The 144,179-nt window shown below is 43.7% G+C and overlaps 3 protein-coding genes across 5 annotated transcripts in view; 1 reads left to right on the top strand and 2 right to left on the bottom strand.

Moving 5' to 3' along the window:
• tlcd4b (TLC domain containing 4b) overlaps positions 1–6,326 on the bottom strand; it is an 11,566-nt gene extending 5,240 nt beyond the window's left edge. Inside the window, exons 1-3 of the mRNA XM_084570386.1 lie at positions 6,207–6,326; positions 2,981–3,133; positions 590–679 (exon numbers count right to left, since the gene is read on the bottom strand). Of these exons, the coding sequence (XP_084426512.1) occupies positions 590–679; positions 2,981–3,126 (236 nt within the window). The 5' untranslated portion in view covers positions 3,127–3,133; positions 6,207–6,326. The remainder of the gene's footprint in view (positions 1–589; positions 680–2,980; positions 3,134–6,206) is intronic.
• A 47,225-nt stretch (positions 6,327–53,551) lies between these two features.
• Positions 53,552–94,585, bottom strand: plppr2a (phospholipid phosphatase related 2a). Its single transcript, XM_084569953.1, has 7 exons — positions 94,466–94,585; positions 75,115–75,303; positions 59,143–59,263; positions 58,331–58,581; positions 57,064–57,240; positions 55,565–55,692; positions 53,552–53,940 (listed from the first exon to the last, which is right to left on the bottom strand). Exons 1-7 carry the CDS (start codon positions 94,532–94,534, stop codon positions 53,832–53,834), a joined length of 1,044 nt encoding a protein of 347 aa, XP_084426079.1. The 5' UTR covers positions 94,535–94,585; the 3' UTR covers positions 53,552–53,831.
• A 29,441-nt stretch (positions 94,586–124,026) lies between these two features.
• Positions 124,027–134,530, top strand: LOC311506373 (uncharacterized protein). 3 transcript variants are annotated; one of them, XM_084570310.1, is made up of 4 exons: positions 124,027–124,451; positions 130,258–130,282; positions 132,351–132,432; positions 133,055–134,530. In XM_084570310.1, exons 3-4 carry the CDS (start codon positions 132,387–132,389, stop codon positions 133,882–133,884), a joined length of 876 nt encoding a protein of 291 aa, XP_084426436.1. In that variant the 5' UTR covers positions 124,027–124,451; positions 130,258–130,282; positions 132,351–132,386; the 3' UTR covers positions 133,885–134,530. The 3 variants fall into 3 exon arrangements, with proteins under 3 accessions (XP_084426436.1, XP_084426435.1, XP_084426437.1); XM_084570309.1 differs by having other exon boundaries at positions 124,027–124,462; XM_084570311.1 differs by lacking the exons at positions 124,027–124,451; positions 130,258–130,282 and having other exon boundaries at positions 132,085–132,432.
• The last annotated feature ends 9,649 nt before the right edge of the window (positions 134,531–144,179 follow it).

Here is a 144,179-nt window from a genome sequence, read left to right as displayed (position 1 = left end):
TCTAGTCTGCTAGACAGGCAGAGAGGAAGTGAAACAGAGGGAAGTCAGGAGAGAGAGAAGAAGAGGAAGGAAGGAAGAGGTGAGAATATATACAGAAGTGAGAGACAGCTGTAAAGATAGTAGGTCTTAGACGACTGATTGAGATGTTGGAACGGAGACAGAAATGGGGGAAGACATTCACTGATGCAAGTAAGACAGTCAGCGGTAGGGGGGGAAAGTGAAAGACAAAAAATCAAAGGTGTAAATCCACTGACTCCACATCTCTCTAGAGACTCCGCCGACACATTAGATCCGTTCTCTCCACTTCCCTGTTTCGCTCTGACGAAGGGGACGCTCCAAAAGGTTTTAAACACCAACCCCGACAATCGTTCCCTAGTCGCCACCTCCTTCGGTCTTCATCTCTTTATCTGTTTCCACCCTCCCCGTATGAGCTCTAGCTGCCAAAAAAAAAAAAAATGACGAAGCACAACCCCACCGATATTTTGCCTGTGTGTGTGTGTGTGTGTGTGTGTGTGTGTGTGTGTGTTGCATGTTGCGGCTTGTTTCATTCTGAAGAATTGGTTTTTAGTTTTCTTCCCGTTCCTCTTACCAGACAGGGTTGGCGTTGACCGCGTCATCGAACCACAGGATGTACAAGCAGAACAATCCCACGATCAAGGCGTGCACGGTCGACACCAACCTGGACACAGACACAAAAGTTCAAGTCAAGGAAAGAAAACATGGCGACAGTTTTACAGGCAGGAGGTCTGAGTAACGGGGTAATCAAAGTTGGCGTTTCTTGCTGTGTAATTACATCTGTATTGTCCCTTTGTTTCCAGCGAGAGTAAGTTCTTTTTAATCAGGCCTGAGACAGCATCACCCCTGACCTTTGGAGTGGTTATCTGGGCCATTGAAGAGATACTCCAGAGGCCGTTATCTTCCCTCAACCAGAATCACAGTTCCTCCACTGTCACTGTGCAGCCCGTGGGTCCACAGGCTGCAGCTGCTGGACAAAGGCTGCCTCGACAGACGGACAACTTGACAGTACAAGCCTGTTATTACCGTCCTTGAGTGTCTAAGTATGGAACAGCGATGGAGGACGTTTGTTGCGACTCTCGCAGCTTCTTGTGTACCGACAAGTTACTCTTTATATTCATTAAAAAATAAAAGGACGCACAGTTTTAGTAGAAAAACGCAGCCAATACAAATAATGTTGATGCTCCTTTGTTCAACAGTAGGCTGCTTTTGCATTGGAAACACTTTCTCCCTCCTCTCCTTGCACTTAAGTTGTGGTTACATAAACAACACAGCCTGTTATGCAAGACCACTCTAAAGTGAACCATCAGTGCCTTTGACTTCTTTCAGACTTCTTGGTCAATGCACTCTGTTCTTTCTGTTAGGGACAAACAGGCTAATGTAAACTATGCTTGTACGACTGAAGGGCTATTTTTTTTGAGGAATGGTTAAAAAGCAAACTGATGGGTTAGAGAGAGAGAGAGAAAAAAACTGAATATAACAGAGAGTCTGCAAAATATGTTGTGCAACTACAAATCACTGCCCTCTGACCTTCACCCCTGAGGTTTCTGCTTTGAAACTTCAAACCGCTCTGCGCTCCGGCCGCCGTTCACGTCACAGCTGTATGGAGTGGTGAGGTGGCCCGAGGCACATCGGGGGGGGGCATCACCAGACCTCACTAACAGAGGTCAGGACTTAATGACTTTGTATTGTTATACAACCGTATCTAGGGAAGTGTGACACGACCGCCATGCACTCGTAGAATCCGGGGATACGATTTATAACCAATGTCTTATCAAAATGTAGGCAAGGAGGTATGATAGTTATGCATGTTCCGGCATGTCAACCACCAATAAACCCAAGGGGAGAAGATGAAGGTAGGCAGAGATAGGCATGTTAGCTGGCTGTTGACAAAGGTCTTTTGGCTCAAAGAAGCGCTGACAATGCAGTTTGATATTTGAGTGTTTTAAACTGTGTCAGATTTACGTCATAGGTACACCATAGCCTTGTACCATACATGCCTTAGCCTACACTGTATACCTCTGGCGTGCACATCCAGAGAGGTGTAACTGCACGTCATGGCAACCAAGACCACACTTCCTCTTTCACGTCTCGCCGGTGGCCGGACATGCACATAAAACTCCACCTTTCTATGTCAACAAAACATCGTCTACTCAGAGACCTTCCCTTTTTTCGGTGTCCCAACATGAGCTAATCAGTTTTAATTGCCACAGTTTGAAGTACAGAGATAAACTCAACATAGCTGACTTGCATTTTAGCGGCGGAATGAACAAAACAACGCCAACAGACCAGCGCATTAGTATAAATGCTCACACCACCGTAACCCGCCACGGTGTAGGCTCTGCATGGACCAGTTGCGACAGTATGCCGCTCAATCAGGCAATAAAAAGAATTCAGCAAGACGTGATAACCTGCTGGGAGAGAATGCACTACATGCTAGTAGCATGTCCTTTGATGCTATTGTCTCTCACTGAGCAGGACCAGGTTCTGGTATTATTTGAGTGCCGAAATGAACTCCCTACTCTTTCAAAGTGTACACTTCCGGAAAGGACGCTTTCTTTCTAACTTTTTGAGGAGCTTACCAAAATATTCTGCGTTCCCAGGTGTACTTTCTAGTATGGATGCACCAAAACTTTTTGACCGAAAAACCAAAAATGCACTTTTGTTGCTTGCATGATCACAACATCCTGTTTCGGCCGAAATTGTATTGCCAAAACAGGATGTTGCGATGATGCAAGCAACAACCGCAGCAATTTTCGGCTGAAAATGGCCCAAAAGTACATTTTTGGTTTTTCGGTCAAAAATTTTTGGTGCATCCCTACTTTCTAGGCCTTTATTTGACAAAATGTGGTATCAGGTCATCTCTACATGTTTTCACATGTTACAAAGATGAAAAGAAATTCACGGGACACCAGAAAAGGCTCGTCTACGATGGGGGAACGCGGCGGTTTTTGTTGTGACGCACCTGGAGTTCCATTCGTTGAGCTTGGTGGGAGGCAGCCGTCCGTACCCCGGCGAGATGGCAGAGGAGAGCCGCGGGCTGACCACCGAGAAGAGGAGCTGGAAACCCACGAAGCTGCCAGCTACCACGGTCAACTCTCTTGTCTCCATCACTCACCTAAACACGACGGGGAGGGGGGGAGACGGGAAGAGGGAGGCGGGAGGGGGGGGGCCGGACACACAGAGGGTGATACACATGGACAGGTTCAATCGATGACTGTCAGTCATCCCGGGCAGCACCAGAAGTGAAACCGAGGCGGCGGCGGCGGCGGCGGCGGTGGTGTTGAGAGGGTGAAGCGGCACCCTGTGTGGTTCACCCAGTCCACAAAGAAAAGAAGAAAGGGAAAGAGACAGGGGGGAAAAAAACTATAAGCCGGAGACATGGGCTGTCTAATGCAAGTGACATGAGGGCTTTAGACAAGCAGGGCACAGAGCGGGAAGAGAAGATGAAAGGCACATGAGAGGCAGCAGAGTCGAGGGCAACAGAGGGGAAAAAAACAGAGTGGCAGAAAAAAATAAGTTGTGAATACAGTACGAGGCACAGTGTTCAGAGCTGGGATAAAAGGTCTCTATTATCATGCATATTTTGCAAGGGGATTACAGTGAGTTGTTTAGGACACACCGACAATCCCTGGGAAGAAAACAAAAGCCTGAGCAAGGAGAGAAAAGAGGATTTTAAAATGAAGCAACGGCCTCGGCTAATGAGATGGAGAAAACTGCGTAAGAAATGTTTAGGATTTAGGATTTTTTTGTGTTTTAAAGCAAGCGTGCGCTACCGTCGCTCGGACCGACTGCGTCTCAAAATGATTAACCGACCGCGAGTGACGAGAACAAACAAATCCATATCTAGCTGAACATGAACTCACGCGCTGTGCGGATCTGTTTATTTAGATGAAGAAATTGACTAAAAACTGAAAGCCTCTGCAAATAAAGCGAGAGGAGATGGACTGAAATGGGAGTATGTTTGCAAAAACTGCTAAATCAGCGTGTTCCGGGCCGTCCGGTTAAAACGAGACGAGAGCGCCGCAGAGAGTGTAATCTTATCAGTTTTCTCCCTTTGCTTATGTCTGATAACGGAAAAAAAAAAAAGAACACATCAAGTCTAACTCAGTTCTGAACCACACAAACATCAGGGTTTGCCGGGACATCAACAAACTTGCTGACCTCCCCCAGGTAGACAATACGCACTCGCTTTGCAAGTTCATGAGGTGCGGGAGTGAAGCTGAACGCATCCCCAAAAATAAAACGCCGCACTAAATCCCCATAAAGGTTAAGGTATTCGGCATTTGATTAAAATAACTAAGCGAGCTGTTGATTCGGCTTGTGTTTTCGTTGTGGTTTGCAGTACCACTAAAATCGCATTGTGTTGTGTTGTGTCGCACCAACATTTCTTTCCATTTTAGTCTGTGGGCCTTGGCTAACAGAACCGCCACATCCTCCAAAACACGGCTGAATCGACACCTATCCGACGCCGTTTAATACAAACTGGACGCCCCGAAAACCCCGGCTTCGCCTAAGAGCTACAAACTTGTACCCTCAGGTTTTTTGTTTCCCGGCTTCTTCGCAACCTGAAACACCTACAAGCTTCAGCCGGGACACACCGGATACAAAGCTGCTCTCCCATAATGACCTTTAACTTGTCTTTTAGTAACATCAGCTATTAGGGTGGTATCTTGCGTCAGCGCCGGGTTGGACTCTGTCCTGATAAACGGGCAGCAATTCTGATTAAATCACAGAAAATGATGCAAGCCGTTTGAAAAACTGCACATTACTGATAAACAGCAAGGCAGAGGTTTATTTTCCGACTGCCGGGCGTAAACGGCGGCGGCGGCACATCATGATATATCGTCATATGGTTTGCAAAGCGACGACCTACGTAAATAGGTTAACCTCGGGGCGGCGCATGACACTGTAGGCATTTACAGTAGACATTAAGGTCTATTTTTAGTCGAAAACGTCCACCGTCGGTGCAAAACACAAGCAAAGTAACACAAGCAAAACACGTCAGCGCAAGGTTGCGGCTTCGCTCGGGGTAAGTGGTAGTCTAATGGAACAATTTAACCCTCAAGCTTTGGAGTAAACTTTAAAATACACTTTTCCACGCCGTGTGAAGCGCAACTCATGCTCCGCTCAGATTTCCACTCTCTAGACACTGTCCAGGTCCAACAGGAGAGGCCATTCTTCTTGGAGGGAGAGACACACCATCCAAAGAGCCTCCTATTGTCCCCCCCGCCCCAGAAGCAGCTAGTGTGCACATTCCTGGGGCCACGTTGATCATATGCAGCATGTGCCTGAATAATTCATTGGCATTCTTCACCTGGCATGCTGGTTCACACAGCCTCCCCGCCATGGGAAGAGGAGGAAAAGGAGGAAGAGGAGGAGGCGGCTTACAGAGCCTCCTCACTGCGGTTGACAGCCCGGACAGGAGAGGTGCTTCTCCGCCTTCCTCCTTTACGTTTGACCTTGCTCCTCCGGACTATCCCGCTGCTGTCAGCAAACCGTGACCCCGTGACATATCGAACCGAACATAAATAATAGCGGTTCAATCCCCGACCACAACCCTCCCTCCCTACTTCCTTCCTTCCACCCTCCCTACCTCCCTCCTTCCCTTCCTCCTTCCCTTCCTCCCTTCTCCTCGTTGGGAAATCTAAACCGGGGCCCCCGTGTACCGCATTGCTACACCGCACCGCTGGGTCCGGACTCGCCCCGTCAACAAGCACGATCCCCCGGCCCGGCCACAGCCTGCCTGCCTGAAGACACACACACACCGACAGCCCTTGATCCAGTCCGGATCATGACATGAATACTGATAAATAACGGGCGGTTATTTTCAAAAGCAACACACAGATGCTCCAGTTTAGCATAACAATTGTGGGTCTGGAGGTCTTGTGTAGCCTGCACCGCAGCAGCAGCAGCTGGTAACTCAATATAAACGTTTACGTATATATTTATATATATATTAACGTTTAACCGATGTGCTTTGAGGCGCACGAGGACATATTACCGTGCAATACGTGACATGAAGGGTTTAAAAAGCCAGAAGAAGTCAGGAGCCAGTGAAAGTTGTTGGCTAAAACTGTAACAGACAGGCAGGGCTGTTTTTAGTGTTTAAATATCTTAACGGTTAAAAAAATCTAAAAAAATTAACGGCCGCGTCGCGTGTCGAAGAGGTGGAAGGAGAGCCGCGTTACCTTCTAACCGTCGCATAGGTCTGTGTAGGCGGTTAGGCTCCCCGTTCGCTCAACCGGCGTCTTCTCCACTTTCTTACAACCAGCCGTTAGCTAGCTGCAGCCCCGCTGGTTCTCCCTGAGAGACCCCAGGAGAAAGAGAGAGAGAGAGAGCGAGAGAGAGAGAGGGGGGAAGAACAAAAACAGACCACGGTGCTTTAAAAAAAAAAAAAAAAAAAAGGCAACGCCGAGCAACCATCACAGCCCCCGGGAACAAAGCCTCCGGTTGCTGCCCCGTATCTTCGCCACCATGTGTTTTTCGACCTGTGAGTCGCATGAAAAGTTTTCTACCCGTTTTATTTTGGCGTTGACATGAGCCAAGCGATGCGTGACGTCGCCACGTAATCACCACCTCCCCTTCGCGCACACGCCCCCCTCCCCCTTGACGCAGGCCACGCCCACGAGGAACAAAGGCTACATTGCAGTCAGTCAGTGTGTATCTGTGTGTGTGTGTGTGGGTGTATGTGTGTGTGTTAGACCGGAACGCTTTTTGGCAACAGGTCCGCCCAGCCCCTCCCCATTTTGGTGAAAAATTTAAAAATGGCGGTCGCCAGAAGTAAATATAGCAGTACAAAACAAAAATAAACGGAAAGCCAACAGAATTATACGAGTTTATCAGTGGCACAAAAGTACAAAAATTACTTATAGACAGACTGGTAAAATCAAATCTAATATAACAGTCCTGCAGTAAATCTTTATGCTTTATGAAGGTTATGATATAGTGATTTTAGCTTAAGGTGACCAGAGATAAAAAAAATAATAATTATATGTTATCAGGATGAAATGTAAAAACTGGGACAATTACCGTTTCATTTATTTATTCATTTACGTATTATTCATATTTAAACAATAATAATCAAGTGTAACAACAGGAATGTGGCTCTCAACATTGTTGTTAGCATTTCCTAAAAGTAATAAAAGGAATAAAGTAATAGTTGTAGTAGTAGTAGTAGTAGTAATAGCAGGGGTCGCGTTAACCGAATATTTTCCGTCATTGACCGTTTTTTTAAAACTGTGACAGAAAAATCTGAAGGCCATCTGTCATTTTGACAGATTGCATTTCACACCTCTGACCACTTGGTGGCGAGTAACCATATTAATTGGCTCTGTCTCTAATCGCAGTTTTCATTCCAAACATCACGGACACGATTACCTGGTACACTGATTACACTGATGCACACGTCAGAGCTCGGCTAACCAACCATATACATATGTATATATGTCTATGTATATGCGGCTAACGGCTACCAAAATTTAGGAATCGGATGAAAACTATTGACTGTATATAGTAAAGCACGTTGCTAGGACTGATGGAAGGCAAATTTTATTTTAAAATACTACCTGATGGAAGCCTTGACAGACAACGAAAAAGTCTAGCGCAACCTCGTAGTAATAGAGTAATAAAACGGGCTGAACCACCTGGAACTGAGCGCTACCGGCTACCATAATAACCGTTGTTCTAGTATGCATGCACCATGCTTACTCGTGCTTCCTACCTGGCTACCGTTAATAACTGTTATTCTAGTCTACATGCAATTTTTTTTTTTCTCATTCATAAAACGCTAAATCGAGGACATTTTCGGGGACAGCTTTAGCCAGGGACAGGTCACCTAAAACGGGGACTGTCCCCGGAAATCGGGGACGTCTGGTCACCCTATTTTACCTGAATAGAGATTTGTAGTGTCATACTCCCTTTACATTTTTCTTTGTTTGTTACCTAGTGGTTAGCTTGCTAACTATTAGCTATCATGGCTTTTAGATGCCGACATTTGCCTCGCCGTGGTTTTCTCGCAACTTACGGTCAATGTTACCATTTGAATCCCAAACGCTTTTGCTTACCTGACCTACCATGTCGTAGTTACAAGTTCAAACAAAAGCCCACGCAAACGTATACAGCTCAACTTGTAAATTTGAACCTTACCAAACATGTCGTGTTTTGAGGTTGTGAATTCGGGAAGTGACCATTTATATGGATTTTTCTTGTGGACACTGTAAACACAACCCCATTTGAAGGCAGCTATGGGTAGACAAGTTACTCATTAAATATTTTGACTTTTCTTTCCGCCTTTAGAAATAGCATGCTAGCTAGCAGTAGCGCTAAACTCTCAACCACTGACCTAACTACATTGCAGCCGATACAGTAGGCCAGTCATCATGAGCTCCAACCAGTGAAAACAAATGACACAGACCACAGACTTACAATTCTACAAGGAGAGGTCAAGTATAGGTGAATAATTAATGGAAGAAACATAAACATTAACATGCAAAGTCATAGTTTGGCAGTTGGACGATGCAGGTAGATAGGGGCAGACCTCTGATAAAGACAGACTTCTAGTATGAGCATGGAGAGGTGGAAATGGTGAGTAGGAGGGTTGTGGAACAGACAGCCGGTAGATGGAATGAGTTTAAAACACATTGACAAGGGAATGATTGGCGGCATGGAGGCTGGCAAATAGATAAATAGAGACAGTATATTGTGCAAGTAGTGTAAAATGGTAATATGGTGATGTGATGTGTGAAACAGTAACAGAGTGAACTAATGATCACACAGGTGAGCTGTTGCACGATAGTTTTGCAAACCGCAGGAAGGATTTCCTGAACCGTTCTTTTCTGTTTATCAGATAGTAGTAGAGACGTGCCAATTGAGGATTGACTGATTTTGACAGCGTGGGAAAACGGAAGAGATCAAAAAATAGAGCGACAGCCCACATTCATCCATCGGAGGGTAACGGATCGTGAGGGGACACATCTTCCTTATTGAATTTTTGCTTAAGCTTCATATAAAATAGCAAACTGAAACAGAAAACCCAACATGTTTACATTTTTAATCAAAACTATTGCCTGTAATAAAATGTACAAGATACATAGAAAACACTCAGTTGTTCCATCTGCATACACATTCAGCCTTTATAACTCCACTCAATAGCCACTTTGTAGTACCACTCTACAAATAGTATGCTAGCTTTGTGTTCTGACAACAGACCTAGCCGTGTTACACGTTAGCCTGCTCACGTCAACTGGAGGCTATGATTTTTTTGTATAATTATTAATTACCTTGCCTTAGCTCATTATTACTGTGGCTGACAACCATCTTTGTCAATGACGTTATGCTACAGGTGTAAATATTAAAGGAAGTACTCAGTAGTGACTCTTCTCTGCCTTCTTGTCAACAACTCCATTACAACTATGACCAAAGATAAAGGCTCAGTGTTTTGGGGATTTATTGTTGGTGCAACCAACTACAAAGCAACTCGACAAAGTTATTACTTTCTATAACATCTATGAAGTACGCAGGACTGTTTTCCCCCCGATAAAATGCTGAGAGCTCCCTCTGGATGACTTACAGTCGATCTCATGTATGACTGATTAGATGCAGTGACACAGATAACACCTTAAGTGATACATCTGTGGTTTGGCATGTTCATGCACACTTACCACAAATCACATCTCAGCGATAAAGCTGAATACTTTGTAAACCAGGCTGTTAAATGATTACATGTGGTTTCTGTGGTGTATATACATTTATAAGCAGACATGCCGAGGTCCAAGTCTGTTGAGAATTCATTTTAGTCAGTGTGACATTATAATAATGAGGAGAAGCAGTGCAGGGCTTTTAAACCGATCTGGTGCTGTGACAGCACAGTTAGACAATTGCCAAAAACAGTTGCAGACTTGACGGTCACTACGACTGATTGTGTCAAGCTCAAGGCCGAAATGTGGAGCTCATGCCAGAGTGCAGTGACTGGTAGCCAAGGGGCTGCCTGGAAGAACAATAAATAAACAAATAAATAAAACACAAACATTGAAAAATCTCAAACTATGCAGTAAAATGGAGTTTATCAATGATAGAGCACACAGATGCATCCATAGCTTGAAACACACATGCAATCGGATCAAACCTCAACCAGCACAGGCAACTGTGAGACTCAGGAATGCAAGAGGAAACGGGCACACCTGCAGGAAAACAGGAATTTGTGATTAATGTGTGACCTTAACACGGCCACGGGCAAAAGAATCAAATGCAGATACTGCACGCACCGCATGCACACGCTGACAGAATACTGACAGGGCAACAACACGGGGCTGTGAATAAGCTGTTGTTTTTTTTTAATTTATTTAGCAGTTGTTTGCTTTCTTCATGCGCTGTTGGACTCCTTTGTCTTGTTAGATTCTGAGCCAGTTCGCAGAGTGACAGCAGTCTGTTAAGGTTGTCAGTCTGGTTCCAGACAAACACACACACACACACACAGAATATTTACTTCTCACACTCGTAGACATTTCTGTTCAGCATGTGTTGCCTTAGGCTTACAGTGTGTGGTAAATTTGATAATTACAAACATACTTGAGCTTGTTGAATTCGTGTCGTAAATGGCGTTACGTCATTCTAACAAAGAATGACAGCGAAAGTTGGACTGACAAGTTTGGAGAGAGATATTGTATAAGACATAGTATGGACAGTATATAATTCAAAGCACGCAGAGATGCATTAATGATATTTGTGCTGAGACAGGATGGAGCTAATCTCGAAGAGCCTCACAGATTTACTAAACATCAGCTGGTAATTAGAGCAGTTGGGATGCCAATCGTGGGAGCAGCGCGGTGAAACGAAGAGGTGCGGGCAAAACAATTCGGTCGAATTCTGTGCCATTATCGGACAAAAGGGAAGTACGCAAATGGTGGTTGACTAAATGCGCCATTTCCTGGCTGACCAGATGCGTTGGGCTGCAAAGTGTCATTACGAGAAAATCCTGTTCTCTGCCACCACAACACTACAGTGGAGGTGAGCTGAATTATGTTTGTGGTGCTCAGAGCAAAGAGTGATGACAACAGTGTCAGCCATAATAGTGGCCTTGTCAGACTGTACATAGTGGTGCTTTGAACTAACTGCCATTACCAACAAACTAACTTGTTCACAGTAGCATTGGTAGTATGATTTTATTTTGGCACGTACAGTATATTTGCTGTCTAAGGAACCCGGTAGCTAGCAGCCACTGTCTCAACTACTCTACTAATTCTGCATTGTATCAAAGAATGCTTCAAGATAATGTGAGGTCATCAGTTGGGAAACAGAAAGTGAACTTTCAACGTCATATTGATCCTAAGCACAGAAACAAATCCACCAAGGAATGTCTGAAGAAAAAGAGGATTATTTAAAGTCCAAATAGAAATCCCATTAAAACGTTCTGGGGGGATAGAAGTAAACCTTCAATTAGACTGCAGCTGAACGAATTTTGCAAGACTGGTCAGAAATTTCAATATACAATGATACAAAATCCCTACACGTACCAGTTATTTCTGGCAATAAACACCAATATTGTGTAGGTCTCCCTTGTGCTTCCAAAACAGTTGTTACTCTTCAGAGAATGGACATGGGCCTTTCTGGGTGTCCTGTGGTGCCTGGAAAGAGAATGTTAGTGTTGGCCTTTGGGTCCTATAGGTTGAGGAGCGGGGCCTTTGTGGATCGTCCCACAGATACTTGATTAGTTTGGGATCTAGTGAATTTGGCGGCCAGGTCAACATCCTGCTGGGGATGGCTGCTGCCATCAAGGAGTGTCATTGCTATGGGGTGGGGGTGCCTGGTCTGGTCTAGGTGGGTACTACACATCTAAGTAACATCCACATGAATGAATGCCAGGTCCCAAAGTTTCCCAGCAGAACATTGTATTGTCACAAGATGGTCAATGTTATTTACTTCTCCTGTCACTGGCTTCAGTGGTGTACTTTCTTTTTCCACAGATTACATCTAGTGACATTTTTGTCAAAAATCATTATTCCTTAATCTGTAGGGCCAATCCTCAAAGACGATATAACGTGAGCCTAACCATATGTGTCTTGACTGCATAAGTGGCTCGTGGGAAAATACTTAATTTTGCAGGTGTTTGGTCACAAATCAAAGCAATGGACAAGCTGAAATGATGTGGATCGGATCGTGAATAGTTATTACTGTTGATCCTCAGGGGATTATGAATATCTGAAAAAAAACCCTCAGATCCATCTAACTGACAGTTCTCGAAGAAATTTCCTGCTGCTGCTTGACAAAAGTCAAGGGATCAGGTAAAATCAGCTGGATATATCCTCTGGGAACCATGAATGCCTGTATGTCTGTGAAGGTTCTCAGTTATCCAGGTTGTAACATATCCAAAAAAAAAAAAAAAAAGAAGCTGAAAACAAGGAGGAATGGATTTTCTTGAAGTTGCTTCACCACTCATCCAAGACTGGTGGGAATTGGGGTTTAAATAGGAACATCTGTGGGTGTTGCTCATCAGACTCTCGCATGAGCAGCCCTTCTTCTCAGATTTTTTGGATATACTTTAAGAACCTGAGACTTTGCACTTTGGGACAAGCACACTTCAACTAATGTGAGAGTATGAGAAGACACTGCGGTAACTCGCAGATTACAGGAACCTTACATTTCACTAGTCATGCGAGTCTAAGAGCAACACCCAACAGATGTTCCTGTTTAAACCTCAACTCCCCACCACTCTTACAAAACTGGTCGAATGAATCATCTTCAGCAATACTTGTTGAGATATTTCATTTGGGATCAAAGCAGCAGTTTTGGTGTGATTTGGTGACAGTGACTCATAACTGGGTGCAAAAATTAAAAATGAAGGTAATTTAATCTATTTTCTTCAGTTTGATGCCAAATTGTTACAAAGCAACTTGATTGCTGACAATGATCAACAAACAAAAAAACAAAAGCAACATCTATCCACTGAAAACTCATGAAAAAATATCTGAAGGGATTTTGAAATCTTTTGTAACCTGATGCATTTAATTAATTTAGTCAGACTCACTAAACAACTTCTTAATTTACATTTTCGAGCATGAATCCCCGATGACTTGCTGTAATTAACCTGCAATGATGATGATAATGAGAACAACTGTGACACTGTTTATTATATTACGAGAGCAATTCACTACAACACGGCTACTTCATCTCACCGCAGGGCCAGAGGGCTGCTCTCATCAAGGTGTAAGACAGGACGAAGGGCAGGTCACAGCAGGGCAGGGTAGAAATCTGCAGGCTGGCTGAGTGCTTGGGTCCGTGCCATCCCTGTTGGTTCTGTTTAGATGAAGCATAAAGTCTGGGCGGAGTGGATTTTTTATTCAACCTTCAGGACATTTGCTGGAAGGAGAAGGGTGGTTGGCTTGAAGCCCAGGACAAAGAGGCAATTGGTTTATGGTCGTCCTGCAGCGGATGTCCATATGCTGAGCGGAGCAAGATATATATATAAAGCTGAAATATCAAACAGTGTGGAGCAGATCACTTATGAGTTGGACCTTTGCTTGTGGTGAGGAGAGCTGGTAAAACACTGGTATCAGCAGGAGGAGAAGATGTAATGAAGTAGAAAAGCGACAGGGGGGTAGAGTACCTGTAGTAGTTGCTATTTTTAATAGCCAAAGACATCTGGGTGGAAATATCAGCAAAAAGAGATGTAATAACCAACTTTGGTCAACAGAGGTCATGTCCCCTATATATTTTTTCTGGAAATAGAGTTGATAAACCATGGGTGGGGCCTAAGTAGAGTTGTTTAAAACCATTAGACGGGACTCAAATTGCAATAATATAAGGACCCATGCTGCTAGAGTTGTTATTTCTCCATGCAAGCTGTTGATTTTAACTTCGGTAGGTTTCAGTTTCTTGTGGCTGTGGTGGATGGTGATTTGTAACCTGATATGCCAGATGGTTTGTTACACAGAACTTTTCTTGAAGGTCATTCTTGGAAACTGGTGGGAAAGGGCACTTTAAAAATACTTGAATGAGCCATATGTCTATCACACGTTAACTTTAAGCAATCAGATCAATGAACCAAATTATATAGTAGGAGAAGAAGAGGACAGACAGAAAGCTGCAGTCTGAGGAGATAGGATAGTTAGCAAGTAGTCAGTGAAGCTAGCTACGTAGTTAGCATGTTGGTAGGTGATACTTGTTGTCTTTGAAAAGAAAATATGTGCTTAAAAAGCACAACTACTAGGCTGTCAAATCTAAAACATGTCCATAGCTGTTAGTGGATTGTCAAAAGGGATACGTAGCTCAAAGTCTGGGAAGATGTATCGTCTTGCAATCTTGTGATCTAACTAATCTCGCCACAATCCTGCTGCCATTCACTTAAAATGTGAAAAAATAACCCTCCACAATACACTTCATCTTTTTAAATGACCTTATGCTGTGTTCACGCTACGAGCGCCAAAACTTACCAAATGGCCAAGCGTAGCTAGCTAAACTGTTGCCGAGTTGCCATTAAAGTGTTGCTCAACGCTCGTTGACATTTTTGCTGACATCATCTGTTTAAATGCTAACTGGTGAAAGAAATGTGTTCGATTGGTCGATGTGTCGCCGCATGATTGGAGCATTGAACATTGCCGATTTCCACCCAGCAGAGATTAGCGGTCAACCTACAAATATTAGCATTTGGGAGAACACAGAGTGGCCGCTAGCATGTCAACTTTTCAATTCCAATTTCTGACCAATCACAGAATAGTAATCAACCAAACACCACATGAGAAAAAAGTTCTTCCCACTTGATGTGTCGAGAACAAGCCCTGCATTTCAAATATATTTACGTGGGGTTTCAAGTTATGTTAATTTGACAGTAACTTAACTTTACACTCAATATATTTAAATGTGAAAGTTTTAGGCCAGTGTTTAAACAATGAAAGGACACAAAGAAAAAAAGAAAACAGCACTGGGACTAAAACAAGATTAAATTAAGATCCAAAGTGGTTTGGGGATTGATCTAGTAGAACTGCCCTCAGTTTAGAAAATCCTTAGAGCAAAATTTACACATGGTCCTTTAATCCTTCACTGAAGCTAATGCAGAAAGATACTTGGGGACTTGATTCTGAGTCTGGTGCAATGCTGCTGAACAATCAAAGTCTTGGCTCGTTTTCTTCAGTGGAAATAGACCAAGGCAGGGCAGCAACCCCCGTCTTTATTCACCGAAACAGACGCTGTCATGAGACTTGCAGGAAATGTCAACGGCTTTGCCCTGAGGGTCAGGGACATTTGGAGCCTTGATTGGATCTTTTCTTAGATAACCTATAAAACACAATCAGGAACCGAGAGAAGGCCACGAAGGATAATGAAATTATCTCGATAGCACACATAAAACACCAGTGGGAACGAAGGAGAAGGGATGAAGGTTTGCCGAGAACTAAATCTGACACGGAAGAATATGCTGAAAAATGTGGAAATAGTGAGTCATCTGTTTGAGGACAGACGATCACACTGTTTGAGCACACAGTGCTAAAATGCACCTAGCAGAACCTTAAACATTTTAACAAATAAGCTGTATCTGTGCAGCATGGACAAGGCCTATTTTTGTTGAATGTTTGCAGCATGAAATATTTGCATTACAGCTTAAACAACATCCATCTTTATCTATGTGAGAACAAAATGCAAATTGCATCCACTGTATATTGTTATTTCCCTCTGCTCCTTATTTTATTTGGAGACTTTGCGTTGGCACATTTACAAAACAATAAAATTCACTGTAATCCCAAGAAAACACTGCACGGAATAAATCATCGTCTTTAGTCGATTACAATAATTATTAACCTCCCTTGGGCCCCCTGAGCGATGTTTGAACTTACCAAGGCTCGAAATATTTAATTATCTCAGGGGGGGACTAATTAGCACTGTGGTGCAGGTAGTGAGTCAAGAACGGCTATTATTCAAACAAATAAACATGCAATTTAAATTTGTCTTAAGTCTAATCGTCGCGTCTCAGTCATGGGAGAAGGTCAAGATGCAGCAACAGGCAGGGAAAACCCCCTCAAGGGCTTATGATGACACATTTAACATTGGATTTTCTACAACTGCTGATGTATGCTAACAAATGACATGCCATCCAAAGGTAAATCAGATATATTTGTCAAGTTTTGAGGTTCTAGGTTGAACTGCAGCATCTTCAGTTCCTCATAGATATTACGCATTATTTGGATGTTGAACTACTTCATGACGGGTTTCATCTGGTCAACAAAAGCCTTCAAAAGTGCTTCTTCAGCTAATGGTGCATGAGTCACATAAAATGCTTCATAACGAGCCAAACAACATGATTTTAATCAGAATAGAGTACAAGAATGATACAGAGCTGGAGCATCGGGTTTATTCTTTCCCTCTTGTACTAAATAGCTATCCTTGGCAGGGGATTTACATCAGCATCCCTCCAAATATGGACGCACCAAGGCCAAAGAAAAGTGCGAGGTGAAAGAGCGGAGGGAGTGTTACACAAGCGTCAGGGATGTTTTTCTTGTTAATATTTTACTTTGCACCTTGAAGCGCCTTGAAATGATGCAACAGAACAGAGTCGGTACAGCTCCTTAAATATAAATGGACTGACAGTTAAACAATCCATTTTAACAATATACATTACAGAAATTTCTTTTATCGATTCGGTTCGGCTTCATGCGCTCCCGATTGGCTTTAATTCAATTTTATTTAATTGTGGAATATATTTTCACGAAACAAATATTGTCAATGTTTTTTTGTTTTTTTTAATTTGTCTTATATCCACAATATTTTACCTCTAGCTGGCTCATTTTTACTTTCCTTTTTCCCAGCTCTTCGCTGTTGTCATACTTTTTAAATCCAATCAGCTTTCTGGCCTGATGGTGCGCTCAGGGTTGGAGCTTCTCTCGTGTTCCCTATACACTTGGTCTACCTGAGTGAGCTTGAGAGGCTATAGTTATGCGAAACCAGTCTTGCAAGATTTCTCAAGAGAGGATACAGGAAATGGCATATATTTTATATATACTGTGGTTCTGGTCTCATCAACCTGCAATTGTCCACTCCTACCTGAAAGCACCATGCCTCTGATGCCACTTAATGTTTATGTCCCTGTGATCTGGTTTACATTCATTTTAAAACTCTCATGTAACATGCATCAGCTATACACCAATCAGGCATATCATTATAACCACCTTCCTAATATTGTGTAGGTCTCCCTTGTGTCTCCAAAAGAGTTGTGACTCATCAGAGAATGGACATGGGCCTTCTGAGGGTGTCCTGTGGTGTCTGTCAACAGAATGTTGTTAATGGGGGGCCTTTGAGGGGAGGGGCCTCCGTGGATCATCCCACAGATACTTGTTCAGTTTGGGATCTAGTGAATTTGGAGGCCAGGTCAACACCTTTGAGTTGTTCCTAAACCGTTTTTATGTGCGTGTCTGTATCAGGCTGCATCCTGCTGCCATCAAGGAGTGTTATTGCTGTGGGGTGGCAGGGTTTGGTCTGGTCTAGGTGGGTGGTACATCCACATCCACACCAATGAATGCCAGGTCTAAAAGTTTCCCAGCAGAACATTGTATTGTCACAAGCTGGCCAAGGTTATTTACTTCTCCTGTCAGTGGTTTTAATGTTGTGGCTGACTGGTGCATTGTCATGTTCTATTCATGCTTACAGGTTTAAAGTTTTATGGACAAAATCCTTTATAAACAATTATTTTAGTGCCTTGATAGAGTTAGGTTTTTTACAGTTTTTATAATGAATGAATCTCACAGAGGTCGATTTAAAATATGTATTTAAAAAATCATCCAGTGCCCTTCTAAAGCACTGCACTCCCTTCAGCAAAAAATAAAATGAAAACCTTTTCCTTTTAAAGCCACCTCCCCCGTTGCTATTAATTATTAGACAGTCCCTTAGAACAGGAGCATGACTGTGCAGGAATTATACATTAAACAGCGACGAGATCACAGTGATTACAAAAAAGCAGCGGCTGCACTTTCCTTCCATTTAAAAGCTGCTGTTCCGAAAACGAACACAAGATGGCAGCCTTGATACTATCCTTCAATGGCTGGTAGTTCAGAGGGCCCTGAGAAGAGGAGGGGGGTAGCTTTCCTTTTCATTCAGCGCCTGTTACATCAGTGCAATACACCAAACAACAGGCTCCATTTATTCGAAAGTAGAGCGGAAAGACTGAGCAAATAATCTTAAAACTTGCAAATCCCGCCGGACCGAACCTATCAGCGGCAACGCTCACTTTCAACATTTTAGCTTTGGCACGTTGCGTAACACTTGTTGCACTAATGTAAAGCAGTTTGACTGGAATGAGCAGCCTCTGCCACGTCCCAGCATGTGTGTGGGGTGTGTGTGTGTGTGTGCAGAGGCGTCAGGCGGGGGAGGGAGGGAGGGTGCCATAAGTTTGCGCGGTGCCGTGCGCAATTTATTCCTTTCCACACCCACACGGCTGAACCAACTATTGTAGCCGTGCAAAAATGTAAGAGGAAAAAGTCACCAAAACATGCACAGATGCACGTTCATATGCATCATTCTTTACACAGACTGGCAACTACTGTCAGCGTGATTTAACCCCACCTGTCCTCCATCCAGGGAAGTTTGACGAGCGCCAGTCGAGACCTCAGAGCAGCTGCGGCCTCCCCGGTGTCACGACTCCCGCTGCCACATCTGGCGTGCCCGCCCTGCGTGTCTATGGGCGCGTGACGAATGCGCGCCACATCTGGGAGGACGGGTCCTGCAGCTGTCCTGGGTCCTCACAACGTAAGAGAGCCCTGCGCAGACACCCAGCTGTCACTCCGGCTTACCCGGAGCCCACCTCACCGTCGGAGGCGAGACACCGGGCTGCATGTGCACCCGCGCCGCCGCCTGCATCTGCTCGGTGCGTGTGTGTAGAAGTGTGAGACTGGGTGTGCTTATCAGAGCGTGGGTGCAGAAGTGTTTGCGTGCAAGTGAGAATCTGTCTGTGTGTGTGTGTGTGACACTGGGTACATGTATATCCTCAGGGCTGCAGCTCCAGTCTTCACACCTCTCAGTTAAAAACACACCCAGAAAGACACACCAGGCTCTGTAGACACAGTATATGTGGGTCACAGACCGAAAATGTAGAAAAATAAGAAAAAAATGATAAACGGGAGTAGTTTAAACCACCTGGATCCATGCACTCTTAATATTTCCCTCGAATTTGATTTAAATTAAACGTCCTTTCCCCTCCTCTAAACGTCGGACCTCCTCGTTCTGGTTTTCAGATGTAATATATTTGCACGGATATTCCACACAAAGTGAAATATTTACAGTGTCAGACCCGAGCCACATCTGTTCCACGGCCGCGCCGTGACTTCAAACCGAAACTGCGGACGCACGCAGGATTTCCCGGAATAAATATTTAACCCTCGGACAAACTTTTAAATATTTGGAGGAGCTTGATGGGAAGAAGTCACACTTTTGTGGGATTTAAAACGAGCTGAAATCTAGGAACCGTGCGAATATAACAGTTAATTAATCTCCGTCCGCTCCGGTCGAAAGGGCCGCGCGCTTTAGGTCGGAAGGTCTTCCGTTTGTGGCGAAGGAAGGATTTTTATTTATTTACGTTATTTACGGAGGCAGACGTAAAAGAAATCTAGAAGTGTAAAGAAAGAAAAAAAGATCTAATAGTTTCCTCGTGTGCTGAAAGGTGCAGAGGAGCCAACGGTCGGCCATACGGTATCGCATTTTTTTTAAAACTGCCCCTCTCTTCTCCGGTCATTTTCATACACTCAGTTAACCTTCGTCACCTCACTGACCCTTGACGTACAATTGAATCCTTTAAATATAAATTCCAAAAAATATGTGAATCCCATAAAATATAGATCTTAAAATCCTAAATCTTGCTTGACTGCATGATCAAGACAAATTCTTTGTTGTCATTTTGTGATGTTTTACGTAATTATTATTCAGATTTATAAAAATTTTACTCTCTTGTGAGCATTTCCAGCAGGTTTTCTTCTAGTTTTATTAAGCTAAATATCTTTATCCTGAGGTTTGCCATTCAGACATACTGTATGCAACCTGTGCTGCTTTAAATACTTATAATTATTTGAGTATAAAGGCTAAGAAACTACTCAACAGATAATTGATAATACAGTAGAGGTGCGTGATTTTTACGACGACCAAACCCGCTGCCAAACAGAACGCGGTGAGTTGGAGGTTGCTTTCTCGTGTGCCTCTGATCGTCTTCTCTTTCCCACTTTGCCAGCGCGTCTGGATGCGTTTTTAAAAAGCGGCGCCTTGGCGCGAGATCGTACTACTGTACTACGCTGCTGCCAGCCGTGCACCTCCAGATCAGTGCAACATGCATCTCTCCCTAAGCACTCCACCACTGAAGAATCTCCACTCTAATTAACTGAGATTACAGCAATTAGCAGACCATTAATCACACCCTTATTAGTTTAGCCAGGGAGAGAGAGGGGAAGAGAAAGAGAGAGGGAAAGAGAAAGAGAGAGGGAGTGGGGGGGGGGGTGGAAAGACGGAAAGTGCAATCGGATTGGGAAGCAGAGGATGAAGAAAGATAGAAGAGAAAAGAGAGGTTCTCCTCCTGGCTCTGGAGTCGGCTGTGATTTCGCGCTGCCTTCTGTTTCACATAGTGCAGCTTCAGGAGCAAAACAATGGCTGCCTGATTAATACGTGTCTGCGCTGTATGGAGTGTGTGTGTGTGTGTGTGTGTGTGTGTGTTGGTGGGGGGGGTTATATTTGTGCTTAAACGTGTGCGCGAGGTGTTGAACAACACTCCGGGCGAAGCCAGCACGCTCGCTTTCACTGCAAACAGACTTCACATGCGATGTAGAGTGAAACGTGTTGAGTCCCTAAGACGACTGGGTGTGTAGCGGTGGTAGTGGGTGGCAGAGAGAGTGTGTGTGTGTGTGTGTGTGTGAATGCATGGTGCTACTGTATCAGTGTGTGTGTGTGAGCCAGGGGGAAGAGGTTGTGTGTTCAAGGAAGGAGTGAGAGTGAAGCTGCTTCCGCGGATGAATTTCTAAACGCGCTCATATCTGATGCCACCTTCTATCTCTCTATTCTCTCTATGTCTCTTTTCCTCACCCCCTCCCTTCCTTCCTCCCTCCCTCCCTATCTCCCCCCCCTTCTTCCCTCCCCACCTCAACTTGCCTCCCCTCGTCAGCGAGCCGGGGTCAAATGTTATTCCCTCCTCGTTGTCACGGTTGCCAATCACCTCACATTCTGTAGCAACTGTTTCCACGGCAACGGAGAGATCCGGTTGCCAGGCACCCAGAGCAATGCATGTGATTGTTACTTATTTATTTAATTCTATCTTTATCTATTTGTTCATTCTAAACGCGTCCAGCATCGCACACACACACACACACACACACACACACACACACACATCTATCCACAGCTCCTCTCACACTCATGCACATATACATGAACTGTTTTTTTTCTTTCTTTCTTTTGCACACACACACACACACTCACAGAGAAAACGCCACACACACACACACACACACACACACGACCCTGACTAACTAACCCATCTGCATTTACCACAGGTGTGAAACGTGCGCACTGGATGACAAACAGTGATTATCATAGCAATAAGGATCCTAATCTGAGCTCCGCTCTCCTCCTGGCCTTCTGTTCCCTCCTCTCATCTGCCACGTCTCGTAGGAGCTGCACAGTGATAAAGACAGGCCCTAATGAGAGGGCTCTTATTGCACTGTGATTTCCTCCCTCTGTCCCTCCATCCACTTCTTCCCCCCCCCCCCCCCCCCCCCCTTCTCCACGTCCATCCTCCTATACCTACATCATCTCTGCCTCCATCTATCCATCAGCTCCCCGCAGCCCCTTTGTTTGTCTGGATAAATATTACAGGGTAATTGTAATGGAGTGACCCATCGAGGAGGAAATTACCGCTATCACCGCATGGCCAAGCCCAAGACGTACTTATTCATTCAGAGCCTATTGTCTCTGTTTGCTTTATTGTCGAGGTTATTACAGACAGAAGTGTAGGGGGACAAAAAAAAAAAAGAGAGGACGGCGGGTCAGAGCGAGGGGAGGGGGGGTGGGCTTCACTTCAGCTGACCAGGTTGAGTCTGATGGGTGGGTTGGTGGTGGTGGTGGTGTTGGGGGGGTGTAGCTTTGATGTCAGCTCGCACAGATGTAACACGCGGGACTGTTTGTCGGCCATGTTTCTCTGCATTCCTGTCGAGAGGCAGCTCGCCACTGTAGCGCAGAAACAATAGATTAATTATGTTCACCGTCGCCTGGGTGACATGAGTGTTGGGCGTGTAGGCAGTGCTGCTGATTATACGGTACTATAGATATACAGTGTAGGCAGGTGAGTTATGGAAATGTTAAAACCACGGGACAGGAGACAGATTACAGATATTATGTTGATGTCTTTCTGCCCAAGACGGCACCAGGGAACTAAAGATAGAAGGGGAGGTTCTGTTCTGTTGGTTAATTTGAAAAATCACGGTCCCCAGAGGATGAATCGCACCTAGTTTGGGGATCCCTGACTTCTCCTCAAGTGCCAACAACATTAAATTTGATACTGTATGTTAAAATCTGTTTTTACCAAAGCGAGGACGAGGGATTTAGACTGGGATAGACTGAAAGATCCTCCACTATTTAATGGATTAACACAAAATAAAGTCTCCAGAGGATGAATCCCGCCTACTTTGGTGTTCACTGACTTTTCCTCTAGCGCCATTTATGGCTTTTACTGACATATCCCAACAAGTTTTTATGATATATTCCAATAACTATTGCGTAGACACACAGTGAAGGCAGTCGACTTATGGAAATGTTAAAAATACGGGACAGCATACAGATTATTAACTGGACACTGTATATTAATACAGTATCCAAATCATGGTCTCCAGAGGATGAATCTCACCTACTTTGGGGACTTTTCTTTCAGTGCTATAAGTAGACTGTCATATTTTTTGTTGTTGTTGTTGTTGTTGTTGTTTGTTTTTACAATAATTTGTTGTTGTTGTATTTTAATGAAAGGTGGCACATATAGCATAGTGCCCAGAGGATGAACCCTAGTGACCGTTGTCTTTTTTTGTTCTTCAAGCAACACCTTTTTTGGAATGTGTGTCAATAACTGCTGCAAAGATAATGAAATTATAATGTGATTATATATTATTATAATATGATAATGAAATATGGTTTATGGTGCCCAGAGGATGAACCGTTCCTCCTGACCTATTCTCTATTGTCACCAGTAGGTCAATGCGTGTTTCTGTTTTACTTATCTTGTGAAATATCTCAACATTTACTGGATAAATTGGCATTAAATGAAATTCAGAAACTCATGGTCCCCAAAGGATATATCTCACTGAATTTGAGGGGCCTTTGATTTATTTATTTTTTTTTTTTCACTAGTGTCAACATGTGGTTGACATTTGTGTTGAGATCTGTTGGGTGGATTGTTATCCCATTTGAAACAGACACTTCTCCCCTCAGGATGATTTCTACTAAGCCTGGTGACCCACTGGCATTACTCTCGGGTCAAAATCTTGACTTGGTTTGTGACAAACGCCTCAGAACAACTAATCTTTTTTTTCTTTTGGTTGGTAACAGTATATGGGAGATGGTCAAGTGATGCCATTGCCACGTAGAAAATAGAGGATCTGCATTGTCAGTCTGCTAAATGCACAGGAAGTTACCTGTAGAATATCACTCAGTTTAAGACAAACTTCACAATATTTTTATAATCTCCTGAATACTGATGACTTTATTTTGCATAATTGTTAGCCTCATAGCATAATTACCAAAGTCATTTTTTGGCCACTGTTACAATATCAATAAAAATACCAATGTGCTTGCTAAAAATTGTGCTTTTTGTTGTTTTCCGAAAACGTTAAAATATGGCTTTTTGGCCAATTATGCTATGAGGCTAACGATACGAAAAGGTAATGTAAATATTAACTAAAGCCTTGTTCCCACATAGCTCCTGACTGTGTGTGTGAGTCGGTTGGCATCTTTTTATATCTACGGGAAAACGGCTAATAATTTTTCTGTGATTTTTCCGTGGATTTGTTGGAGGTGGATTCATTTCTGTGGCGTGTGCCAGCAAATCAGGTAAGGGGCTAAAAGGCTGTGCCGTTGCTTGACAGGTTTGAGAATCAAACCATGTGTACCAACGTATATGTAGAAGGTAAAAAATGAATCTATTTGAGGCAACGTGCACACTAAAAACACATTATATCAACACGCAACAATGGAAATTATCACTTCAAAAAACTTGAGTTTGCTAGCCAGGCCAGAAGCTAGTACATAATTCACTTTAGCGAATCAGGAAGACTCCCAACTTGGCAATCTCTGGCCAATGTTTCTAGACTTTATTTGTTCTAAACTGTCCCTTTAGGTAGTTACACATGTGGCCACAGGGCTAACCTATTTCCTGTCTGTAAAGAAATGCATTTCCTTGCTTTAAACACTCGGGGGCGTGGGATGAAATTCTACAGGAATATGGAAACTAAGCAAAGTTGTGTGGAAACGAGACGCAAACCCAAAGAAATTCAGTTTACTATTATACTGACTTTTAAAAATAACTTCCTCTACCCTTTTCAGCTGTATAAAGGGGTGATTTTTTTTTTTGGAGGGGGGGTGTTGCATTAGCATGCAAAGGTGCTCGGGTTACTTTTCCAGCTCCCTGTACGTATATAGTCCCAGTGTTAATCAGATTTCATAGAAAAACCAAACTAGTGAAGCAGGTAATCAGTGTAGGCAGGGAAATCAATTGGATCTTTAATTGCTGTGTGGAAGAAGAGACAGAAAAATTGCACACACACACACACTCAAACACTCACACTAACACACACATGCGCAGTGACACAAAGAGACAGTGGCGCTGATGTGAGTGGAGTCTCTGGGGAGTGGCGTGGAGAATCCTCTTGCTGGGAATTTCCAGGGGTTTAGCACACAGACACAGTTTCTGTCAAAGGGCCCTTTACATGGATGAGCCCCAGCATCACATTCGCCCACTGTGAAATAGAGGGATTTGAATAATCTTATTACATCCCATTACAATAACACTAATATGATCCAGTGCCCTGCAAACTGTGCCGGAGTGGGGAAATTGACAATTTGACCGCCCCACACGGTACCAAGAGCCGGGGCGAGTAAATCACAAAAAGGAGAATAAAAAAAAAAATTCTACAAATAATCTTTAGAGGAGCAGCTTTTTATGAGCGTGCAACATTTCAGAGCTGATAACTTGACGTGATTTGATCCTGTTAGCGGTCTGCTAAATATGCTAGAAATAGCATAGCAAAAACATAACGTTACTACTGAGTGTGATAAGCAAGGTAAGCTGGTGGAAACATAAGCTAATACAGCTAGAATAACATACATAGGTTGTACTGTACTACTTCGGTGTTGTCAAAGGGGAACTACTATTTTTTACAACCTGGACCTTATTTCTGGCATAAAATCCGATCGTTTACTCACCCATATAACTTTTGTGTCATTTGTATTCCTTCGGGAGATAATTAGATCAGCGTATATCCATGTAGTGGGAGTGACTGGGGCACCGATTGACCTACAGACCCCGGATGATGTCTTTTGACCTGGATGTTGTCATCTCTGAGCGCCGTGCCGACGGTCGGCTTGTTTACCTGTAATTTGCTACTGCTATGGTTCGTCCACAACCTCAGAATCGGAAAAAATAGTCAGCCATGTTGTAAAAAACTAGCAGTAGCAAATTACAGGTAAACAAGCTGACCGTCGCTCAGAGACGACATCACCCAGGTCAGAAGACATCATCCGTAGATTGACCTACAGACCCCGGATGATGAACAGGTTACTCCAGACTCAACAGGGAATAGCACTAGTGTACAATAACAAAATATTGGTGAAATGAACGAGTTTCGTGGCAGATAATGCATTATTTAGAGGCTGTGTTTCGGTGCCCCACCCACTCCCACTATATGAATATATGCTGATCTAATTATCTCCCGACTGACTACAAATTACACAGAAGTTATATGGGTGAGTAAACGATCGTATTTTATGCCAGAAATAAGGTCCAGGTTGTAAAAAACAGTAGTTCCCCTTTAAGTGGTATCAGGTGCGTTAGTATCGGATCAATGGTTGGTTACGTATTGTAACCCCAGATTCTATGAGAAAATGATACGCCTTGGATCCGTGTATTATTAATTTTTAGTTTCAGAAATACAATTTTTTTTGAATTTATTTTTATGTATTTGTTGTTATTTAATAAGAATATGTTAAATTTTTTTCAGTATATTGACTTAATGTATTGACTTATGTTGTACCGTATGTTTCGTAGGGTAAACTGCACCGATAAATGTGTTGAAGTAGGAGCTTGTGCGTGTAATTCTCTACCGTCAGTAGAATATTTAGAGCATCCAAATGTTTTTAACGGTAAGAGGTGGTTTAAAACTGTATAAAAAAGGGTTTTGAATTACAAAAATGCAAAATGTCGCTTTGCTGTCACTGCACTGTCTGGTTTCTTTCACGTTCGTACCAGAAAATAACGACATCTCTAGACTAGAATTATTCAATAAGAAGCGCTGAACTTATTTTAGAAGCTCATCTAATATGTGTCAGATAAATTTAGTGGTGCGATATTTCCCTCTGAAATGAGGTGGAATAAAGGTAAAGCGGCAGAAAATAATCCACGAGCGAAGCACAAGCAGCTCAGAACTGCACAGGGCTCGACTGACTGTTCATGTCATCTGGCATTTGCCACGTTTCTCCGCGTTTGTCTGTCTCATTGTCCCCGTCTCTGGCCGTCCTCTGTCTTTCCGCCCCTCCTCCGGGCAGCTTGGAGAACAGCTGAGAGTAGACGGAGATTTATCTCTGACTTTCTAAATGTGTTCCCGCCCGTGCCCCTACCTGCCCAGCAGCCTGTTTGCCCGCCAGCCTGTCTGGATATTGGATTTGCTCTTTGACTGTGACCTTATACGCGGCGAGCCACAGGAGCTACTGCGACCGCCGGACCTTCTGTCCTGTCGTGCAGAGTCGTGTCTTCCTGCATCGTATAGGGCTCCCCTCCCTGCCTCCAAACCCCAAACCCCTCACCCCACCGCCATGTGCACTTATTGGATTCCCCTCTTCACCACGCACACTGATAAGGGCATCTGTCAAGTGGATGAACAATCAGAGCTAAAAAGGTGTGTGATGCACGCTTGGAGGGATCTTACTTCCTGTGGAGGCCGAGGCGATGCCGGAGGGGTTCGGGAACATGGGGGGCCGAAGCTTGAGGACCACGAGCAGGACTTTTGGGAGAGGATTACCGCCACCAGCACCACCAGCACAGATCCTCTTCACACCGACGGAGGATGATTTTTTTTTTGTTGCCGCTCGCCGATACGATGATGGCTTCCGCTCAGCTACGCGTATTCTCAAGCAATAACATCGACATCTGTATTATCAACCCAAGAATACCCGTGGTCGAGACGGGAGCAAACGGTCACGCCACCTCGCTCCCCTCCACCTCCTCTCCTCTCTCTTTCTCTTTCTCTCGCCTCCCATCCTCCCCTCCCCTCCCCCCCTCCTCCATCCCACCCTCTTCTCTGTGCTCGACGCTATACGGCAGGAGAGAGCTGGAGGGAAGGGTGGGGATTTCACGAGCTGCCGAAAGTGTCCAGGTTCTGCAAGAAAGAAAGAAAAAAATAAAGAAGAAGAGAGAACACAAAATTCGTAGGGCGCCCGTTCATCAGCTCGTTAGGGCCGAGACTAATTACTGCCGCCATCGATTCATCTGCACATCATTTGCTTTCGTTAATTTATTAATCACCAGTGCATAAAATGTCAATAATAATATATATTTATAATATATGTCTTTGGTGACATCTTAAAATGTTTTATCTGAACAACAAAACCAGAGATAATCGACGACGTACGGAAAAACCGGAGACGTATCATGACTAAGCTTCGTCTGTAGGAAACGCGTTAATATAAGGCAGCTAATAAAATAAATACAAAATAATACAATAATTTGAGCGTCTTAATGTAAGGTTTATGGTTTGTGGAAGTCCTCGCTGATCGGCGCAAGCGTCTCTTGTGTTTCAATAGCGTCAGCGACAATGAAACTACTGTTGCTTCCAGTGTCGTAAATACTCGTCTGTATCTGCAGTCAGCAGAAGGCAAGCAACACGAGAAAGAAGAGCGAGAGAGAGGGAGAAAAAGAAAGAGAGGGGGATTGTGATGGACTGCCGCCCTTACGTGAATAGTCGTTTTTGTCGCTTCACGCCAGGGTGCGATAAAGTTTTGCTTCTCGGAGCACCCTGACCGAGCGCGAGCGAGCTTTCGCCGCCCCGTGATCATCGGCGAGAGAGAAACCCGGGAAGAAAGGGATGGAGAAAATAAAAAAATAAATAAAAAAAACAGAAAGAGAGAGAGAAAGGAAGAGGCTTCGCGAGGAGAAGGCGGGGGGTGTTTTTCAGGGGAGGCAGCAGAAATGACGGCACCGGAGGAAGAAAGCGAGGAAATGAGGAAAATGTCAAAGGAGTAATTTCAAAATGGATAGCGAGCAGAGGGGGGAGAGTGAAAGAGAAAGAGAGGAGAGAGAGGAGAGGGAGAGGGAGGGAGGGGGGGGGGTGTATCAGCTGGGTTCGGACTGTCATCCTACGACATGATTGGCTGTGTCAGGGAGAGATAAGCAGTCCTCACATCCCTCTGCCCTCGCATCTTCAAGGCCTCCGAATCAAACGGTGGAGAACACCGCCGCGCTCCTTCGCACTGAAAAGAGACTACATGAAAGGAGTGATTCCTGCTATTATTCTAAACACCTCTGCATGTGAAATACCACACTTTCCCAAAGGGGCGGGGTATATATTATATATATATTATATATATGTGTGTGTGTGGATGGAAAAGGCAGAAAAAACAAAACGTTAGGGATTCTTCCTAGGAGGTTGCACCCTGATCGCACCCTTGTGGGCTCACGAGGCCGCGGGATCTCAAATCCCCGCGTCTCTACAACTCTTTCTTCCCCTTCCGCTCGCCATAAGCTCCCACATTAGACGGCATTAGGGAGGGAGATGGAGCGAGGAGGAGGAGGAGGAGGAGCGGCGGCGGCGGCGTCTCCTGCAGGACTTAACATCCGAGCGCTTAGCCGTCCCGGTGGCCCGTCCAGACGCCCTCCTCCGAGCCCGCCGCTTCCCGCGCGTGTGTGTGTCATCTAACAGAAATCCCCGAATTAATCCTTCAGCCATTACTACTAGAAGCTCTGACACTCTTGTATAGATCTGCAGGATTATAAAATAGGTAGGTATTATAAGGTATTACAAGGAATTAGTCTTTTATTTTTTTCTTCTAAGCCTTTACATCTGATGGCGGTGAGGTTTTTTTGAGCATCAGTTCTGATTGATACAAGTGGTTTCTTGAAGTAGACGAGACTTGGATGCAAAGGGTCGGATCACACACACCCAGTAATAATAAAAAACGAAGCCACACACACACACACCGAGGACGGATTGATCTGAGGGGAGAGCGAACGCGCCCGGGCTAAAACAGACAGACCGTCTGCACCGACTCGGCGCAGGCATCACCGGCAATCTCTGGTGTGCTACCCAAACAGCTCCCCACTATGCGCCGCATCAATTATTCAACATATTTATCTATGCAATTTGACGGCCTCTCCCCTCCGAAAGCTTTCTGAACAAATTGCGGAAGCAGCTAATATCGCTCCCGGGGCCCCGCGGCTCGAGAGGAAAAAAAATAATAAAAAAAAATAAAAAAAATCACCAGAGGCCGAGCACAAGAGGCTGTAAACAATCACTTGACACTTAGAGCTTATATTTCCTGATCTGCCGGGGCTAAGCGCGGGGCTGTGAACTCGTGCACACCTCCGCTCCGAGGCGTGCTGCAGGTAGGGGCTTCTTTTACGGGAGAGGAGACGGCGGCGGCTGCAAATGTGTGCACAAGAGACCTGTGGAGCTTTCTACAATACCAGCAAATGTAAGCATCCCTTCCCCCCCTCTTCCCTCCTCCCTCCTCATTTCTTTTCCTTTCACTCGCCTCCCAACCAAACCGGCATTTAGCGTGACACACGCCGAGGAGCCAGGGTAGCCAATTATCAAACAGATGTCAATGTATGCGTTACAATTCTAAGGGGAGCCCAATTACCACACAGATGTTTTGTTTTTTCCTACTCTCACTCCTCCTTGCTTCTTCTCCTTCTTCTTTTTTTTTTTTTTTTTTACCCAGCATCCTCTCTGCTCAAGGCCCCTCTGAGGATGGCCCTCTCCCCCGCCTCCGCCGCCCGAAAAACACACCCTCAACCGGTCGCGCACACACACACACACCACGTGAAGCTTTAGCGAGCCAAATGGAGAGCATGTGGATGTCAATCACCAACAGGGTGTAAGGGGGGGGGGGGGGGGGGGGGGTGGAGGTAGGAAGGAGGAAGGGATGGGAGGGAGTGATTGGAGGGTGAGCAATGTGTGTGTGTGTGTGTGTGTGTTGGGGAGGAGGAGGAAGAGGAGGAGGAGGAGGAGGTGTAGGGCCACGGATCAGAACCAAGGACAGCTCCCAGTGGAGAGATATGTGCCGCTTTGCTGCGTTACTAAATGGAAGTCTCCTCTGTTCACTCACTGCTGCCTAAAGCTCCCTCACACGAGCTGACATGTTTGTGTGAGCGCACAACAAATAGAAAAATAAAATAAAATAAATAAATAGAAAAGAAAAAGAAAGACGAGCAGACGCACACGACCGCATCACGTGGCTCCCGGTCCGAGCCACTAACAACAATTTAGTAATCAACTATTAGCTCGTTCCTGCTTCCCTTCTTCATCATCTCCACTAATGGATTCCCAAGGCTTCCTCCTCCTCCTCCTCCTCCTCCTCCTCTTTCTCCTCTTTATAGGAGGGGGGGCCTAAAAGAAGGAGCTCCGAGCCGAGCCCACATGAAACCGAGGAGATGGAACTTTATGTCTCTCTCTGCTGCTTGATCAATAGGAATTAATGGACAAGGATTGAGTTCAGGGAGTTCATGCTTGCCAACGTGCCTGAGGGGCTGAACACATGCACGCTGAGAGGCAAGGCAGGCAGGCAGGGAGGCTCACACACACACACACACACACACACACACACACACACACACATGCATGCACGCACAAATTGATGCTCTGTCTCCACACGTGCACGCCACGCTCACAAGCCCCGGCCGCAGGACTCAATCGATTACGAGCTATAGGCAGAATTTGCTGAAAATAATTCACTGATTATTGACGAGAGGTGGCGGTGCTTGGTGCTTGGATGTTGGTGGTTGGTGTTTGCTATAGGAGGCGAGCTTGAATATTTCAGTGAAGTGAGCTGGAAGCAATCAACTGATCACATTATGCAAGTGCGAGAGCAAGCATCCCCCCCCCGTCTCTCACACCGAAACACACCGAGGCAAAAATCTGCAGCGTTTTTTTTTTTTATTCGGCCGCAAAGACACAAAAACTTCTGCTGCAAAACATGAAAGAGAATGTTACATGGAGGCCTGAGAGCCTGGAGTGTCCACATGCGGGGACGTTGGGTCTCATGGCAATCATAACACAAAATTTTTGGGGAAAATTTTTGGGGAAAATTTTTTTGGGGGAAAAAAAAATGTGCAGCTCTTGTATTTTATATTTGTTTTAATATCATCTTTCTACTCCTTTTTCTTTAATTCCTGGGCTTACAGGGGAGCAGGTTCACTTTAAACACAAGCAACAAGCGAAGTCACGCACTTTTATCTCACTGGAGGGAGAGAGAGAGGGAGAGAGAGAGGGGGAGACAAAAAAACAAAAAAGAAAAAGCTGCGGAGCAAGTTGGAGAAGAATGAATGGATAAAGAGGATGAAAAGGGAGGAAACGCATGCGGGTCTTGCGAGGTTATGTACGCCCGTGACAGCAGCGACTCTTAACACAGAGACACATACAGCCTTCTCCTTCGTCATCCCTTCTTTCTCTCCTCCCTTCCTTCCTTCCTCCCTTCCTCCTTTTCTTTAAACGTTGCGATCGTTTCCACACGACGGTCAAACATTATTTTTTCTTTGCCCACCTGACAGCTTCTTCTTTTTTTTTTTTCATGTGAGCGCACTGCGCTGCCATGTTGGCCACACATTTCTGTTACGCGTAATTCTATTACAAACGGATTATGATGAGAGAGAGGGGGGGAGAGAGAGGGAGAGAGAGAGAGGGGGAGAAAAAAAAGAAAAAAGCAAGAGAGGCAGGAGCGGGAGCAGCAGCAGCAGCAGCGGCGGCGGCGGCAGGAGGAGAAGAAGAAGAAGAAGAAGAAGAAGAAGCGGCATCTCTGGAGGATTTTATTCCATACTCACCCCATTGTTGGAAGTCTGTCAATCCCTCATCCATGCACTCAAGTCGACGACAGTGCATTGGCAATATCTGGAAATCACACTGAAGAGATGAGGAGGGGGAGGAAGAGGAGGAGGGGGGAAACGCCCCCTCTCTCTAACTCTTTCTATCCTCCAGATGAAAACCTCACCCTTACAGGCAAAAAAGAAAAAAAAAGGTAAAAGATGTGGAATTAAAAAAAAAATTAAAAAAAAGATCCGAGAGGCAGACACTCTCCACCCTTTATCCTCCCTTTAGATCCTGGAATCTCTGGCTCTGCTTCTGCCCTCATCTCTCTCTCTCTCCCTCTCCCTCCCTCCCTCCCTCTCTCTCTCTCTCTCTCCCTCTCTCTCTCTCTCTCTCCTGTCCTCCCATTGTTGCGATTCAAGCGTGGTCAAAGGGGCGCGGCGGAGGCAACGATTCAGGATTCACAGATTCAGAAGCCTCACGCATCACGGTGATGCGTGATGCACACTGATCAGGATGTAGTGACACTCCAGATGCTGGGCTGTAATAATAATACTAATATTATTAATAATAAATAATAATAATAATAGTAATAATAATAACAATAGAGTCGTTTTAAATTCCTAATGCGTAAACTTGGCTCCATTCTTCGGCCTTAATTCCATTACGCGCGCTTAAACAATAGTCTTTAACTAAGGCTCGGAGAAATTATTCAAATGTAACCTTCACCAAAGTGTTCAAATGATAAACCTGCGCACCGGGAGACACTCATTAGGCAGTGGCAGGCTGCCTGGAGAGCTCTACTTTGGAGCCGTTTGCCCTGAACATGACCGCGTTGCGCGTTAGGCTAATTAACTTTTCAAAATTACAGATGGTTCCGCATTTAAATTCTGGCTGGAATGATGGACATTTTTTTAAAAAACTTCTATTAATTCACGGCCCCGCCTCCCTTGCTTAAAAAAAAAAACATCATTGTGCATAAAATTTAGCTTTTTTTTCCCTCCTTTAAATAGTTTTTTTTTTCAGCGGGGTATAATAGGAGGCTGATGGATAGATTGTGAGAGCATTGCTCCCAGTTGCAAGGAAGACTCAGCCTCCCCATTCAGCAGCACTATATATATTTCTATATATGTGTGGCAGCGACTCAGTGACTGGCTCTACATCCGTCCTAATCCAATCCCGTGGGATTTCCAGTCGTTGGATTTCCACGGCGAGCGGGACCGGCGGCTTCAGCGGGATCTCTGCCTCCCCAAATCTCCCCAAACCTCGCCTTATCCGCCGAGGGATTACACAGCTCAGCTCCCCGGGTAGCACTGGAAGTGTCGAGGTGTAGTAGTAGTAGTAGTTATACTCCGGCGGCGGCGGTGGTGGTAGTTGCTCCATCATTGCATAATAGCTCAGTATAGCTGACGAGGTGGGCACACTGTGGGACTGCGCCACCGTTCATCATGGTTTTTTATGATTTGTCAAACAGTATCAGGATGCGGGGTTTCACTGGAGGCTGATTTACTTTAGCGGGACCCGGCGGAAGCGGGCTCTTGCACCGCCGTATCTGACCATCTATCACCCTGCCTACTGATACAGCTCCAGCTTACATAATGGCGCTGCATGGCGCCTGTCAATCACCTCCAGACTTTTGACTTTTCCACGAGCAAACTTTTCTTTTTTTGCGATTCGAAATTTTGCACAAAATCGCATCCTTTTTTTTTTTTTATTCCTCTTCGGTTTAAGGCCTCCAGGAGCTCAGACGGGACAGAGGACTTGTAAGTCCCGTCCTGTCCCCTGCCTGTTTTGACTCTTTGGCTCTCTAATTTCGTCTCCCCGTCTTCCCTCTGTCTGCCCACCCCCCCCCCCCCCCCCTTCTCTTTTGCAGTCTGCTCAGATCCCCGTGGTATGAGCACATTTCTCATTCCCTCTCCCCTTCTTTCCCTCAACCCTCGCTCCCTCAAGATTGCTGCTTTATTAAACAGACTCTCCCTATCTTTCATTTGCCACTCTCCCCACCATCAGCCTCTCTCTCTCTCTCTCTCTGCTTTTTATTTATTCTCTCTTTTGCCCCCCCCTTTCCCCCTCCTAGCCCGACACTTGCATACGACACGTCTGTGTGCACTTTTATCGCCATGTCCTCTTTAGTGCAGCAAACCGGGGGATGATGCAAAGGTTTTTGTCGCCTCTATATGTTCACCTCTCTCTCTCTCTCTCTCTTCGCACTGCCTCATCTCTCCCTTTGTTCACCGCTCCTGCCCTGTGTGCTCCCTCCATCTCTCTCTCTCTCTCTCTCTGCTCCCTCCATCTCTTTCAGACCCAGGGCAGCTATATTTAGCGGCAGGTTAACTGCTCCTGTCAAAGGTCTGATTTGTATTCTCTGCATGCGAGTCTGACTTGGGCCTCGCAGCAACACAAACAAAAGGCCCTAGTTTGAATATGCACTGAGCCCACTGGCTTAGGAATCAAAGCCCTCTCTCTGCCCCTCTGCCAGTGGCGCCACCTGCTATGGAAGGGGAGGGTGGGCGAGGAGGAGGAGGAGGAGGTGCTGGTGGTAGGGGCGGTGGGGGGTACGGTGGGGGTGGGTCGTAGGGACTCAAAGTCAAGCTCAATTCGCTCCAAATGCACACATTCACGCAGGGAGGAGCGCCTCGGTGCAATCGGCCCACTTCACCGTGTTGCACCACTCGCTCCGAATGTGCAATGTTTGAGTAACAGAGGGGGGGAGAAGGAACGGGTCGCACCCCCCGCCCTGCACCCCCTGCCCCGTGCCGTCCTCTCTGGGACGACAAGAATACGGGATGGCAGGAGGGAGGGACGGCGCGGGGAAATAAGAAAAGGAGCCCCCGTACAGGAGGCGAATTGAGAATAGAAATCTCCCCGGTCCTCAAAGTCGGCCCCGGGCTCAAGTGACAGGGGAGATTAAAGTGAAAGGCACATACATTACACGCTACTGTACATGTAAGGACACATGGGGAGGCCATGGAGGCGAGCCAAGGGAGAGGTGTGATACACCCCGCTGCTTTTCTCTTCGCTCCGGCTGCCTGGTCTCATCTGGTCCGACGTCAGGCTGTGGGTGACAGGCTGAAATGGCACCCTGCTACACCAAGAGATGTCACTCTGACCAGAGGCTCTGAGGACGACATATCCCACATACCGACACAGAGCCATCCTCGACTGAAGGGCCTAGACCTCTGGCCTGCTTAGCTACTGCTACCTTGTTGAGCAGGGACCCATTTACTAGTGTCCTATGCTGCTCGGGTCAAATGTTTCAGGTGTACGTAGAAGATATTGGGCTAAAACTTGGTTCCTTGCACCGGTCATTGTTTAGTGTGACTAGCAACTGCAGACATAAGAAAGGAGTTGAAGGAGACACCTATGACCGGACAGTTTACACTCAGTCAACAGACATGTTAGCTTTCTTGCTAGCAGGGTCTCTTTAGCTTCAAACTTACCTACAGGTTCTGCTCATTAATTTATTCCTAACTACTAATAATTTTAAAAACCAGCAGGTCTTTGATTTTTAGGCAGAAGTGGTTAATAGTGGCTTTTCTTTCCCACCCATTACCGTCCCTGTTGCTGGCTAAAGTTAGAGTGGCAGCTAGCTTAGTTTATTGGCCGCTAATTGACGCAAGCAGGTGGAAGAAATGCACTCTCTGGGTGACGGTTTTGATGTCTGAAGTCTTACCGAGCAGAATGTCAGCTGTTTCTTTCGGGATGGGAACACCTCAACCTACTTACCTACCTACTTCTTAGCATAGCTTAGCATGAAGATTGGAAACGGGAGGAAACGACTAGTCTGCTCTTTCGTTCCAACTGTTGCTCGGGTTCCAACTTCAGTGCCGAAAAGATCACAACTACCATCTCTTGCTAAAGCTAAGACATACGTTTATTGTTGGCTGAGAGCAAAATGTAAGTTTCTTCTTCTTCTTTAAGCTCAGTTTTTGTTCTCCACCAACACCTGAGGGAACGTTTCTAGTTTCTGCATGCCATCATGCATCCAGCAAGAGAGATAAGTGAAATGAGATAAGAGATAAGTATGGATGGTCCTTGTTTGTAACGTTAGAACAAAAAAACAAAACAGGTATTTTAGCTAAGCTAACCATATTACACTCCAGACATGTTAGCTTTCTTGCTAGCAGGGTCTCTTTAGCTTCAAACTTACCTACAGGTTCTGCACATTAATTTGCTCCTAACTACTAATCATTTTAAAACCCAGCAGGTCTATGATTTTTAGCTAGAAGTGGTTAAAAGTAATGTTTCTTTCCGACCCATTACCGTCCCCATTGCTGGCTAAAGTTTGAGCGGCAGCTAGCTTAGTTTATTGGTCGCTAAATGACATTAGCAGGTGGAAAAAATGCACTCTCTGGGTGACGGTTTTAATGTCTGAAGTCTTACCAAGCAGAGTGAAATATCGGAGAGTGAAATATCAACAAACAGGATGCTGATGCTAGCTTACACAGTATTACGCTATACGCTATGGATGTGCTAGCTGTAAGCAAAGCCTAAACTTTACGCCCCAGAAACAATGTATGAAATACTGCTGAAATGCTTTGTAGCTACATTAGGAAGAACTGGACATGCTAATTGATTGTTGTATTTTTGGTTTTGTAAGAAGAAAACTGGCTCTGTAAGTCCTTCTTATAACAACTAATCCATGCGTACTGATTTGGCGTGAACAGACACTGCCACTGAGCTTGATTGCATCAATTAGAGCTTTGGGGAACCAGTTAGTTCACTCTCTGTGTTATTTTAGCAGCGTTCAAATTCAGACGCGAACGAAAAGCAAAATGCGATTCATCCGCTTGCGGTGAAATAATAGCTTGAACGATGACAAACATTCACACTCGGGGTTTCCGCTCGGCGTAACCTGTACGCAATTGTTTGATCAGATGAAATCACCCGAATCAGTGGGTCGACTCAGTCGCTTTGTGCAATCAGGTGAGACTTGAGCCGACACCTTCCCTGTCACATCACATCGCCGTTAAGAAAAAAGTGTTTGCTACAGTAAGGAAAGGTTCCTAATTCTGGTGTCTGTCGTAGTGGAAAAAAAGGAGTATATATATATATATATATATATATATATATATATATATATATATATAAATGTCCTTTGAGATGTTGGAATTTTGCACAACTACATAACGATCAAAGTCTGAGGTTTGTGACCATGTGGTTGGTAAATATTTCGAATGCAAACAGTGACAGTTGGTGTCCAGTCTGCTCAGTCGGTTACTGACACAGCTAAACGATATCAACAAACATGACCGATGATTGCATGATTCAAAAAAGAGACACAAAAACAACAGCAACAAAAAATAAAACCTTCACATTTCTGTTTCTGAGTTGTCCATTACGCCTCAAACTCAGACAAAACCCCGTTTGAAAGGCAGGTGCAGACGTGTAATGAATATGAATGAATTTCCTGGCTGTCAGAAACATATTTGAATATAATTTCAAACGAGCCGCAGCACACTTTATATTTCGCTCGCCGAAAAAACGGTTTGGAAGATGAATGTTTTCTCCCGGCTAGTTAAGGAGCTTCCGCAAACATACGCCATGTGACGTTTTGATTCGGGGAGACGTGGAAACAAATTTCACCGTCAGTACTTTTAAACTCCTGCGCCGTAACTCTTAATGATCGCAAGACTCAGTCACACTGACGCTGAATGACAGGGATGGAAAAATCTGGCAAAGTGGATGACGAGGATAATAAGTTATAAGATAAAAAGTTACAGTGCTATTTATTGTTTGTCAAAAAGACATACTTTTTTGAAAAGTTTAAAGTATTGTTTTTGTTAGGAATACTGTGTAATGCACAGATCAGCCACAACATTATGACCACTGACAGGAGAAGTGAATAACATTGACCATCTTGTGACAATTCAATGTTCTGCTGGGAAACTTTTGGACCTGGCATTCATTGGTGTGGATGTTACTTAGACATGTAGCACCCACCTAGACCAGACCAGGCACCCCCACCCCATAGCAATGACTCTCCTTGATGGCAGCAGCCATCCCCAGCAGGATACAACCACAAAAACAGTTTAGGAACATCTCAAAAAAACTTGAAGAACATCACAAGGTGTTGATCTGGCCTCCAAATTCACTAGATCCCAAACTGATCGAGAATCTGTGGGATGATCCACAGAGGCCCCTCCCCTCAAAGGCCCCCACTAACCACATCCTGACACCCTCAGAAGGCCCATGTCCATTCTCTGATGAGTCACAACTATTTTGGAGGTACAATGGAGACCTACACAATATTAGGAAGGTCATTTATTTCTAGTTTATTTCCACCTGTAAGGTCGCAGTAACTATTTCATTGCTTCCCTGTATGCACAAGATATTAACAGTCATGTGCCTAGTGTAATTTGGGTTGATACCAGTTTCAAAAACATTTTATAGGCGTCTTGGATGTCAAGCTAGATTGTTCTCAGACTTTTATATACTACATGACAAAAGAAGCTTCCGCCCAGAAAGCCAGAGGCGACTTACAGTGACAAACAAAAAACGCACCAATATTTACAGCGTTTTACAGATGTTTCTCTTCTGAGAAGAAAATCACAAGCCCCTTCATCTCATGCCGCCGCGCCCTCCCTCTTTCCCCGCCCATCGGTCTGCCTAAAGCCCCGAAAATGCGCCGCTGAGCCCGCAAACCATAAACACTGACCGATTTTTTCCCCGTTTGCAGCCGTCTTAAGCAGACTGGGAGGTGTTCTCAGCTTTGTGGATATTGACTCCTCCTCTGCTCTTTGATCCGGGGCTGTTCAGACCGGAGCCTCCCAGCCACCTGTAAAGCCTTGACAGCTTCAGACAAGCAAGCAGCTCCGACGTGAAACAAAACACATGTACGGGTATTGTCGAGGGCGTATTCGCACAATAACCAGGGCTGTCAGTCAATAGTCAGGCTGGAGTCGGCGGCGGGGAGCGGGGGGAGGTATATCAGAGGCCCACAATTAGGCCTCTGATATACTTGTTTCCCATTTATCTTGATAAGGAGGTTGAAATAGCGCAAATATGACAGCTGCAGTCTGCAGAGTGCAACACTTTGTCTCGACTGTGCTCACACCCATCAGCCTGGCATCGTCTCAACAGATCACTCAAGGGGAATGTCCTCATTGTCTATTAGCTCGCCGTGTGTCCATGTGTTTATGTGTGTGTGAAAAAGGTCCTGGGCCTGTCATCAGTCAGATTTACTACAGCGGCAGCAGTGCAGCGTTGGCAGGCAGGCAGGCAGGCTGGGGGTTGTACGGCTTCGGATGTGAGGAAGCTCAGCTTGGCTCAGTCCCTCAGGTCCTGCTGTGTGTGTGTGTGTGTGTGCATGTGTGTGTGTGTGTGTTTTAGGTCAGCACCTCGCCCACAGCCCACTGATGATGTCCACGCCTGATGATGTCATGTATCGATCAGCAGGGCGTCTGTTGTGGGATTTGGTGTCAGTGTCTGGAGAGGCAGAAAGAGAAGAGAGGATGAGCCTGATGGGGTGAGGTGGAAGGAGATGAGCAACAGCAGGAGAGAAAGAAATTAGGCCTCACAGCTAAATAGGAAATAAGAAATAAAGTAAATTAAGGTTATACGTAAAAAACGATCCTGACTCAGCTAGCGTGACGTCCACTGGCCGCTTGACACCGAGTCAGAATGAGGTGTAGTGTATTGTGTTATGGTACCTGATCAATATGAGATCAATATATAAAAGGTTATGACTTGGCAGCAGCATATGTTCCTTAGCCACACCTCAACCTACTTACACGTTGAAGGACTTGTTTGACATTTTGGGAAATGCGCTTCTCGGATCAATATCCCCTTCATCTGTGTTAAGCCGGCAGCCGGTTAGCGTAGCTTAGCATGAAGACTGGAAACGAGAGGAAACGACTAGCCTGCTGTTTCGCTCCAGTTGTCGCTCGGATTCAGTGCCGATAAGATCACTACTACCATCTCTTGCTGAAGCCAAGACATACGTTTATTATTAAGAGCAAAATGTAAGATAAGTATGGATGGTCCTTGTTTGTAACATCAGGACAAAAAAACACAACAGGTATTTTAGCTAAGCTAACCATATTACACTCCAGACATGTTAGCTTTCTTGCTAGCAGGGTCTCTTTAGCTTCAAACTTACCTACAGGTTCTGCACATTCATTTATTCCTAACTACTAATAATTTTAAAAACCAGTAGGTCTTTGATTTTTAGGCAGAAGTGGTTAAAAGTGGCTTTTATTTCCCATCCATTACCGTCCTCGTTGCTGGCTAAAGTTAGAGCGGCAGCTAGCTTAGTTTATTGGCCGCTAATTGACGCTATTGCACTCTCTGGGTGACGGTTTTAATGTCTGAAGTCTTACCGAGCAGAATGTCGGCTGTTTCTTTCGGGATGGGGACACCTCAACCTACTTACCTACCTACTTCTTAGCGTAGCTTAGCATGAAGACTGGAAACGGGAGGAAACGACTAGCCTTACTCTTTCATTCCAACTGTTGCTCAGGTTCCAACTTCAGTGCCGATAAGATCACAACTACCATCTCTTGCTGAAGCCAAGACATATGTTTATTGTTGGCTGAGAGCAAAATGTAAGTTTCTTCTTCTTCTTTAAGCTCAGTTTTTGTTCTCCACCAACCCCTGAGGGAACGTTTCTAGTTTCTGCATCCCCTCATTACAGTCTATGGTAAAGACAGATGAACCCTCCATGATTGAGGACGATTTTGAAGCTCAGCGCGGTGGCACAGGGTGTCGCCATCTTGGCAGTGCATGATTCCTTCCCTAAATTTTGCCAAATAATAAATAAAGTCACCCTCCGAACAATTGGACAATGGAGAAATTAGCTTTAGGGCTCTAAACTGTTTTAGTATCAAGCTGTAAACATGTTTAATTCTGCTGTAAAGTTGGACATTTTTAAAAAAGGAGGTCTACGGGGATTGACTCGCTAGTGGAGACGACCTCAAGTGGCCGTTTGGGGAACTGCACTTTTTGTGTTGGCTTTATTTTTCGACTCTGGAGATATTTTTTTCCGTTGATGAGAGATGCAGGCCTCCAAAAAGTGAAACTATGATCCCACAGATGCTAAATAAAAACAGATAGATAGATAGATAGATAGATAGATAGATAGACTTACAGTGAAGTGGATCAAGCCTTGTTACCATCCATTAGACTCGGGGGACTTGTACGGAGGAGCATTACAAACCTTTCTGCCAGCTCCGGCCATCATTTAAACCTACTTCAACCGTCACGTGCGCTCCTGATCGATACGCGCTGCCGAGCATTAGGCTCACATTAACGGCGCGAACGGCGTGGACTTATAAGACGTTGTAAACATTCACTGCAGTCACGTCGCGGCGCAGCCTCCGTGGAGCCTCCGTCGTCCTGCCAATAATTACTCTAATGAACGTCCCCCCCGTGTGACAGTGGGGTTTTTATGAAGTGGGCAGAATCATGAAATATACAGTGGGTTGTGTTTTTATGGATTTATGTCCTCTGGGGTTCCCGGCGATGCCTTGGCGGAGTGCAGCACCTCCATCACGTTGACAGTCAGTCAGTGGGCTGAGCCGTGCTGTGTAGGCTCGTACAGTACAGTTAAGCTAGAGCCGCCGCATTAAGGCTCGCTGCTGTGTGCTTTACACAAGAAGACTTTTTTTTTTTCTCCTTTTCACCCCCTCCTCCTCCACCTCCTCCTCCTCTTCTTCCTCCTCCTCCTCCTCCTTATCTCTCGCTATCCGTTTCCTGGAACCTGCCCATGCAATTGGATTTAGTGTCCGTCTGTGTGCCTGGCTTGTCTCAAACCCTCACTCCCCGGCCTCTCCGCCGCTCCACGGCACTCCACTCCCCTCTTTACTGCCCTCCTCGGCTCGTCTCTGCATTCTAATAGGACGATAATGCAGCCAGTGTGGTCCACGGCTACAACTCTACATGACACTGCAACAACAATAGAGCTCCTCCAGCGGGCTCGCCACTGATATTGAGTTGCCGCTGTTGCAGCCGCCGCCGCCGCCGCTGCTGCTGCTGTGTGTGTAGATTAGTCTGTTTACATATTTGTGCATGCGGCGTGTGATACCAAGGTTTGGTGTTACAGTTGCTGTTTGTATTTAGATAAGGGTGGGGGTGGGCAGATAGACAGCTCAGTGTTTACCTCTATCGATTGATCTCTCTCTCTCGAATTCCTATCGTTTCTACTCCGTCCCTCCATCCATTCATTCTTTCATCCTTTACACCTGACCCCTCCGCACACTTATCGCTGCACCCACTGCTCCCCCCTCTGCGTCTGCTCCGTGTTCAGCTGGGGTAGCGGAGAGCTGCTGGCCGAGTAATGGCTGTAGGGACGGCCTAATAACATTACAGCTGCCATAAGGGTGGGGAGGGGTCAGGGAGGGTGAAGCAAGGGAGAAGGAGGGGTGAGGCGGTGTGTTTTAGTGTGTGTGTGGGGAGAGAGAGAGGGGTTGGTGGTGGTGGTGGTGGGGGGGTACGTATGAATTGCAAGGGTTGGTGGGGGTCTAGAGGGGGGGTAGAAAGGGGGAGGGGCAGGTACATCACTAATGGCTTTTTAAAAAGGTTACAGCATGTCGCTCCCTCTTCATAATGGGGCCCTGGCTGTGCTGGAAATGCAATTTCCGGGAAAGATAATGCAAGGAGTGAAGGGCTGTGTGTGTGTGTGTGTGTTGGGGGGGGTTGGTGGATGGGCGGGCAGTGTGTACCTTGCGCTTATGTTCAAGTAAAAGAGAGACGCAAGGAAAGAGGAGAGAATGAAGACGGAGATGAGGGGAGAAAGAAAGAGGAAGGAGGGTTTTTTTCTTGGGCGCTTGGGTAAAGCAGACAGAATGAGGAAAATAAAAATAATAATAATAAAAAAATAAAGGTGTAGAGGTGGAGGAAATGCAGCATGTATGAGCTGGAGGAGATACAGCGGCCATCCGCCTGCGAGCGCATCAATAGTTAATGAAGACATTATCCGTGGACGCCGCGCCCCGTGTATCTAAACAAACATTATCCCTCAACCCTTCAACATCCTGCACGCTTGGTTAACGCCAAGTATACTAATTAACCCCTCTCCTCCGCTGGATGTGCGTCCCCAACTTCGCCTGATTGAATCCTCTTGCCTTTCAATGGGCACGTGTAATTGCCAGTCATGTTAGACGGGGTGGATTTAAGTGTATACATTATGTTCCTGTCGCCGCTGCGCACTTTGCTCGATGCCGCGGTAATACTTTCAATTTATTTCACACCCGCTGCACATAACACAAAATCAATACCTCACAGTTATGTGTAATTTCATTGTGTCAGCCCGTAGTTCTGCCTGAACAATTATAATTTAACTAAATTAATATTGAGCCGGCATCTGGCGTCCGCGCCATGTGTGGAAACGTGAGCGCCGCCGTGCATTATTCTTCATGTATAAAGAAAAAGGGGAAAGGGAAGGCGGAATAAGTTTCTCTACACCTGCTTTACAGCTTATCCTCTATACAAATTCAATACCACACACACACACACACACACACACACACACACACACACACACACACACACACTCCCTTCCTTCCTTCCTTCCTAGTCTCTGTCTGCTCCATCATGACTCATCCGGCTTGTCTCTTCTCCTCCACTTAACCACCGATGATGACATGTGCAACTTCCTCCGCGGAGCACCGACTGCGCCTCATCTCCAAACTGTCAGGGGGAAACTGATGTCCCGGACCAAGCAGCACCTGCTTTTAGAAACAGCGGCGGCCCCATATCCCAGCAGATAGGCCGGGAACAGGGAGGGCGGTGCTCCATCTCTGCTTAAAAAAAAAGAAAGAAAAAAGCGTGAAACGTGTCACGAAAATAGTTATTGTTAAAAGGACGTAATCGTATCTGTGATGCTCTGATCTGGTTTATTAACCAGTAGGTGAATCTGTTGACCCCATGATGTCCACATGAGCATAATAAAGCAGAAATGTATGATATAAAAGGAAAAAACAGAAATGGATTAGTTTGAAAGATAAATAGGGGGAGAGTAGAACCCTGCGCGGCACTCAGAGATGACATCACCCAGGTCAGAGGTTAGTAGGTCAATCTACAGACCTCGGATGATGATAACATGTAACTCTGGAGTCAACGGGGAATAGCACTAGCGTACGAAAACGAAATATTGGTGAAATGAACGAGTTTAGCGCCAGATAATACGTTATTTAGAGGCTGCGTTTCGGTGCCCCATTCACTCCCACTATATGGGTATACACAGATCTGAATACTGTCCGAACGACTCCAAATGACACCAAAGTTATATGGGTGAGTAAACGATGGTATTTTATGCCAGAAATAAGGTCCAGGTTGTAAAAAAAACGGTAGTTCCCCTTTAAATGGGAAAGTAAATCAGGAAAATTATACAAACCAAAAGCAATTTTTTTTTAAAACTAATTCACGTCTACACTTTATTTTATTATTTTTTGGGATATTGTTAATTTGTCGAGTTATTTATTTATTCATTTTTGGCTGTTTCTATCCTCCGTAGAACACCTCCCGATGGTTTTCACAAGTTTTTTGCGTCCGTTTCATTAGTTACAAACGCTAAAATGACTACGTAACGATTACACGATACTCGGTTCAACAGGATACTAAATATTTTTGCACAAATTTGTTTAGTTTGAGTGAAGCATTGCCAGCTTCTCACCTGTTGCTTTGTTTTATCATGTCTTGTCGTTAAAACATCCAAACGCATCAGTAACACTTTAGATTAGGGCTCTACAGTTTTATTAATCCAGATATACACAGTACACTAACACAATACGCACCACAATGGACTTGTATGTAGCTATGAGTTAACCAGGACAGGCTGGACGTTTGGGGGAAGGTGGGACAATGCATTTTGCAGCTCTGCATAAACATGTTGAGACTTTATTTCTGAACTAATGTGAAGGGCTTCACATATTGCTATTTTAAAGGTCTGTGGTGTGTAAATCACTATGGAGAACATTTGTGCTTTTATTTTGGTAGTTTCTGACCAGATAAAGGCCTCAGAGGACGGTCGCTTCAGCAGCTGTTAACTTGATTAGCTGACTCCTCAGTGGACGTCTGCTTATGGCTTTTCATAGCGGTGACGTTCCTGTGACTCTGCTCGTGATTCATGACGATCATATTTGTCAAAATATGCCACTCATAACTAACGTTGCAATCGTGTTCCATCTTCAACACGTCCCCACACTTTTCTGCATGATTACAGGCTGAGTAATTTAGAGACTGGTCCTTAACCGTCACGTAGTAGCCCACACACACAAAGAAAAAAACATAAATTTGGATTAAACAGACTATGCATGTTGTGGGCTGTGAATGTGTTACGCGGTCAGACGGTTTCAGCTGTCCAGAAAATCATCAGCCACGACGCATCTCTCGCAAGCCGGCGTGGTGTGTCACCGCTCGCAAGCTAGCGGGTTTGATCATTACCGAGCGCCGAGCAAATAACCAACCTACACTTTCCGCCCCCAAATTTACATGATGTCGTGCCAAGCTCTTTGATTTGTGATTTTGAAAAGGAAAAAAAAAAAAAAAGTCAGGAGGCCTGCTGACTTTTCAGATACTCCCCCCCTCACTCCCCCCTGCAGCTCGACATGTGAAGGAATCCAAAGCACTGACAGATTTGCCATGGCTAAAAGATATTATTGGATTGTTCGGGTTTTTGTGAAGGCTCCATTAAATTCAAATAACTACAAAATATTTATTATAATTATCCATCATATCATCCGTTACCTTCCTGTATTCATGTTATGGTTCTTACACTAATACGACTATCATTACTATTTTTATATTATTTTTTATATGTTTTTGTGGTTGCATCCTACTGGGGATGGCTGCTGCCATCAAGGAGTGTCATTGCTATGGGGTGGGGGTGCCTGGTCTGGTCTAGGTGGGTGCTACATGTCTAAGTAACATCCACACCAATGAATGCCAGGTCCAGAAGTTTCCCAGCAGAACACTGAATTGTCACAAGATGGTCAATGTTATTCACTTCACTATTTACGGATTATCTTCATCACATCATCTCCAGGTTTGTCCAAATTTAACGACTCAAACAAAAAGAAATCTACTCAATAAAGGTGGAAATAAAGACATCAGATAGCGTTCCTGCCTTGTGGTGCCCATGAAGATGAATCCAACAAGGTACTGGAAGGAGAAAGCCTCCTTTCCTAAGCTTCCCAACGACAATGTTCTACCATTACCTTGACTTTTTATGGAACATTCATCTTCTGTAAATGCTCGTCCTCTGGAGGGTCGCGGGCCTATACCAGTTGTCATCGGGCGAGAGGTGGGGTACACCCTGGACAGGTCTCCAGTCTATTTTAGGGCTAACACAGAGAAACAGACAACTATTCACACTCACACCTACGGCCAATTTAGAATCACCAACGAACCTAATCAGCATTTGGACGGTGGGAGGAAGCCACGCAGACACAGGGAGAACATGCAAACTCCACACAGAAAGGCCAATGGATTTGAACCCGGAACCTTCTGTTCTGCTGTGAGGCATCAGTGCTAACCACCACGCCACTGTGTCGCCCTTTTTATGGAACATTATCTCCAAAATCGGGAAGGACATGTTGTTGTTGTTGCTCCTCCAAAGACGGGGGCAATCTTCAAGAAAGGGAAGAAACTGAACAAGGAACACAATAGACATTATTCATTATTGCTTCATGAAAGGTTTCGCCCCGTTTGATATCATACACAGTACATACTGTAGATTTCAGACGACCAAGATGTTTGCCTGCAGTTGATCAGGAGCGCGACCAGAAAACCCCCTGTTCCTAATGACATTTATTAATTTTACCGTGACTAGCGCGGGAGCTGCCTTAACACGTTGAAACAGGAAACAGCAGCTAAGCTAACACACTAGTTGCTCTACCACAAAGCAAAGCGCACCTGCAACGTTGTACGGCAGCCCTGTGTTTGGTAAGAGAGTTTCTAACTACTTTCTTACTTGACGTGAATCACTAGATTAGGATTAGGCGTGAACACCAATGAAAATTTACACATTACCCAGCAGTAAATGGTTGCCTTCTCCGTTTCCAGATTAAGACTAAAGTTGTGACAAATGTCTGTCTGTTATAGGTCCTTGGTAATCCGATTACAACTGGTCTTAAAGTGCAGGTGTGAACGCACCCGGGACGCATTGACGATGCATTTGAGATATCAGCACAATAACGTAAAACTGCGCTCAGATCTTGAGTGATGCCTCAAGATGCATGCCGAAATGCATTTTAATATCAGGTTTAATATTACGCTGGATACCTGGGTACTTGTGATCCAGTAACTCAGGACACACGTTAATACCAGGTGTGAACCGAGCCAATGACGCGGTGCCGCTAGATGGCAGAACGCACAAATCCTTTTCCATGTGATATTTAAATAGTCTAATACTGTCAAAGTACTGCTGTCCATTTACACACAGCGTCTCACCAGCGTACCTTCGTCCACAGCAGCCTGTCTCAGCTTAGAATCAAAAAACGTGGTCGCACTGATCACGTCTACCTTCAGAAAAATATGAAAATTACCCAAAATTACCAGAAAATCCTTGCCATTGGAATGCGGAGAAGGACGCGGCGGAATTAAAATTCCCAGCAAACTAACAGAGTGGAGATGTGCTGCCCACACTAATGAGGCCTGTATGTCCAAAAAAAACAAGGCAGAGAGACGCTGCAGGTGGGATTTCACGAAGGAAACAGCGTCATCCTTTGAACCTCTCTGCCTGGGATGTTTGGTGGTCGTTTAAATTCAGTCAAGCTCAAGTTTTTTTTTGTTTTTTTTTCAGGAATTGCAGGTGCATCTCTCCAAAGTCTGGAGAATTGAGCCGGCTGCAATTAGTGTCAGCTGTACTGTAAGGTTTCTTTGATCAGCTTTTTCGGCGCACTTCTCCGTTTCTCGGGCACGGGTTCCTAAAAATCAGTCAAAAAGCCTCTCGCTGTGAAAAATCAGGCGCTCGGAGTGAAGGGCGCGCAGACACCGGAGTAATCCTCACCATTATCTGTGACATTAAGAAAATGGATCTCATTATGTCTCATTAGCGTGCACAGGTGCAGATCGTCTCATTAGCCACTATTTGATTGTTCCTTTCATTTCGTGACACAGCTTGAGAAATCTCTCCACGTCTGGGAAAGAAAGATGAATGCCGGGGCTGGAGTCGTCTTCTCTGCTCCCGAGCACATGCGCGACCATGACGCACACTGCCATCGTGTGGGCTCGACCTGCAAACGCGTGTTCTGGAGAGCAAGACCAATCAGGTGTTAACAGACAAGAATGTGTTTGTGTGAGAAGACACAAAGTGAGCTTGTTTTATTTTTAATTTCATGCAGTTTTTTTTTTACCTTTTCATTCCTTATCAACTTGCACAAGTGATCCCACAATTATTTTTATCCTAAATTATTAAGATTTCTCTTTATATTCTTGCACAATGCATCAATGCCAATGTTCAGATCTAACTAATGTAAATGCTGGGTAAGAGCACTTTACACCACATGGTGGCAGCACTGAGGCAGCAAACGAGAAGAGTTGGAGGAGAGAATAAGATCAGGTATGATACAAGTATAAAACTGAGTGTTTTCAAAGCTTGAGCCATGAAAAGGGGTTAAAAGAAAATATCTCACCATCACATGCCACAACTTTGAGATACAAACCTACCTTCACAGCTGCAAATGCAATACTAAGACAGTGGAGTTGTGGACACTAATAATAATAAAGTTTTTCTACTTTACTAACTACAGTTTGCTTTCTCTACTTCGCATTTTTACGTGGAAATACGTAGCATATTTACAGCAGCAATTCACGACACTTGGTCGATGAGACGTCTCTCTTAAAAACATCTCCTTTCTATGTACGTTTTTTCCGTAACATATAGGATAACTGCATCTTTTTCGGACGTCCAAAAATCTAAAATAGTTTTGTGAAGCAGAACATTGTTTTTTCTATTTCTTCTTACTTTAATAGTCGGACAATCTAGTAGTGAAGAAAAACTCAACCAGCTGCTATAAGAAAATAGTAGCGTGATAACAATACGGCAACGTAACATATTGATATACTGGGTATAAATCACATCATGTGTGTATATTATACAGTTTACGCAAAGTACTTTTTTTCCTGCAGGATTTTCGGCACTATTTGTTTATACATTTTAGGTAATGACTCCCTACAGACCTTCAAGAGCTTCCTTTGTCTGCTTGAATTGTCACTTTCAGCATCACTTACGTGTAATGTTGAGAGCTGTAGGGTTTTTAATCAATGTGCCAATTTTGAAAATGCTGGCTGCCAGTATCCTAGTAACTAGTAGACTAGTCACTGCTGTGTTGTGGCACTTTTAGCATCACGTCGTCTAGTCACTGATCACATGACAATAACAACACGGACGCCTCCGAGAAGACAAGTGAGGAGCACTGTGGATCGTTGCCGCAAGCTAGCATCGGTTCATCAAGTGTGTGGAAGTACTTCACTGAAGATGAAGCCCATGCTACTGTGACATGTCAGTCCTGAAATACAACACAAGTACTACTGCAATGCATCTGAAAAGACATCGGCTAACGTTAGCAGAGAAACGATCCAAATCCTGTGGTAACAGAGAGAAGGAGGCTGCACGTCAACTATTTGATGCTGAATTTCTTTCAAATTCATTAGACCAGTACACAGAAAAGGCTTCAGAGATATAACGCATATTTTTAAATTGATGGTGCTGAGTTGCTGTCTGTTTTTATACAGGCTATACATATCTGCAGTGCACAGTGTGTAGCACATGAGCTGTCTGTTCTCAGCATATGTATTCAGGTCAAATGTATACATTTCATTGTTGCAAAGCATTACTTTCCACTGTGTTTTTATTAGTCACCAGAGACTAGTCGGTGTCTTCACGTAACAGTCGCCTTTAAAAAAAATCTGAAGTTGTGAATCCTTGAACTTGGTGACATGCATTTGACTTTTTTCTTACAGCTGAACTATAGTTCAGCAGTTCAGTAATACATAATCATCTCATGAAGAGGGAGACGCACCTTAGTTCAAAACTTTGATGCTGTACCTCAGAAGCCGGATCAATACACCTTGCATTCAGATCTGACAAAAAACAGTGACTTTAAGGTTTTTCCCCTCTGCACAGTTTAAAAGGATAGAGACAGAAACATACCACACACTCGTACTGTCTAAACCCGTCTGCACACACACAAATCACACCAACTCACTCTGTGATCACAGCAGGAAACACAAACGGCGCAGACTGACACGGACGTCTTTTCTTATTGCAATATCCATTTATTGTTCGCATCACACAAATCTTTACAAAACAGAGGAGTTTTTTTCTGCAGCGGGATGAAAGGAAACGAGGTCCTCCCTCAGAGCTGCAGATCTGAAGGAGACCGGTGCTTTTTATTCACATGTCAGTCAACCGCGGTGTGTTAGTTCTTTGATTTAAAACACGAGTCTCTAAAGACTTGACAGGAAAGTAAAGCTGTGGAGTTGAACCAGAGGAGAATCTGCCTCTCCGCGTAGGCTTTTTCCCCCCGTTTGCTGTTTCGTTCGCTCGTACCTCATCCGTGAATTCCTTGTGAACGCTGATCCGTCACTGAGGAGATTTTGCACAAATGAGAAGAAGCCTGCACTTGCAGTCGGATTTACAGGCTGTTGCTGTTTTAATTTATTACACTGAAATTGTGTTAAGGCATTTCTGCTTCATCGGGATGCTGAAGATTGGAGAGAAATGAGGAAAAACAAGAAACGAAGGGACGTCATGCAGCAAAGGTCAAAGGTTAGAACGTCACATCTGTGCAGGTGGTGCAGCGTGTAACTCCGGTTCTCTTAGAGTTGCCAAAATATCACAGTTTTTTTATGATTTTCTTCTGCTCACACGATGAAAACAAACATATTCAGTGAATCTGAGATGACAGCGACTGGATTAACATGTAAGGGTGATGTTATTCTCCATGGTCATAAAGCACATGGCTTGGTAGAAAGCTTACCGGCTCATACTGTAGATACTCGTGGAACCCCAGAAGATGATTAATGTTTTATGTTGTGAGTTTTTAGAATGAAAGGGAATGAAATTTCTCTCGCCTTGTCGTCAGATTTACAGACATGTTTTATGAGAGCTCACTCAGCCAAATTAAACTGTATAAGTAAGATATTAAAGCACCATTAAGCACGAGGGGTGAGAAGAACAAAATCATTTAGTATGTAAAATCCTATGTTTTAACTCAGACCTCAGCCCAGATTATCTAGTGATGTGAGGTGTTCACAGATCTTAAACTTCCCGAGCCACTCACTTGGTCATCAAGGTCGCTTTGATTCATATCAAACACGTTTGACATTTAGGATTTAAAATCTAGACGGTTCCGTGCTCCCTGATCTGACAGGATATTTGAAACAACATCCCGCAAGGGTCATTTTCGATTCTTGCAGAGACCAAGACTAGAGAGAAGACTATCTGTGAGGATTCTCCTTAAGTGTGTCATGCAACGTGATTTAAAAATCAGATAGGATTTTAAAACTCTTGCGTTTTTGAGCCTAGCTTTAAAAGATCGTTGGACGAACAGAAAAGTGAGTAATCTTGTGAGCTCCAGCATTAAAAAGAATCTTTTCCAGCAAATAGTTTTCGATCCAACATCTTAAAGTTGCACTAATCAAGAGTCGGTCAAATTAGCTTGATGAAAACAGTTATTAAAGTGCTATGAAGCCTTTTAGCACAACTTAGATGACTGTTTTGGTTTTTGACGCTACGTTAAAACCGTGAAAGTTTCACTGATCGCATTTACCAATGTGGCGAGAAGCTAACTTTTATAGCACCAAACAACACACGTTAGCAACTAGCTGGTGAACGTAGTGGAATGTTTATAAGCTAAAGTTAGCTAACAATAGCTGATACTTATATTCATCTGGTGGCTGGTGACTGACTAGTGTGAAACGGGACAGCGGTGAATGGAAATCTCTCTGATTTAACATCCAGGTGGTTAGCTTGATTTATGCTAGCATTGCCAACATGACATGTCAGTAGGTTTGAAAACCAAAAACGTGCAATTTATGATAAAATGAGAAACCGAAAACACCTCAAATTCATAAAGGCTGACTTTTTCAAGTCAAGTGGGCAGATACAGTAGTTTGATGCAAAGATGGGTATTTTCCAGCGTCGTTCTCCACCCTCGCAATAAATACAACATTTTCCCCCCGGTCTCTACAGTGAGTGTTGGTGACACTTGGTGTAAAAATCACACTCTCAATACAAAATAATATGTACAATATCATACAAAGGGGTTTCAGTGTTAGAAAGTGGATCAGGGGAAGGAATGTAGAGCAACAAGAAGGATGTAAGTGCATGTGTGGTGTGTGCTTTCAGTATGTCTATGTGCTTTGTAAAAACTTGTGTGTTTCTGTGTGTGTGTCGTCCAGCAGAGGGAAACATTTCACAGCACAGTGTCGGTATTATAGCCAAGATACCACAGAGAACAGAATCGTAAAAATGTGCGATCGTGAAGGAGGGAAAAGGATGGGTGGGGGAGGGGGAGTAAAAAAACAAACAAAAAAAACGTGGATATAAAGGCGTGTGCAAATCAAAATCAGCAAAACTGTCCGAGCCACACGTATGGCGCTCACGGCAACCACGCCGTGTACGTTACGTAGACCTGTTCGTGAAATCTCAGAAGGGAATCAGCAGTAGTTACGCGACTCTGGCAGCTTGGCGGCAAAAAAACGAAGACAAAAAAAAAGTGGATTGGCACCGCATGGAGAGTTTTGTATGAAGGCTCCTCGTCTCAAAAGATACAAAAAAACCCCAAAACTAATATTTACTCCCGAATGCGACGGCTCACTGTTGTGCCACCTGCAGCCGGGTTTTGTCTCATCCGACGAATTTCACGTTGGCAAACACATTTTTGGCATCTGAGAGAAATAAATAAAAAAAAAAAAACAAGAGGATAGCCAAGTGAAGATGTCTGCACTTTCATCCTGTTTGCTTTATTCTGCTGCTTCTGCTGAGAGATATGAGACGGATCCTTTGATCTGAGCAAACATCATCCAGAGCCGACTAGGGCGCCGCTACTCAGACTACAGTGTGTGACATTGTGTGTGTGTGCGCATGGGATGAGATTAGGTGTGTATGGCTTGCTAAAAGGATGCGTTTCTTTTTTTTTTTTTTAACGGGTAAATCTCAGCTGCACACGTCTTCCTTCGGCGGGCTTCTTTGGTCCAACATGGCAACCTCCAGTCAGCACACATGAAAGCTGTGTCCTGGGAGCTTACGCGCCTCCTTCCTCGTACAGTTGCAGACAATAAATAAATAAATAAATAAATAAATAAAACAAAAACCAGTGGACATTCTCAGTGATCACAGTTTTTTTTTTTTTCCTGTACGGACCACACCACTGAAGTTCATACAAAAAATGTTAAGAGATGTACCTGACTGTACTGAGTGTTCAGAGTTTTGCTTTACTGGACGTCCAGCAAAGAGAAAGTCTTTAAAGCCTATCGGTTCCCCAGGGCTTGAGAGGGTAAAAGGGATTTTTTTTTTTTGTATGTGCTTCATTTCATGTATATTAAGTGAGGCCTAGACCTGCGTGGAATAGGAGCGGTGCAGCGTTGCATGCCGCCCGGCCGGATGGGCGGCGCAGTGCGGCAAGTGCTGCTCCGGCTGGTCTAGACTTCGCTGGAAATGGAGCGAGACGGTATGAGGACATCGGGGGTGGCGGGGAACCGATAGGGCTGATGGTCATGTGATCTCGGTGAACGGAGATCCACGCGGAGTCTGCAGGGGGAAGAGAGGAGTGAGAAAGAGAGAAAGAGAGAGAGAGAGAGAGAGAGGACGGGGGAGGGAGAGAGGGAGAGGGCGGAGCAGAGAGAAAAGTGAAGAAAAGAATAATCAAGAGCAATGCAAGGAATGAGGGGTGCGGGTGGGTGGGGGACGGAAAACAGAAATAGTTGACGGAGATAGCGTGGTGGTCGATGGCGGGGCAGGAAAGATTCAGAGTCGAATGTTAGAATGGTTGGATGTAGGCGTTGTAAGGTGGGGAGGAGGAGGCGAGTGCAGGATGCTGGAGGAGAGTGAGGGACAAGGGAGCAGATTGAGAGGAGAGGTGGGGGAGACAGAGGAAAAGAGGCAGTCAGGTGAGGGTTAGTGACGGCGACAGACCACACAGGACGCAAGACAACTTCCTACGTACGTCACCCTTGAGAGAATCTCTTTAGGAAATGCAGCACTTTTTAAAGACCAGTTACAACTTAAAGGGGAACTTTGTTTTTTTACAACCTGGACCATATTTCTGGCATAAAATACGGTCGTTTACTCACCCATATAACTTTGGTGTCATTTGGAGTCGTTCGGAAGATATTTAGATCCGCGTATATCCATATAGTGGGAGTGAATGGGGCACCGAAACGCAGCCTCTAAATAACGCATTATCTGCCGCGAAACTCGTTTATTTCACCAATATTTTGTTATCGTTGTTGTGTATTGTTGTTATATTTACCTGTTATCATCATCCAGGGTCTGTAGATTGACCAACTAACCTCTGACCTGGGCTTGTTTACCTGTAATTTGCTCGTTTTTTGCAACATGGCTGAATATTTTTCCAGTTCTGAGGTTGTGGATGACGACTTTGTTTATGATGGATGTCCTTACTGTTTTGAGCCAGAGTATACGGATGAGAAGTTCATTGAAAGGAGTATGCAGAGGCAGAGAGAGGAACAGCTGGCAGATTATTAGTTATTTAGAGGCTGCGCTTCGGTGCCCCAGTCACTCCCACTATATGGATATACGCGGTATATCTAAATATCTGACGCACGACTCCAAATGACGCCAAAGTTACATAGGTGAGTAAATGATCGTATTTTATGCCAGAAATAAGGTCCAGCTTGTAAAAAACTGTAGTTCCTCTTTAAGGGGACACGTCTACCTTTTTATTTTTTTTCTTCCTCCAGTTTTGCATTAAATCCGAATGCTATATTGCATCGCAGCGGTGTCTGCCTGACTCAACTCAAAGATATAAGTGACACTCTAAATCCCTGATAACAAGAGAACGTGTAGCACTGCAGGCTTCAGCAGCGAGGTAGCGCCTCTCAGGGAGGCAAACACTAGACTAGTCATTTCACACCACTGCAACAAATCTCACCTGCGTTCTTATCAGGCTACAAGCAGGCGTTGGTGCGCAGAGATTTAAAGGATTCACCTGGGTGTGTTTGTCAGGACCGGAGGGGTGCACGCGGGGCTCGGAGCATGCATGTTTGGAGATTTTATTTCTTTTTTTGGGGGGGAGGGGGAAGGAACAAGAGGGGGATTCAGTTAAGAGACAAGGGGTGTGTATCTCGGTCCTTTTGGGGAGCACGGTCGTGCCTCACACCCACCCTCGCCCCTTACCTGAGGGCCACTTAACTTTTCGAGTGGACTCTCCACACAGGGCAGCGTCACCATCGGCATGCCCAGGACCGACTCAGGGCGCTGGGGTCGCGGCGGAGGAGGAGCGGGCTGCAGCTGCTGGAAGTTGTTTATCACACAAGCCACCTGGAGGCAGGCCGAGAGGAAAGAAAGAAGGAGATCAGGAGATTGGAACCTGAAGCATTCAATTTTTCTCCGAGTCGGGATAGTGTGCATTTAAAAAGAGCAGCGTGTGACTCAGCATTTGAAGGTTTGTAAAGTTGCACGCCATGGACAAAATATGTAAGTATCTGCCCTAATGTGAGCTGGAAACATTAGCATGCCTTGCTAACTAGCTTCCTACCTACGCCACACTTGACAAACTTAGTAGACTTCTGTCAAATCAGCTTTTCTCCTCCAAAAGAGAAGTACATAAAGTTCAGAAATCTAAACATTATGTTGCTTTTTCAAGTGCTGGCCTCAAGGAGATGGGTCCCCACATATGAGCTACGTTTTGCTCGACGTTTCTGTTAAAAGCTAGTTTTTCCTAGCCACCATCACCTTAGCGCTTGCTTTGGGGGTTTTCGGACGGGTTTTGTAAAACATCTCGTGTCAATTTGAATTTTTCATTGACGGCATATAAATGAAATTGAACTGAATTGAAGAGTTTCTAAGGTTAGCGTCCAAACCATTAGCATTCTTACATTAGAATGCTAATGCTACGCTAACACTAGTGGAATTTCCAGTGAAAGCAGGTGATATGAAGCCTGTTGCGCTGCCCACGTCAGTTTGGTTGACGCGTCAACCAGTCATGTAGCTTTTAAGCCGATGATGTCATCAGCAACGTCAACGAGCGCTTCCGCGGCAACAAGGCCACGCGATGTCCGCAACGTAGCTTTTGTCGCTCAAGGGGTTTGAACTCAAAGCGAGACAATCTAACTTTACAGAGCAATTCAAGTGAAAACTACTTTTTTGAAGAGACTCTCTCAACTACACTGCTGTATACTACAGATTTCTAGTCAGATTTTATAATGTGTCTGAGGAAAATGTTGAAATGTTGAAATGTCCAACTGCCTCCTCCTTTCATTATGGCTTTGCGTAAGCTTGCTGATTAGCCTCTGCAGTTTCGAGACGCTAACGATCGAGGTGGTGTTCTTACAAGTTATGACTCATGTTACCACTTGAACGCCAAGCATCATTGTAAACTTTAGAAGTGCCATGGGAGTGAAGTGAATGAGCGCTGCTCAGAAAATGGCCAATTACCCACTTCCTCTCTCCTTTACTTATGGTTAAACTTAATGTTTAAAGAGGCAGTCAAAAAATGAAGCTTTGCTTAAATCATAGCAAGTTTCAAAGACACAGGATCAGATATCATCTTCTCTTAGGCCTCGATCCTACTGCTGGATAAAATCTGTTTCCTTCCATATCCAGATTGACTCTTGAAAGTGTGGACAGGAAAAAATAAAAGTGATTTCCTGTCAGATTTCGCGTCATTATAATATTTTCTTCTCTCCTCACCAAAAACACGGCGATGGCTCCCCCGGTGAAGAATCCCGCCAGGACGTCGGCCCAGTGGTTGCGGTACTCGGCCACCCTGATCACACCGACCAGCATGGCCAGGCAGAGGAGCGTGAGGCTGATGGTGGGCTTGGTGAGCCGCGTGCCTTTGGTCCTAAACACCAGGGTCACGTACATCTGCAGGACGCCACAAAGAACATGCAAGCAGTAAACTGTCAGGGTCAAAATACAGCTTTATATTAAGATGGGTTCAGACTGAACACAGAATAGACTATAAAGCATGTGTCAAACATACGGCTCGTGGGCCAAAAGCGGCCCGTCAGAGGGTCTAATCTGGCCCGCAGCATGAATTTGCAAAGTACAAAAATTACATAGAAGACTGCAATTTTTCAAAGAAAATAACTGCTATCCCAAATTTTTCTTAATACATTTCATTGTATTAAATGTAAACATTCTCCTAATTTACTTGCTCTTCTTTGCACTAAAACAAATGGAAAAAGTCTGGAGTTGTCGTTACTCATAGGGTATTATTCTGTTATGTTACTGGTCTGGCCGCTTGAGATCAAATTGGGCTGTTACGTGGCCCCCAAACTAAAATGCGTTTGACACCCCTGCCATAGAGGAAACAACCTAGCCCTTCAGGTGAACACTTTGGGACTTTAATTCTGCAAAAATATAGTCAACATCAGATCATATGTGCAATTTAAGAGGGTTAGGATGAAAGAAAATTCCTTTGTCCCTCATCACTGATCAGTATTTTTCCTGAAATCTGGTCCCATGACGGTCAACCAGAAGGGGCAGGACTTCACCTCCCTATTTTATAGTGGGTGGAAGTACAAAGGATAAGGAGAAAAGCCTATTTCATCTGGAGGCTTGTGCACAAGTTTAAACTGTGTCAACATTAGCAAAATTAGCTAGCACTTCATGACTCAGACAGAAGTCTGCAGAAAGATGGGATGGTTGGTTCTTAGATCAGTTCTGAGTCTGAGCAGTCACGACCAAACAGATGCACACACCACACTCAAATGAAACAGGTTGTTCGTTTTGGTTTGATAATGGGAGAAGTTTGCCTTCAGGGCTTAGGGCAGGAAAGCTTTCTAGCAGAAAGGCTTTAGGAAGTCAGATGAGGAATCAGGTTTTCTGCCAGAAAGCCCTCTCCCATGCGTGGTCTGGAATAACATGGTGAAAGCGGAGTTTCAAAGTGCTTGCAGCATGCAGTCAAAAGTCTTTATGAAAGCTGTACCACCTCCAGCACGCTGCAACCTACCACTGTGTACACCGCCGAGTAGACGCTGAGCGCTGCGTCCTTCGACGGGAAGGATTTGCGAGCGGACATGACGATCAGTGGGTTCCCCGTGCAGGCGCGGCGCTCTGTGATGTACTGCATGGTGGACTGGCAGCCCAACGCGGTGTAGTTGGGCCGGCACGCCGACAGGAAGTGAGGCGTCTGGTTTCCTGTCACCACCTGGCCGGCGTTGGCGAAAATGGTGGTGGTGAACAGGCCAAAGGCATAGACCCCTGGGTGGGAGAAAAGTTTGAGGAAGAGTTTCGACAGAGAGGTGGGGAAAATTGGTGGAAAACGTGATAAAGAAGTGGCATATTTTTACAAACAGAAAAGCATTCGATATTTAACGGAAAGTGAGATCAAAACACTTAGAGATAAAACGTCTGATAATATGTTTTTCCTCCTTAAAATAGCTCCGACACATTATTATCAGCTGAGGTGTGAAATTGCAACAGAAGCCTTCACCTCAGCCGATTCAGCTCAAGATGCAAATTTGCAAGCTGTTTAATATTCATGAGCGTCCTCCTGCTAGGATCGTGAATATTCTGCCTCGAAGATTTCACCACGTTTTATCATCCAATTAACAGTTACATGCACAAGCTCTGGTTGACAAACTGAGGTGTAGCAGGTCACGTTTTGACAATTCAACCTCTTCTCTCGTCGGGGTTTTGATATTTTTTTTCTCGCCGTTTCCCACTCTTCACTGATAAAGTCGCACATAACGGCTATAAAAGTGGCATTTCACAGGCCTGTAAAGAGCAGAGGGGCTGTGTAGTACTAAACGCCTGGCGTACCTAGGAAGCGTATTATGCGTCTCAGCAGGGGGTTGAAGTAGCAGCAGTCTGCAGTGACAATGGTCTTCTCCTGGGTTCCCTCTGCCTTGGTGAAGAAGGCACACAACTCTCCGACGAGAATCTGAGAGAACAGAACGGTTGGTAGAAAAAAATCAGTATATGCAATATTGGGGGTCTCTTTTTATTCAACATACAATTATGAATTCACTGTATACCCCACTGTTACAGAGGTAAGCTTCTAAACGCAATTGCAACACAGCAACCTAACATATAGCATCACTGTTGGTGAGATACACTGAGGCAGCTGCAGATTCAGTGTTTTAATCGAAGATGCTCAAATCCAAGCTGCACTAAAGTTAAAAATCAAAGGTTCCTAAGTAAAGTATAAATGAAAGATTTTATATTTTCTTTTGCTAACAGAAGACATTGACACAGCCATATTCAATACTTTAAACAATTTGCTAGCTAAGATGTGCGCGGATGTTAGCGGACATTAGCTTAAAGCGTTCAGGCTAGCTTATGTCAACACAAGATTGGTAACACTTGGCCATGACGAAGATGACATGTGCGGGAAATAAATAATCTGAAAGATGTTTAGGAGAAAATCAGAGGCACGCATTCATTCAGTAAAGTTTTAACAGTGTTATTTTATTATTTTTTTTTAAAGAGATGTTGCCAGATGCTGCCAGATATTGTGAGAACCTGTAACAAAGCATTTTTTTTGGGATAGTTTTGGAAGATATGTGGCCTGTTTAAAATGGGTCCAGTATTTAATTTATTTGACTATGACTATGGGGTGAAAGAATCTGTGCTCAGGTGCATGTCTCCCATTGGAGTGAATGGACTAGCTAACAGCTAATGTACTAAAGAGGCGGGCGATAGCAAAGCCCACCAGACTAGTAATTTCTATTCATCAAATAATTTGGTTTATGACCAAACTAATTTTATAATGCTAACATGCTTAACAAAGATGATGACCATAGTATATAGGCTACTGCTTGCTAAACGAGCCATTACTTTCATGCTAGCATGTTTTGTATGTTAGCGTTTAGCCAACGGTATCACTTTGGGTATATGTGGTTGTTTAGCATGTTCACAAACAAATTCCATATGAACAGCCTTGTTTTACAGTATTCACAACCTCATAAGTGGAAATTTTTGAAAAGGTCGTTGTTAACAAGTTGGTTGTATGTCGCAATTTAGTCCTGTTTTCTTTGTGATTTTACAATACGTCTGAGGGAAATGTTGATATTCCTAACAACCTCAATAGTTCACTGTGTCTTTGCATATCTCACATTAAGGTCCCTCATTAATTGCTTGCTAAACGGTTAGCCTCAGTGGCTTCTAGGCACCAGTAGTTACGGTTAGTTACCACTGGAACGCCAAAAATTTCCCATTTCATAACCCCAATTTCATGAATTCTATTTGAAGGCAGCAATAGACTCTTAGTCTTGTTTGCTATATTCATTAAAAACATCACACTTCCTGGCATTACTTATGACCCCAGAACTCACCATGCAAAACATACCAAATCAAAACTCTTTTCACATTAATTAAGTGTAGGCTCTCAGATGTAAACTCAGTACAGCGTGAAAGCTGCTGTTATCAGAAATGGCCGTTGCAGAGCGCTCCCACAGTTTCACTGCTGGTTTTGTGATGAGCATCAGGCACAGACTCTGGTCAGGTGACCGTGTTTCAATTTGTTCCCTGCGAGTCTGAACAGCGGTGCCTCTCCAGACTGATGATCCCTTAATGGGCTGCAACTGTGAGGCTCATGTGTGTGAGAGCCTGCAGCACTCAAAAACACTAGCGCACACTAACAGCCAGCTCTCTCTGTGAACAGCCATCTATAACAAAGATAATCTTAAATAATCCTGACACACCGACACATCAACCACTCTTCTGTTTGCCACGCTTAACATAATTTCCTATTTACGCCTCACAGCCGCAAAAGTCTAAAGCACTGCTGACTCAACGACAGAACTACTGACGCAGAGGGAGAAAGAAAGACGAGAGATGAGGAGAACGATTTGGCTTCCGCCAAGTCTCAAGCTCATAAGTCTTTCCAAGAGGGTCCGGCCGAGTCAAAGGAGCTAATCGCATGCGGCAGTCCTGTGAAGTGCATGCCCAGCCGAGTGATTTCTTCCATTAGTGAGACCAAACCCCACTGGGTGTCCCATGGCAACCCTCAAAACGCTAATATGAGCATGAAATCAAATTGAAGGGGGTTAATCAGAAGCTTCGATGTTGGGGGCACCGTCACACCGCGGACAAGCATTTAGGGGCCAATTAAAAGGAAAACATAGTGGCTGTTTCCATGGGGACTGCATGTCTACAGAGCCTGTGTAAGGAATGAAGTGTGAGATAAAAATGGGTTGTCACTAGTGGACAAAAGGCGTCCAAGAGGGACATTTTACCAAGGGCAACGCTGTACAGGAGTGAGTGGCAAGCCTTTTTGGAAGCATAGTTGTACTACTACCCCATTAAGCATTCATAGAGAGGGCGTAATCTGTGTATCCACGATAGGACGCTTTACACAGTCAGTTACGCACACTGAACTCAGCAGTTTCAGGCTGATTTCACAATTTGTTCAGCCAGCGCAATCTAGACGAGAGAAGGTCTGAGTTGACAAAACTGGTATGCTTGTATAGATTTACTTTCAATGTGTTTCCATAGAGTGCTTCAGGTAACCAGCTATTATAAATTACAATGAGATTAAGAGTGCCACATCTCACTCATTTGAGACGTAGCACTCTTAATCTCATTCTTTGTCCTTGTACAATGACAATAAAGGCTTCTTTCTCTAATCTCTATCTCTTCTCGTATTAAACTCTTCAGTTTCGGTTTGAGCGACCCTGTAGCCTCTGCGTAGGTTGAATTCCCAAAATTCTGCAGTTTTGTTCAGTGCTTAATTGATGACTAGGCACCAGGCTGTTTGTTTTTGATTAATTAGAGACTCAAATGGCTACCCTAAACTGCTCCCACTCATAACTTGATATTATTACAAATTAAAGTCACATAGATTAAAGTTCTGGAAATGCTTTGAGGGGAACTACATACCTTCAAGGATAACTAGGAAGTAGGAATGTTGTAGTGATCTGATAAGCAGGTTGAGGTTGGCACGTCAACTTAACTTAGTCCTGTGTGAACAACCTGGCAAATAACCTTCGATGTAGCGTGAACCGTTGGTCTATTTCTTCGAGTTTTGTTTCATTTTTTTACAGCGTGTTCAGCGTTGCGCCACTAAATGTTTCTCTTGTACCGGCAAACTACCAACCCTGCCGAAGGACCCGAAAAATACCCTAAAAATTGAGTCCTATGAAGCATAGTTAGTTCTTAATCCCTGCAATGCAGACCCACCAAAAAGAGGCTACTTTCGCCGAATTATAGGAACTATATAAAGGTTTTACAGTGTATTTAAGGCTGTTATAGAGAACATATGTCTACTGCTCATGAATTCTGCAAAGAAGCTTCCAATATATAGGAGTTAGCTGAAAAGCAGTTGGCTATAAATGAATAGTCAAACAGGAGGGGTCAAGGTGCACGGTCGACGTGAAGACAATACAAGGAGGATATTGTCCATCTTGACTCATTCGTCTTAAGGCATCTGGCTTGGGTTAATTTCTTCTTTACGTTTCTTGCAATCCTTATTCATGTCAAATTGCTTGTTGGATGTGGAAAATCGGACCCTGAAAAGTCGTATTAGTTGTCATGTGAGAGAGTAAAGGAAAGACATTTCCATTGATCTGAAGAATAAGGAAAAGATGAGGTTAAAATATACCGAAAGTAAAAAGGTAGTGGGGTTAGGGGTAGTCGTGCAGAAATGAAGTCTTCATGCGTGGGTTGCATCCATGTGAATCATGCTCCTTCAAGGATTCACGGTTAAATATGACGAGGCTGTCAATGCAGTTTAGAGACAACGGGATTATAATCCCTTGAAATGGAACTGCTCATCGAATCTATACACTGACAACGCACTGGCAGTGCGATGCGTACGAAAACTGCAGGACACGTGACTTTGTCGAGCTGCAGAAGTTGAGGAAAAAAACTAACGTGGACATGGACGTGTATTACATGCACACTCACATGCATCATTCAGAAGCAAGAACAAGAGGATAGGAGTAAAGGAATCAAACATTAATCCAGACATGAGACGTGATTAGCTCTCAGAGCGTTCACGAACAGCGTCGTGAGAGCAATTTTTTGTCCGCACAAGGAAGCCGGAGGATCCTGCTCTGTGTGTGTGTGTGTTTAAGTAATCAGATCTCGATTTGTGTCAGTGGATATTAGTCAAATATGAGCGGGGCCTTTTTATGAATACGCGCCTATTAGGAGGCGATAAGCGGGGATGTTTTACTCTGAGATGAATGAACAGGATTGTGGAGCAGGACGTGAGTAATGTTAGAGGAACGTTTTTGGATAAATGTGTCTTATATTTACATTTTCATAAGTAATTTCATTAAAAAAAGACACTAAATCTGAGTGAATACGTGTATTCAGAACTTGGGGAAAATGGCACGATGCGTGCACATTCACCACAAGCCCTTTTACAAGTTACGGTGAATGCGTAAGATTTAATTACCGCGTGTTTTCCTTGCTTGAGGATTAGATTGAGGATGCAGGAGACAAACAGCACGTCATGTGGAATGATGTCAATAAAGCTGTGAGGGGACAAATCAGCCTGCGTCTACAGCAGAGCACCGAGACACGGATTGCTTTCATTAATATTCCCGTCTGCAAATAGCATCTGACACTGTTCAGTCGGTGTTAGTGATAAAATGAGGTGGTAGAAAAAGAAAAAAAAAAACATACGGAGAGGAGAGACAGATGGAAATGTAATTTATTCTAGACCCTGAGCAGGTAAATAAAAAATATTCTGCAAGAAGCACTAAGAGTTTTGATAGCGTTTTTATGGTCAATTCAAAGTTCATGTTTGACTTGACGTGGAAAGTCTTAGAGCCCCTGAAGACACAATTTAAGATCTTGCATTTCTTGACAGCATTAAATATTCATGACTAAATATGCAGCAATCACAGCTGAGTTTAGGGGGAAAACTTTACAGTACATATTTAATTTATGAGGAGTTTAAAAATCAAAAGATCCGGTAATCATCTGGTGTGGTTTGATTAGACTTGACTGGCATCGTGTAGAAACCCCTCGCTAACAGTAAAGCCTCGTCAGCGTATAAGTTGATTCCCCATTGCCCAACCGTTTGCAGTCACTCTTGTTTTTTATGTACATTCGCCATTCCGGATGTTTCCAAGTAGAACATAAAGACATCACTAATGCATAGATGGAGCTAGCTATTTGGTGATAGCAACCAAAGATGTGGACGGTGTTTCCTTGTGGTAAACATTTGGAGAATTTGTATTGGCATCCAGAGCTGGGTCTGGCCATTTTGATCCCCTAGGCCTCTGAAAGCAGCACCTGACCTGTGCTTGGACGGCCTTTTCATGATGACAATATCTTCTTCTTATCTGCGGCGCTACCTGAGATGTGCACCGGTAGCTCTCCCCTCCCCCATCTTCCACAGTGCACGGCCCAGGACAGGTTCAGAACCAGGTCGGGGGTGGGGAGCATTCACGGTCTCTTGTCACCACAACCCTGCTCGTCTCTTTGTCTACGCCCCTTATGAAAGAAATCAAGAAATACGTTTTTAGGGTCTTTGACTACTCTTGAGATGAGAGTGGTTGCCAAATTGTTGGTTTCAGAAAATCACAAAAGCCTTTTTTTCTCTGTTATCAAGCAAAACCAGATGTAAACTCTAACAAAATGATCTGAATGGGATTGTTTTGATGCAACTGCTAGTAGTGGTGCATTTGCAGCCATTCAGCCAAAACTTATTAGTTCACTGTGTATCTGCATAGGGGAGGTGCTGCTGTCAGAATTAGTCCTATTCAGCTGCTTTACATGTGACATCAACTATTTGTGTGCTTCTCTTCACCGAGTATTGCTTTTACGGAGAGGTTGCCACGCAACAAGCAAGATAATTTAGGTATGCCTATAAATAAAACAAACAACATGTAACCTAATGTGTTAATAAGGGAGCTTTAGAGGTGATGGAAGTGGATTTCATTGCTTATGAAGTGCTGTTTCTCCTCATGTTCAGTCTTTACGCTAAGCCGACCTGTTGTAGCTTCAAACACAGACCAGTATTTGAGAGGCTTGGCTCAAGACTTTTAAGTGCTTTGTGTTAAAAGTTTTAGGCAATTCTTCCTGTAATAAAAGCCCGTTCTTAGCTTCTGCTCAAAGTTCTTCCTGTTCGTCAACGATCGAATGTGGAGAAACTCTAAATGGCAAGAAGCACAATCAATCATTTGTAAATTATTAATCAGAAAACCTTTGTTGTAGATGTTTTTTTATCCATCCTTCTCTGGATCTAATCTAACGAGAGCATGCAGCTCTTGCACTGCACAGACCCACTTTAGTGAAGCGCAGCTCCGCAGCCATAAGAACTAATGCCTCTGACAAGATTGGGAAACGTATTCATGTGTAAAGTACAAAGAGATGCCTAGCTGTCACTGGCATCCCATTATCTGTCATCATCTACGGTGACCTCAATCTCCGCAATGCGTTGTATACGTGAGATTTGGGCTAATGGACGATACGAAAGACACTGCACTTGTCTGGGTGCATCAGGATCACCGCCACCTTTACTCACATGTGGTTCTCGCTGGGGTTTTGACGGCGAGCAGAGGAGAGCGGCTGTAAAACACACAGCCAGGACAAGTCCAATAAGACGGAGAAGTTTAACAATGATTTGACATGAAATGGGATGATGATTGACGGGAAAACGTGATCTTTATTTTTCTGGATGAATGGACATAAACCCACAATAAATGCACAACACAATTGATTGCACTTCACACAAAGCTGCAGCTAGAAAATTGCCCACCCACTCATGCATACACATCCACACATGAGTGAAGCCCTCCAATTGAGTGCATCATAGCCATTGTTAACCTGCTGAGAATTTGTCCAGTGGCTTCTCATCTTACATTAGACTCTTTATCACCGTTTAGCAGCATCACTAATCCCCCTTCTTTCTCTCCAATCTCTCATTTTCCTCTGTTACCATTCATTGTTTTTTTCCACACTGGAAGGAAAAGTAGGTTATATATTCTTTGTCTTTTTCCTTCTATTTTTATCCAGTTCGATTTCACACCCCGTCCCCCTTTTCCCCAAGCTCTGTTACATCCTTTAACAATAAGCATCGATGTGACCTATAGTTGTAATCGATCATTCCAGTTTTGACTCTCTCTCTCTTAACAATTGTACATTATTTGTTTACAATGAGCCATTGTATGATGTTTGGGTCACGGAGCTGAGGTAGGATAGATGCCAACTAACCACAGGCTCAGGTTAGGTTTAGACGTAGAGTTAGGTTAGGGAAAAGTCGCAGTGCTCCAGATGAGCACTGCGGAGGGCACTGGCACAGGGGAATAAAATGTATAAAATACCTTATTATTGTCTCCTCTGAATAAACTTGGTTCAGTTAAAAAGGTTTTAGATAAAAAGGGAGATCTAAAGCTGGATTCCCAAGGCTCTGGCTAGGTTAGGTTAGGGAAAAGTCGCAGTGCTCCAGATGAGCACTGCGGAGGGCACTGGCACAGGGGAATAAAATGTATAAAATACCTTATTATTGTCTCCTCTGAATAAACTTGGTTCAGTTAAAAACCAACCCTAGGGTCTAACCCTAGGGTTAGACCCTAGGGTTAGGTTAGGGAAGAAGGGTTAGGTTTGGGGACAAGGCAGTAATCTTACTCTTAAAGAGAAAGTTACTAATGCACAGGCACAGGCTGTATCTTCCATAAGTTAGAACAAAGTTGTTGAATTGAATTGGAGGATTAAAGTTAAAAGAATTTGGACGATATTAATCAAAATAAAGAAGGGTTAGGGTTAGACCTAGGGTTAGGTTTGGGGACAAAGAAGCAAGTTTATTCCTAAAGAGAAAGTTACTTATGCACAGACCTAGGGTTAGGGTTAGACCAGGGGTTGCGTTAACCGAATATTTTCTGTCATTGACCGTTTTTTTTAAAATGACTTTATATGTAATTTAGAACAAAAAGAAAAATGTTTTTGGAAACTATATATATATACAGTATTCTCTAAGGGTAAAACCTTCATTCCTAGACAAGAAAGTGCAACCAAACCACCTTTACACCCATTCATTCATCTGTTTCATCACTTTGATTCCTTCCAGAGCTCCTGCCTCCTCCCGCTTTGTTGCCTTTCATCTTCGCTCGATCATTTTCTACCGAGGCTGAAGCGCTCGCCGTGTCACAGAACGACGCCGATTTGGACCAGTGTCCCCGCGGTAAGATGTAAGAATAGAGCTGGAGATGCACCCCTGTTGCGAATGCAGATTGGGGCTCTGGCGTTTGTCAGAGATCTCCGAGGTGCTGAGTGAAGCATGGCAGTCCACCAGCCTCCCAGGACCCCTGAGGTGTCTCTCCTCTGTGCATGAGTCAGAAGCGGATCAAAGCTAAGAAGCAGAAATGACAGCCGCTGCTCGGTCTAATCTCATTTCACAGGAATGGAGTGACTCCTGCTGCAACCACTAGTTAGGCAGGAGGAAGGCATAAACTCTATCTCTGTCGCACCGTTCGCTGCTTTGCCAATCAGGTTGATGCAATACTCGGGTGAAAGAGAGGAGCTTGTTGAGGTGACAGAGAAAAGAGAAGGTGGCAGCAGGAACAGGGAGATTGGAGGTGATGAGAGTGTCAAAATGGTTTGCAATCCTCTGCTGGCTTGGGTTGGGTGATTACCATCGTGAGCAGTTAGATGAGAGCTGTTATTGTGTTCCAGGCAGAGTGGGAACTGTGCAGACTGTGGCAAATTATCCTTCTGTGTGGATATCAGCACCGTGGTTAGATAGAACAGATAGAGACTCTTTAATGTGCAGCCAAGAAAACAACACAAGCCTCTTCTTTCCATGAACAGTATTTTACATTGACTTTCTTGAACTCCTCTTGTATTACATGTTCTCCTCATTGTACAGCCCTCACCATGGCAGGATAAGGAACAGAAGTCAAGGGGGCAGAAGCCAGAAAGCCTTCACCCGGACACATATGCTCCCCATGGCAGCCAGTGTCACAGCAACTGATGCCCAGACACCACCACCTCCTCTATGCCGTAGCCCACCCCGCCATCTGCCATCATTAACCTATGTTAGCAGCATACAGACAAACGATTGTGTTGGAGACATAAAGTAAAGATGGAGACGGCCAGTTGGGAAGACCAAAGCCTAAAAGAAAACAGAGTGACTGAAGAGAAAGCATTGATCCAGCCTGTGCAACTGTGCGTGAATGTGAGAAATTTTCTTTTAGGGCTGGTGTGAGGTCATGGTTCGCGCGGGTGAGGCATAGTGCAGTTTAATGTCAGTCCACTGACTTTAAGGCTGAGGGGGAGAGGTTGTCAACAGGACACCTCTGAAAAACTGTCAGTATTCACAAGGCTGAATGCACTTTGTCTACATGAGGATCTTTAACCTACAATGGGAGGTTATTGTCAAACGACCATGGTTAATTACTGACTACAGATACACTCTAAAAAAATGAAATATTGGATTTCCTTAATCTAGTTATGGCAAACCCAAAACATGGTTGTTTAAATGTGCAATATAATATACAATTAATCGTAACAACATGGTTTAAGTTTAAATCTACTCAAACTGTGTAAAGTAAATGCTACATTACGTAGAGTTACGTTGAACTAACATAACATTTTTTAATTAAATTTGCTAATGACTATTTGAACCAATTCCACATGACTTGAGTTAAATTTACTCGACACCACCACACCACAGCTATTAACTAACAGCAGTAATTCCACCATAAAACTATTATTTCATTCAAACAACACCAGCGTTTCATTTCTTAGAGCGTAACTGCAAATGTCGACTCTGTTGGTAAGGTACAGGTTCTTGGTAGTGGAAGCTTTCAGGTTTCCAGTAACATTAAGGTCAACAAGCAAAATGCCCTGAGACACTGGCATTGCCCCAAGAGGATAACTCATCAGATGACAGCTGATGGTTTCCCAGTTTATTTCTTGATGTAACAAACCATAAAACTTGAAGCTTGAAGGCATTGTAACGCTCCTAATAAGGCATTATAGCTCACTCCGTATTTCACAAAGGTTTGTTTACTGCAGCATGCATTGCATATAGGACTGTGAGCACTATGTGGACTTAGTCAATGGTGCAGATTTGCATTTGACCAAGCTTTTATCATGTCTGCAACGTTAACTGCAACATACGTGCATGGTTTTAGACATGAATGAATGCCAGGTCCAAAAGTTTACCAAGCAGAACACTGAATTGTCACAAGATGGTCAATGATATTTACTTCTCTTGTCAGTGGCTGATCGGTGTATGTAGCACCCACTTTGGTGGAAGGTATCAATTAATTTTATAAGTAAAAAGGATCAAGTTTAAATGAAGTCAAAAGTCGCTGAGTCGCTGAGTTAAAAGTCTTTTGCAAAATTTTGCAAAAATCTATTAGTAGCTGGTTTATTAACATTTAGAAGATGTTTCTTGCAACATGCAAACCCTTTGTAAAGGGTGTCCTGTTAGAGTGGCTTTATTTTTTTTCAAATATATAAATAAGAAGAGGTGAGTGGAGGTTCATGTTGGAATGTTGCAACAGTAGATACAGCATCTATGGTTTAAGTAGTTTGTGGCTAAACTGATTACTGTGACGTCTTAAAAATAGACACATGGACCTTGAACCTCGCTTTGAATTCAAAAGAGGTGAATCAGAAATGGCATTTTTATTATTACTTATAAAGCTACATATTCATCTCTGCATGTTTCTTTTATCTCCATTTGACTTGGGTCGCAGAAAAGAGGAATTCTTCTCACAACAACTGGGGCAGATAGATATTAGTTATTTCCTTCCTTTAGGGTATATATCATTATCACTCCAGCCACAGATTAAGTAAACAAGGTGACAAGACCCATCGGTTCACAGGTGACACCGTGTTAATTGGCAGGTTAGAGAAAATAGGTGTGAAGTGGAATCAGAAAGGGCAAGGAATAAATAATTCAAAAAGCAGCAGGAAGTGTTGGAGACAATCTTGGAGAACCCAGGAAAGTGGAAGTGGGTGGAAAAAAGGAAATTTCTGAATAAACTAAAAGACGAAACAGAGACATCTAAGTTACACTGAGTGGAGAGGAATGAATAGAACATGAAAGCAAAAAAGGTCAATGTGGATGAGACGTAGTCAGATGAGAAACGGGTTCTGGGTTATGGAGAACGGACACGCAACAGAGCGAGAGAAAGAAGAAAAAATAAAAGTGATCAAAGGAAGGATTTCGAAAGTGAACACAAACTTGCACACTCACTGTCAGAGCGAATCTTTGCTAGATAAGTTAATTCATCCCAAGCTTAACTGGATTACAAGCTCCATTAGGCAAACTTTCAAGATGCCCTTAAAATGAACCAATGAGTTTTCAGCGTTGCTGCAGATGCAGCAGTTGCCTTGGGATAAACTCTGGCAGCGAGCTACCAGAAATATCAAAAGTCGCTCGTTCGCTTCTCTAAATAAATAAATAATTATGTTGCATATACAGTATATTTTTTGACTGCAAGGGATTTGGGGCATGCTACAGTTTTTCCATCTTTAAAAATTACTCTTTGTTTGAAAACATTTAAAAAGTCCCCCGGAGACGTTGTTTTTGATCATCTTATTGTGCTAATGTTAGCTTAATTAGCTAGCTAGCTGAAGTGCTACAAAAAAGAAGTTGCTTTACCTCTTTAGCTCTGAGATCTTACACCTATTTTTTTCAAGAATTTCAATGCATTTCAAGAGTTAAACCTGCACAGGTGTACCCGCAGTAACGTAGAAGTGGCGAGCACAAATCAGTCGATTGGCAGGAATTAGCAAACAGGCAACTGGCGATGTTCACTGGGTGAGAAGCTGGTGAGGGATCGTGAGTGATGTGCAAGCTACTCAGTACTCTCCAATGGTTTTCACATTAATTATCTCTATTATTCCAAAATAAATATTGTGTTTGGCGTAAATTGTAAAGTTTGGGCTCAAAACACAACATTGACTGGACTTGACAAACTGAAGAACCTCCTTATGTGGGATTTTGGCGCTTGTTATGCTACCTGAGGGAAAAGCTCTGGGTATATATGACTAAAGAGCTGTTAGACTAAAGAGCTCACTTAAATTAAGTATTTTTCGGCACTTTTTCGGCACACAACTGCTTCGTCTTTTTATCAGACAAGCAGCCGGTCCTGAGTCCCTATCACTAATATGGGAGAAGGGAATGTGAGGATTTTGAACTTTGTACCCATCTTTCACAACCCTCAAATCATCAAAAACGTTCTGACGCATGAAAATTGCAATTTTCAGGCAAATCTGGAGAACATAAACCAGCTAATATTTGTGAACATATCTTATAATATCTAAATAAACATTAAGTATATATATAAATGTTTTATCCATCCACACTTCTGACAACACCCACCTAGGAGACATTGGTACCGTTGGTGCAGCTTGTAAGGCATCGTCTTTGTGTTCAAACTTTTTCATCGCCACATGCCTATACTTCCATCACAACGGCAGGATTTGTTGCAGGACTGTTTTATGTGGTGTTTACATCAACAAACACACTTGTATCGGCACATCTTCAATTTGTATTGAAAGAAATGGTTGTACCAATGACTCATTGCTTTTGGAAACTTTCTAGACACGTGTGTACTGTATATGTACGTGTACCTATGTAAATGTGGCCAGCAAAGAAGGGCAATGATGCGGGACTATTATATACTTCTTCATAAAAGTGGAGGGTTTGCTCTTTATGCTGAAACTTTCAGAAGGTGATTGATGATTTTAATTAAATGTAGGCACCCTACTGGGAGCTGACTGAGAGCTAGACCGCCCTCTGTTGGCCTCAGAGGACTCTGGCGCTGATCCCGGTACACTGGTGTCTGATCACCTTCAGTGACTCAGCCAGACAAGTCCTCCTCATTTATATTGTTAGTCTGCAAGAGTAATAGTTCTTAAATTACAATACAATACATATACTAACGTTGCTCAGCGCAGAACGTTAGGACAGATCCAAGCCTCTTACCGAAAGAGGTTTTGAAAGGTCAAAACTCTGTCTATCTTTTTTTTATTAAAGGTGGGTTGGCTTTTACGCTGTGCAGCCACTTCATCACCAAACACAAGGCACGGATTTGCTGCTGCAGTTCACAAAAAGAAATAAATCTCCACTGGAACCACCAGCAAATGGCACAGTGCATTTGCACCAGACTTGCTCCATCGCAGGGAATTACTGCTGTGATTTACTTTGCTGCTTGTTACACATACCAAGACCTCTGTCAGCACAGGTTAGGGCAGACTAGCTGGTGTAAGTAATGCGCTCTGACCCAGTTTGACATCCAAAGTAATTTACCGTCTGTTAGGGCAAATTTAAAGGTCTGCTTGTTTCGGATTAGTGAGTGCAGCCTGGCGCTATCACGTTCGACTGCTACATATCAGAAACAAAGTGAAGAAATTGCTTTGGAATTACTTCTTCCTCACGTGCAGACAAAGATAGAGATGCAAAAATAACGAACAAGACCATCAAATAGATAGTTTAACTGTTCCCTCCAAGAAAAAAAGTTATAAATCACTGCTAAATCTAATTCTTGTCATGGTGTGACAATGCTATGGTTATAGTTTGGTTAGGTTAAGGCACTTGGTTAGATTAGGAATAATGTGGTATGTGTTAAATTGGTGAATCTTTAAGAGTAGGGCTTAACTGTTGTGGTTTCCACTTGTTAACAACTTATTTAGCTTTCAGGAACAATCGTGGAGCAAAATAAGCTGCCGGTAATAATCAAATAAAAGGTGGTTTTCCGTGTTAGATTCTGGTGTTTTGTTGAACCGTCCATCCACCCCGATCTCCTAACTAACCGGCCGATATAGAGACACTATTTGGGTGCACTACTGTAACAACAAAGCTGTAAACTCTGGGGCTATAAAACAATATCACCAACACTGAAGTGTAAAAAAATTAAAAAATGCAGTTCCTCTAATGACCACTTAAGGCGAAAGTGAGTCATAAATGTTAAAATGTTCAACTTTTGCCGGAAATAAACATGTTTACAACAAAAACAAAAAGCGGTTTTGGTCTCTGTAGCTAATTTCTCGACCCATGAACACAGAAGGGGGAATTTCTATATAACCGGTTTATATTAGACCAAGACTTAATTAATGTTAGACATAATTGGACATTTCGCGTGAAAGGTGGCTGCTGTCTCAGGTCGCTATCTGGTCTGCTGCGGCGTCATGTTAAGGCTCATTTAAAGTATTACGGGGCATAGACGACGTAGCCTACGTACATAGCCTACACCGGTGCGAGCTATAAATACTTGTGCGCTCGTTAGTCTGGCTCGCTCTGTAAAAACGCCACCTTTTTTTGCCAGTCGGGTAAATTTTTGTTTCTACTTCCTGCTTCACTTTCTACTTCTGGTTTCACATTCAACAACGGTGGCTGAAAAAATTTCACAGAAGACGAGTCGTACAGATGATTGTACCTTCGAACCTCCTCAGTCAATCATTCTTCTGTGTGTTCCATTTTAATTGATCCAAACCAATCAATCTGAAAACTGCGGAGATGGAGAAGCAACTGGAAATACTAAACTGGAAATGCGCTACCACCAAGTGGACCAATCACAGGTCTTGCGATCTGCGTCGCCATGACACGTGGTTACATTTCTGGGGAAGTGCACGTTACACTACAAGTCTGGGTTGTCGCCATAGCTACAGCGTCAAATTAACTTTATTAGTCAGAAGGAGCCAGGCAGTGCCAAGATGGCGACTGCCGGAGCCACCACGCTGAGCTTCAAAACTGTTCGTGGATGGTTTGTCCAATAGATGCCTCCCTTCCTCTTTTGTTCCTGTCATAATTGCTAGTGCCACTAGAGGGCGGTCAAAACAGAAATACAAAAAAAAACAAACAACCTCTTATTCTCATAAAATCTTACAACTAGACTCCATCCAATTAGCAGGGAAACATGAATACTCGAATTTTCTGAAACCCTCTCCCACCTCTATTAATTTTCCTGAATCAATACCGCAATTATGCAGACTGAGATATATCAACTTTAGCAGTAGCTAATTAACACTTTGTGCATCTATTAAATTGCTTGTGCATATTGTTTTGGTCTGCTGTGGATGTCAAGCAATAACTTTTTGTTTTTTATGTTGTGGCGTACTTTTGTCTTTGCGTTAACTGCGGCTTTGTGCGTCCGTGTAATCCCCCTGGGGTAATTTGAGTGCTTTGCATTGTGGATGCTGGTTGTATCCGTAGTGTCCTCTGTTTTTTTTTTTTGAGGGGATATAAGCTGCTCAGCTCTGTGCTCAGCGCCAGGTGTTTCAGGCTCACTGCCTTCCATCTCATTTGAAGCTCAACAGCTCCCGAACACGTGAGTACAACAGTACACCCCCACACACCAAAAAAGCCCAACATCTTCTGTGCTCATTTTGTCTTTTCCTCACCTATCATCTCGAGTTTCTCTAATCAGACGGCATCCGTTTCCTGCCATTTTTTTTGATCCGCCCTCGACTCCAACTTTTGCTTCTCTTGGTTCGTCTCCCTGCTTCTCCCGCTTTCTTCCTCTAACGACCTGTCTGCCTGTTCCCATTACATCGTTTGTGTCGTCCACGCTGATTCATCTCGCCGTTTCCCCTCTCGCTTCATGCACGCACATGTACTGACGCGCACATGCACCTGCCTGTCACGGATGGAGGGGGGTTACTTCCATGCAGCTTGCTCAATCTGCTCTCTATCTTAGTGGTGCAGCACACACAAACACACACACACACACACGGCAGAGATGATTCATCGCAAGTCTCCGCAAACACTTTCATAACACGTGAAAGCAAATAAAGAGGACAAATCCAGCAACTTTGACAACTTCTCGTCGGGTATAAAAGCGCTTTTCTGTTTTTTTTCTTGGAGCGCCTTTCTCTTACCGTGAGCGTGGGGATGGCCGTGACGAGCGAGTAGATGAGCACCGGGGGGATCTTGCTGGTGTCGTCCGGACCCGGGTAGGGCTTGGAGAAGGTCTTGTCGTAGCAGAAGAAGCCCTGGATGTGCACGGGGAAGGTGTCCGTGTACTCGAAGTAGTAAGCCAGCAGCACCGTCCCAGCCATGATCACCAGCTGGAAATAGAACATTATCCCTCCGTTAGGATGCGAGAGGAGGACGAGAGGTGAAGCAGAGGAGGTGGAGGCGGAGGAGGAGGAGCAGGAGAGGAAGAGTCCCTGTTCTCCTCACTCGTGGGAAGATGCATAGGAAATACAGACCCAGAAATACAGAGAGAGAGAGACGGAGGGAGAGGTTCGGCGCTTAGAGAGCCAATATAGAGGGTGAAGGAGAGAGACAAGAAATAGAATGAGAAATCTGCATGGAGGAGTCTTCTCCCGTCAAGAGATGAAAACAAAAAACTGAATAAAAGAAGGTCTGCGCAGCTCCACAAGCAGCAAAAACAAAGAGAGAGAGAGTGAGAGAGAGAGAGAGAGGAAGGGAGGCGGGAGTGAGGGAGAGAAAGGGGGGAGCAACCTTTCTGCTGCCGGCACTCATGAAATCTACTACAGTCGAGCTGTGGGTGTATTTGTGGATAGTGTGGGCTTGTCATACACGGACATGTGTGTGTGTCTGTGTGTGTGGCCAGAACAGGAGAGTCAAGTGTGTGTCTAACAAAAAAAACTTTTTGAAATACTTTATTTTGTGTTTTTTTCACGGAGCCCGGTGATCGTCAAAGACATAAAAACGATGATTTTACCGTGTTAATTTCACATTATGGATAACTACAAGGCAAGAACAAAACAAAATCTATTTAAATTTGTCGCTAATGACGACATATTCTCTCCTCGACTTGTGAATCAGTGAAACATTTTCAAAGCAGGCTTTTAAATTTTTACTCCTCCGCGTCTCCGCCAGTTCATTTTAATCCAATTTACCGCTTAAGTTTTAAATTCCTATTATGCGATTGGTTTATTTTTAAGGACGCCCGGGCGCTGTGTCAAACTAGAGCAACCTACGTCGCAGCAACGTGAGCTCTGATTGGCTGGTTGTTACGCGAATTTACAGCTTGTTTTTGTCGCCCCCGAGTGTCCAAAAAATGAAAACAGACTCCTCATATTAGCAAGAAACATAGACAAATTTGACCAGATTCTTAGCTGACTCAGTAAAAATCGGGAGCAACACAGAAAGCTACAAATATATTAATTTTATAAAGCTATCAAACATTTGTGTATCTGTACATGCATGCTAACATTAGCATCCGTCAGAAATTAGGTTTCTGGCCACGAAACATTCACTTTCCTTTTAGCTCTGTTTTGGTATCCACCATCTCCCGTCTCGCATAGTTTCAGACTTAATCTTATGTACAGGGCTCTAAAACTAGCGCTCCATGTTGGGTTTATATAGAATGCCGGACACGGGAACTTTCACAAATATGGCTAAAATTATTTAGCCTCCAGCACAACAGATGCTAGCACAGACAAGAAGTTCATATTGCTTTAGCCACTGGTTGTCAAGGTTGTCAAGTTTTTGTCTGTAAAAGCGCTATGTGATAAGGGGTGCGACGAATGTAGCCGCTTGTAGCCGCTAATATGACCCAACCAATGCTAACGTTTTCAAACTAAAACAGGGTCAGCAGTGTTCCAGATAGTGTTTATTTTAAGGGTCCTAAATCCCAGTTTCTAAAAGTAGAAAGATATTAAAAGATTTCAAACTAAAAAAAGGTATTAGTGTGGACATACCTAGAGGGAAACATCTGGCTCGTTAGCAGCTAATTATGCATCTGTCTTTATGAGCTAGCTGCTAGCTCTCGCCATCTGCTATTTGTTGCTGGGCAGGTGGTGTAAAGTAGTGACCTTTTGGTTGAGATTAGTACGACTAAACTAAAATTGTGGGTTGTTTAAATTATGTAAAGTTCTCAGATGACACTGCAGTCGTGGGGTGTATCAGGGATGGACAAGAGCAGGAGTACGAGAATCTGATGAACAACTATGTCTCATGGTGCGACACGAACCACCTTCTCATTATTACAGCTAAAACCAAGGAGATGGTGGTAGATTTCCGGAGTCCAGGCCCCGCCTGCAGCCCGTAACCATCAACGGGGAGCGTGTAGAGGTGGTTCAGACCTAGAAGAACCTGGGTCTACAGCTGGATCAAAAACTGGACTGGTTGGCCAGCATAGACTCAGTACACAAAAAAGGTCAGAGCCGTCTCTGTGTCCTCAGGAGGATAAGGTTGGACGTGTTCTACCAGACTACCGCTGCCAGTGCCCTCTTCTACTGTACTTCTACGCCGTGGTGTGCTGGGGAGGCAGCGCTAAGCAGAAGGGAACCTCGCGGGAGGACGGATCAGCGCTCGCTCATCCAATTTATGGAAAATTTAAGACTTGAAATTGAGCTACACCGCACCAACACACACAAACACACAACCATCGATATTCAAACAGGATGCAATAAAATACACATAAATGTCTAATATTTGTGTGCATGAGCGAACGCCCACCAACGCAAACATATATAAACAGTGGCTGTTTCCTCTGTTTTTTTTTTCCTCCTTCTGTTTCTTTATTTGTATCAAATCATCTTTCATCTGTGCCTCCCTTGAGGGAGACAGGCTTCGCTGTCTGTGGTTGTCATGGTGAAGAAATCACTGAGGAACCAGCTTTGTAAGATTCATTATTTTTGGAACTTCTGTTTTCGACAATATGTTTGTATGGATTCCTGTAGAGCTAGGGCTGATTTTTATTGTTCGCTTTCCGCTCCGAAAGTACAATTTGTGCAATTTTGTGTGTGCGTACGGTCGGAGGTGGTGGGCTGCACATGATGGAAGGACTTTGGCGGGCTTGCTTCGGGCGAGAGGAGGTGTTTTAACCGCGTGACTCATAAAATCTCCGCTTGTATGCCTGTTTGATAGCGCTGAGCCGTTCCCTTGCATTTGCAGAGCTTATTGTGACTGGCTCTGACTCACACTTGTGACTGCTAAACTAGAGGGAACACCACTAATTCGCAAACGCCGCCTTAAAGTCAGCGGCACTCTCATTTGTAGCACGCCTAGTTGATTCCACAACACCGAGACGATTTGAGAAAGGGTGGAAATTTCGCCCCGAGTAAGTCGGAGTTAGTTGAACCGTTAGTTGAACAACACCCTTCTTTGGCTTTCTCGCATCACCCTAATTTTAGATCGCACAAGAAGGAAAAGCAGCATGACTCCAAAAGAATGTTTTTGCAGCCTTTAACAGGACGGAAAATGGGGACTGAGTTGGCGGCGATTGTCCAGATTATCCAGTTGTAGGCATGTTGCTTTGTTATCACCTCCGATGTGTGTGACAGCAGCTCATTCACACCCGGCCCTCCCTTCAGCACGCCTTCCCACTCTTCCTCCAACTCCGCTTTATGCTCCTCTTCCCGTCCGTCCTTTCCCGACCTCATCAAAAAAAGAGCAACCATTAACGAAAAGAAAAGGGACGGACTAAAGAGTTAAGAACCGCGCTCTGGCCTATTTGAGCGCAGAGATGGAAGAACAGATCAATACGGAAGGGGGAAGGAAAAAAAAGAGTCGAGGCTCGACAAGATGAAAGGTCACATTAAGACAGTTCAAGTTCGGAGCTGTCACTAGGAGATGTGGGGTTGCTTGTTACAGGCATGAAAAGCAGAAGACTGAGGGGTGTCTTCTTCTATTCTCCAGCTCCTGAGCGCGTCATCGTCTTCCTCCGCCGCTTTGAAAATGCACTTTCTGCTTGTCACATCATCGAGGAATTAGCACGCCACGTCTCATTACTCGCCAACATTAAAAACTCACTCAATTATTTCAGGTACCAGGATGTGTCGCACAAGCGTCTGATCCTGAACAAGTCATACAGGAAATTGGGTTTTCATTTACTTCAATGAGGCCCTGTGAAAAGTTCTCTTCATTGATTCGACGAGGGCTTATCTGCTCCTCATGTCTGATCTACTAGAAATGAAAAGACAACGGGGGTTTATTGCATTCGCACATTTGAAGATGAGGTAAGTTTACGCGGATAACTTTCTTTTAAAGCTGCACACATTAAACGCTCGGAAAATGTGTTCGTTTCCAAAGCAAACTCACGAATGTCACTTTGTTTGCTGCTCTCTGTCTAAACAAAAGCGAATTTGCGTTGGTGGTGTGTGTCCCGAGGTGGCCTAGATCATAATTAAATGGTTTTGTTCCAACAGATGTGCGCATTTTCATTTTCAAACGGCAGAACTGTCGATTAATTTGACACAAGAACATTGTGCTGTCATCATAATACTGTAGCTACCAAGCCCATAGGATTTTTTTTAATTTTTTTCTTCCCTGACTCACAAACCGAGTTTTTACAGCTTGTGAGAGGATAGTTGGTAAAACCTCAGCAATGGAAAGTCACAGTTTTAGAAACCGCTAATTGGATTCTAAAATCTGATCAAGACCAGATGTAAGATTACGCGGTAGCACGCTGTGAAAGATCAGCCAAATGCAGCGCCGCAAGTTTGTTTAAAAACTTCACATGAACTTAATATTTATTTATTTATTTTGCATGGAAAACCCTTAATCTACTTCAGTGTGGCATCTGACTTGATAGATTTCTAGTGGTTCTGTGTTGTACAGATGCTAAATCCTGAATTCTGATGAAAATCAGTCTAAGAGCAAAACCTGCAAAAAAACCAAAAGGAAAACTCAGATATGCATAAAATTTTGTGCAAATCCAGCGATTCTATGCTGAGATACTTTACTGGTAAACATTTTTAGTTGCTAATGGTGCAATATCAAAGCTCTGTCTACTGGATGGTTGACCTTCTGATTTGGTCTGAACTGACAGACTAGCCAACACTGTCCTCTATATGCACTGGGAACAACTGGTATCATGGTTTCACAGTTTGCTAAGTTTTTATGTGATGTAGTGCGTTTTTAGATTTTAGCAGCAAGTAAGATGGTTAGGCTTGGGGCTACGGATGGAAGTTGGCGGCCCTGAGCTGCAATTTTAGCTTCAAAACTTCCTCTTCAACACAGAGGATGAAATTTGGTATAAAGACATGTGATTGGAAAAAAAAATGTATTCTGCCCCCACACAGAATCCAGTCAAATGGCAAACTTAAAGGTCCACTGAATAAGATTTAGGACATCTAGTGGTGAGGTGGGGAATTGCAACCAACAAAAAAGTTGCAAAGCATGTATTCTCTTCAATCAGTGATTGGTTTGTCTATTCTGGACGTAGAAACATGATGGTACAACATGGCGAGCAACATAGGAGAGGACCTGCTTCCTCTCTAGATAAACCCCTTGATGTTCCACAATCGATATTAACAGTAGGCTAAATTTTATTTGTAATATTTTATCAAATGAAATACGTTTACATTTATTTTCCTGCATCTTAAGATACACAAGTCTTAAGGGCTCAGGCCAAGCAAGTCAAGAAAATTTACATCAAGCTGCACATTATCTTGCTCCGAAAGGGCAACTGTATTCAGCAGGTACTCACCCTCTGAGCGGCGTCACATTCACCACAGCACTACGGGATGAGATCTTGCCCTTTTCTCAGATGACTACCTGTTCTACCTGATACTTGTGTGTATGACAGTAGACATGTTGCAGTGTGTTCTTCTTTAAACCGAGCTGCTAGGTGCCTTTAAATAAACAACAACAACAACAACAACAAAACACTCTCAAAAACCTAGACTATTTATCCTTCATTCCTCTTAACTCTGTGTGACTGTGATGCCAAGAGGCAGCAAGGGTTTACGACAACAGTGACATCAGGAAGTCTAAAAACACAGCACATACATATATATGTATATACTGAAAGTATTTTGGGAAAGAGTCCAGGGAAACAACCCCAGCATGTGAGCTCAGTGTAGATCTCAGATCACTCTCCCTGCTTTTTTTAATCTGAATACAAGGCACCCTCACACACATACAGATCCTAACAGGAATAGACAGCTTTACATGGTCAGCCATAGTTAATGAAGTATATTAATACTTTATCAATGTGAAGTGTCGTTTCTGTTATGACGGACTTGGACCTAAATATAGATTTGCGTCCACTCCCTGACCTTTCTCCAGGCAGGGAGGATGTTAGTTTGTCCATTTGTAGCAAAGACAACACAGAACTTTGCCTTTATACCACTTTTACTATACAAACAAATACTGTGCTGAAACATTAGGAGCCTTGCAACACCAGGAACACAGCACAGTCTTTATTAGCAGTTCCTTTTTGATTAGCCGCAAGGGTGTGCTTTATACCCTGTTGCACAAACGCAGAGCAAACACAGCATGACAAGGAACCAAGCTGAGTAGCTCACAAGATGCATAAAGGAAAGTGCTCCAAGATGGTGCCACAAAGTTGCTCAGTGGCAGCAGGCTTTGTCCAATAGACGAGAATTTTTTTGGACCAGATACATCGAAATCTGATGATCAAAGCACAACCAGCTAATGTATTAGTTTTATGGCCATTCACGTTGCCATGATTGTGTAAGACAGACACATTTCCAGTAATCAAGGAGTGTAGCCACCATTACATAGTAATTACAACATAGCTCTAGCTCTAGCTTCTGTGGCTATAATTTGCCATGCTAATGTTAGCTTGTAATCCTACTGGAGGCCAGAACAAGCACAGACTGTATAAAAAATGGAGGTAGCCATCGAGTCTGAATGGTAACGCCAATGCGGAAGTGGGGCGCAGAAGTGCAATACCACCTATAACCACTAGGTGCTGGCAACATAAAACATTTTATAAAATGTCACCATATAAAGCGATTCACTTTGTAGCTCACCATTGGTCACTTGTGGATGTTCACTGGCTCTGGTTGCCAAGGTAACCCTCTGGCATATTCCCGAACCCTAAATGTCTCTGAGTCAAACTTGCACATATTGCCAATGTGTGGTGGACAAAGCTAGCTGTTCTCGCTGTCACTCGCTTTGCATTTGAAAAGGAAATAGCATCAACACTGCCGCCACTACATCTGGGTTCAAGGCGGAGATCGGCATGGTGCATCTGGCGGTTGAAAACCAAGGTTTGTGTCATATGTCAGTCAACTGTAGTGCTCGTATTGGTTGTTGCCCCAGTGCTGTTGCTCAAAGTTCATCCATTTCTTCCCCCCGTCATTACCACAAATCCACTTAGACACATCTAAACCAAGCGGAATAACACGCAGTTCCATACGTGCCGATGTTCTGCTCCTTTGCTCTCAGTTCTTTACATTTATAACAGTAAAGATTGATTTATTTTAATGTTACAACTTGCGGCGCTACAGCCTCCATGGGATGGGCAACAGCGACGAGGCTCTAACTCGGGTCATGACGCCCGCCTGTCTTTCTGCGCTGTTCTCGTTCTCCGGCGGTCCTCTCGTGTCCCCGGATGCCGTTAAAGCCGTGTTGCCTGAAAGAGCAGTTTTGTGTTTTACCGATGGAGGATTTAGAGCAGAAGGGCGGAGAGGCACAAGGGTCCGCCGTTAGACACATGCTGTCCATTAAGAGGCCTACCATAAACGCACGCTACACTGCACCTGGCCGGCATGTCAGGAGTCCTGGAGGAGGAGGAGGAGGCGGGAGGGGATTACAAAAGAAAGAGAAAAACAATAGAAAAAGGAAGGACCTTAAAAAGAAGAGAAAGAAGGAGAGTAAAATGGAGATAAAACAGAAAGGGAAAGGAGAATGTGATGGGTAATCATGTGGTATAGACAGAGAGGGTGGATGCTGGGGAACAGGTGCAACATTTGAGGTGTAGTCAGGTACCACCTCTATTTCTTTCCATCTCATAGACATTAAGGAATGCACGACTTCAGATCTTTTAACTGTTGTGTGATGAAAGTCAAGTCCCCACCGACTAGTCACAGTTGAAAGTGATGCTTTGCAACAATGAAATCTATATTCTTGACCTGAATACACATGGTGAGAAGAGACAGCTCCTGTGCTATACTGTGTCCTGCAGAGATGTATAGACTGTATAAAACAGGCAGCAACTCAGCACCATCAATAGCATTTAATAGTACTCCACAGCGTCTTGTTCGATGGGATCGTGTAGCCGGGTATTTTTCTGAAGCAGCTTAAGGTCATTTAATAAATTTGTTCACCAGTAAGTTGTTGATGTGCAGCTTCCTTCTCTCTGTTACCACAGGATGCTTGGGTGAAGTTGTGAACTGACTGCTGTTGAGAGGATTTGGACCGTTTCTCTGCTAGCGTTAGCCTTTTCAGACGCATTGCAGTAGTACTTTTGTTGCATTTCAGGACTGACATGTCACGGTAGTATGGGTTTCATCTTTAGTGACGTATATTTAGTACTTCCACACACTTGATGAACCGCTGATAGTTTGCTGCAACGACCCAATGGGCATCAACGTTGCTGTTAAAGCAGTGAAGTCGACAAACTGACTAGCTAGTCTGTACAGGCCCTCATAGACAAAAAATCCACATTGCTGTCAACATAAAACGCAATCACATTACAGAAGTGATGAAATATGAAAACAGAGTCATAGTTACTACAGTGTACATGACAAAACATGACCTCAGAAGCTTTAAAGCTCTTCAGTGTCAAAGCAGAGGTGCCACGACAAACCACACAGAACAAAAACATAATAACTGGTGAATCTGGTTTCCTCTGCTTCATTTTCCAGAGAGAAACATGTTTGATATTGGAAGACGGTGACCTTGTGTTGTTTAACAGTGTGTTGGAGTCTCTTTATCTGGCTAGGTTTAAAGCCAAAAAATAATAATAATAAAATAAAATAAAAACTCCCACCATCCAACACTTTGCCAGCGCCAGAGCTTCCACCAACACCACCCACACACTGCGCACCCACTCCTATTTCTTCCTTTCACCTCTCCACATTTTCGTTTAACAAAAGAAATGCCGCGACCTCGCTCCACTCACAGGAAGAGTTCTGTCGTCCTAATGTGGGTTATCTCGTTTGAACTGGAAACCAACAGGCGGACAGCGTTAACTAGAGCTTCGCAGCAGGAGCTGGAATAGCTCAGTGGTCTGTACTGATCTCTAATCTGTCATTCTAAATACATGAGAGGCTTCCCGCTGAGGCTGGGACTGATGGGACTTGGAGACAGAAAAAGAAAACCCTTCCAAAGACTGAATTCTTGAAACAGACACAGATACAGCAATCCAGCTTCTATCCCATCTTCAAAAAACTGACCACTCAAAGTGTCGTCCAGCCATAAGTAGAGTGTTTTATCATGCTTAAAGTCCCCATTAAATTAAATTCTGTGTTAATGGTTTTGATATGATATACATCCTACATGACCGTATATGGCCCAACAATGACAAAAAAGTAGTTTTGTAGGTGTTTAAAAAGGTATCTTCCTGGAAATCGATTGAACAAATGTTGATGACTCATCCTGCACTTGGGGGTTTAAACTAATTGTACGTCCAATGAAACGCTTTCTAGAATTTCAGCAGTAGCGTATTTATGTATCATAGCCTGAATAGCAGCAGATTAGAACTGGAGAGACATTTCATCTAGCCTCTGAGAACGAATGATCGAGCAGCTTGTATTGATGGGTAGACTTCTCGCTTCTCGTGGAGGATGGAACAGCCTATAGTCTCTAAAATGTAATCAGTAAAAAATAATAGTTTGTTCTCGCTCCTTGGGCTGCAAGAACAATATGGCGTCATTTTGTTCTCACAGCTTGTTCTCCACACATCAACCGGGCAGAAATTTTTTCTCGCGTGGTGCCCGACAACTATGATTGGTCAGAAATCGGAAGTGGGCGTGGTTAATGCGAAAAAGCGGAAATGCTAGCAGCCATTCTGTGAGCTCCTAGATGCTAATATTCGTAGTCTGACCGCTAGTCTCTCCTGGGTAGAGATCGGCATGAACGAACGGCGTGATCCGACGAATACATTTGTCAAAACGACTGGCTGACATCAGAAAATAACAAGAAAAGTGCCTCTCGTCATCCGCATCTCCCACAATGCTTAGCGCATGTGACATACGCTACAGTGGGAGGGGCCTACAAGGACCTTTTCTTGTTCTTGCAGCCCTAGGAGCGAGAACAAATTTCTTGCTTCTTGCGGAGTATGTAACAAGCTTAGTTCCAAAGCCTCATTCACACGGGACTAGTTTAACCCGTGGACTTCCAGTAATTTGAAATAATTTCAGAAGTCGTTTGTGATCTTAATCCCATGCGAATTGGCCATGTAAAAAGTAAAAATTATACCGCAAATTACCAACCACAGAGGTCCTGTGGTAAAACTAATCCACTGCGAATCAGCATCTCACCATGATTTAGGGTGGTGTTTAAATTTTAAGAATCCTATTAGATTTGCGTCTTTTTTTGTGCCTCTTGTCACTAAAGAATTACTCAAGGCTGTGTTATAAATCAAAGTTTGGACAGATGTTTGGGTGTAAAGTCATTCGCCGGAAAAAGCTCAAAACCGTCAGATGAACAAAATCGTGGAGGATGACGAGATTGATGACACGCGTCGCAGCACATTTAGACGTGATGGAGTTTATTAAGTCAAGCATCATCGGTGAAGGCGGAGCTGATTTAAATACTGACAGGTAGTTCTTAAATTCAATATAGTCTCATCACATCATGGTTTTATTTTTGAAAATACATATATTTTTTTTATCATTAATCTGAATTAGCAAAGTAACTAAAGCTGTCAGAAAGTGTAGAGGTATAAAACGTCCTCTTTCTCAATTACATGACGTCCCCAGGTAAAACTAATCCCGTGTTAATAGGGATTTAGTTTGATTTATGAAGATTGGTTGTGTTTATTATCTTAAATATCTGTCCCTGATCTGATTTTGTGGACATACTAGCATTTTATTTATTTATTAGTTTCTTGTCTGTCTCTTTAATGGAAAGTACTGATGACTCATCTTGCACTTGGGGGCGTATACTAACTTTACATCCAATGAAACGTTTCACTTTGAAAGCTACTGATTCAGCAGCTTGTATCGATCTGTAGGCACTGTCTTCTTCTTCTTATTGGCTCAGCATTGAACCCAAAAAAGTTTCAGAGACTATATTTAAGCCCGATTTGTGTCGGTGTAGATCAGCTAAACGCATTCGTCGCCTGCCTCTTAACTCTCCATTCTCCCTGCACCGTCGCTCTTTCTATTGATATGTTGCTTAAATGATGACAAACAGCGATATTAAAACAATAATGTCTCAAGCTGGCTCGTGAACCCAATCCATACAAGCATCCAGACGGAGGAGGGCCTGATGAATAGGCTTCTGCGGACAGAATAAATGGCTTTTGTGTGAAAATGACCCTGGAACGCTCGCAAATGAATGAAAATGAGGGAGTACGGGCTGGAAACGGCGAGATGGAGTGCTTGGGAGTGAAAAATGTGGCGCGATGGGAGTCGGAAAGAGAACGTGTCTGAGCCAATGGCGCATTGAGATAGATGTCGGAGTCCCAGAAGGGAAAGACAAAAAAAAAAAAGAGAGGATGATGGGATCGGGATGAGGTGGGGAGTGTGTGAATGAAAGGGAAGGCAGAGGAGGTGAGTTGGAGAGTTTCTGCCAATGTTTCTTTGTGTGTGTTTGTTCATGAGCAGGTGGGGTGAGAAAAAGAGATTTATTTTCTTTATTTTCTTTTGTATTTAAGTAAAAAAAAAGGGCTGAAGGGAAATAAATTCAATGGGACGAAGAGAAAAGAGATGAGTGGAGCTGTTTCTTTAATCGCCCTGCCTCCCGGCCCTCTGTTCCGCATTAAAAAATCATTCTCATCACGCAAAGTGCTTCACTAAACAGATAATGCAACGACGAACTCTGTCGTTGACGCACCTCTCTGCATGTCTCCGGTGCAGTCGGTTGCATGCCTCCGCAGCGCACGCTTCACCGCGGGAGGGAAACTCTGTGTGTGTGCACATTACGGAGATTACACTGCAGCAAAAACAGCCATTACTGGGCAAAACTACCTGCCCCGAGCGCTGCACTCTGAGTCTGCCGAGTCATTCAGAAATCAGCGATCTGCGTGGTATTCGCTCCTCGTGAATAAGTAATGTCAGAGAAGGAGTCAGAGCGCGGAGCAGTAATTAAAAAAGGGTACGGTTTGGTTTACTTGCTTTGTTGGTGGGGAATTATTTGTCACGGACGACTGTTGCTAAAGCGGAGGAGGATAAATCAGGGGATGTTTTAGATGTAGTTTTTTCTTTTTGGTCATGGAATTAGCAAACAACTAAAAGGCTGCTCCTACTAACAAGTGTGATCTGTGTAGCTGAAGCCTGGCTATAACTCTGTGGTTTAACTTGAGCCCTCGACAGGCGCGACTCTTGAGGGAAATATCTGACTCTTCAGCTGATAACTGTTTCACTACGTTCAGCAGGCTGGTTGGAAACTCAAAAAATAAACGATTTGCAGTAGTAGTCGTTTTTTTAAGGCAATTCAGACGACCTGCGTTTATGCAACGTTTATGGAAAACTCTTGTACAGAGTTAGCACCGTTACCATGTTACCATGTAAATTTAACGCTATGAAAGGCTCTTTTAACCGAAACATTTTCCCAAATCCAATTAAGTAGCTTAGCTGCAAGTGCATAAACAGAATCACTGTCCCACCTCAGCTCCACCCACGCTGCACCTTTTTAGCCCGTTTTTTAACTACGAGTCAGACGCTGACAAGATGGCCGACGACCACAGCCACCACACTGAGCTTCAAAATCACTTTTTCAAACAGTTCTCATCAGAGAGTGGACATGGGGCTTTACGAGGGTGTCCTGTGGTGTCTGGCAACTGGATGTTGTTAGTTGGGGGCCTTTGAGGGGAGGGAGCTCTGTGGATCATCCCACAGATACTTGATAAATTTGGGATCTAGTGAATTTGGAGGACAGGTCAACACCTTGAGTTGTTGACATGGTCCTAAACCGTTTTTATGGCTGCATCCTGCTGGGGATGGCTGCTGCCATCAAGGAGTGTCATTGCTATGGGGTGGGGGTGCCTGGTCTGGTCTAGGTGGGTGGTATATGTCTAAGTAACATCCACACCAATGAATGCCAAACGTTTCCCAGCAGAACACTGAATTGTCACAAGATGGTCAATGTGATTCACTTCTCCTGTCAGTGGTCATAATGTTGTGGCTGATCAGTGTATATTGTCAACGCCCCAGATAAACACTGGACTGAAACAGGCACAGTCTGGAAACTAACTAAAACTCAACTGAACAGAAAATAAAAAACGATATGAAAATAAAAACTAATGAAAAGCACTAAACTATAATGACTCAACAGTGGGGGGAGGGGGTGGGGTGTTAGGAGACGAAAAGAACATTTGGTGAAATGAGAGAATCATACTCTATTATCATTTAATTGAGCGCAGGTTTAATAGTCTTCAAGGCCTGTTATGTATCACAGCATCACAGAGTATGAAGTTCACCAGATGGAAACCAAAAGAAAAACCTGCTCTTGTTGCATCTAATATAATTTGCGTAATGACACCTCAGAGACTCTGTATGATCGTGTCTTTGTTTCAGCGGATGTGCATTTAGCGCATCCTCCCCTACCCTCCGTGTGTTCAGGCTACATGTGAGCGTCTGATTGCGTGAGGAGGGGTCGGTGGCGGATCAACCGAGGAGACTTCCTGTGACAGCTATCAGACTGTTACCCACCACTAAACACATCGGACTATTTATAGAGGCTGGAGGAGGCAGTCCAAGACGCCGGTGTGATGCTCGAGTGTTCTCGGCCTAATCTCTGCGTGTCGCTCAGGTGTTAATGAGGCCTGCGAGACTGATGTGTACGTGCGATGACACTCTCCGGGAGGATTATTTTGTGTGCGTGTCAAAGTGAATTAAGTGAGAAAACGGAGCGCTGGTGATGGGTATGTCAAAACTCCTGTTGATAGATCAGGGTCAAAACTATGTAAAACACAGGAGAGCTCAGAACAAAACTTGGTACTGAAGCTGGTAGGGGAGCTTCAGCTGTGTTACAGCAGTGCCCCCTGGTGGAGGAAGCAACATCAATAACATTTCTCCACGTGTCTGCTGTTTCTCTGAATGATATCAGAGTGAAGAATGTGCAGCATTTACCTAAACAGACACAGAATATTTGTATAGAGCTTATTAATCTCATAGACATTTTTAAATATTTATGTAGAAGACGTGCATCGACTCATTTGACGCTTTCATGGATAGTAACTGGGACTGTATGACAATTAGGATGAAGGGTAAAAAAGCAAGGACTGTCCCAGTATCATTTGAACCCTTCCTCCCTTAAATTATATATATATATATATTGAATACATACAAAACGCACTTATAAGATTTATGCATATTAGGAAATGACCCTGTGTGCTTCTCCAAATATACAATATAGATCGATAGATAGATCGATCGATATAGATAGATAGATAGATAGATAGATAGATAAAATGTATAAGGTATATATACACAATACACAAAATTCTATATAGAAATATACAAATTTATCTAACAAATATATATACAAAGTATATATATATATATATATATATATATACAAGTATATACTATATATGTATATATAGGCAATAAATATGGATATAAATATATATTGTGTACAAGAAATCATTAAAGACAGTATGAGTATACAGTATGTATGAACTATAAAAGATATATAAATACTGTATAAAATATGTGAGCTATCTGAGATATATAAGTTATTAAATATACAATACTATATAAATAAGTAGACATAATCTAATTCAATGAATAATTTAAACATATATTTCCAATGGGGGCATACAAACTGCCAGCGAGACTCAATCCTGAGAGAATATGAGTCTGGTAAGATGCAATTTGGATTTCATTTTAGAGCGTATTTCAACTAATACAGAGAAGAAACATTTGCACACAATTGGATAGTCCTCCAACCAATCAGATTCATTTTGCCGTAAACAAATTCAGCTCCATGTATGATCAGGCCGACGGAGTGAACCCAGACCAACTTTCCGCCAACAAAAACTTTGTTCCAGCTTAAACAAATTACTCTGGGACTTTCAAGGACTATTGTTAAATTTCCCTGATACAATCAATACTAATATTTTAGCCTTTCACATATAGTATGAAGGCTAAAATACGCAAGACAAACAAACAAGGCCAAGGACCTACGACAAACTCTTCAACAATAACAACAACAAAAAAAGAGACAGACAAGTAATTTTCATACTGTCCCTTAAATCATAAAAGCACAAATTACACGCCTACTGTCCTAATTCATGATGACTGTATGAAAAGGTCAAAGCCACAGTGTGACCACATTTCAGCTAATATTAAAAGGTCACAAACAGCTTCTGTGGAGACCTATGAGAAGAGTCTGAAAAATTGTAGAGTGGTAGATTGCGGCTTTAATGTTCACCGCTCCACTGCTCTGGATAAGAATGGAAATAGAAATTGCATTCTCCATTACACCTCTTCACTGAAGTGTGCACTAGATTAGCTTGAAACACAAACTTTAAAACAGCAAATTGTGCACTAGTCTGAGGGTGAATAACAAATATCAGAGAGAGGAAAACGTAGACTGCTTCGTCTCGTTCTGAGGAGGTTAAAGCAATTTTTCTTATTGCCTCATCTGCCTTTAGAGAATTGGAGCAGAGATGACGTACATGGAGAAACAGGATTAAAAAGAAACTAATGAAAGGTGATTATGATATCCGGATGGCTGGTAGAAATCTTGCCAATATCTGAGACCAAGGAGAAGTCTCGCACTGAAAAATAGGAAATGACGGAGCAAAATGGAGGGAATTGGCGAGCCACGCGGAGCAAGATGGCTGAGTGGCTGGCTCTGATAGAAAAGGTTGTGACTCGTGATTAGGGCAGGGAGGATGAAAGGAGTCGGGAGAAAGGGAGCGGGGACGGAGAGTGAGTCTGGCTGATTGGTTTCCATGGTAACTGCTGATGAGGTGTGTGCGGGGGTAAATAAAAGAGCAGGTCCTTCTGGCTCGGTATGGATCACCGTCACCTCACAACCGCACACAAACACATTAGTTTGATAGGCGGTGCTAATGATAGGTCACATCCATTCTTGATTTACAGAAATCTGCTGGTTTTACAAACATTATTCATTTCATGTTTTGGATGAACACTGATCAGCCACAAGATTAAGACCACTGTCAACCCATAGGACCCAAAGGCCCCCACTTACAACATTGTGCCTGCCAACCACAGAGTATGCAAAAAGGACAACAAATCAAACCTGAATGCCTCTTGCTGTTGTGCTGACAGCACTAATCGCCGTAGCACCTCACAGTCAATACTGTAATCTTGTTTAAGGCAGTAGAGTGGCTCAGTGGTCAACACTGTTGATTCACAGCAAGAAGCTCCAGGGTGCCAAAGTGTAGCAGCACAGGAAACACACAGGTAACAGCATTGAGCATGTGATCTGAATTCCTCTAAATTGCTAATGGGAGTGTGATTAGATCTCTGTAGACGAGTGTGAATGAAACAAGTTGTTAAATAAGATATTAAGCAGAAGCAGAAGATCCCATACAGATTTCAAAACGATGACGCATTATAAATAGTAGCTGGAACGGTGCAAATGAAATCCTTTCTTCATGCTGAATAGTTTTCTTCCATTGTTTTCAATCCAGATGCCAAAGTCTACCATTTTCACCTCTTCAGATTCTGATTATATCATCTCAGTGTAACAGATATAAAACCTAAAATCTCATCGCGTTCCACTCATAATGCATAAAAGCCTACTTTTCCAGCTGTCCGGCAAAATAATTCCCCTCTTTCATCACTGTACTTGACTGTGTTTAAGGCAGCTTCAAAAAGGTAAAAGCGATCAATGAATATAATACTCTGCAATAGAGGGCTTCAGTCATTCTCTTATAAAGGAATCTAATATAGTCTAGATATAAGAGTTAGACTCTTAAAAGGCAGAGAGATAGAGGGAAAGCTCTGTGATGTTGTCTGCTCGGCAACAGCATCAGTAATGATAGAAGTCTTTCAAACAGTTCATACTCAGTGTCGTGACTTCCAGACTGCATCAGATTATATATTAGGACCATATAGGTGTGCTTTTCCCATCCACAATGAAATGCTTTAACCCCAATCGTATGTGTTAGAGTTAGTAGATTTCAGCAACTTTAACGACAGTTAATATTTTAAAGAAATGTTATCACCAAAGGGGGAAAAAAAACAAAAAAACGTTAGCCTAATTAGCTAGCTTGATGTAGCAGACAAAATATGTTCGGCGACAGTGTTTCCAGCCTGTCTCCATCTCAAAGAATTAACTAATTGTTTGGGAAAATGAATTTAAATGTGGGAGGGGCTTAGCAAGCATTTCCTAAAATCCTGTGCTAGTAGCACCAAAGGTGTTACTAGCACTACGTTTAAACCGTTAGCACCTGAAAGCTCTTCTAGAGTACTGTGGGTCATAGACACCTACGCCGGCGTGAGCCATTTATACTTGTGCTCACGTCAGTCTGGTTCGCTCAGTACGACGCCACCCAAACACTAGACGGCGCTGTGTCTTTTAATTTTTGTTTCTACTTCCTGCTTCACATTTAACAATGGCAACTGAAACTTTCACCAAAATTTCACAGAGGACGAGTCACGCAAATGTTTGTATCTCCGTACCTCCTCAGTTAACCTTTCCTCGATGTGTTCCATCTTTATTGATTCAAACAATCAATTAGAAAATTGCAGAGATAGAGTAGCAGCCGGGAAATACTAAAACGGAAACCAAGCAGACCAATCACAGCTCTTGTGGCCTGCGTCACCGCGGCACCTAGTCACATTTCTGGGGAGGTGCACGTCAGCTACAGCGCGAGGGTTTACGTATGCTCCGCGCTGTCGCCGTAGCTTCTGCGTGAATTTAAGCCTGAAAATGTCCGCCTGGACTTTTTTGCTTATTTTGACTATAAAAAGGTCAGAAAACGTCCTGTGGGGTAAGTGATTTTGCACATTTCTTCCGGAATATAATACCTCTAACTTTCAATTTTTGGCAGTTATTTACAACTTACTGCAAGTTGTACGAGCATAATAACCATCTCATCTTTCAGGAAACAATTGGAGTTTTCCCTGTGGAGCAAACTGTGACATAATTACGGCAATCCAAAGTGACCCATGAACCTGGCTGATACCTAAAAATATTAGATTTTACTTAACTGTGTCATGAGGTTTAATTATTCACTTGTAATTAGTTACTGAAAGCTGATTAAAATAATACAAACATGTACACTAAAAGCGCCAGATTGACCTGTTTTTTTCACACTCTTCCGCGTGGCTGTCGCGCACACATTAATGCAGTTTTCCCTACAAGCAGCAGAAGGAAACCTTGTTTGCATCCCTCCATTACAGGTAAACAGCTGCTGGCCTCCTTTCTTTGACCCCGATTGCTTGTTAGAAACAGAAATATTATCTCAGTCACACAGATGTAGAGTTAAGGGAGGGAACTGACGGAGACCCGAGGGCTGATGTGTGGGAGACGTACTGTGTAGAGCACAGCTTTTACTGTGTATTATAAGTGTTTCATAGACATAGCCCGGCTATCCTGGTCCATCCTTAAGAGCCAGGAAGACACAAAGGACAGTATGAGGACAAGAGTCGATGAAGTGTTGAGGTAAAGGGTGGCTAAAATACCTATATTAGTACAAAACAGTACATGTAAGAACCGCTGAATTACGAAAAGCAATGCTTTGCTTCTGAAAACATGACGGTTGGTTTCTGTGAAGCCACTGAGTTTCTGGACGACTTGGTTTGTCTAATTAGATTACAGACCATCTGATTATCTCACCAGTTCACGCTTGTCTCCACCTCAGTTACAGTTCGGCGACTGCTCTCGGACTTCCACTGCCCTCTGAGTCATCCGTCTGACTGTCCTCATGAACAATGCAGAGCGCGCTTCTCACAAGGGATGAGGCGGCGTGTGCGTGAAGTGCATTAGAGCGTTCGCGGCCTCCCGCGGACGCCGACCTTTGCCGTGATCTGTACGACACGACTCCGTCTCCGACACCGTGACATCCACAAGCACCTCGATGAATCATGCAGGTCGCAAATACGCAGAAAAACTCTCGATACGCCAACGGAACAACCGTAGCCACTTTGCGAGGCCTCGGTGCTGGAACGGGGCGAGATGTGTGACACAGAGTGAGAATGTCAGTGACGGAGAGTGTGTTTGCTGATCTGTCCCGGACTCTACTATTCAGCCTGAAATATTTACCGCTGAGGCAGAGAGCGCGGAGACGTGAGGAAAGCGAATCGAGCTGGGAGGTTAGCTCGAGCTAAACCTTCGCAAAAGGAAAAAGGAAATTACTAAAGAGTCTTTCGCAGGAGCTGATGGGCAAGGTATCATTGAATACTTAAAAAAAACAACCTCTTCGTGATGCAGCATTAGAGGAAAAAACTGCCCGTTCGAGCTGCTTACCTCCACAAACAGGAAGCAGGGAACGATGGAGCTGCTGCTCTTCACGCCCGGCTTCTCCTCCGCCGCCATCCCTCTCCGAGTTTCCTTTAACGTCCCGCTGGAACCGGCCTGGCTCTCTATCGCCTTATCCTGAAGAAAAGAGGATAGGTCAGTTAAGTTCAATTACCAAGCTGAGGTCAGAGTGCAGGATTAAGTGGAATCCATTTACGACAAATGAGCTTCAGGGGCTTTCCTTGATGGCTCATCCCTCTCTCTCCGCAATCGCGCACTGCTGTTATTTAACAATTCATCCAGCATATTGTTTCTGTGAGACCTCTTTATTGTATATTTATGGTTGTATTCATGAATATTTAACACGTGCACTAAAAGTGAACTCATTTCTTAGCACTTTTTAGCTGTTTCCATCTTACAGTTGAATGCACCGAAGCAGCTTTTCTTTTGTTAAAAGTTTCATGCATCGTGTAGCAGCGACGGAGCGAGAACAAACGATGAATAAGTAAACTCCGCAAACAGGTGGAACGGTGTGAAAAAGCACACAATGCAGTGGTGCAATTTGTACAGCGTACGCACCTCTGTTGAAACAGCGAGTTTTTTATCTTATCAGCACTTTTGCATCTTTAATCTAAAAGTTGATTTCTACACTAAACGTGCAAAAGTTCTGATGTGCTACAGCATTGTGTATAGACCTCCTATATCCACTGAAGCCGGCGAGGTGGATTAGCGCCGAGCTAATGTACTAGCAAGCTGCAAACACAGAAGTGGAGGATGCATGGATGTCACAGGATGTCACTGAAACAAATGAAGGCAGCAGGCTAATTTTAATAGCACTGCTAACTTCTATTGTAAGAACCGGGGATGAATGCAACTTGATAGCAAACAGACAAAAAATAAAACAAAAAAAAAACATTCCTCTGCAATGTGTCCACTAGTTTTTCAAATACAATCTAATCAAATATTAAATGACGCTCATCTTCTCTTGTATTCTCTCTCATCTCAGACTTGCACAAACAATAGGATGCACGTGCAAGCTGGTTTGAAAACCGTCCAACAAACCAAAAGAAGAAGCAGAACCAGAACTTGCTGTATCATTGTGATACTTCTATTCTTCAGTCCGGAGGTGAGTTTTAAATGCAAGTTTGACTAGTTTTCAATAGCAGGTTGGCTCAATGCTTACCGTTGTGTGACAGAAGGTAACCATCCAGATGTTAAATCCTAAATACCACATATGTTTGACACAATGGGTTGTGTGCATGGTTCAGTAAACCCTCGATTACAGGACCGAACCTAAGGACGACTCAAAGGACGGAGTGAATTTGTCTCCCTTGTGCCTAAAAAACAGTTGTGACTCATCAGAGAATGGACATGGGCCTTCTGAGGGTGTCCTGTGGTGCAAGAAAATGTTGTTAATGGGGGCCTTTGGGTCTAATAGGTTGAGGGGAGGAGGCCCCTGTGGATCATCCCACAGGTACTTGATCAGTTTGGGAGTCAGGCTGCATCCTGTTGGGGATGGCTGCTGCCATCAAGGAGTGTCATTGCTATGGGGGAGGGGTAGCCAACTTCTTTTCAACTAATTACCATATATTAGACATTTCTTTGCAGAATCCATGGGTAGAAGGCCACATTTATATTCAATTATGTTTTATAGAAACATTGATGATGGGTCAAATTTGACCCAGAGAACAATGCGAAGGTTTAGTAACTTGACAGATGCCATCCAACTAGCTCGCCAAAGCTAGCTGGCTTAGTAAGCTACCCTTAACCAGAAAGTAGACAAATTTATAGCAATAATTCTTTGACAAATGCTCGGTTCCTTCCTTTATGTGAACTAAGTCATGATATATAGAATATATACGATACTTAGATGGTGTAGCTTAATTGTCACTGCTAAACTTAGGGTTTTGCTTTTGCAGATTAAAGAAATTAGATAATGTGTTAATTAGCCTTAAGAGGCTGTTGCAGGTAGATTCTGTTATTCTGTTATCTTTGTACAGATCCAGACTACCTATCTCTTCCTATTTACAAGACTTTGCTAAGCTATGCTAAGCTTTGTGAGTATATTTCCCAAAACGTCAAACTATTCCTCAAAGCTACAGCACGTCTGCTTAGACTGGAGACGTCTTTATTTCCATTTAAACCCCGAGACAAATAAGCGGAGGAGAGAAACTCAACACAAGGACTTCAGCGTTGCACTACGACGGCGAGGCTGCCAGCAGCAGCTACGTGTGATCACACTTTGCAAACAGCGTCAAATTTGCGTGGGCGTGCTCGCCAAGTTTTGTCTTCCAGGTTTTTATCCATGACGCTGCTGAACCTAAACCTTTCAAAGACGTGATACGGACCCTGATTCACCTGTTGGTGAGTTGGATGGATTTTAAAAAACATGAAATATCTAAAGGGCAGAGGAGAGGAAATGAGAGGACTCTTTGTTTCTCAGAAGTCTTCGGGTTGACCTCTATGCTGCTGCTGGAGAGCTCTCTTCCCCCTAATTCCATGTACTCTCGTAGAAAGAATAGGCCTCAGGGATGAATAAGGCATGACGCCAAGCTCTTAGCAGCCCTCAGAACAACGCAACGTGCCAACCAAGACTGCTTTTAGAGAGGGGCTGGTTGGGACTTTTAAGTGTATGTGATATTTGTCCAAAAAAAAAAAAAAAAGTAGCTGTCAGGGTGAACAAGCAGAAGCCAGAGGTAATGGAAACCAGCAGTGAGGAGAAGAGAAACAGACAGAGCAGAGGAATCATTCCTGTTTCTTCTCCTCTAGAGGCGGACGGGACTTGTTACTTTGCCGTTTCATTTCCTCAGTGGGAGGCAGCACAAAGAGACACTCTCCCACAGTTTGGGCCACCGGCTGAGAAAGTACCCGGCATGAGTTGTGAGTCAGATTCGCTGGAGATGTAACCGCGCCCTGGGAGAGACTACTCAGGTGGCAAGAAATGATGTGGAGAAGCTTTTAATGATAACATCTGATAAGTGGGACAATGAGCCACAGATGATTTAACCGAAAGAATGGGAATAATAAAAGCTTAATTTATATTCCCTATGTGGGTATGAAGTCTTCTGAGATGTCCCATTTGGAATAAATGCTTTCTCCAAGTGCTGGTTGCAGCTTAATTAGTTTGAGAAAATCCGCCCACTGCTCAATAAGCTGAACATAGCGATGAAGCTAGAAGCTAATGGACTGTACTTTGTACCGATGCATATAAGACTAAAGACAGTAAGCATTTAATATCACAAATTTATAAAAGACTGCAAAACTCCAAGAACTATTCCACTTTCCAGGTTAAGCAGGAATGGGAGGGGGAGTCTGGCCTGGAGATATCTGAGGATGGTCAAGCTAAGACCACCAACTCCAGAGCCTGGCGAGAATTCTGCTGGAAGAATATAAGAAGAGTTTTTGTGACTCCAAAATTGAAATTGAAAGAACAGCAGGGTTTCCAGGGACAGGATAAAGGCTGGAGACAATTTGGTCAGGGAATGACTTTTTCTTTTGTTATACTGTATTTGGGTAAAATCCCAGTTGGACTTATGGACCAGGACAATTTTTTATTTTTATAAAGTGCTCCTGGCCGCGAGCAAGAAGGCCATTACACGGAAATGGCTGCAGACAAATCTGCCATGAAGGAATGACTGGACCACCACGAAATACAATGCATAGAAAAACTGACCTTCTCCCTAAGATTATGGGCTGAACAGTATATAAAATACTGGGAAAGGTGGACTTCTTTGTCTGTGTGATTGACCACTCCAGCTTGCACTAACATATGGCCTATGTCAACTTTGTCAACCTGTCTGTTGACTTATATTCTCTGTCTATTTTTTGCTCTTGCTCACCCCATCTTCAGAGTTTTATAGCGACTTAGCTGTGACTTTCAAAGACCTAAAAACCGACTGTGTCTGGTCAGCACAGCCTAGACAACAAACTTAACCAAAAGCGTAGCGCTAGTTCTTTCAAGTAGCTGTCAAAGAGCCACATGTTTCCCTTGGGAGTTGGCAGAGACCAAAAACAGAGCTAAAAGAAGTTCCATCCAAAACATGATGCTCCTGCTCTTAATAGGCTGATGATGATTGGGTCATCCATCCAACAAAGTGGACAGAGGGAAAGTACCTTTCCCACACCTTCAGTCCCAGTCCATGTAGTCCACAGACTTCATATAAACACAGGTGAACCTTCTGTGCCACCAACCCATAGAATTTATACAGCACCCACTCAAAGCAGTTAATTATGAATGACTTTAAAATTTATTATAATTTCATTTATAAGGTGAGATGTACAGAAATATCCTGCCCCCTACTTCCTGTCATGAAGTGGGGTGATTCGTCCTAGAGCAGGTGTTTCAAACTTCAAGCAACTCTTACCAACTCCTATTTTTCCCTTTGTTTTAGTGCAAAGAAGAACAAGTACATTATGAAAATGTTCATCTTTTAACAAAACTTTTTATGGACAACCTGAAATTTCAGGTTGGGTGTTCTGGGTGTTGTGTTTTATCCACTTCTCTTACTATAAAAGTGGGAAAATTAGGAATACCAGTTACCTCTATTGAAAAATTGCAGCTAAAGTCTTTGCAAATTCATGGCATGGGCCAAATTAGGGGATCCTAGGTCCAGATCTTTCCAGCAAATTTTGGGTCTACACTGAAGGTCTGCTCCCAAGATCTCCAAAGGGAGGTGCCCAAGAGGCATCTTTAACAGTTGCCCGAACTGCCCCAACTGGATCTTTTTAATGCAAAAGAGAAGTGGTTCTTCTCTGAACACCCAAGCTTGGCTAAGACTTTGTGTAGGGAACTCAAGAGTTCCCAAATCTCCTATTTCTAGGACTGTTCATCCTTGACATTTCAGGTTGGGTGTTCTGGGTGTTGTGTTTTGTCCATTGAAAAACTGCAGCTAAAGTCTTTGCAAATTCATGGCATGGGCCAAATTGGACCCTCTGGGGGTATGCTTTATTTAGCATCTGATTGCTTTTAACCTCGTCCTGTCTGTCAACTGAATACAGAAAGAACAAACCGATTCATGACAGAGTGTAATCCAGTTCAAATAATAATCTCTTCCACAATTTTATACTGAAAAACAAGTTGACACAAAAGAACATGTGATAAATTCTGGGAGGTTTGAACCTTTTTTGGAGAAACATACGACTTTAGATTGATTTAGAAGTGATCACATGACTGTAACGTATAACCAATGATGCTGGTTAAACTTCACTGATTCGTGACTGACATGTGGAAGGAAGAAACAGTCCAGCTGGATTTGGTCCAGTCAGAGAGAGGCCTAATCTGATGTGCATCTATCAATCAGAGAGAATCAAACCAACTTGTCAGCAGAGAAGACACTGATGGAGTGGAACATGCAAAGAAAGCCGAGCGGACGTCTGTTACAGGGCGAAAAATGTGACTGAACTAAAAACAAAAAAAAAATCAAAATGGTGGAAAGACGAGCCGCAGAGAGGAAAGTTGAATTAACACTGTTACGCTCACACTGGCACACACACACATCAGGGAGGGCAGGACATCCGAATCCCCTGCTGCTCCGAGGTCTCCAGTCAAACGGTAGAGACCCAGGCAGCCATATGTCCTCTCTGCTGCCTCTGCAGTCCGCCACCCTGCCCCAGGACATGCAGGACATCCACAGCCCCGTGCATGTGAACACACACGCAAAGACAAAGCCTAATTGGGCTGTCTGGATCATGCTTGCCAAATAACGCTCCTGGATATCCAGTGTCCTTCTACGCATAAATCCACATGAGTGTGGCAGCAACACAGGAGAAGGTGCAGCGGTAATGCAGCGTTAAAATCCCAGCTGTCACTCAGCCAATCCTCTGTTTCTACACATAACTCAACTAAACATCCAAGGCTTTGCCGGCAGAGCGTTCTTTTAAATAATTTACCTGCGGTTTACGGTGAATTTGAGCAAACTGTCAAATCCCTCAGCTCTCACGTTTGCTTTGCTTTTTTATTTTTTTTTTCTCCTAATGTTTCTGCAGCGTGGCCATTTTTTTGCCCTGCAACTGTCACACCAATCTCTTTCAAGTCAGATCCCGGCACACTCAGCGTATACAGCAAGCCACGCACTTCTTGCACACGCATGAGCAACACACCTGAGCTGGAACAAACAGCAGAACACCCCCCCCTGCCCTTCCTCCTCTTCCTCCTCCTCCTTTCGGTACGTGGCAATCCCTTCCTACTATTTGAAGAACATGGTAAAGGATGAGAAGGAAAACCGTAATAGGATTTACCCAGCGGTGGGTAATTAGGGCTTGTGTTTGGGGAATACCACATGATAACACAGAATACCTCTGAGAGACCCCCACCCACCCCCCATCCATCACCACCATTGATACCACCACTACCACAACACACACACTCTGAGGTTTTCTTGGAAAAAAAAAAAACACAGGTTAAAGCGCAGATCGGGCAAAACAGGGACTTCCAAAGGAAGGCTCTTGTGTTACCAGAGGAGGAAAACCTGCCATCCATCCATCCCTCCACTCATTCCTCATTCCCTGCATCCTTACCTTGGATACCTCGTCGCCAAGCTGACGGTTGCCGTGGCACCAGATTCCTATGCGATGGCCATGTCAGAACAAATGACACCAAATCTCCTTCCAGCCCAGATGTGCGTCTCTTCTTCTTCTTCCTCCTCCTCCTCTTCTTCTTCTTCCCTCTCCTCTCCCCCCGCGCTGCCTCCTGGTCCACAGCGAAGCGTGAGATGAAGAGAGACGGCAGCGTCTCCGCTCAATGTCTCCAAACCTCTTCCGCGCATACACAGAAAACGCTTGCCCTCCTTTTTTTTTTTTTTTAATTAGCTCGTTCCAACAACCGGCGATGACTGATAAATCAAGGGGCTGGAGTGAAATCACCTCCTGTGCAGTACACCGATCCGAACGAGGAGACACAGAGGAGAGGGAGAGGGTGCATGGACATGTGTGTGTGTGAGGGAGTAAGAGTGTGTGTGAGAGGCTGAGATAGAGAGAGAGAGAGAGAGAGGGAGAGAGAGAAGGGAGGGCGTGCGTTATGTGTGTCAGCTCATTTGTATTCAAAGCTTGTTTAGCCTCCCCTTTCTCTTTCCCTCCCTTCTATCCCCTTCTCTCTTCGGGAATGGACGTGAACCTGACCTAAACGTAAGGGGGAACAGGGATGAAGGAATTTTGCAGAATCAGAAGACATGAAAGTGTGTGTGTGTTTAAGTGTGTGTGTTTTAGTGTGTGTGCTGCATGTCTCCATCCCAGCCCACTCTGGATGTGGGTTAATGATGCGATGCTAAACCTGTTCTGGGAACACGTGTAACATCTCAGGTCAGAGCTGGTACCAGACCGGATGGAAAAGTAGTGCATGTGTGCGTCACTGTTAAAGACGAATAAAGCTTTGTAATTATGCGCTGACAAATATCTCGGACGAACAGGTCGCGATGAGATTCCGAGCAGCCGGAATTGCACATTAAAAACAACACGTCACCTTGAGCTGTGAAACAGCTGAGGGCACGTCCTGCCGTGAAAAACTGTGCCACTCCTGATAAACCACGTCCCCGCACAGGGTCGAGACAATGCCGTACCGACAGCTGCAGAGAGGAGACGGATGCCTATAGCAGCAATGTCAGAAAATGAGCAACGTCCCTGTGAATATGCGCCACCCTGGGTCAGGCGGCGATATCTGCCACATGGATTGCTGCAAAATCTCGTACAGACCTTTGTGGTCTTCAGTAAATTAACCGTAGAAACTTTGATGACTAGCAATTTTGGTCATCCCTTACTTTTGTGTGTCTGATGATGTGAACGATAAACATTAAATGCTAGCATTAGTTGCGGTTGGTGGAAGAATCTCTCCTTATTTATCATCGAAGCTCACCAGATACAAGTTTGATGAGAATGTAAGCACAACGCAATTTTAGATTGGATCAGCGACACTGGCCTGGCTGCAGACCATTGGACCGAACCTGGTTAGCTGTTATATACCTTTTCCCACGTTAATGCTAAGCTAACTGGCTGATGGCTTCATATTTACCGTCTATCTATCCTTTCCAGTCAAGACAGCAATGGGCTTAGCACGGTATCCCTGAAGTCCCTAGCTCCTCCCAAGGGATCCTAGGTTCAGATCTTTCCAGTAAATTTTGGGTCTACACCGAAGGTCTCCCCCCAACATCTCCAAAGGGAGGTGCCCCAGAGGCATCTTTAACAGATGCCTGAACCGTCCCAACTGGACCCTTTTACTGCGAAAGAGACGTGGTTCTATTCTGATCACCCAAGCTTGGCTAGGACTTTGCGTAGGGAGCTCAGAGTTCTCAAATCTTCTATTTCTAGGACCGTTAAATCAACTGCCAACGTTTCTTACTGGTAAATCAAAAGCTTTGCCTTCATATTTCATATTTACTGAACCAACAGGGAGGTGGTGGCACTTCTAAAACAAGGCTAAGACCAGGCAACTGGATTTTTTTTGACGTTTCTCAATCCACGTCTTGGCAAGGAAGAAATTTGGGCAAGATTTCCCAAAACATTACCAAGAATTCCTTTAGTCTCAAAGAAGATAGGAGACACATAGGCACTGGGCGACAATGGGTGTTTCTCAATATACATTCTTGTCTACATTTGCATTCGAGTGGACTTCTGAAATGTCATCACTCGCTGCAAAAATATCGTCCCAAGTCAAAGTACGCAACTGAATGAGTACAGTCCAAATGCCTAGATGTGTTCTTGCCTTGTTTCACCCGGGAAGCACCAGAACTTGTGGACCTGGGAGAGCCAGGTATCCCAGAATGCATTTCACAATTGTAATTAAGTATACTGTCGTTCTAAATACAGGATGACAGTGATGCGTCCTACCAACCTCCAGAGTTTGGACACAACTACGTGCGTAAATTGGAAGAGAAACACCCTTTGACTTGTCACAGTAGGGAAAGCACAGGTACATTATTGAAGGTGTGTTCCACTTATGTGTATGATGGTTCACCTAGATGACAGTGATTTTCAGTCGCTGGTGGAGTTGAAAAAACGAAAAATAATAACGTCAAAGCTTCAGTTATCAGATCAATCGGATCTAATCCCGTTTTGCGAGAAGCTTTGATCAGAAACCAGTTATTTGATCTGCCCCGTCCAACCTTCTGGATGATGGCATTAATGTTAAATGAATCAAGATCTCTGGTGTTTTAGTTAGCTGGGGCTGCCGGTGGCTTCTGCCTTGCCCACTCTTCATTAATATAGCATTACCTCAGAGGCATTAATAGCCACTAGCCTTGTTTTATGAGCACAGATCCTGGCCTATTTTAGAAATACATACATCAAGAAAGAGGCAAAATAAAAACCCTTGTGATTTAGGTCCCTTGGCTGTTGAGATGGTTGAAATAGTAAGAAATAAGGAAGAAAAACAACACAAAAGGAAACAGACAAATCCAATAAGGACTGGAGGAATGAAGGAATCAAGTCTAACCCTTCCACAAATAATGTGTAAATGAAATTCACTCCCTCCAAATTATCACCTCACGAGGTTCCACTTCCCCTCCTCCAGTGCTGAGTGTGCTGTCCTGGCTTGTACGGGGTCTCAGTGGGATTGTCATAGTGGTGGATGAGATATGGCCCGAGCGTCGTGGAAATGAGAAATCTGCCTGTTATGGGGTCGTTATGGTTTACAACACATTGGATGCTCGTCCCATGGGTGTACTCTCCTCCAGGCCATGTATACCCTGCTCCATGTCCCTGTCCATCCCCCTCTCTGGCTGCTTGCATCGTCCTGCAATGCAACCCCCCCCCCCCCCAAAGTCTGTCCACGGCTGATGAAATCTGAGCGTGAAGGGTTAGCAAATGAAGGATATAGTAGGGCAAAAGAAAGAGAAGGAAAGGGCAAAAACGAAAGAGGTGCAGAACTCGAGAAGTTTTTGCTGACTGTGCTTGCATACAGAACCATACACAAAAAAACAGATGTAGTCAGTGGGAAGTAAGTTTTACGTTGCCTAGTGTATGCGTTAACACATTTACTCATTCACGCACACTGCACAACCAGAACGCAGTGATGCTTATATGCTTCATATCTGCGCTGCATGCATGCATGAATACAAGCGCCCAAAAGCAACCCTTGGTAGAGCTGGATGTGTTCCTTTACCTTTACTGCACGCTGGCACTCAATGCAGCTCGTGGCTTGCTTAAATTATTCACCAATTCGTCAATTCAGGGTCAGTTAAACATCTCCGCAAGAAGTTCAGGCAATGCGTCAACAGCTACAGGCAAAAATGTGCCAAGAATAAAGTACTTTTAAGTAGTCCAGCAGTACCCCTCCATCAACCCCACCACCACGCACCAAATGGGCTCATTTTAAATGATTTTATACTGGATGTTATTCAACAATTCTGTAAATTAATTATGTTTTTATACGACTAAGCTAACCTTTGCGGTAGCACAAGCTAGACGGTTAGCATTATCATTACACACAAATCTCGCCACTGTATTATTTGCAGAAATCTACAGTATTTAAAAAGTTTCAGCCCAGTTCAGCTAATAAATCTGGCAATTTCAACCCCTTTTCCGATATGTATAGTGATTTAAATGCCTAATCTATAATTTTATCTGTGTTAATTCACCATTTAGGCTACCTTTCCCAACCTTTCCCAACATTTTATCTGCTACAATCCCTTAGTTCTTGCTATGTATTTAAAATGTCTTTCTATCTGCTATCTGCTAAGGTCTAACGAATTTTAATTCACTCTTCATTGCAGCATATGATGTTTAAGTGACTCATTGGGTGTATCAATCAAATCATGGTCCCATTCGTTGGAATGTTGGAGGTCATTTGTTTGATTTGTGGCTTGTTCCAGATGTTTGTGTTGATGTACGAAGCTATTTGTGTGATTTTTTTTCTTCGCAGAAAGTACATTTTTTTCCAATATTCTGACATTATATGAACAAGTTGAACCTGCACAACAACGTATGAAGCTACTGTACTTAACAGAGGTGTGAAAATTAGAAATTACAACTGCTAGATGGATTTACCTACTTTCACAAAGAAACGTACTGTCTAACGGTTTCCTTTCTTTATGCTAAGCTAAGCTAAAAAGCGGCACACATAGGAGAGCGGTATCAGTCCTCTCATTCAACCCTCAGCAAGAAACAAAAAAAAACAAGAAAGCCTCTCTTTTCATTACATTGTCACATACATGAATGGTAACCAAATGGAACCAATCAGTACCCCAACGGGATATGCAATTCTAAGCACCTCTTCTTAACACACCTTGCACATATACCAACATTACCACCCCCAACCCCATTACAACACAAATCCTCCCCCCTGCCCAGCTCACCAAACACTAACTCACGAGTGCCAAACACACACACACACACACACATAGCCCTGGATCATTATGCCAAGGGCTCCAGCTGTGGTCTGCAGGGGAAATTCATTAATCAGCCTCACAACAAAGGACCACATTCCTCCACTATCCTCGGCCTTTGTCTGCACCGAACGAGCCACCGGAGTCTGCGCTTAAACTAGGCAATAGTGAGCTCATGCATATTATAATAGAAAGCGGCAGGAGGAAGGTGTGATTGATCATTTGATTGAACAGAACTGGACTGTCCCAAAAACGTGACTTTTTATTAGCTTATTTAATTCGTGTCAACTGTTTGGTTCTCAGGGAGCTGCACTGCTTCATGGTACTCGTAAGGGAGGTCCTACTGTCTGGAAAAATGCCATTACTGACAGACCATCATCATAACAGCGTGTGGGCGAGGTTCTATAAATACCAAGGACGGCCTACAGCAGGTGTTCCCCTCTTTCACGGTGATTGGAAAATAAATTCCATCTCATGTAATTTGGCTGCCATCACCCCCGCCCCTTTACGCAGAACCCACTGGAGTGCTCCCTCGTTCGTATCGGCTCACTATAAACCCCTCGGGCACGGAGGGAAATGATGCATGTTATTGTGAACACACCAGATGGGGCCCCCCCGAAGCCGGGAACCTGGAGGTAAGAGCGGCAGCCTTCCCGTAATGAGATGTAAATGGAGGCGAAGCCGAGATGGAGATGGCGACTGGCTCATTTTAATGGATGACAGTGCAAAGTAATGTAAGTGACAGGTAGCAAACCTGCGTGGAAATAAATCCCATTTGTCAAATTTGGCTCAGCACACTGCTCCTCTTAAACCGGGACCTATTATTGGAAACCCACCAGCCAGTGCTGAAGCATATAAAATCAATATTTCTACAATAACACTGGTTAAAATGTAATATGAAAGGTGGACTCCAAGTGATGAACGCATTAACTATTATCAGAAGCTCCTAAACCCACTGTGGGCTACCTGACTGTTACTAGAACACCAGAAAGGACTTAAATATCCTTTTGAGGTAAACATAATGTTATTTTATCCTTAAATTCCATTACATTTCAGTGGGAAACATACAATTTTTTACTTTACTGCATTTGTCTGATCCATTGACATCAGGCATAACATTATGACCACCTTCCTGGTATTGTGTAGGTCTCCTTTGTGCCTCCAAAACAGTTGTGACTCATCAGAGAATGGACATGGGCCTTCTGAGGGTGTGCTGTGGTGTCTGGGCCCTTTGGGTGCTATGAGTTGAAGGGAGAGGCCTCTGTGGATCATCCCACAGATACTTGATCAGTTTGGGATCTAGTGCATTTGGTGGCCAGGTCAACATCTTGTGCTGTTCTTCATGTTTTTTTGAGTTGTTCCTAAACCCTTTTTGTTGTTGCATCCAGCTGGGGATGGCTGCTGCCATCAAGGAGTGTCATTGCTATGGGGTGGGGGTGCCCGGTCTGGTCTAGGTGGGTGCTACATGTCTAAGGACCTGGCATCCAATTGAATGGATGCCAGGTCCTTAAGTTTCCCAGCAGGACACTGTATTGCCACAAGATGGTCGATGTTATTTACTTCTCCTGTCAGTGGTTTTAATGTTGCGGCTGATCTCATATTATACATACAGTATGTCTAGTTCTAAGAATACTACTTTTTCTCCAGACCAAGTATAAGTACTTCCATTTGAGTACTTGCCAATGCTGAGTACTCATACGTGTGCTGATGCATTTGGCTGTATGTGTTTACATATTTCTGTCGAGAGCGAGAGAGACTGACGCGCTGAAGGTCTGACGGTGGTACAAGGATCCAGATTGGCGCCCAAGGCTGCCGGGACTCGCTACAGGACGCCCACATGCCGAAGCCGAGCGCCTCATTAGGTAGGACACGCAACGGTGGAGGCGGAGGACCGAGAGAGGACCGGGCGGGGAAACGAGAGACATGAAGGGAACGGCACTTCATGCTCCATCTGGATGGAATCTTTACTCCCGCAGCGTTGGCCCTTTGCACCGGCGGTTCAAAGTGTCGGTAGCACAGAGGACGGGAGGAGGTCCGTAAGACACCAGGAAATCCTCTGAAGGTGCATCTTGCTGATAGTGAAGCAGGATCTGAACTGTGGGACTTGAACTGCCCACAGCTTCATGTATGGGCGTGATGATCATTAGTCACAGCTGAGAAGGGGTCATGAGGCTAAAATATCCAGTACAGCGAGTAATACAGTGTTTAGGAGGTCATCACAGTGGTTTATCCTAATGTTTGAATAAATGTGTTCATCACAGACAACTCCAACGTCATTTCTTGTGCATAAATATTACAGCCTGCGATTGATTGTTCTGAATGTCTAAAGTCAGTTTAGCTTTTTTAGTTTTTCAAAGAAACTCCATGCACACAATTCTAATTACAAGCAGATAAAAGTTAAGCCCACAGAACAGACTGTGAGCTTCTCCGCAAAAACTCTGTGTCTGGGACGACGCTGGAAGAATCAAATGTGAGTATTCAGTGGCGGCTTGTTAAAGTTCGCGTCCAGACTTTTACACCAAATCAGGTCAACGGAAACAAAACACCGTGAAAAAGTGCAGGAAACGAGGGAAACCATTAGAAAAGTAAACTGTATCCCTCAGAGAAAAAGAAATGACTTGTAGTCGATGAGACGTTTTCAAAGGATGCCGATAATGTGAGGCAACAAACTGGCGCGACTCACTGCGTGATGGATGTGACGTAGCACAAATCAAGGTTGAGATGACATTTTTCAGCGCCTCAATTATGCTGAGATGCATCGACCAATTGAAATGGAACGTCAACAAGCAACATTTCAACAATTTAGATGGTCACATCCGTCCGTTTGGTGTGAACATAGCGTAAGAGTCTGCAGCCATGCTAGCATGGGACGGTAACTAGCTTAACCACGCTAAAATGCTAATCTTAGTTTTGCATACATGCACGCAAACATTTAGACACGACTGATTTACACATTTCGGCCGGAGTTGGAGGTTAATCAGATATTTTGCGGTTTTCATCTGGGGACCATAAATTTGTGCACAGAATTTTGTGGTAAATGCATCTGATAGATGTTGAGAAGTTTCACCGGTTAAAAAAAAACAAACTGTAAATGTCACAGTTAGTACAACAGGAAGACAAGACTGAACAGTAAAGGACCATTTTCCAAGTGACATAACAATAGCTCACAGAGTCACGTGAGGTCCATCACTGATTGTCATCCCTGGAGCTACACTTTGCTAAGATGTCTTACACTGCTTGTGTGCTTGTTGGAACCAATTAGGTCAGAGGGAACTTCTGATTGCGTTGTCCTCCTATGTGCTCTTCTTCTTTTTCTCTTTTTGTAGCGCCGTGTTCATCTCAGTTCTCTTAAATCGTCATTCGCTCTAAAAATGTGGAACTGAACGTCCTTTAGAAATTAATCGCAAGGTCGAGATTGTGCATCTGATGAGATACTCAGGCATTTGCATCACTTATCTACTCTCCTCTCCATACAGCCTGGCTCCGGCGTGACTGATGAATCACTCCGCTTTGCATCAACCCCTAACCTTACCCCCACCCCCCCACCACCACCACCACCTATCTCTGTTCTGTCCCAGCTTAAACTCAAACATTGTGATGTCCATCATGTGGCTTAGAGCGATTTACGGCGATGCAGGCTGACAAGCTAAAAAAAAAAAAAAAACAACACAGAGGGCCTGTATTGTGGGGGCCTGCAGCTCACAATGAGCTGTCAGTTCCTGACCGTGAATCAGCTTTGTGAACATGATGGATAGGCACCACAGAGACACAAAACCTCTGCCCTGATTTTGTTCTTTGGCTAAGTCACAGACAACCAAGTCATCTCCATTAGGTTCAATACAGACCAACAGAAAATTTGGTCCATTGTCTCAGATATTTAATCTCATTCTCTTCCGTCAGAGTCACGAGTCAACCTCTGTCTTTGTCTTTCTCCTCCACCTTCCTCTGCATAATTTATGAGAAGCTCCGTCCCTCAGACCCATTACTCTCTCATCAGGTGACCCATTTACGAGGGGGAAGCCTGCACTGCAGATATAGTCGCCGTGAGGCTCATAAATCAACATTTATTGAAGAATTGTCCACTCATTCAGATGCTGAATGTGCGATCAGAGTCCACTCTAGCTCAGTGATAAAGCTTGCGTAGCTTTGGACTACAGCCATGCTCTGTATATTATTAATAGCAATGGTAAGATTAATTGACTGTACCAGACTACACCGTAGGATTCATCTATAAGACACAATAAATCAACGCAGCTAAGTTCATCTGAGACCAGATGCTTTTTTCCATGGATATATTAGCACCACTCAAAAGACTTTCAGTTTTGTCCTTGTTGAACTGCAAGACTTTGAAGGACATCCTATTATTCATTATACTGTCTGTACAAGTGGTTTTATAGTGGTTTGGTAGGCAGGGGAAAGAGAAAGGTAGAATACAGAATAAAACTCTGTTATTAGCATCATATTAAAAGTGTTTCCACTGTTAAAACTACAGTAAAGAGTAATGGATCCAGTATTGATCCCTGTGGGACACCGCATGTGATGTTCCATAGAAATATAGAAAAAAATGTCATCTTTTAGATATTTCTTGTGATCACTTGAGTATAGAGAATACTTGTATTCTCAAATACATTTTTAATAATTGGATTTTGAAGATCCTCACTAGCCCTATGTATTATTACCATGGGGTTTAAAGAGAAAACAATTAGGGACATCCAACTGTTTTCGTGAAGAAAATACACAACTGTAAGAGATAAGTTGCACTCAAAAAAATTATTTTAATTGTTTGTGCGTCCTTCCTACATTTAATTAATCCTGTTAAACATTTAGCTGGAGAAACTCTCTTCAACATCCAGTGGCGCACTGTAGCTATTTGTATGATGTATTGCGCTCAGGGCGAAGTGGTGACATTATTTAAATTTTGCACTTCAAAAAAGGGAGCAAGGCAGAAGTTTAAATGAAGTGGAATGAGAAGTGATCTGAGAAACACAGACAGAGGAGGGCTATTTAAAGCAAACCCATCAGCAGAGGCCAGAAATATCTTTGCTACAGCCAAAAATAGGTTTCAGACTTTCCCATTTTAAAACCTGTTCTTGGCAACTAATGCTAGATAGATATGAAGTTCTTGCAATCCAAAGAAGGAAAGAAAATACTGTGAAATGGAGTGGTAGTCGTAATCATCTTATAAAGTGCTGCTTCTGTGTCGTGACAGCAGTATTTTCAGTCCAGCATGTCCTCGAAATGTTCTCCAAGAGCACTGCCCTTGTCTGTCATAGCCGTAGAAATGTTGGATTTAAAACCTTGCTTTCGGTCCCGCGTAGACATTTTATTATTCCAGGCAGACAGCAGACCCCTGCAGGGTCACAAAAAATATCAAACGGCATCAGAGAGCAATGTATGGAGGGCTGTCTATGCTCACACTGCGGTGCAACTTGATGAAGACGTACAGTAACTCAGACGTACTGTACAAATAGCTGGATGTCAAATAAGTAGGCTGCTTTACCCGATCGCCCGATTATCTCCTTACATAAGGCTTCAACTAATTATTAATGCCATAGCAAAGGTTATCATTTGTGGTGTTTACCCTTTTTAATGTGCTACCACTTTCATGTTATGAGGTAAATGCTTTTTCAATCCCCTTTCATCTATAGTTAGAACCATGCATTGTCCTTCAGTAAATGCTAATCCTTATGCATGCATTGGGAATCCATTATAACACTGACGATCCCTGACTCCCCCCTCTTCCTATCCTCTAAGGGGAGGGCAGAGATACTGTAAATAGGGCAGATGAATTGAGGAAGAGCAGCCTTGAACATGAAATAAATACGAAACAAAGGAAAGTTATGAAATGAAATAAACTCTGTTGGTCTTTCTACTTGAAGTCCCGCAGTTGTACATGTATATAGCTCAGAGACACTCAGCAGGATCAGTGTGGTGTAACGAATGACAGAGTCCTTCACAGATCAGATTGTGTATGTGCCTCCAGTGCTGCAAGTAAATAAGAGTCAAGCAATGCTACAAGACACCATAAGACAAAGCTCAATCTGCAGTTAGAGTGGGAGGACAGAGACACTATGCTGTATAATTGCTCCTTATCTGTGTCATGTCTATAAACTTCAGTGCGTGCTGCGTGTTGTAGCTCCAAGCTGGATAAAGTGCCAGCATGCCATATCCTTCTGGCGACGTCGTGGGTGGATCAATGTGTGCACATTTGGTGAAATCATATGTTTCCTTTGGAGAACGTGGGTGATTCTGTGTACGCGGTGGCAGCGTGTAGGCTGCAGCCGCTCTTTGATTTCCTTCAACAGGAGGGAAATATCCCATGGAGAGTTACTTTAGGCTTATAGCATCTTAGCACAAAGATTAGCTTTATTTGGTAACAAGCAAATGGAAGATGGAGGATTAAAGGCGAGATGACTTTGAAAGCTCTAGTTGTATCTAAGTAAAGACATCTTGACATATGAAGATTAGGTTGTATAAATGTGCCTCTTACTGGGGTGGATGTAGTAATTTGGGGGCTGCTGGGCAAACAGTGAGAGGCCTGTTTAGGAAGCCAAAGACAGACAAATGGACATGTGAATGACATTAATTATTTCATACTGAAAAGTCTGGGATGAATAAACATAATATTCAGACCCAAACACACCAACACAACATCAAAGAAGTAGTGGTAATGAAGGCCGACGATGGCGCCTCCTTAGATCGCATGTGACTGGGCCTGAAACATGCACTTGAACACAACTAGTACATATGTTGGGTGCCTGCATGTGAAGAAGTAACTCTACATGCCAGCAGGCGTTCAACAGCCTGTAATCGTCATTTAAAAGGGGAAACCTGAAGGGCTAGGACGGTGGATATACCAGTTGCCGTACTGAGCTGGTCTCTTCTGAGTCATGTTGATCATTTGGCCATTTCGGAAGCGGCTGCTTCCATCACTAAGGTTTCTTTTCTACTGGTTCTCTAAGCTGGACAGACCGACATAGCGCCCTTCTCAATGACAGGCTTGGTCGCCGATTCAACATGCTCAATTGGCCAAAAAGCCGCCAGCAGGGGCCTAATTTGAGACAATGATGCGGGACACGCTGCAAAAACTACCACAGCAAATGCACATGAAGCCCAAACCCAGCCTGATGGCCATGTCTTTTTTAAGAAAAGATTGAAACAGAGAGCAAACTAGCTTTAGCTAGCTGAATCAGCAGGACGTGAGGAAAATGAGAAGTTAAAAAGGCGGTTTAGGCTACAGCGTCAATTTGACACCATAGCTACGGCGACAGCACAGAGCATATGTACACCCTAGTGCCGTAGCTGACGTGCACTTCCCCAGAAATGTAACTAAGTGACGCGGCAACGCAGACCGTAAGAGCTGTGATTGGTCCACTCGGTAGTAACGTGTTTCCGCTTTAGTCTGGCTGCTTCTCTATCTCCACAATTTTAGAACTGATTGTTTTGGATCAACTGAGGAGGTTTGGAGATACAAACATTTATTTCGGTGAAATATCGCCTTAAGTTTCTGTCGCCATTGCTGAAAGCGAATCAGGAAGTGGAAACAAAAATTAACCCAACTGGCAAAAAAGACACAGCGCCAACTAGCGTTTGAGTGGTGTTTTTACAGAGCGAACCAGACTGACAAGTATGAATGTCTAACCCTAACCCTAACGTCGACTACGCACGTAGGTTACGCCGTCTATGTCCCGCAGTACCTTAAAAGAGCCTTATGACCTGACAAATACATGTTGACTCACCTGCCTTAAAGGTGTGAACACATGGGTCTTCAGTCAGGCTATGAGGGGGCGGGACATCCTCTTCTGGCTGTGTTGTAACGAAGGAATCAACTGAAAGGACAAAATGTTAGACACACCAGTCAGCCGAGCGCTATTTATCAAATGTTAGCCAACGTGCTAAGATGGTGGTTAAAATTATACATGCTTAACTCCTGCATCTTGTCAATGTGACCATGTAAGTCTGCTTACATTAGCATTTAGCTCAATACAACAGTGTGCCTAAGTGTGCTAACTTGTTCATTGGTGCTTCTTTGTAGACTTTTCGTGGCCAATTTGCAGAGCATCTACAATACGAGTTCAGTGAATGAGAACAGGAACACAATATTTTAGGTTCTGGACTAAATGTAGTTTGTGAGTTGCATAATGGAAACGTCTGCCTCAGCTTTCCCTGTCTTAGCAAACAATGCTTTTAAATAGAAAAGGTCAGAGTTCAGTGCAGATGTCAGCAAAGTGACAGAATAGAATGACTAAGGTCTACTCTGAGTGACGGAGCATTTGTCACACACGTTTGCTCAAACATGCAGCAGATGTCTGATATGTCTTAATCCGATTTTGTTGCTTTTGTATGTTTTGATTAATTTGTTGAGTAGATTTAAGTCTGGAAAACAGCTGTTGGTGAGACGAGATGGTCGTTTTGTCCTTGAATTAAAATATATATTGTTTTTTGTTGCCATCCTTTTTTAATAAGCTTGTTATTTTATCTTGACAGAAGGCGGCGTCGTTTTAATCTTGCCGAACTAACGCATTTACAGCAATGCTATATAAATAATGAGCTCATTTTCAGCAACCGTTGCGTATTGACTGCCAAATCTGAGATCAATTCAAACTGAATTAACAGACTGTTTTGTGATTAATAATGTGACGGCAGCGTCCGCCAGCTGCAGCCGCTCCCCCGGAGAGTTCAGCTGAATCCAAAAAAAAAAGGAAGAAGCAATGTGGGCAAAAAGATTAGGAGGCTTGTGAGTAGTACTTGGCCAGCGTATGAGATTTATCCAGTCCTGCAGAGGTCAGCTTCTTCTCAACAGTGGTTATTTTAGGAGTCTAAGAACAAGAAAGAGCGTGCAGCCACAGCTCGAAAAGATGTCAGATCAGAAGCAGATGCTAGAAAAGTGATTGTGACGTTCCAACTATTGCTATTTGCTGCGCAGTTATTTGGTGGACGGTACTGTGCTGTAAATATGGGTCTTTTTGCATTCAAGTGTTATAATGCCAGATTAACACCATGCACCATCATTAGGGCGGCTCACTTAATGGACTAAGCTTAGCTCGTTGTACAACAATGGCAACATTTAAATATGGTCCTGTCTGGGGAGATAACCCGGAGAGTGGTGACTTCTGGTTCTGTTACGACAATACCAGTTCGCTCGCAGCCACAGCTACATGGACTGTGAGAGCAGTCACAGCGCATGCACACACAAACGTAAACTAAACCTGCTGTGTAGTAGTTTAAATAGAAACATCAGCTAATATCAAGAAAAGGCGTGCAAAGGCGTTCACAGCGTTAGCTAGCTAGCTGTGTTGATCTTGTCAAATAACCCTCGGTGCAAATGCAAATAAGGAACTTACGGAGCTTAATGTAAAATGATGTAGTAAAGCCTACCCTGAATATTGTAATGAAGACTTAGAAGGGAAATTTTTATTACTATTGTTCTGAAGTTAAGCAGAAGTTATCACTGTAGTGATGTGTAAGATTCTCTTAGAGACCGTTTTTAAAAAATAGTACAGAAGACTAGCCTGGAATCATCTAATGGTGAATGAGTGACGCATCAAGTTGTGACATATGTTGTCACTACACATTATGTGTTATTTTGGAGAAGCACCACCTAACTTGGTCCATATAGCCCTACAACTAACCATCTCACATGTCATTTAAGGCTTGGCTTAAATGGTCTAAGGTGGTTATATACTCAGGTTGACGTCATAGTGACTTTTGGCCTTTGACAATCAAAGACGGAAGGTTCACTGCGGTATATAGATGCCGTAACAAGCGAATTATACTTGTGCGCTCGTCAGTCTGGCTCTCTCTGTAACAACACTACCCAAACACTAGTCAGCGCTGTGTCTTTTTTGCCAATTTTTGTTTCTACTTCCTGCTTTACTTTCAACAATGGCGACAGAAACTTTTGCCGAAATTCATGAGTATGACGAGTCCTACAAATGTTTGCATCTCCGGACCTCCTCAGTTAACCTTTCCTCAATGTGTTCCATCTTTATTAATCCAAAACAATCAGTTCGGAAATTGCGGAGATGGAGACGCAGCCGGAAACAGTAAAGCGGAAACAGGCTACTACCAAGCAGACCAATCACAGCTCTTGCGCTCTGTGTAGTCGCGGCGCGTAGTTACATTTCTGGGGAGGTTCACGTCAGGCTACGATGTCTAGAAGACACCTACGACCAGCGCATCCTTGAATCTGCCAAATCTAAAGAAATTCCCTGAAGGTGTTACTAAACCTAAGCTAAAAAGCAAACGGTATCGTCTTTGTTGGTGTGAGTCGGGATGAAATTGTTTAGGGAGTCAAAACTGTCTTGTAAATGGCCGGTCAGTGGTGCAATTTTAATAGGTGTACCAATGTACCTGCATATGGAGAGACGGACAACCCAAAAACGTGATACCTCTGGCCACGGCTGACGCATGAACACAAGACAATAAAACGACGACTCTGGTGAGGACAAAACTACTACATTTGATCACACAAAATTGCTTTACTAAAATGCAATTCATAAGGTCAAATTTGGGTACTATACACCCCTCTGTGGTGTGCTAAAATACAGCCAGTGACATTAGTTTAACCCAGTAAATGATGTCAGTAAGTTCCGGGACTTTTATTTTATTTTTTTAACCAATCCCTGAGCAGCTCCACAGCTCAGAGTGGGCTGTCATTTGAGACAAATCTAGACAGCACATCATTTTTCTTTCCAGCCAGAAAGCAAGTGCATCCGAGCATGGACGCGTGTTACACCGAGGGGCGGCTTGAGAAAGTCTGCGCAAGGGAGCAAGTGAAAACAGAGAGACGGAAATGTACTCAGCACACAGTGTGCAACAGTGAGCAACATCATATTTCACTGATCTGTTATTCAGGGAGAAGGGAGGGGTTAAACACTGACGGCTGTGCCGGGCTGCGTTCAGGCTGCTGGGGGAGTGCGGGCCTCGCTTCCTCCTAATTAACAAGTACTTGACAGAGCCGCTCAGACAAACAAGGCATCGGAGCACACAGCAGCCATCTGCAACAGCCTCGTCTGCCGGGGCTTTGATGCTGATTTGAGCCAATGATGAAGTTAGTCACACTGACATCAGGCTGCACGGAGGCCTTTGAAGGGAGCAGACACACTCCACGTCGCGCAATCTGTGCCGCAAGATGACACCTCCACGGAGATAAGCCCATCTGACAGCGGAGGAGGACCCCGAAGCTTGAAATGAAAGTATTCACATGAAACTAGACGGTAAGTGCTAGTACCTGAAGGAGGATGCCATGTGATGTTATATGATGGGAACGTGCAGATAAATGTACCAACACGCTCACATCTGCACATGCACAGAAACATTTAGCCACCAACAAACATGCGGCATGATGGGAAGAGGATTTTGCTAGAGGTCCAATTAGACCAGACTTAATGAATGAACGCATCTATAAATATGTGTGTCCGCCGCAGGCAGTTATCAACACAGAGCATATTGATCTGAGTCAGCCCCTCAACCCCAGGACTCTCTGGTATCAGCTGAGTGGAGGCTGTCAGTTTTCCCCCTGCGTCTGAAAATCTACATCCACTGTGGACGTGACAATAAAACTCCTGCCATTACTGGTAAACACTGATTCATTACTCTTTGCACAAAACTGCTGTGTTGGTGCCAAAACAGTGTGTTATTATGGTAGTGCAGAAAGAGCTGTTTTCCCTTTTCTTTTATTTTTCTAACTTAATCTTTGTGTTCTTCAGGGCCCGTTAACATCCTCTACATAACTTACGATCCTCTGGAAATGACGGGCCCTTGAAAGCCCTTTGGTTAAGATATATTTTATCATATAAAGTGTTCGGATTTATTGCCAAACCGCCACAACAATTCAAGTAGTTTCAAGCTTCAACCTTTAATTTTAAAACATTAAACCCAACGAGGATGTGCCAGAAACTGCAGTTCCACAACTGGCCACTAGAGGATAGCTTGAATTTGCGCAACTTTACAGCAGAAATAAACATGCTTATTTTGTTATTAAAGTTTTGTTATTAAAGAGTTGAAGGGCCTCTGTGGATCAGGCTTGTTCCATCGCATTTCGTTCTGGCCAGGTCATTTATACTTCGCAAGAAACTCAAGAACAGAAGTCCGGGGAAGTCCTCCTAGGACCCTCCCACTGCAGCATATGTCATATGGGCTAAGCATTGTGGGAGATGCGCGAGACGGATGATGAGAGGCACTTTTCTTGTTATTTAAGTATGTTGGTGAGTCATTTTGACAAATGTGTTCCGCTTTTCCACAATAACCGCGCCTACTTCCAATTTCTGAGCAATCATGGAATAGTTGCCGGACACCCCACCAGAAAGGCTTGGGCCTAACAGCCACAGACATGCACCGACATCAGGAATAACATTTTGAAGACAGCTTAAGACATATCGGACAGCTGTGACTCATCAGACAATGGACATGGGCCTTCTAATGGGCCTTTGGGTCCCTTGGGTGGGGGGCCATCCCACAGGTACTTGATCGGTTTGGGATCTAGTGAATTTGGAGGCCAGGTCAGGTTGTGCGATTCATCATGTGTTTCCTAAATCCTTTTTGTGGCTGCATCCTGCTGGGGATGGCTGCTTCCATCAAGGAGTGTCATTGCTATGGGGTGGGGGTGCCTGGTCTGGTCTAGGTGGGTGCTGCATGTCTAAGGAACATCTACACCAGTGCCAGGTCCAAAGGTTTCCCAGCAGAACATTGAATTCTCACAAGATGGTCAATGTTATTCACTTCTCCTGTCAGTGGTCATAATGTTGTGGCTGTTTTTGGCGGCTCTGATGAAATTGACAGAGTATTTCTGTCACAATTTCTCTTAGAAAGGCGGAAGGAGACAGTGCCTCATCTCTTGTGTACCGCCGATGTGCAAACTGTTCACACCCACTCCTCCACAGCACAGTCTCGCTGTCACTTCTCTCCAGACCTGAACAGTGAGCTGCGCTAAAGGAAACTGACAGCAGTAAAAGGCCATTTTGAACCCCCAAGGAGAAGATAAGGCAGGGGAAGATAAGATGCCTCCCTCCAGTAATTGATACAGCCTTTGAAATCCCTGTGTCTGTGTCTTTTCTTCTTTCTCTCTCCATCCCTTGCTTAAAAATGCCTCCCGTACGCAACTAGAGAAATGAGTCGTGACCGGGCAGAAAAATATCTAGAGACGCACTTTAAATTTTAAAATATCCACAATTTATTTGACCTCCTCTACAATTTAGATTAACCTCTAAATGTGCGAGACGAGATCTTTATGTTAATATGAAAATTAAAACCACTGGAGATGAAATGTGAGCTGAAATGTGCACGCACCGAAACACGCTAGCAAGTGTTGGGCCATCTGTGAGCGTCTGAGGCGCTAGTTAGTCCAGAACCATTGGCGCTAGTCAGACCATTGTCGGCTGCATTTTCAGCAAACTGATAATGCTGAATTGGTGGCAAAGCTATTTCCTGTCATGAATAAGCAATTCAAACTACTGCCACCTGCTGGTATGGAGAGTTATTTCATCTCAAACTGGCGCCTAAGCTATTTGACCACTGGCTGGTCAACTGCAAACAATGAAGCAAATGTCGGCCTCTAGTCAGCACTAGTTCCTTGTGTTTTTTCATGTCTAGGCTTTAAATGTATTCCAGCATAATCAACATCATTGATGGAGTTCTACAGTCTACATGGGACTACAAGCAAGGGATGTCCCGATCAAGTTTTTTTGCCCTCCGATCCGACCTGATCATTTTGAGTATCGGCCAGTCTGAGTCCCAATTTGATCTTAAATAAACAAGAGATTCTCACTTATATTCTCCTAGATCACGTGTGCACCGTGCAACTGTATTAGGTCCAATAAATAGAGTTGTCAAAGCCAACGTAGCGAGGAGAGAGCAGCTCATAGCTTGGCTAAAGAAAACCTGTGTTCTCTACTTCAGAAACGAGCTGGTCAACCAACGTCATAAACTCCTTAACCCTCTCTGTAATATGTTTCCGTCTCCAGGAAACTTTTCTCTTCTTTTAAACGAAGCGTTCGGCGTTTGTTGTTGTTGTTTCGGTGCAGCCTTTGCCTGAGTGGACTCAACGTATTCCATTGGTAGTACCGAACGACGATTTCCTACTACCATCTCGCCAAACATCCGCATTGTTCTCCGTTGGGATTTAGACTAGCCAACTGCCATTAAAACAGAAGAAGACGTTCTGACACTACGGGGACGTGATTATAATTTATGGTCGGCCTAAAACCAATAACTACAAAAGATTGGGCTTGGCTGAAGGCTGATCCGGTCAGAACATGTAAAGGAAATTCCTGGATCAGGCCCGATACTAATCTCCCAATACCAATCGGGACATCCCTGCTACTACTGAAGAGCAATGCTTGCCAGTGTTAATCTCCAGGTAGGAGACCTTTTTTCTTTTGCCTGTAGCATTCTGTCAACTAAAAACCACAGAAACATTACTTAACATAATAACAATTCCTCAGAAAACCCTTCGACTGTCTTTTTCTTCACTACTCATGAAGTGATATCATTCAAAGGAAATACTGTGTCAGCCCACTGAACGACCTCAGCTTTTAATGTGAGTCATGTGCATGATTCAATGAGACTTTCTGTTCCATTCCTTTAACCATGGGGATTTCTTCGGGGCTGTAAGCCTCCATGGAATTCAATCCACATCTGTTTGCCTTTCCACATGTCATACACTCACAACCTCTTCATCCCTGTACCATAAATCTGCGCCCTTTCTGTGATTAGGCTGTTCGGCTATATATCGGGTTGTCTCGGCCGTGTCCAGAGGAAGTGATAAGTACAGTCTCAGATGATTAACATCCATCACAGAGGCCTGTTTCCACGGGGCTACCATGAGAATAATGGTGTTTGCGAACCATGGGCTACACTGCCAACAAAGCATCAACCACCCCTTGTCGCCCATTCCTCGTCTCATTAACCTCCAGGCGTCCCACATAAGGTATCACATGCGTATTCACTCACTCCACGGCAGTGTGTTTTTGTCTCGTTTCCGGCTGAGGCTGCTGTCATGAGGAGATATCAGCCTCCCCCGGGGCTTCGTCAGTGACCTTGTGCCTCTCGCTCGTATTCAAAGAGAGCGGCGTCTCCCAGCAGAGCTTTCATGAAGGGGCGCTACTCCTCATTACTCCTCCTTACCATGTCGCAAAGACGCAGTACCCACCTGTGGCCAAGACGGATGTCATTGTGCGTCACAGATCTAATTTGTCTTGATCTTTGCATTTTCTCTGATCCTGAAGGTGCTTTGTTCTTGGTGTCAAACGACTCCAGCGACAAAGTTCTGTCACGGATAACGCAACAGTACAACAGTCACTGCTACTTCCGTGACTCCAGCTCATACCACATTCATCTCCACTTCTACCTTTTATTTTCCTTCCAATATTTATGAGGGCATTTGAACGTAACTCCCTTAGACATGCATTGAACATTTCGTTCTAAAGCAGCAGGCGTTAATCTGCTGATTGAACGGCCTCCACTCCTCTGTGTTTTCCGATTGATTTCTCAACCTGGTTGCGGGGATTTGTGGACCTTGACTTTTATTGTGCACTGAATTTATTTCAGAAACTCATCAGTAAACGCAAATTGCAGTTTTAAAATATATATACCAGGTTATGGGTATATCCAAGAAATGCTTAAAGAAAGGCAACTAGACTTTGCATTGCATTATGTTCCCCTGCAAACTACTGATATTCATTCCCAGTAGAGTTAAAGAGTCACAGAGGAGGTCAAAGCCACATCTCATTCATATTATCCCCTTCTCATGCCTGAAGTCATCATGTGGGCTCAAAAAAGGACAAAAAAAAAAAAAAAGCGAAGAGCACACAGGGAGAACTCCCATCGCCTCATTTTCAGGCACGAGGATGTGAAGTTATTGGGCGGTGCATTGACTCATCAGGCAGCCCCTCTGTGGCCTGAAGCAGATACTCCCTTATCTCTGGTGAACTACAACAAAACAGCCATTACCGGTGAATTACGATACATCTCAAAGGATTTTTAATCCCGGTGACTTCAAAGAGGAGAGTCCTTGAGGTGAGGAGCTTTGATGAGAAAGCGTGAGAGAAAATCAGTGGCAGCAATATGAAGTTCATATCCTGAAATCTAAATTAAATAGATAAAATCCTGATGTCTCAGTTATTCGTTTGAACCGTATATATTTCGGTCTTCTTTTGTCTTCTTCGTTTTTTTAATCTTAAAGGTGAGGTGTAGAAATGTGTTTTCAACAGGTGGAGCTGCCGCGCACTTTACTGCCCCGGCTGTTTTGAGAAAGTTCAGAGTGCGAGTCAAATGTGAGAGGAATGCCAGCTATATTTATCCAGAGCTTCTCAGTGTAGGTCGACCTCCCACTCCGCCTGTCTGAGCTGAGGCTCTTGGATCCGTGAGTCATTCTAATCAATATCTGGGTAGTGCAGCCAAGTCTATTTATCACTTCTACTCGCATTTTTTTCTGAGATAAGGACCGTTGGCAGAGTTGTAGCTGCAGTAGGGTTAGGGTTAGGGTTTGGGTTTTGGTACTTTGTGCAAGTAACGTAGATGTTGTTTTGTAGTCCAGCACAAAACATCAAATGACTCCCTCTTCTTTTAACTCACAGCTCCTAATTTTCTTTATTATAATTAAGGCAGCAATGTGGTGACAAGAGACCAAGTCACCAAGTTAAACTAATCTGAACTTTGAAGCAACGTGATGGAGGTGGTGACCAACTGGAGCAACTGAAGTGATTGATAGCCTTGTGACGCAAACATTAACCACAAGGAAACACCGTCCACAACTTTGGTTTATGCCACCAACTGGTAGCAATGGGTAAATCCAGATGGAGATTTTCTTTTCAAACAAAGCTAGCAAATAGAAGAGCTAGCCCCGTCTACAAGCTAGCAATAGTTTAATGATTGTTTCACTCAGAAACATTTTGGGTGGGAAAGAAAACCAAATGTACAAGGGAGCAACCAGAGACAGGCAGCTTCCAAGCAACGGGTCGCCCATCAGTCCATCAACCAAACCAGAAATGAACTGATCCTAATTACTGCCTCCAGAGCAAAACCCAGATCAAGCGCCACTGTCGTCCACACACTGTGACAGCTAATAGCCCCGAACAAGCTACCGTTTGGAGCAGCATATCTCAAAGTCAACGCGGAAATGTGATTTAAGCGACTCGATGGGAAGTTTTTAAAACGGGGTCAACATTTTTCTGAGAATCAGAAGAGAGGTTTCACACCTCTCTCGTTCCTGTGAATCATAAGGAAACGAACTCTGCACTCAACACTTATTTAGCTCATTTTACTGTTTGCACATCTGCTTTGGGAAATTCTCAAGCCTCAAAGAAAACTATACATTTTTTTCACCCATTTTAAACACTTTATATTTTCTTAGGAGCAATTGGGCTTGGGCCTAACAGCCACAGACATACACCGACATCAGGAATAACATTATGAAGACCTCTCCCTTGTGTCTCCAAAACAGCTGTGACTCATCGGAGAATGGACATGGGTTTTCTAATGGGCCTTTGGGTCCTTTGGGTTGAGGAGTGGGGCCATCCCACAGGTACTTGATCGGTTTGGGATCTCGTGAATCTGGAGGCCAGGTCAGGTGTGTTTTTTGAGTTGTTCGTAAACCCTTTTTGTGGTTGCATCCCGCTGGGGACGGCTGCTGCCATCAAGGAGCGTCATTGCTCGGTCTTGGTGGGTGCTACATGTCTAAGTAACATCTACATCAATGCCAGGTCATAAAGTTTCCCAGCAGAACAATAAATTGTCACAAGTTTGTCATTGTTATTCACCTGTCAGTGGTCATAATGTTGTGGCTGATCTGTGCAATATTTGAACGTTAATAATTGCATCTCTCTCCCTCACATTCTCTTGAATCATCATTTTCAGACAAATCAGGGATGAGACAGGGACGTAGCGGTGAGTCTTTCGTTCTCTCTCTGTCCGCTCCAGTCTGCTTTAAACCAACATGAACTTTCATCCCACGTCAAAACAACCTCGGCGCACCAACGTTGTTCAATGTCACTTCAGCGGAACGCTCTCACTTGATGTGCACCGCCCCAAGTGATCACACACCCACACACCCACACACACACGCACACACACACTCACAAAACAAAACAAAAAAAAAACATTCCCTGGTTAACTTTCCGGCTGATGATCACTGGGCTGTGATACGAAAGGTTTTGGGGGCCTGAGTGGAGCCTGCCTGACCTCTTTGAATGTGGAATGAGCCCAAACACCCACTGTGACCCACTTCACCGGAGACAGAGAACGCCAGGAGTGGTCCTAAGCTCGTCCACAGCTTCCTTTAACAGTTCAGATACAGTGTCAGCATGCATGCGATTCGCTGTGTCACTGAACTATTTCTTTCGGCAACCCTGCACCCTGCCCAGCTGTACTTTAATCTCTAGGTCGCGTATCCTAAAAATATCCCCCTTCTTCTCCCCCTCTCTCTCTTTCTCTCTCTCTCAGTAGTACACTTTCATACAGAAGAAGTACTTATATGTAGGGGCCATGACAGCAAAGGAGGCGTTACCAAAACAAATATATTAAAAAATGGGTGTAACCCACGGTCATGAGTGCAGGGCTCTCGGATCAAGTTCTCTTTTGGCTTTAGAAGAAAATACAGCCGTTCCCGCAGGTCACAATAGCCGGCTTTCTTTGGACTAATTCAAGTTGCAGGATATTTGGCTGTTGAAGTATTTCTTTAAAGAGTATGTGAGGGGTAAGTAATGATAAAAATGCATGTTTCAAACTATAGGAATGCCTTACAGTCGTCTATATGCTTCAGCATATTTACATTTTCTGTGATAGCTTTGCATTTGCATTTATGAAAAGAGTTTTCCTGAAAAAGTGCAAGTAAAGTATTTGAAACGCTTTAAAACACATAGTTTTAGCCACCTGGCTAATATTTTGCTTCAGTTGCACTGTTATTACTCCTCTATTCGGTGAAATAATACAACATCCGAGATAAGAAAGACAGAGCAGCTCAGACATTTTGCCTTCAAACTTTTTTGCATTCAAACATTTGACCTGTAACCAACAGGGGCGTTGACAGCAGGAGGACGAGGAGAAGGTAGAAGTTAATAGGGTGCAATAGGCTAGTGGCATATCTCAAAGTCAATGTGGAAATGTGAGAAGTTTTATGCCTCTCTCGTGTCTGTATATCATGCAACATGACACTCACTAATTCAAACCACATTCGGAGTATCCGAGATTGGAATCGGGAATCCCTCTGTTTACATTATTTGGAACGTAGTGTCTGTGGAGACGTTCCTGCACGAATCACAAGCAGTGTTATCCTTTCGTTCAACGTTCAAGTGCCTGACGAACTCACACAGGTGACACTGTTTGTATCTCTGGGAACGCTCGAAAAAGAGCCTGCAGTTACCACTTGCTGCCATAGGTGTCGCCAAACACAAGAGAACTGAGATTTAAGTTGTTACTTGGATGAAATGACCCTTTAAATCCCCTGAAAAATGAATATACCAAATGTTTTTAATTAGTTGCATTTCTTGTTTCTTAAAAAACAAAAAACATGTTTATGTGAAATGATTTTTAGCTTTTATTTTAACTTTGTGTTGCCATATATCTCTGCAAAATGTGGAATTACTCCTCGAGAGGTTTTATTCAAAATGCGATGGAAAGTATGGGCAGGGCTGCACAGCTTTTGTTTTCACCGGCCTCCCGCCCTTCCAGCTGCTTCATGTTAAAAACTGACCACCCTCACGTCATGTCATGTGTTGGGACTGCCAAGAAGAGCTGCTTGCATGCTGACGTATAGCTCAGATGTTCTGGGTGGGGTCGCTTCCTTAGGGCTTTGATTTAATCCCAACAGCACACTAGGAAGGTCGTCACATGGCGCGTTTCACTTCCTTGTTTCTGTGTTAACTCGACCAAGAGGAGGGAACAAATCACGTTAAAACTCTGGCTCTTCCTGAGAGAAACATAAGGACTGTTTTGGCACTGAGCGGGAATTCTTTGCTGCGAGCTGCAGCGCATACCATTAACTGCTTGAGCGTTGCCTGCAGGATGAGCCCTTCTGAAAATACACAACGCATAACAACCTACATTATCTATGCCGCCAGTATTCCCTTGCTGCGGCATCATGCACGCTGTCAAATCCTCCCACACAAACAGAGTGCAACACATCTCTGCCTTCTCCAACCATCCGCTGCCTAAGGCGTCTGCGATGCCAGCGGCATGGACACACCATCCCCACTGCAGTTGAATGAGTTTAGCCTGAAGGTACAACAGCGCCTGCCTTCATCGTTATGGCAGCTAAATGTGAGGCAGGATTTGTCTTTTTTCTATTATTTGCCACAAGAAGAAGATGAAGGTGTTTTCCACTTTTACTACATATTTGTATTTTCCTGAAACGCCCGGAGAGTTGAATCAATCCGTCCTGACAAAGAAGGAAACGCGGGCATATTTTGCATAAATGTGTTGTTTATTCATAAATTTAGTGTTTTAGTAGCTAAAGTAGCTTTTGGAGTAATTTAAAGCAATAGTCATACGTTTCTTTGTTTTCTTGCCAAGGGCTAGAGGAAGAGATCAACACAGCTCTCATATCTGCACAGTAAATGTGAAGTGATACAGCCTGCAGTTGGTTAGCTTAACTTAGCTGACCTGGATGTTGCAAAGAAACGTGCCTACCAGCTGATCTATAGTTAAACTATAATCACAAACTATATTGCACTTTTATCATGGGGAGGAGTCACAACATGTTCAATTTACCCTTCAGTTAAATCAAATATAACATGTCGGTGACACGAGACAGCTAGCGGAGCGCTTTTTGACTGCACACTTACGCTTTTCCTGTCAAACCAGAGCTAGGTATGAAATCCAATCTGATCTGATTGGTCAGCTCCAATGACCTTAGCAGGTGACGGCCATACATGTTCAATAATAATAATAATAATAATCATAATAATAGTAGTATACGCCCCCTAGTGCAGGATGAGTCATCAACATTTTTAAAGCAATCCAGGAAATTATAAACTTCAGAATATCATTAAGAATATTTAAAAAAAAAAAATACTTTTTTGTAATTGTTGGGAAACATGTTATGTCACTTAAAGGTGAATTACTGTTTTTTACAGCCTGGACCTTATTTCTGGCATAAAATACGACCGTTTACTCACCCATATAACTTTTGTGTAATTTATAGTTGTTCAGAGATATTTAGATCTGCGTATATCCGTACAGTGGGAGTGACTGGGGCACCGGAACGCAGCCTCTAAATAACGCATTATCTGCCGTGAAACTCGTTCATTTCACCAATATGTTGTTATCGTATGCTAGTGCTATTCCCTGTTGAGTCTGGAATTACCTGTTATCATCATCCGGGGCCTGTAAGACCCCGGGCGATGACAACAGGTAACTCTGGCAGATAATGAGTCATTAAGAGGGTGCATTTCGGTGCCCCAGTCACTCCCACTATATGGATATACGCGGATCTAAATATCTCCCAAACGACTACAAATTACACAAAAGTTATATGGGTGCGTAAACGATCATATTTTATGCCAGAAATAAGGTCCAGGTTGTAAAAAACAGTAGTTTACCTTTAAACATCAAAATTTATTTCATGTGTTTGATGTTGTGTTTGACAACAGGTGTTTCAGGCTGTCGCTCCCACCGTAGCCTTGAAAGAGTGACAGATCGCATTGAGCCAGATGTCTGGTGCAAAGCGATACCTTTTCACTCTGTCAGTCTCAGACGACAAGCAGTCTGCTGGACTTACTCATCCTCAGAGAGATTCAAAATGGCAGCACGGCGAGCATGCTCTGCCAGCAAGTTTGTCTGGTCTGTGAACGCGGACAGACGGTCCCATTGTGCAATGTGTTTGTTTTGGTCAAAACAGACCTGACCCATGAACCCCCTCACCCAAACACCAATTGTCCAGTTATAGCTTTGTGGCCACAACTAGAAAACAGAAAGCAGAAGGTGACTAAAATGAGCCAGTTGTTAGCTGTAGGCAACGTTTTCATCCACCGGGAGCTAATGTTAGCTTAAAATCTTAGCACGCTGCAGCTGCCGTATCTGCAGGAGGGGTTCTAGAAATAGTAGAAAATGCCAGACATGTGTTCTACTTTTGGACGTCTAATAAAAGAGCTGCCAAAAAAACAAGAAACAGTGAGTAGCATTACACATGTGGGAGGAGTTCTTGGTATATTTTGCCATTTTAAATGGAAGAAAGAAAGTGACTCTTACAAAGTTAAGTCAACTTAGGGAGTGAAAGAACTCTACTTTTTTATTTTTGAGTAATATTTAATTACCATGGCTCTTTATTTTCAATGGTACAAGGTAATTAAAAGCAGAATTGTGATAAAAAATGGCAAATGATAAAATTTATGGGAAACAAATTCACTGTGCAGTAAAAAATATACGTTAAACTGTAACTGCATGGTGAAAGCACATGTTAAAAATTAAATTACTATCAAATATAGTTCGTTTACTATCTATAATGTACCATTATTGCATGCATTAGAAAGTCCGCCCTCCCTTTATCAATATGGCAGTTGTGCTGACGCATCACTGCTATGAATGGCTAATGAGGTATACATCTACTTTATGGCTCTAATTGGCTCCAACAGTGGCCATTTAACTGTCAAAATCAATGTCCACCGATTACTTAAGCGACGCCCATATATTGTATAAAGCGATTTGTCCCATGTTATGGTCGTTCCATGCTCTGAGTCCATAGTACCTTTCTAGTATACTTACCACTCCAAGTATTTCCCAATGAAACAAGCAGAGCATAAAAATACTGCTAGTGTATAGACAGTGGGAACTCTTCTTGTCATCACAACTCTCTATTTGAAGAGAAAATACCGCCAACAATGCTGCTCCTTTGCATTTACTGCTAAGTCATTTGTGGTGTTTCTTAAAGTAAAGGTTAGGGGATCATTCTTCTTTACATCTTATGTGAATTAACTCTATCAGTTGCTCCTACTGGTCATTGCCACAGCCGAAGTTTAGATTTTGTGCCTGTCATTTCTGCAACTCTGAATTGCATTGAGACTCGCTTTCGTTTCTTGTCACGACATCGCATCTAGTCCCTTCTTGTGTTTACGCCCCTTTAGCGCACAGTCTGTTGAGATGGCAAGAAGAGGAGGTCACGCATTTAGAATTTAGCCCGGAGCGCTAAAACATCACTTTATGAATAATGTGGACCTCTTGGGAAAAAAAAAATAAAAAATTACAAAACAGTCCGTCTCGTCTCTTGACAGACCAGCATAGGCTGTGTCTCTCCCGGCTGTCTGTCCCTCTGTATCGTCTTCTTGAACTTTTCCTGACTCTAGAATTCGCACGCAGCAGCCTGAGACACATTTCAACAGCTCCTTTCATGATGATTTAATCACAAATTTTACACACGTCGGAGAGGTCCATAACATTGTGACCACTGACAGGAGAAGTAAACACCACTGACCATCTTGTGACAAGTCAATGTTCTGCTGGGAAACTTTTGGACCTGGCATTCATTCGCATTGACGTTACTTAGATGTAGCACCCACCTAGACCAGACCAGCACAAAAACACTTTAGGAACAACTCATAAAAAACATGAAGAACAGTACAAGGTGTTGACCTGGCCTCCAAATTCAGTAGATCCCCAAAGTATCTATGGGATGATCCACAGAGGCCCCTCCCCTCAACCCATAGGACCCAAACGCCTGTTGTCAGACACCACAGGACATCCTCAGAAGGCCCATGTCCATTCTCTGATGAGTCACAACTGTTTTGGAGGCTCAAGGGAGATGTACGCAATATTAGGAAGGTGGTCATAATGTTATGCCTGATCGGCGTATATTCATACATTCACAGGAAGTATGGTATATCTGTCACAGATAACACTGACAAGTTGATGTGATGCAGCCTATAGGTCTCAGACATACACACTTCACTGCTCTGAATCATTTATGTAATGAGCTCTGATCTCTTTCTGGTTGTGTTGACACATATTATTTCGGTGTGTGTGTGTGTTTGTGTGTCAATGAACAAACCAAAAGTCAAAAGACGCCTGAGGAAGAGACAGAGGAGGCAGCTGCTGCCAGAAAAGAGGCCTCTCAAGAAGAAAAACACACTGAATAAACCGTGCAGCTGCAGCCAGAACACTGTCTGGTACAATACGCATAGAAATGTAAAGCCAGAGACAAATGTTAACAAAATCAAATAAACTTTTAATCACAGAAGAAATTGCCCCAGAATTTGGTGAATAAATATTTTACAGCTAACCGATGCTTATTTGATATTAGTCTACATTTCCCAGACACAGCCTCTTTTTTTTTTGCCTCAGTAACACCGGGGCAAAATTATCTCAGCGCCTCTTAACATGACAAGACCAAGCTTGGTTCAACACTTCTCTGATGATGACTGTGAAATATTTATGGCAGAGCTGAGGGAAAAATAAAAAAACAGGCTAGGAATGAGATGAGTGTTGCAGACTCTGTGTCGGTTTTAAGTGTCCGACCGTGGAGAGCACTTAAAAATGCCTCTTTTCTTTTCCCCCCCACAGGTCGGCTCTGACAAGGACGTACAAGGTAAGAAGTCAGCTGCACAGTAGTCGACATTAGCTCACCATCGGCCTCTGTCCCCACTTTGTCACTCTCATCACTACGCCTGCCTTGAATCTATTCTCCCTTGGCAGAGGATAATTTGCCATAACTAAGTCTTTGCCTGAAGAATAATCATTTAAATCGGTGTGACAGAATGGAGCCGTGGCTGGGAAACAGCTTTTCTTTGACTGTAAGGACGTTACTCGGATTCCTCCTGCATGTGACTCTCTCTGCCCCGCAACAGCATCACCATTATCGCAAAGATTATCACCACCCCAGTTCTGATATAAGCAAGACCACAAGCATCTGAAAACAAATCTAAAACTAAGACAACTCTTTTAAATTTCCAAGTGACACCTTCAGGTTTTACCCACAAGGTCCACACCACTTGGATGAAAGGTCTTCAAGAAACCTCAAAAAATCCTTTGTTTTAGCTTTTTGTTTAAGAAATACAATGACCTGGATGACTGAGAACCTTCACACATGTTACAGGTTAATAGGATTTCCATTTGGAACCAACACATAGATCATAGAAGAAGAAATATAAATTGAACTCAATGATGTGTAAACAAGACATGGCCCTCTAGTTGTCGTCAATCATCTATTCAGGCTCTTTGTCTGTAGAGACATCTAGTGGCCACAAATAAGTATCAAGCATCTCATGAAAGATTGCCCACTGAACAAAAGAGATGTCAGACATCCCTCCTCTTAACCTGTTACCTATTACACTAATCAGCCACAACATTATGACCACTGACAGGAGACGTAAATACCATTGACCACCTTGTGACGATACAATGTCCTGCTGAGAAACTTTTGGACCTGGCATTCATGGGTGTGGATGTTACTTAGACATGTAGCACCCACCTTGACCAGACCAGACACCCCCACCCCATAGCAATGACACTCCATCAGCAGGATGCAGCCTGACACAGGAACACACACAAAAAACGCTTTAGGAACAGCTAAAAAAAAAACATGAAGAACAGCACAAGGTGTTGACCTGGCCTCCAAATTTACTAGATCCCGAACTGATCAAGTATCTGTGAGATGATCCACAGAGGCCCCTCCCCTCAACCGATAGGACCCAAAGGCCGCCCACTAACAACATTCTCCTGCCAGACACCAGAGGACACCCTCAGAAGGCCCACGTCTATTCTCTGATGAGTCAGTTTTATATCAACTGTTTTGGAGGCACAAGGGAGACCTACACAATATTAGGAAGGTGGTCATGGTGTTATGCCTGATTGAAAAGTTAGTATGACTCCTTGGCCTGAAGTTCAATCTTAGAGGAAGCCGATATTTAGTTTTCCTAACTCTAGCTCATGCTGAGAGACCTCATAATGTATAATATAAAACACTCCCTTTCTCACGGTAGAAGTTAATTTTCTAGGAAATATGAGCATTGGTTGTGTACCATTAGCATTAGCAGTAAAAGTCCACCAGTCATTTAACATTTATGAGGTTTGTTTTACACTTAGAAGCTAAATCTGGCTTAGTTATGTTATAGCAACCAAGCTACTTGGATGAAACGTCTTCAAGAAAATCTACAAGTCCAGTTTCCCCTTATTTCAGCTTTATTACATTATTCTTTGCATATTACATGATCCTGGATGATTGAGAACCTTCAAGAACGTATATCACCACCTGCTCCTGCATATCTCAGCATCATGCTGATGCCACATTATGAAAACGATCAGCTAGCATTAGCCATCTCCTTTTCATTGGTGCAGTTTGGTGAAACTCACCTCAACAAGGCATTTTGCACCCTGTTAGTTACCCTTCGAATCATGAGAGAAAGTAAGGTACGTCTTAAACAGAACTGGAAATGGAATATCTCTATCCATCATTGCAGAACATTAACACAGATATTAAACCAATAAAATTACTAGCACAGACCTTGTCAGTCAGTTTGAAAAGTCACGCACCTGAGGAAAAGTAATGTACAAGGCGCCATCATAGAATAAGAATACATGATTGGCTTACAATTTTGATCAAATGTCCTAAATAATCCTCCTCCCCCTCATTTCCATGTATCCATTTTTTTTTTCAGTGAACAAAAAAAGCTGTGGATCACTTCGTCGTACAAATGGCACAAAGGACGTTTCATGAAACTGGCCAAGATGGCCGATCAGGTGAGGCGCATGAAGGGAATCTGTCATGAGTAGCCATACATCGGCAGATTTGTGCTGTTATAGGACTTTCGCAGTGGTTATCCTGTGGCCAAAATGTTCATAACTAAACACAAGTTGACAAACAGAAACGCAGGCGAAAGGCTATCCCCAGTTATTTGCATTACTCTCTCTGCCCTTCTCTTGCAAATGATGGCCCCCTTTTATTTAACGTTGCTCCGTCCAAGTTCGCCCCCTCGGGGTCCGACTTAACGATGGGGCTGCAGTGAAAGGCCTGAGAACGATGTTATATTTAGCCCACTCGTTATTTCTGTTCGTTAATTTGTCATGCTCACTGGAGGGCTGTGTTAGGAGAAAGAGAGAAAAAAAAAAAAGCATTTTGTTCATTGTGTTCCTGTGATTTTTGTTGTGCCGGCTCACATTAGTCCCACAAAGCTCTGTTCCTGACCTGGCATTAACCTTTGGACCTCTCCCCTTTTAATTAGACCAGGGGATATAAAACACTTACGGGAAGTATAAAGACTATAACCTGGGAAATGTTTAATATTCATGTATAATTTGGCCTGGAGAGCTGTGTCGCCCTCTTGCATTTGAATTCAGCTTTCTTTGCCTCTTGTGATTGCAGTCCTGGGAATGTTGGCGGTGCAGGTGGAGAGAGACCCCAAGACAGGCGCCACCGTCGTCAGGTCAGTGGCCCCTGTGTCCACGCCGACCGGCGCGCCACAGGCTACCACCATCTTTGATGACGGCAGGAAGAGCATCCACACATTCGGCGGGTCGCCAGGTCAACCTTCAACCGAAGAGCTCGGTCAGATCTTGAGCGCCATCGACGGGGTCGGCCTGAAAGTGCTGCTGGATGAGGCCGCGGTTGCACCAATGACGGCAGAGACGAAGATAGACAATGTAGAAGCCAAGCGAGCTAAAGAGGAAAAAGTCCTGTCTTCCACCTCCCACCACGCCGCGTCAAAGGATAACGGGCTCTTTAGAAGTGACCCCTCGGAAGTTACCATAGAGAAGTGTGCTGTAAGTTTGGCAAACACCGATGATAAAACCATGTTGGCGGTTCCAGACATAGCAGAAAATATTGACGAAATAGATGCTGAAAGGTTGGAGGAAGGTCCAGTCACGCTTATGTTCCTGGGATACGCCGACGCTTCAACTGACCAAGAGGACCAAGACGGCATGATCACCGTGGAACGAGTGATGATCACTGAGGACGGGGAAGAGCACGTCCTGGGACCTGAAACGTCTGCTTCACTTCAGCCACCAATGGATCAGGTAGCAGAGCGAGAGGTTGGGAAGGAGCCCGGAGCGTTTCAGGACATTCCCCTAAATGAAAGCGGAGTTAAAGCCCAGGGAGCGGAAGGTGATAATGGGCAGCACAATTCATCTTCGCCCAGTATAGAAAAGGAAAAGGGCAAGCGTAAGACCTGCCAGTGTTGCTCTGTCATGTAAGAAATGATTGAAAAAGGAGACTCTTTACGGAGGAGACTTCTTTTTGAAGTTATAAATTTGCGCCATTTGTTTCATACGGTGCTTTTCATTAGATATCAGATTAAATGCTTCACTGCTGCCTTAGTGACTGGTTTGAGAGCACACCACTGGCACCCACATGGCTGTTAGCTCCACCAGTTGACCTCACTTTGCCAAAGACAGCGACATTTATTGAGCTGTGCGTCTTTTACAGCAACTGAGACTGCCAGCAGCTCTTAAAGACTATTAAACTCCGCTTCTACCCCCTGGTGGACAAAGCTGAGAGCTTCAACATGCCCTCCTCCAAGCATTTATCTCATTCTCGTCTTTCTCTCAGCCACAAGACGATACTGTATGTTTAGCAGTGTATTATCCTGCAGGAGCACAATAAGCCAAATACCCAAAGAAGCTCATATTACAGCTTTGGTGTGAGTCATTGTGTCCACTTTAATTTTTAATTGTAAGAGTACAGAAAAATGAGTTAGAACTGTAATGTCTTTGGATATTTTTTAAATACTTACAAGATTTGGCTGTAGCTACCACTGAGGACACTGGGGATTTTAAGTTGTACAGTTAAACATACATTTTACATGGCTCTGGTGTATTTCAATGTGAAAAGTCCTTTTACATTTCGAGAATTAAACTACATTTTGGGAAATATCCCTGTTCTCTTGTTGTGAGTTCAATGAGAAAGGCTTCTGATGTCTATACAGCAGCTTTTAATCCACAACCAGCAGTTGGTTAGGCAGAGTTTAATCTAAGAACCAACTGGCTATCATCTGAAGATTTGGTGTCTAGGGCAAATGTTTTATGAACATGTTGATAACACATATCCGGTACCAAAATTAAGCTTACAGGTTTTGTATATCTGCAGCTGGGTTAGGTCTGGTCCATATCTTCCCGTCATAAAACATTTTAATCCTTCAGGTTTTTCTACTGATTTAACAAACAAGATGTTTGACTAGTCCACTAGTCAGTTTGATGACTTCACTGCTGTGCCATGACGCTTTAAGCGTCAAGTCGACTACTCACTGATCATGTGACAATAACAACACGGACGCCTCCTAGAAGACAGTTGAGGAACCCAGTGGATTATTGCTGCAAACTAGTTCAGCGGTGTGGAAATCTTCCAACATGCCGTGGAGTACTATTAAATGCTATTGATGGTGCTGAGTTGCTGCCTGTTTTTATACAGACTATACATATCTGTGAGCTGTCTGTTCTCAGCATATGTATTCAGGTCAAGAATGTAGATGTCATTATTGCAGAGCATTACTTTCTACTGCGTTTTCATTCGTGACGTCATCAGTGACTAGTCGGTGTCAACTTGACTTTCATCACATTTGAGTCGTACATCCACTGGTGCTAAAATTAACACTGATCATCTCAAACTAAGTATTTAAACTGTTTTAGGCCATAAGTATACATAAATTGCGAGAATCACTCTGAAACCCCACTATCAAAATATTACACGGAGGTCCAATTTGGAAGTAATCTATCAGCTCATCAGTTTTTAGGCTTGTTCTATTATTTATGTTTGGATGCTGGATATTCAGCGTTGCATGCTATCACGGCAGTGCACTGCCACTCAAAGAGGAGGATTTTGCTTTGCTCACGTGACACAGAGGACAGGACAGGAGGATACGTACAGGTGCTAAGCAGATCATCTGTTTGGTTTATATTTCCTTTGAGGTTCATGCTATCACGCACAGGTGATGACTGCAGCTCTACAATCAGGTGGGTGTCTTCTTTGAAAACTTCTGCACGATGCATAAACCTTTATACTTCTTTCTTTCTTTCTTTCTTTCTTTCTGAGTAAGTGTCCGGTTATATTAGTAGAGCTTTGTCTGACATTTGCAAGAAAAAACCTTTGTAGTTGAAGATAGAGACTCGTCAAAACATATTAAATGTTGGTGAGAATGATCCCGTGTGCATGTAAACTATTAGCACATAAACCCTTATCACATTTGTTGCCAAACAGAGGATACTAAATTCCTAAAATTACATTTAAATGTCTTTTTTTAATATATATTTCTGGTTACATGTCTATAATATATATATATACATATATATATATTTATCATATATGTATAATAGTATAGCATTGATATAACAATACAATAATCTTGAAAGGTGGATGTAGCGGAGTAAACAGGTTTAAGCTCATTAAGGCGTATTAATATGTCCTGTTGCTTGAGCTCTATATACAGTGTGATGCTGCTGCTGCTGCTGCTGCTCCTGCTGTTGATAATCCTTCATTGTGACTGGCATTAAGCCTCTGAATGCAGGTGTAAATATAGACTAACAGATTTAAACCTGCAGCTCAGGAAACCAGATTATGCACGGGCAACATTTCCATTAGAGAGAACGTATGTCAAAAAAGTATTCAGTGACACAGTGTAGTTGCTGCAGGGGTAGTTACGGTACAGATCTCTAACAGTGGCCCGATGAGGGTCTTATATGAATAATTCTCAACAGACAGACTGGTGATGTGATAAGAGTCTACGATCGAGCGGGCAGATATTGTACACAGTGACAAAACAGACAGAGGAAAGCCGATTACTCTTTCCCTTTGTCAGCAGAACTGACACTGCTCTAGGTCCACAGTGGGAGAGAACAGTCACCAGGAAAACACAACAGCTGCATTGCTCTGATTAAAACAACAAAAAAGTGATGGAGCTACAGATTGGTTTGGTGCTTTTAAACATGCATATTCTGCAGCACGGTGGCACAGTGTTTAGTGCTGGTGCCTCACAGCAAGAAGGTCATCGGTTTGGAGAACAAACAAAATGGCTACTCAGTCATAAAAACATTGTTCTATGAACACAACTAGAGGTCAAAAACTGCACAGGGTACCCTTAAGATGCGCTGTGATTTTTTAAGTTGATTGTGAAGCCCATTTTAAACCACTGAACATAAAGTTGGATGAACATAGGGGTTACCAGAGGCTGAACAACTTGTTGTTGCCCATAAAAATACAAGTAGGCCATGATCTTAATCTAAAAATGATTATCAACCTCAATGACACTTTCGTATGTGTTTTCTGTTTAAACCTAAGGCACTTAAGGGCAATACAGAAGAAATACTTCGAAAGCTTGTCAGCATGGAAACAAGAGATCCTACACCCAAGCCTGAAAGTCTGGTCTCCCAGGATGACAGTGATGTGTGGGTGAATATGAACTCCCACAATGTGAGCAGTCACACGGAGAGTCCACCAGCAGCCTCTGGTGAGAGGCTCCACGACGACACTAAAGTAATCCCCGCTGCTCCTGCAGTGATCAGAAAGTACCACAGTGTGATGGACGATGAAGGTGCAGATGATGTCTTCATCCCACAAGTGCTTCCTCCTCCTCCGTGTGGCATGAGTCCTTTGTTGCCAGCAGAGGGAAGCACAGGGGCAACAGCCAGTTATTCTGGTGTGACCCCTTCAGATGGGGCCGCTGACGCCACAGAGGCTGAAGCTAATCCCAGCGGCTTAGACCGGCATCATAGTGAGAAGCAGTTAATGGCAGCATGGACTGAGGAGGATAAAGTGAAAGTAAATATAGTGCAGACCTCTAAAGAGTCTATGGACAAGGTATTACTGTCCAATGACAAGGATGCTCCTCCTCTAACGTGTGAGGACCAAACCCACGTGGATGAAACAAGCTGTCTGACTGAAATATGCCAAGAGGAAACTGGAATAAAACATCATGACGCAACAAGAAATGAAGAATCAAATGCAAAACCTGAGGATACTGTAATTTTCAGTGAAGGACAAGGAAACTGTGCAGAAACTAATGCAGAGAAAGACAACTATCCAAAACAAATACCTTCAAACCACGAGGAAACCTCTGAAAACGAGGGATGTTTGAGTAAAAAGGAGGACAAACCAAAGTACGAGGACATATGTGGTCTTAATGAGAGAGACTCAAACTTGACAGAAAGTCTGGAGACAAACGCTCCACCACAGTCTGGTCTCAATGTGAATGATGATGATTTTGAATCCTCCGAGCAACCAGAGCTCTGCAAATACAACCAAAGCAGGACGGGAGCAGAAACCAATCAGCCACAGGTACTTGACTTCTCAGAGGGCGTGACCAGTGACGACGGAGAGCATGTCGACAGCAGGTCTTTAGACTATAACCTCACAAGGTGTGACTGGGTGAGGAGAGAGAGTGGCTCTACGGAAATGCAAGTGGCACAGGTGACAAGCGAAGAGTCAGAAGATAGAAGCAGGAGAATATCTAATGATATCCTACAAGGAGAGCAACTACTTCAACGTCTGCAAATGCTGCAGCAGAGACATGATGTACATTCGCCGGAGGGCTCTCAAACCACTGAGCAGGTTGTGAAAGAGACGAGAGGTGAGGGAATGGGTGGGATTGAAGTAGAAGGGAGAGGAAGGGATTCAACAGATGAAGAAGAGAAGGAAGAACATAGATTCTACACTGTTAAGGATGAGAAAGAAAATACTTACCTGACAGAGAAGGAAGAGAATGAGGGTAAAGATGTGCTAACTAAAGTAAGAATGTCTTCATCCTTAACGCCAGGGCAGCCAGAGCACAAGAGGCAAGCTAGGACAGAACCAAAAGACTCTGATGAAGATGAGAGGGACAGCTGGGTACCCACAGATTTGTATCCTACTGACCCCCATGAAAAAGCGTCTTCTGAAATTGAATTTCCGTCCAGCGGACACAGATTCTCAGCTGCTGAGACCTCCATTGAGAAGCAGATGCATGAGGCAGTCCAACGGAAGCAGGACTTGCAGAGAGCTGGTGGAATTTTCAATCTCACAGAGAATCCAGATGTGCTGGAGATTCCCTTCAAGACCAACGTCTCTCTTGAGTCCTCCACTAACAAGGATGGAGCCAGCCAGAGCACTGATTGGCAGTTCTCAGAGCAGAAGATGAAAAAGGAGATTAGTCAGGAGACTCAGAGAGAGCTGGTGCTGGTCAACCAGGGTAAGATCCCAGGAGGATACAGCAAAGGGGAGATCCGCGAGTTAAAGGAGACAAAGCTGATATTTGAAGCTTTCCAGCAGGACAACGCTGAAGGTCCAGCAAGGCAGCAGAAACTCCCTACACCAGTGGTGAAAGGTCACGTTTACCCCTCAGTGCTGGAGCGCACCCGTAGCCTTGAGATGCTAACTCTCAAGAGTTGCCCTGTATCCAGAGCACATTCCTTCAGGCAGTGCAACTCCGCAACCTCCGAGAGGGAAAAAAGTCCCGAAAACTTCAGATCAAAAAGCCCAGTTGTGGCTTCACGAGACAAAACACGCTTATCCCCTTACTCCAAACAAGACAAACACCTGCGCCTGCACAGAAGCATGGACTCTATAAGCGGCGACATGTCCACGTTAGCTGCAGACGCCAGGGGCAAAGCAAGGGAGGGGAAAGCAAGGAAGGAATCACCCATCCTCAAACAAAACCCCTTCTTTAAGTTGCGTCCAGCTCTGGCTCTGCAACCAGAGGTGGAGAAGGACATCCGGGAGGCCAGGGAAAGAGAGGAGGAGCTGCGCAAACAGAGATGCACTCTGTATGGACTCAGCAGTCAGCAGAGTGAAGACGAAGAAAAGTCTTGGTGCACGCAAACACTCATACCAGGTTAGTATGGATGGATGGACTCAGTTACTTTAGCAACATACTTAAGTACAGTGCTCAGGTACGTGTAAGTTTATTGATAATGTCCATTACATGCTGCCTTGGTACACCGATCAGCTACTACATTAAAACCACTGACAGGAGCAGTAAATAACATTTCAGTGTTCTGCTGGGAAACTTTTGGACGTGGCATTGGTGGTGGATGTTATTTAGACATGTACCACCCACCTAGACCAGACCAGGCACCCCCACCCCATAGCAATGACACTCCTTGATGGCAGCAGTCAATCCCAGCAGGATGCAACCACAAAAACGGCGTAGGAACAACTCAAGGTGTTGACCTGGCTTCCAAATTCACTAGATCCCAAACTGATTAAGTATCTGTGGGATGATCCACAGAGGCCCCTCCCCTCAACCCATAGGACCCAAACACTAACAACATTCTGTTGCCAGACACCATAGGACATCTTCAGAAGGCCCGTGTCCATTCTTTGATGAGTCACAACTTCTGTGCTTTTATTAAAATATGTCAAGTATTAATGGCTTATACTTGTAATGGATTATTTACATTTACTTCCACTTATTTCCTCCCTGATTAGTATTCTATGCATGAACCCTTTCCATAATACGAATATTTCAGTGAAACTTAATTAGATGAAAAATTACTGACAATATTACCTGAAAAATACTAAAAGGGGTCTAAAATATTTTCTCAAAAGGTCGTCATGACTCTAAATATTAGCGCGACTGAAAGCCTGTTAAAGTGAACGCATAAATAAGACTCGCTTAGATCCTTATTCATTCCACATCCCGGCCTTCTGACTCTCAGTCTGAGCACTTTAATGAACGCCTCTCTACATTAGCATCACATAGCGTTATCCAAGGAGTCTTATCGACAACTTAGCGTCACGCCTGTCACCGACGGTTAAGGGCACATCGTTCCGGCGGCTGCCTGATCCGAGTCAGCGGATGCCAGCGGGCTGAGTGACAACATGAAGGCTACTATCTGCACTTCAGCTTGAGCCGGGGGTGGGGGGTGGGGGGCGGGCAGGACTGGTTGGGTTTAAGTGTTGTGTAAACACAAATGGCTTCAGACAGTTGATATGTCTAGTTGAAAGGAATACATTATATGTGCATTTTTTATTTTATTTTTATGCCTGCTGATGTTGCCTGTAGGCCTATGCGTGACAGCTCGGCAGGGAGCGTGACTAAGTAGCACCGTGTTCGTATTTTCAGCCACAGTTGCTGGATGATGATGAAGCATTTTTGGATTTAAGGCGAAGCTAATGAAATGACGCAGGTCTTGGACGTTACTACTGCTGTTAGCAAGCCAGTTCAGTCCAGTTAAACGTTTGTCCATAATTATTTAATGGAAATGCTGCATCAAATCCTGCTCTTTTCTTCTTCCTGACCTTTAGATGTCAGGAAGCTGTCACGAGGGAAACTGGAATGTGTTTGGCCGCCGCCCTCCAAGAAAGATCAGATGAAATCGGACCAGACACAGGTGATGGAGAGTGACTAAAGAAAGCTAAATATACTTTTTAGCTTGTCTTCTTTGGCGTTCTGTAAGAACACTTAATGTGACATTGTGTTTTACTGCCATTCAGAGATCTTTGTTTTTTGGTATCTACACATGCTTGGATTAGTACAACTGGTTCTGAAACTGACCACGCAAGGAATAGCTAATCTCCCTTTGTAAATCCCGTTCTTTTGTCCGTCTTATCTCGCAGCAGGAGGCAAAACTTCACAGAGGAGGAGGTCAGAAGGCTCCTCTGTGGCAACGCTGGGAGTCTGGCCAGATCAACGGGCAGCCGTCACAGGAGAAGCAGTGATGTCGGCCATCCTAATTCTTCAACGCACCGAACAGAATATCAACTACCTGCAACGCTAGAATCACAAACAGAGATTAAACGGCAATCCCTATGGTAGTTCCAGCTTGTAACTCTGCTTTGTATCTGTGTGAAATATGCTTTTTTTGATACCTTTCAATTCTAGTTTCATCTAGCAGACTAATAAAGCGAAAGGATCCCTTCAGTGATTCTCTTCATCTTTATCAACGGGGGTATTTAAATAATAATTTCTTCACTGGGAAATGGTCTAATAAAGCAACTTAACTAGAATGCAGGCTAAAACTAGTAGCTGTGTCCTGATCTATTCAGTTTGGCAACGTTTACAATTTCAATACACAGTTTAACAAATGTTGATCTATGGGTTTTGAATTATTTAAATTAAGAAAAAAAGCTCTGTTGTAAAAATAACTGTAATTTTTGCTCAACAAGTTGATTTCAACAAATCAGTATTCAGGTTTGTTTGCTCTTTTTGTTTTTTAAACTTAAGTTGTTGGGTTTTGTGCACATTTTCTGACAAATCCAAAAAAACAAACCAAACTTCAAATGGAGATGATTGACTGCTATATAGAAATACCAAGAGCATTTAAACAAACAGTTGTTGTTTTGGCGTCCTCTAGAGGTCATTGCAAATTGACTGCAAATTCAAGTGGTAGCAGAAATCTGTCTCGCATAAATGAAATAGGAGGTCCATAATAAAAAAATATACATGTTTTCCCTACCGGACCTGCCGATACATTTACTAGAGTGCACTTTCTAATCTCCACAGAAAGAAGTGCAACAGATTAGCCCGTCTAAGAACCATCTGTCGGCCCCATTGACTCTGCCAAGAGGGGGAAGACTTTCACTTAACCTTTCCTGGCTTGGATATCCCAGTGTCAATTGGCTGCAGTCCTCACTCTCCCATGAACAGCAAGTACAGCTTTAGCTTCAGCTGTTGACATTTTAACTCCGCTTCCTTAAACGTCTTTAGCGCAGATCCGCGTTGCCAGATGTCGGCGGTTGGACAGTTCAACCAGGTCGCACACATGAAGACTGCGCAATCAAGGACAGGCTGTTGTTGTATGTTTTGTGGCATGAATCCGCACTAAAATATGGCACAACTTCTCAATTTGAGCATCAGCGTTTTGTGCAGGACATAGGGCCCCAGATACTGGCGCCCAGACAAGGCAGTTACTACTGGGCCATGACCAACTACATACACTAACCATTAGAGGGTATTTGTGCAATAATTACAGTGAACTGAGTATTGTCCGTATCTGCTGAACCTTCACTCACCACAAGGGGAGCTCTTTGGCCACGGTTCTTGAGCAATAACGGAGATAAGTTCAGAAGAAAACTCACCTCCAGCAGCACCCTTCGGGAAGTGGAGGGCAAACTTTTGTCTTCAAGTCAAGGCTGAGGATCTTGAGAAACCAAAAGCTGCTTCCATTTTCAACATCATATATCAGTGAAGTGGTGTTTTGCAGCTGAACTAACTTTATATCATTATGCACCATGACCTGTATGAGCGAGGCATACATTCGGGCTATTCAAACATTTGCATGCATTTCTGTAGGTATGCAATATTATATTTTATAAAGGTAATAGTTTAGACATTGGGATGATTTGTGTGGAAGAAAATCTGTGGGTTTTTTTTTATCTATGGTGGGGGATGGAAAGAAATATATTTAATTACTTACGTTGTTTCCATTAAGAGACAGTTGATTCTTCGTTCAGCTCTTCATCTCGAGTGCAAGCTGCATTTAAGTTTGTGCAGAATTGTGGACGCATCATTCACCATAGCCTGGAGAGGGCAGCAAAGCCTTAACAACCAGAAGATGACAACCTCAACATGTTGTCATGATTCCAGCCATGTCACTGGTTTTTAAATGAAAATAATGCACTAATGCAAACTGTAAATATATAAGTGTATGATAATGAAGACTTTAAGATGTTAAAAAACTACTTAAATAAAAAGATCTTGACACAAAATCGGTCAGAATGGTTTATCCAGACATATATCTGTAGGTTTGTTCACGTTGATGCCAACACAACAACTAGTGTGTTAGTTACGTAACCACCAGCTATCATATTAGCAATTCTGTGCACATGAATGCCAAGAAAAAAAAAAAAAAAAAGTTGCTCAATGGAACATCTGCGTCATTTTCTGCAGCAGCGTGTGGGTGGTCATGTCTTCGGATGTTTGGCTGAGTCACTCATGAGGGCCGTCATGTACGGAGAGCGTTAGAGGCGACTTGTTCCAAAAAAGAAACAAACTGTGAAAACACGCGTCAGTTGGATGAATCTCACGGCAATGGCATGTTTTTCAAAGTGGGCTCGACTCGGCAGGAGGCCGTTCGGAGAAACACGTGGCAGAAGTTTTCTCTGGGGATTAGATAAAAGATTTAAGGAAAGACCGGCCTGTTGTGGGGGTGCTCTGTTTCTGTTGTAAGGATTCATGCAGTCTTCCCACGTTTCTCGGAAACCTAAATTTAAATTGTTTTTTTGCCTCATTCAGTCCAACTTTAGGCAGTGATGACATGCAAGCCTCCATCCAAGAAGAGATCCTAACATAGAAGCAGAGGCTAAATGAAGACAGAACACTCAGTTCTATAATTGTATGCCTGCCTGGCCTCGGTGCACAAATACCAAGCGCTTTGTGAGAGGATGCAGATGAGAGTGTAGAACAGTGACAGCTCTGACATCACCGCGAGACGGGGCTCGACTCGGATCTGCACCAGCGGCAGCGACCTAACGCGGCGGACCGGCGAGAGATGACTCATCCTTACCACCCACGCAACTTCCCATCGCCAAGATCCATCATCAAGGAACTCTCGCTTTTCTCCACGTGGCGCTCAAGTCTCCC

The sequence above is a fragment of the Chelon labrosus genome (assembly GCF_963514085.1).
Source record: "Chelon labrosus genome assembly, chromosome: 21".
Classification (NCBI taxonomy): Eukaryota; Metazoa; Chordata; class Actinopteri; order Mugiliformes; family Mugilidae; genus Chelon; species Chelon labrosus.
Note: the sequence above shows the minus strand (reverse complement) of the source record. Positions and strands in the feature narration are given on the sequence as shown.

Bases quoted from the DNA above. Each gene is read 5' to 3' on its own strand.
- plppr2a (XM_084569953.1), bottom strand. From the start codon at position 94,534: ATGGCGGCGGAGGAGAAGCCGGGCGTGAAGAGCAGCAGCTCCATCGTT. The intron at 57,241-58,330 runs GTAGGTTGCAGC...GGCGTCCTGCAG, and splicing joins ACTCGGCGGTGTACACAGTG to ATGTACGTGACCCTGGTGTT. The intron at 55,693-57,063 runs GTGAGGAGAGAA...GCCTGCCTCCAG, and splicing joins GAGCCATCGCCGTGTTTTTG to GTGGCTTGTGTGATAAACAA.
- LOC311506373 (XM_084570310.1), top strand. From the start codon at position 132,387: ATGGCACAAAGGACGTTTCATGAAACTGGCCAAGATGGCCGATCAG. The intron at 132,433-133,054 runs GTGAGGCGCATG...TTGTGATTGCAG, and splicing joins TGGCCAAGATGGCCGATCAG to TCCTGGGAATGTTGGCGGTG.